At 39.6% G+C, this 144,179-nt stretch overlaps 2 protein-coding genes across 3 annotated transcripts; one reads left to right on the top strand and one right to left on the bottom strand.

Moving 5' to 3' along the window:
* Positions 1-33,762: 33,762 nt before the first annotated feature.
* Positions 33,763-35,364, bottom strand: GSX2 (GS homeobox 2). Its single transcript, XM_052641826.1, has 2 exons — positions 34,788-35,364; positions 33,763-34,103 (listed from the first exon to the last, which is right to left on the bottom strand). The coding sequence occupies exons 1-2, from the start codon at positions 35,362-35,364 to the stop codon at positions 33,763-33,765; spliced, it is 918 nt and encodes a 305-aa protein (XP_052497786.1).
* A 32,057-nt stretch (positions 35,365-67,421) lies between these two features.
* On the top strand, positions 67,422-127,032 carry CHIC2 (cysteine rich hydrophobic domain 2). 2 transcript variants are annotated; one of them, XM_052641828.1, is made up of 7 exons: positions 67,422-67,816; positions 96,846-96,900; positions 97,046-97,201; positions 119,910-119,966; positions 120,133-120,192; positions 123,550-123,629; positions 126,937-127,032. In XM_052641828.1, exons 1-6 carry the CDS (start codon positions 67,698-67,700, stop codon positions 123,598-123,600), a joined length of 498 nt encoding a protein of 165 aa, XP_052497788.1. In that variant the 5' UTR covers positions 67,422-67,697; the 3' UTR covers positions 123,601-123,629; positions 126,937-127,032. The 2 variants fall into 2 exon arrangements, with proteins under 2 accessions (XP_052497788.1, XP_052497787.1); XM_052641827.1 differs by lacking the exon at positions 126,937-127,032 and having other exon boundaries at positions 123,550-123,842.
* The last annotated feature ends 17,147 nt before the right edge of the window (positions 127,033-144,179 follow it).

Genomic DNA, 144,179 nt, shown 5'->3' with positions numbered 1-144,179 from the left:
GATGAGTCGGTAAACAAACGGTAGTATACTCATACAATGAAATATTATTCAGCTTTGGGAATTCCCTGACAGTCCAGTGGTTAGGACCCCATGTTTCCACTGCAACAGGCATGGGTTCAGTCCCCAATGGGGAACTAAGATCCTGCATGCCACATAATATGGTCTCTCTCTCTATATATATATATGTATATAATTCAACATGAAAATGGCTTTAGCAAAGTCATGGGCAGAAAAGGAATGACTAACTTTACTTAGAAAAGCTAAAGAAGGCTTATATTTCCTGCCATTTCCACAATGGCAAATGGCCCACTGAAAAATCACAGAAGTTCCTCATAGGTAATAGAATGAAAATATTTAATAGAATTTTATATATATATATATATATATATATATATAATTCAACCTTAAAAAGGAATAAATTTCTAGTATGTTACAACATGAATGAATCTTGAAGACATGCTGAGTGAAATAAACCAGTCACAAAAAGACAAGTACTGTATGATTCCACTTACATGAAGTTCCTAGTCAAATTCGTAGAGACAGAAAGTAGAATGCTGGTTGCCAGGGGCTGGGGGGAGGGGAGAACAAAGAATGATTATTTAATGGATAAAAAGTTTCAATTTGGGATGACAAAAATTTCTGGAGATGGATCGTGGTGATGGTTGCACAACAATTTGGATGCATATAACACCATGGAACAAGACCCTGAAAAATGGTTATCATGGTAAATTTTATGTTGTGCATATCTTACCACACGAAAAAAGAGATATTAGATCTGCATATTGTCCTCATAAAAGGGATCGCTGATCCCATGGGAGAAGTGAGAGCTCTGAGGAAGAGTGAAAAACAAGAAAAGAACAGAATCCTAGGGAATGCCTAAAGGAAAAGAAATTTAGATAAACCTTCCAAGAGTTTGGCATCCCTAACATTCAAACTTCTACCCTACAAGTTAAATTTGAAAAATCTTAGTCTCATGGATTATTCCTGAAATGTTCAGTGGAGGCATTGAAATGTAAAATTGCTGGGGGATAGAAAAGACGGCAGTGATTTTAATCTACTTTCCAAGTTGTTACAGTGACAACTCTATGAATATATTTTCAACAAATATCAGTAACTGAAATGAGCTCTTGGCAAGAAATGAGTTCTTGATAGTCATTGGCTTCTAGCCAGTTTTTCTCTCAGAGCTTGAAAAGAGAAATGGATGCATCACAAAATATTTTCATTTCACTCAGTAGCAGAATTGTGGTTCTGTGCATGTGGAATGCAAGGAAGGGATGAGTGTATACACGTCAGTGTATGTGTAGAGAAATATAAGGAATATATGTAAAGAATATAAGACTTACAAAATGCAGCACCCCAGCACCTGTAATTGTGTTTCCTTAGAGAAACTTTGTTTAAAAAAAAACAGGAATATTAAAATGGTTTTCAAGGAGAAGTACTGATTGTCTTTTCTTTGCCATCCCATCCAGGGAGGCAGCTGAAACAAATAGGTCTCTATATGGCAAATAAGACTTTGGTATGAGGAGATTTTTTTTCTTTTAAATTTCATTTGAAATACACAAGATTTCTCTAGGAATATATACAAATAATCTTATTCTACCCCATGCCCAAGGTCGGGGGCAGCGGCCGAGAGGAGCTACACCACGTCCGAGGTAAGGAGTGGCGGCTGCGCTTTGCTGGAGCAGCCTTGAAGAGATACCCCACATCCAAGGTAAGAGAAACCCAAGCAAGATGGTAGGCACTGAGAGAGAGCCTCAGAGGGCAGAGAGACTGAAACCACAATCACAGACAACAGGCAAATCTGATCACATGGACCACAGCCTTCTCTAACTCAATGAAACCAAGCCATGCCATGTGGGGCCACCAAGATGGATGGATCATGGTGGAGAGCTCTGACAGAATGTGGTCCACTGGAGAAAGGAATGGCTAACCACTTCAGTATTCTTGCTTTGAGAACCCCATGAACAGTATGAAAAGGCAAAAAGATAGGACACTGAAAGATGAACTCCCCAGGTTGGTAGGTGCCCAATATGCTTTTCAAGATCAGTGGAGAAATAACTCCAGAAAGAATGAAGGGATGGAGCCAAAGCAAAAACAATACCCAGTTGTGGATGGGACTGGTGATAGAAGCAAGATCCGATGCTGTAAAGAGCAATATTGCATAGGAACCTGGACTGTTAGGTCCATGAATCAAGGCAAGTTGGAAGTGGTCAAACAGGAGATGGCAAGAGTGAACATTAACATTCTAGGGATAAGCGAACTAAGATGGACTGGAATGGATGAATTTAACTGAGATGACCATTATATACCTTGGAAGAAAAGTTATGACCAATCTAGATAGTATATTCCAAAGCAGAGACATTACTTTGCCGACTAAGGTCCGTCTAGTCAAGGCTATGGTTTTTCCTGTGGTCATGTATGAATGTGAGAGTTGGACTATGAAGAAGGCTGAGCGCCGAAGAATTGATGCTTTTGAACGGTGGTGTTGGAGAAGACTCTTGAGAGTCCCTTGCACTGCAAGGAGATCCAACCAGTCCATTCTGAAGGAGATCAGCCTTGGGATTTCTTTGGAAGGAATGATGCTAAAGCTGAAACTCCAGTACTTTGGCCACCTCATGTGAACAGTTGACACATTGGAAAAAACTTTGATGCTGGGAGGGATTGGGGGCAGGAGGAGAAGGGGACGACCGAGGATGAGATGGCTGGATGGCATCACGGGCTCGATGGATGTGAGTCTGAGTGAACTCTGGGAGATGGTGATGGAGAGGGAGGCCTGGTGTGCTGCGATTCATGGGGTCACAAAGAGTCGGACATGACTGAGCGACTGAACTGAACTGAACTGAACTGAGCTGTTGGCAGGAATCCCTTAGAAGATATGGAGTAGCCATTATAGTCAACAAAAGAGTTTGAAATGCAGTACTTGGATGCAATCTCAAAAACGACAGAATGATCTCTGTTCATCTCCAAGGCAAACCATTCAGTATCACGGTAATCCAAGTCTATGCCCTGACCAGTAATGCTGAAGAAGCTGAAGTTGAACAGTTCTATGAAAACCTACAAGATCTTCTAAAGCTAACCCCCAAAAGAGATGTCCTATTCATTACAGGGGACTGGAATGCAAAAGGAGGAAGTCAAGAAACACCTGGAGTAACAGGCAAATTTGGCCTTGGAGTACAGAATGAAGCAGGGCAAAGGCTAATAGAGTTTTGCCAACAGAACGCACTGGTCATAGCACATACCCTCTTCCAACAACACAGGAGAAGACTCTACACATGGACATCACCAGATGGTCAACACCGAAATCAGATTGATTATATTCTTTGCAGCCAAAGATGGAGAAGCTCTATACAGTCAGTAAAAACAAGACTGGGAGCTGACTGTGCCTCAGATCATGAACTTACTGCCAAATTCAGATGAAGTTGAAGAAAGTGGAGAAAACCACTAGACCATTCAGGTGTTACCTAAACCAAATCCCTTATGACTATACAGTGGAAGTGAGAAATAGATTTAAGGGACTAGATCTGATAGAGTGTCTGATGAACTATGGGTGGAGGTTTGACAGTGTACAGGAGACAGGAATCAAGACCATCCCCAAGAAAAAGAAATGCGAAAAAGCAAAATGGCTGTCTGAGGAGGCCTTACAAATTAGCTGTGAAAAGAAGGGAAGTGAAAAGCAAAGGAGTAAAGGAAAGATATAAGCATCTGAATGCAGAGTTCCAAAGAATAGCAAGGAGAGATAAGAAAGCCTTCCTCAGCGATCAATGAAAGAAATAGAGGAAAACAACAGAATGGGAAAGACTAGAGATCTCTTCAAGAAAATTAGAGATACCAAGGGAACATTTCATGCAAAGATGGGCTTGATAAAGGACAGAAATGGTATAGACTTAACAGAAGCAGAAGATATTAAGAAGAGGTGGCAAGAATACACAGAAGAACTGTACAAAAAAGATCTTCATGACCCAGATAATCACGAAGGTGTGATCACTCACTTAAAGCCAGACGTCCTGGAATGTGAAGTCAAGTGGGCCTTAGGAAGCATCACTATGAACAAAGCTAGTGGAGGTGATGGAATTCCAGTGGAGCTATTTCAAATCCTGAAAGATGATGCTGTGAAAGTGCTGCACTCAATATGCCAGCAAATTTGGAAAACTCAGCAGTGGCCACAGGACTGGAAAAGGTCAGTTTTCATTCCAATCCCAAAGAAAGGCAATGCCAAAGAATGCTCAAACTACCACACAATTGCACTCATCTCACACGCTAGTAAAGTGATGCTTAAAATTCTCCAAGCCAGGCTTCAGCAATATGTGAACCGTGAATTTCCAGATATTTAAGCTGGTTTTAGGAAAGGCAGAGGAACCAGAGATCAAATTGCCAACATCCGCTGGATCATGGGAAAAGCAAGAGAGTTCCAGAAAAACATCTCTTTCTGCTTTCTTGACTGTGCCAAAGCCTTTGACTGTGTAGACTACAATAAACTGTGGAAAATTCTGAAAGAGATGGGAATACCAGACCACCTGACCTGCCTCTTGAGAAACTTGTATGCAGGTTAGGAAGCAGCAGAAAGAACTGGACATGGAACAAGAACAGACTGCTTCCAAATAGCAAAAGGAGTACGTCTATGCTATGTATTCTCATCCTGCTTATTTAACTTCTATGCAGAGTACATCATGAGAAATGCTGGGCTGGAGGAAGCATAAGCTGGAATCAAGATTGCCAGGAGAAATATCAATAACCTCAGTTATGCAGATGACACCACCCTTATGGCAGAAAGTGAAGAAGAACTAAAGAGCCTCTTGATGAAAATAAAAGAGGAGAGTGAAAAAGTTGGCTTAAAGCTCAACATTCAGAAAATGAAGATCATAGCATCCGGTCCCATCACTTCATGGGAAATAGATGGGGAAGCAGTGGAAACAGTGGCTGACTTTATTTTTGTGGCTCCAAAATCACTGTAGATGGTGACTGCAGCCATGAAATTAAAAGACGCTTACTCCTTGGAAGAAAAGTTATGACCAACCTAGATAGTATTAAAAAGCAGAGACATTACTTTGCCAACAAAGGTCTGTCTAGTCAAGGCTATGGTTTTTCCTGTGGTCATGTATGGATGTGAGAGTTGGACTATAAAGAAGGCTGAGCGCCAAAGAATTGATGCTTTTGAACTGTGTTGTTGGAGAAGATTCTTGAGAGTCCCTTGGACTGCAAGGAGATCCAACCAGTTCATCCTAAAGGAGATCAGTTCTGAGTGTTCATTGGAAGGACTGATGTTGAAGCTGAAACTCCAATACTTTGGTCACCTGATGCGAAGAGCTGACTCACTGGAAAAGACCCTGATGCTGGGCAAGATTTAGGGCAGGAGGAGAAGGAGACGACAGAGGATGAGATGATTGGATGGCATCGTCGACTCGATGGACATGGGTTTGGGTGGACTCCTGGAGTTGGTGATGGACAGGGAGGCCTGGTGTGCTGCAATTCTTGGGGTCGCAAAGAGTCAGACACGACTGAGCGACTGAACTGAATCTTATTCTCTGGCAGATTCCATGCCCACAAAAGTCAGTTGTAAGGGCAAAAGAGGAATATAAGGAATACAGGAAATACAAGACAAAAGTGTTATATGGCTGCTGTATAAAAACTGACATGTTTCAGAGTTTTTTGATCTGTTTCCTGAATATCTGGAACTACTATTAATATATTGCCTTCACAGTGGAAAATCTTCACATAAAATAACTCTCCTAAAAAGCTAATCCACTGCCACATGTGATTGGATGAACAGTTTTTATATTATGTATCTGCAAAATCTCTGCTGAAAAAGTCTCATACAAACCTGCAACCAAATTTTTAAAAATTTTAACTTTTAAGAATTAAAAAAAAAATTTTTTTTTTACTTCAGAAAGTCCTCCTTGATGATCTAAGTTTAAGTCCTTTGGACTTTAGTTTTTATCCAATATGATAAATTTGTACCACATTGATGACTGAAAACTGGTGGTCAGATGGGCTGAATTAACCTAACAGATATTTGTTTAGGGCTGTGAAAAGAAAATGAAACTGATAGTCATTTAGTCATGTCCCACTTTTTGTGACCTAATGGAGCCTACCAGGCTCGCCTGTCCATGGGATTACCCATGCAAGAATACTACAGTTGGTTGTCGTTTCCTTCTCCAGGGGATCTTCCTGACCCAGGGATCGAACTTGCATCTCCAGAGGATTCTTTACCACTGAGCCACCTGGGAAGTCCTAATTAACCATATATGTGTGAGTTGATTTCATTGTTCCATCAACGGAATTCCATTGATCTCTGCACCTGTTTTAAATGCCAATATCATGCTGTTTTGATTGCTATAGTTTTGTAATATAGCTTGAAATCAGTGGCACTTCCAGCTTTGTTCTTTCTCAATAATGCTTTGGCTATTCAAGGTCTTTTGTAGTTCTATACAAATTTTAACATTGTCTGATTTCTACAAAAACTGTCATTGGAAGATATGGAACTTCTTTGGGCTAATTGGCTTAGGCCTGGGTGGCTGTTCTTCCCTAAAACAGTCACAGTGGCAAGAGGGGTGAGATGGTGTTTATTATGAAGAATCCTTCTTCCTACTCCTGATATTGCTTCTATTAATATAATTTTAGCCTCTCTGTGCTCCTAGGAAGATGGATATACTCATCGGATATAGCAATTTTGTAAAGACAGAACATTCTACTTAGCTCTGCCCTTCCTTTTGGAATAGGTTTCCTTTCAAAAATCAGAAGTTCTTTTTTGTTATTCTGTGTTGCTGGACCCCTCACAGTCCATCATGCCCTGAGTCGCGTAATTTGGGGTTGAGTATTAGTAAGTCTACTTGGTGAGCAAACATGAACCGTATGCCTCTAAGACAATAAAAGTGCAGTTTGGAATCTTCATATTTACTCTTTGCTTTTTTTCCAAGTTGTTCAAATTGATGGCAGAGAAGAGATGACACTTACCAGGAACCTTCTTGAAATCTCTAAGGAAACCACTGATTAACTTAGGACAAAAGAAGCCTAGCCTTAGCGCTAGAAGTACTACCCTAGTACTACCCATACTACCCAAGCAGTGGCTACCCCAGTGAGGAAGAGTGGGTTCCTCAAAGGAAAGTCTAGGTGCTGTCAAGATAAGAAAAAACCCAAAATCTATTGGCTGAGAATCCAACCGTTGGGTTATCCCCTAACGTTGTTTGATTGATAGTCTCTTTGCTTGTTTATGTCAGTTAAACAGAAAACATGCTCACAGATTTAGTGACTGTTATTGCCTGAATGTTTGTGCCCCCCAACTCCAAAATTCATATGTTTATATCCTAACTGCCAAGGTGATAGTAGCAGGAGGTAGGGCCTTTGGGAAGTGATCAGGTCATGACAGCAAAGCTCATAAATGGATTTAAAGCTCTTATAAAAGAGGCCCCAGAGAGCTCCCTGGCTACTTCCACACTGTGAGGATACAAGAAGTCTGCAGCCCAGGAGAGGACCCTCACATGACCATACCGGTACCCTGATCTCACACTTCCAGCTTCCAGAACTGTGAGGAATAAATTTCTGTTGTTCATAAGCTAGTCTGTGATATTTTGTTATAGAAGCCTGAACGGACCAAGATAGTGCTGAAAGCGTTAAGGCCAAATCTTAAAACCAAAATTGTTTAGGTGGTGTAGGTTTTCATATTCAATCTGTTACCCCCCATCCTGACCTTCCTTCATTTGATGGACTACACCTTGCTTCCCTCTTTCTAGAGCCTTTGTATACACTGTTCTATCTGCAAAATCTACTCTCCTGCACCCATTCATTCTATTTAACTCCTTACACCCTTCAGATCTTATTCAAAGATACCTCCTCACAGTATTAGCCCAAGGACTCTTTCCCGTCATATACTGTCAAGCATGACATACTTTGTGTGAGAGAGAGAGACAGAGGAGAGACAGAAAGAATCACACTTCTGGAGCCCAGAAGCCCAAAAGTAAGATGTTGGTAGATACTCTCTCCCTCCGAAGTCTTGAGAGAAGAATACTTTGTTGCCCCTCTCAGCTCCTGGTAACCTGGTAGCTTGATGGTTGCTGGTAATTCTAGGTTCTCAGTCATGTACTTTTTACTGATAGCACTTCAAAGTTTGTAACTATATGTTTACTTGACTGATCAATAGGTGAATAAGTAGTGTCATCTCCATTCACTTTCCAAGTGGTGATTCATTTAAGGCATGTTATTGTTGTTGTTTAATCACAAAGTCATGTCTGACTCTTTGCGACTCCATGGACTATAGCACACCAAGATCCTCTGTCCATGGAATTTTCTAGACAAGAATACTGGAGTGGGTTGCCATGCTCTGCTCCAGGGGATCTTCCCAACCCAGGGATTGAAACAACACCTCTTGCATCTCCTGCATTGGCAGGCAGATTCTTTATCCACTGAGCCATCAGTTCAGTTCAGTCACTCAGTCGTGTCCGACTCTGCGACCCCATGAACCGCAGCACACCAGGCCTCCCTGTCCATCACCAACTCCTGGAGTTTACCCAAACTCATGTCCATCAAGTCGGTAATGCCATCCAGCCATCTCATCCTCTGTCGTCCCCTTCTCCTCCTGCCCACAATCCCTCCCAGCATCAGGGTCTTTTCCAATGAGTCAACTCTTCGCATGAGGTGGCCAGAGTATTGGAGTTTCAGCTTCAGCATCAGTCCTTCCAATGAACACCCAGGACTTATCTCCTTTAGAATGGACTGGTTGGATCTCCTTGCAATCCAAGGGACTCTCAAGAGTCTTCTTCAACACCACAGTTCAAAAGCATCAATTCTTCGGCACTCAGCTTTCTTCACAGTCCAACTCTCACATCCATACATGACCACAGGAAAAACCATAGCCTTGACTAGACAGACCTTTGTTGGCAAAGTAATATCTCTGCTTTTTAATATGCTGTCTAGGTTGGTCATAACTTTCTTTCCAAGGAGCAAGCGTCTTTTAATTTTATGGCTTCAGTCACCATCTGCAGTGATTTTGGAGCCCCCAAAAATAAAGTCTGACACTGCTTCCCCATCTATTTCCCATGAAGTGATGGGACCGGATGCCATGATCTTCTTTTTCTGAGTGTTGAGCTTTAAGCCAACTTTTTCACTCTCCGCTTTCACTTTCATCAAGAGGCTTTTTAGTTCCTCTTCACTTTCTGCCATAAGGGTGGTGTCATCTGCATATCTGAGGTTATTGATATTTCTCCTGGCAATCTTGATTCCACCTTGTGCTTCTTCCAGTCCAGTGTTTTTCATGATGTACTCTGCATATAAGTTAAATAAGCAGGGTGACAATACACAGCCTTGACGTACTCCTTTTCCTATTTGGAACCAGTCTGTTGTTCCATGTCCAGTTCTAATTGTTGCTTCTTGATCTGCATACAGGTTTCTCAAGATGTGGGTCAGGTGGTCTGGTTTCTCTTTCAGAATTTTCCACTGAGCCATCAGGGAAGCCCAATTTGAGGCATTGTTAGAAGGAATATAACTGAAGCAAAATCCAACTGAAACAGTCCTCTGTGCACAATGCAAATGGCTCAATCCCCAAACAGGAGTGTGGAGGCAAGATTGGAAGTGGACTTTAGGAAGTTGGACAAGCTGTCCTCCATACAGTTGGTTGTTTTTCAGTCACTAAGTCGTATTTGACTCTTTGTGACCTCATGGACTGCAGCATGCCAGGCTTCTCTGTCCTTCACTATCTCCTGGAGTTTGCTCAAACTTGTGTCCACTGAGTTGGTGATCCCATCCAACCATCTCATCCTCTGTCATCCCCTTCTCTTGCCTTCAATCTTTTCCAGCATCAGGGTCTTTTCCAATGAGGTGGCTCCTCACATCAAGTGGCCAAAATATCGGAGCCTCAGCTTCAGCATCAGTCCTTCCAATGAATATTCAGGGTTGATTTCCCTTAGGATTGACTAACGGTTTGCTGGATTAATCCTCAGAACACTTCGGTGGTTCCCCGTCTTACTCCGACTAGACACTGAAGTCCTCACTGGGGCCTCCAGAGCCCTCCACTGCTCTGACCTCATCTTTACTACTCTCCGTACCCCAGCACTTCTCTGCTGTGTGCACCTGGCCTCCTTGCTGCTCCTCAAACCCTCCAGGCAAGTTCCTGCCTCATGGCCTTATATTGGCTTTATCCCCTGCCTGCCTGGAATGCTTTTCCATCAGACTTCCTTTAGGCCATATGCCAGTGACAGCTTAGTAACGTGTTCCCTGACCACCCCAGCCTTGGGAACAGCTGTGGGGGTCACTGTGGCTGAGGCAGCGGTTAGTGGAGAGACCCACAAGAACAATGCCTCTGAGCCTGCCCAAAGCGCTGGTGTCCAATAGATAGGAAGAACTAGTCTGGGGAGCAGAGTCATGGAGCAGAAACAGCTGTAGCCACGAAGCCCAATGTGTGTGTGTGCATGCTAAGTCGCTTCAGTCATGTTTGACTCTTTGTGACGCTAAGGACTGTAGCCCACCAGGCTTCTCTGTCCATGGGATTCTCCAGGCAAGAATACTGAAGTGGGTTGCCATGCCTTCCTTCAGGGATGAAGCCCAACACTTCCAACTAAAGGCTTGGTCTCTCCCCATTGCTAGACAGGAAAACAACTACCACTCCAACTTGGATTTTTAGAAGATCCAAACAAGAGAGAGAAATTCCCCAGTACAGCAGAGAGTGACTTTCCGAACACTTGCCTGTGAGGACTAGGAACTATAGTTGTTGGATTTAGAATATGTAGATAAGGTAACAATTCATACACCCAGTTGTTCACATGTATACCACTGCATTCAGAGCAAAAAGATGAGTATAAAAAGATGAAAGAGGGAAAAACCATCAGGTTGTAGACTTTAAATACACAAATTCTGTCAATTATACTTTAGTAAAGCTGAAAAATATAATTTCTTTTAAAAAAGCATGCAGAACAACAAACTCCTAATTATATGAAGTAAATATAGTATTTCCTATTTCATGTAAGTCACATCCATGGAGATGATGATGTTTTATAATCATACACATATCTGTTGATTAACACAATGAAATACCTCAAATCTCTCAAAAACTTTGCTCCACTCTTTTATTATGCCGAAAAAATCACTGCTGCTGCTGGTGCTAAGTCACTTCAGTCATGTCCGACTCTGTGCAACCCCATAGACGGCAGCCCACCAGGCTCCCCCATCCCGGGAATTCTCCAGGCAAGAACACTGGAGTGGGTTGCCATTTCCTTCTCCAATGCATGAAAGTGAAAAGTGAAAGTGAAGTCGCTCAGTTGTGTCCAACTCTTAGTGACCCCATGGACTCCAGCATACCAGACTCCTCAGTCCATGGGATTTTCCAGGCAAGAGTACCAGAGTGAGTTGCCAATTAAATCTTCACCTCTCTGATAAAGCCTCAACTATTTTGTAGGTTTCCCTTTTTAGTGATGCTGTGTTAGCCAAAGAAATGTGCAAAAATCCTTTATTCATAAATAGTCTGATCCCAGCAACCACTTGTTTATATTGTAAATAGGTAGCCAGCTGAAAAATTTTGACAGTTTAATTGCAGCTTGCCAGCTATGAAGACAAGCCAACGGGCTACCCTGCTGGCTCCATAAATCTGACTCACACACATTGAACGAGCTGCTTGATCTTTGATTGTTCACAAAAGACAAATCAGTAGAGAGAGGAACTCATAAAAAGAGAATAAAGCTTTGCAAAATAGAAACTGTCTTTGGATTTTCAGAAGTGACTAAAATATTTTAATAGGGTTCTTTTACTGTCTCTGCTTACCTATGAAATATTGACAGGTCTTCCTGACTGGAAAAAATAAAAACTCATTAAACTCTCTATGTCTTACTTGATTGACTAAAAGGTAGAAAGATAGACTGGTTATTATGAGAAGAGAAACAATAGAAAGTATGGAAATTGGGGCTGCAAACATCAATCTTAATTTGTGCATTCCTGAGCAATTTTCTCACTAGCCATCAACTTCCCTTACCTCTGTGGTGAGCCATTGTCTTCTGGGCATGCAGACCTGCCAACCAGTGCCTTCTAGTCCTTGTGTGCCTCACAAGTTCGTTCCATTTCCAGTTTCTTCAGATATTCCCCTCCATGATATGTGTGTTAACTTCTGTTTTGAGACTAGGTCCAAATGACATCTACCCTGCTTCTGGATTGAAAGGATACTATAATCACAGGAACGTCAGCTAAGAGCTCACCTGAAGACACAAGCCTTTGCTCTTTCTGAGTTTTAGATTAATGGAATGTTATGATGAGAGAGCATAGAGGGCAGACACACTGAAACCATACTCACAGAACACTAGTCAATCTAATCAAACTAGGACCACAGCCTTGTCTAACTCAATGAAACTAAGCCACGCCCACGGGGCGACCCAAGATGGGCGGGTCATGGTGGAGAGGTCTGACAGAATGTGGTCCACTGGAGAAGGGAATGGCAAACCATATCAGTATTCTTGCCTTGAGAACTCCATGAACAGTATGAAAAGGCAAAATGATAGGATACTGAAGGAGGAACTCCCCAGGTCAGTAGGTGCCCAACATGTTACTGGAGATCATTGGAGAAATAACTCCAGAAAGAATGAAGGGATGGAGCCAAAGCAAAAACAATACCCAGCTGTGGATGTGACTGGTGATAGAAGCAAGGTCCGATGCTGTAAGAGCAATATTGCATAGGAACCTGGAACGTCAGGTCCATGAATCAAGGCAAATTGGAAGTGATCAAACAGGAGATAGCAAGAGTGAACATCGACATTCTAGCAATCAGCAAACTAAAATGGACTGGAATGGGTGAATTTAACTCAGATGACCATTATATCTACTACTGCAGGCAGGAATCCCTCAGAAGAAATGGAGTAGCCATCACAGTCAAGAAAAGAGTCTGAAATGCAGTACTTGGATGCAATCTCAAAAGCAACAGAATGATCTCTGTTTGTCTCCAAGGCAAAACATCCAATATCACAGTAATCCAAGTCTATGCCCCAACCAGTAACGCTGAAGAAGTTGAAGTTGAACGGTTTAATGAAGACCTACAAGACCTTTTAGAACTAACACCCAAAAAAGATGTCCTTTTCATTATAGGGGACTGGAATGCGAAAGTAGGAAGTCAAGAAACACCTGGAGTAACAGGCAAATTTGGCCTTGGAATGCAGAATGAAGCAGGGCAAAGACTAATAGAGTTTTGCCAAGAAAATGCACTGGTCATAGCAAACACCCTCTTCCAACAACACAAGAGAAGACTCTACTTGTGGAAATCACCAGATGGTCAACACTGAAATCAGATTGATTATATTCTTTGCAGCCAAAGATGGAGAAGCTCTATACAGTCAACAGAAACAAGACCGGGAACTGACTGTGGCTCAGATCTTGAACTCCTTATTGCCAAATTCAGACTTAAATTGAAGAAAGTAGGGAAAACCACTAGACCACTCAGGTATGACCTAAATCAAATCCCTTATGATTATACAGTGGAAGTGAGAAGTAGATTTAAGGGTTTAGATCGATAGATAGAGTGTCTGATGAACTATGGAATGAGGTTTGTCACATTGTACAGGAGACAGGGATCAAGACCATCCCCATGGAAAAGAAATGCAACAAAGCAAAATGGCTGTCTGGGGAGGCCTTACAAATAGCTGTGAAAAGAAGAGAGGCGAAAAGCAAAGGAGAAAAGGAAAGATATAAGCATCTGAATGCAGAGTTCCAAAGAATAGCAAGGAGAGATAAGAAAGCCTTCCTCAGCGATCAATGCAAAGAAATAGAGGAAAACAACAGAATGGGGAAGACTAGAGATCTCTTCAAGAAAATTAGAGATACCAAGGGAACATTTCATGCAAAGATGGGCTCGATAAAGGACAGAAATGGTATGGACCTAACAGAAGCAGAAGATATTAAGAAGAGGTGGCAAGAAGACAAGAAGAACTGTACAAAAAAGATCTTCATGACCCAGATAATCATGATGATGTGATCACTCACTTAGAGCCAGACATCCTGGAATGTGAAGTCAAGTGGGCCTTAGGAAGCATCACTATGAACAAAGCTAGTGGAGGTGATGGAATTCCAGTGGAGCTATTTCAAATCCTGAAAGATGATGCTGTGAAAGTGCTGCACTCAATATGCCAGCAAATTTGGAAAACTCAGCAGTGGCCACAGGACTGGAAAAGGTCAGTTTTCATTCCAATCCCAAAGAAAGGCAATGCCAAAGAATGCTCAGACTACCACACAATTACACTCATCTCACATGCTAGTAAAGTGATGCTCAAAATTCTCCAAGTCAGGCTTCAGCAATACGTGAACCGTGAACTTCCTGATGTTCAAGCTGGTTTTAGAAAAGGCAGAGGAACCAGAGATCAAATTGCCAATATCCGTTGGATCACCAGAAAAGCAATAGAGTTCCAGAAAAACATCTGTTTCTGCTTTATTGACTATGCCAAAGCCTTTGACTGTGTGGATCACAACAAACTGTGGAAAATTCGAAAGAGATGGGAATACCAGACCACCTAACCTGCCTCTTGAGAAATCTGTATGCAGGTCAGGAAGCAACAGTTAGAACTGGACATGGAACAACAGACTGGTTCCAGATAGGAAAAGGAGTACGTCAAGGCTGTGTATTGTCACCCTGCTTATTTAACTTCTATGCAGAGTACATCATGAGAAACTCTGGACTGGAAGAAACACAAACTGGAATCAGGATTGCCAGGAGAAATATTAATCACCCCAGATATGCAGATGACACCACCCTTATGGCAGAAAGTGAAGAGGAACTAAAAAGCCTCTTGATGAAAGTGAAAGAGGAGAGTGAAAAAGTTGGCTTAAAGCTCAACATTCAGAAAACGAAGATCATGGCATCCGGTCCCATCACTTCATGGGAAATAGATGGGGAAACAGTGTCAGACTTTATTTTGTGGGGCTCCAAAATCACTGCAGATGGTGACTGCAGCCATGAAATTGAAAGACGCTTTCTCCTTGGAAGGAAAGTTATGACCAACCTAGATAGCATATTCAAAAGCAGAGACATTACTTTGCCGACTAAGGTCCTTCTAGTCAAGGCTATGGTTTTTCCTGTGGTCATGTATGGATGTGAGAGCTGGACTGTGAAGAAGGCTGAGCACCGAAGAATTGATGCTTTTGAACTGTGGTGTTGGAGAACTCTTGTGAGTCCCTTACGCTGCAAGGAGATCCTACCAATCCGTTCTGAAGGAGATCAACCCTGGGATTTCTCTGGAAGGAATGATGCTAAAGCTGAAACTCCAGTACTTTGGCCACCTCATGCGAATAGTTGACTCATTGGAAAAGACTCTGACGCTGGGAGGGATTGCGGACAGGAGGAGAAGGGGATGACAGAAGATGAGACGGCTGGATGGCATCACTGACTCGATGGAGGTGAGTTTGAGTGAACTCCAGGAGTTGGTGATGGACAGGGAGGCCTGGTGTGCTGCGATTCATGGGGTCGCCAAGAATCACACACGCCTGAGCGACTGAACTGAACTGAACTGATGATGAGAGGGAAATGGGTGTGGGAGGTGATAACCCATGTCAGGATGAAGCAAATATTTTAAAAATCTGTTGCTATTATTGAAAGGCAAATACTACCGTAGGGCTCCCATGAGGCAAGCTGTAAATACTAATGCTTTCTCCCCCCGACTCTGAGTGTTTGGCTCTTCAGATTAACAGCCTTGTTGTTAAGTTGTTCAGTTGCTAAATTGTGTCCGATTCTGCAAGCCCATGGACTGTAGCACATCAGGCTTTGCATCCTTCAGTCATACTTCTGATGGCTAAAGCCTCGACATTTTCCTCCGTCCTGGCCATCTTGTTCATAAACAGATAATGTAAAATAAAACAGATTTAAAAAAACAGATAATGTAAAAATTTTGTCTTCTATTTTCATTCTTCTCATAGCTGTTGCAATTTGTTGCCTTGTAATTCAATATTTGTAGTGTTTTATAGCTTGCATTAATTGTTATCTATATATATATAAATTTATATATAATTGTTTTATAGCTTCCCAGGTAGCTCAGCTGGTAAAGAATCTGCTGGCAGTGCAGGAGATCGGTTCAATTCATAGGGTGGGAAATTCCCCTGGAGAAGGGATAGGCTACCAGGATTCTTGCCTGGAGAATCCCCGTGGGCAGAGGATCCTGGTGGGGTACAATCCACGGGGTTGCAAAGAGTCAGACAGGACTAAGTGACTAAGCGCAGCATAGCTTGGAAAGCAATGTACATATGTTATCTCATTTAATCCCCACCACTCTCAACTTTACAGATAAAGAAAACTGCAGATCAGAGAGGTTAAATTGCTCAAGGACACACAGCTCATAGAAGAAAGAGCTAAAACCCACGTAGGCCCTTATCTTCTAGTTCAGTGCTCTCTTCATGCACCAAATCCACCTCAAAGAAGAAGAGTTTTGAAGTTCTGGATAGAATTGAAAGTGAGGCTTATTTTTCAATATTGCTTATAAAATGTCTAGCTTTATGAGGAGTCTGAGAAAGATACAATTTCAGCTGATTGATACAAAAGCTATAAAGAGAAAAAAGATATTATCCCTTTTCTTCATTTTAAATTCAAGGTCTATTGGAGAACAAGATAGCCTATAAACTCAAAATCCAGTTACAGCCACATAAACCACTTTTTTCTTTTAATACGATATTCTGAATTTCATTTCTATAAAAATGTTCTGTTTTCAAATCCTCTGATCAAAATGTTCTAGGGATTAGAAAATACACTTTAAAAATAATATCTTCTTACGTTTCCTTCCTCAGAAGTTGACGGATTAAAACGAAAATTCATATATTACTGAGAGTGAACTTTTTCCAACAAACAATCAAAATAAAATGTATAATCTCTTAACACATTATGCATTGTGACTATGTATTATACTTCCTGTGATTTCTGTTTCATTTCCACAGTTTCTTGCAGGTTTGTGAATTTCTCAATAGACTGAACAGAAATACTCTGTGCACCGAATAGGTGTTTTGAGAAATGTTATTGGGCTGCTGGACTCCATAAGTTCAGAAGTTTGGAAACTTCCCCTATGTTTCTGAGTAACAGATCTTTGTGTGTTATGTGTGTGTGTGTATACATACATACATTTTTATAATAAATATAACACCATTATTATAATAATATATATTAATAGAATATAAAATCAATAATATAATCATACTGTATTATGCTATGTTTTATATTCTAATATAAATTATAACATACAGTTTAATCTCTTCCCTTTTAATATTGATAACTGTTGATTCACTTTCTTTCCTTATGGCTTGCTAGAACACATCAAAAAAAAAAAAAATCAAGTATAATGATTAGAATGGGCAGCTCTTCTTGTTCCCTACTTTAATGAGGATAGTATGATTGTTTCACAAATTAGTAAGATTTTTGCCATTAGTTTCTAACAAACACCCTTTATTAATTTAAAACAATTTCTTTCTGTTTCTAGCATATAAAATTTTTTTTATTAGGAATAGAAGTTGAGAATGGAGTTTTGGCTAAGACATGGTTACCTCTAAGACCAGACCTGATCTACTGTGTTTTGGGCTATTGAGAAAGAGATTTAGCAACTTCAGCATCATAAGGAAAGTTTAAATCAAAACAGTTAAGAAGAAATTGTTTAGTGCTATAAAGCTCTCAACCTAGAGGAAAGTGTTTTTTAAAAAAGCAAGCATTTTGTATGTATCCATGTCTTGAATTGAGTGAAGGGAAAGTCATTCAGCTGTGTCCAACTCTTTGTGACCCCATGGACTATACAGTCCATGGAATTCTCCAGGCCAGAATACTGGAAAGGGTAGTCTTTCCCTTTTCCAGGGGGGTCTTCCCAACCCAGGGATCAAACCCAGGTCTCCCACATTGCAGGCAGATTCTTTACAGGCTGAGCCACAAGGGAAGCTCATCCATGTCTTGAATGTCTCTATATGCACTGAAGAAGGAAGCTTAAATTCAAAATAATTATAAAAATAATCCTGACACATTCTGAATGTGAACTTGAAACATAATTAAAGAACAAATTTTCTTAACGCATATATATGGGATTTAGAAAGATGGTAAAGACGACCCTGTATGCAAGACAGCAAAAGAGACACAGATAGAACAGACTTTTGGACTCTGTGGGAGAAGGAGAGGGTGGGATGATTTGAGAGAAAAGCATTGAAACATGTATATTACCATATGTGAAACAGATGGCCAGTCCAAGTTCAGTGCATGAAACAGGGCACTCAAAGCCAGTGAACTGGGACAACCCAGATGGATGGAACAGGGAGGGAGGTGAGAAGGGGGGTTTGGAATAGGGGGACACATGTACACCCATGACTGATTCATGTCAATGTATGGCAAAAACCACCAAAATATTGTAAAGTAATTAGCCTCCAATTAAACAAATTGATTTAAAAAAAGAAAAAAAGAACAATTTTCCTGTTTGCAAATGATACAACTGACAAGGGCTCAGTTTCCAAAATAAACAAACAGCCCATACAACTCAACAATTTAAAAAAGCCCAAGTGAAAAGTGGGCAGAAGACCTAAATAGCTATTTCTACAAAGAAGACATGTGGATGGCCAACAGGCACATGACAAGGTGCTCAACGTCACTAATTATTAGAGAAATGAAAGTTAAAACTATAATGAGGTACCACCTCACGCTGGTCATAATGGCCATCATTAAAAAGTGATTAGCAAATGCTGGCGAGGGTGTGGAGAAAAGGAACCCTCCTATGTTATTTATGGGAGTGTAAGTTGGTGCAGCCACAGTGTGAAACAATATTGAGGTTCTACAAAAAACTTAAAATATAGTTGCCATATGATCCAGCAGTCCCATTCCTGGGCATATATCTGGACAAAACTATAATTCAAAAAGAGACAGGCACCCCTATGTTCATAGCAGCGCTATTCACAATAGCCAAGACATGAAAACAATCTTGATGTCCACAGACAGAGGAATGGATAAAGCAAATGTGTTACATATATACAATGGAACACTACTCAGCCATAAAAAGAACAAAATAGAAACAGACTCATAGACATAGAGAACAGACTTGTGGTTGTCAAGGGAGTGGGGAGGGAGAGGGATGAACCAGGATTAGCAGATGAAAACCATTGCATTTGGAATGGATAAACAAGGTCTTACAGCACAGGGAACTATATTCAATATTCTGTGATAAACCATAATGGAAAAGAGTACAAATAATAATGCATATGTATGTGTAACTGAATCAGTTTGCTGTACAGCAGAATTAACACAACATTGTAAATCAACAATACTTCAGTTTAAAAAAAGAACAATTTTTATTCTGATGTCTTCTAGACTAATTAATCGGAGAAGGCAATGGCACCTTACTCCAGTACTCTTGCCTGGAAAATCCTATGGACAGAGGAGCCTGGTAGGCTGCAGTCTATGGGGTCGCTAAGAGTCAGATACGACTGAGCAACTTCACTTTCACTTTTCCCTTTCATGCATTGGAGAAGGAAATGGCAACCTACTCCATGTTCTTGCCCGGAGAATCCCAGGGACAGGGGACCCTGGTGGGCTGCCATCTATGGGGTTGCACAGAGTTGGACACGACTGAAGTGACTTAGCAGCAGCAGACTAATTAATCCAAACAGGTCATAAGAGCCAAAATTATTTTGTGATTATTCTTATTCTTTGTGATTGTTTTTAAAGTTCTTCACTGTTACAGAAAGCAATTTTACACATAATAGTTCACATTTCTGAAACTCCATCTCAGTAAACATTATCTCAGTATTTCCAGGCATTTAAAAAATATGATTTATTTAAAGATATGTTTTTGAACTCTTCTATCTGCATTTCACATTTACTAATATAATCCTCATCTATTTAGAAAAACTGTACACATTGTCTCTGGGCATAAATCCAGGAGCAGTTTTTTGAAGTTTGCTTTCTGTTTACTCTGTAGAAATATGTTGGTATTACTAAGTAGCCCTGCATAGTTTATTTAAAATAGCGAAAGTCATTCCAGCATGATAACACCAGCTTTTGGGGGGTGGGCAGGGGGCATATGTGACTTTCGGGGTCTTATCTCCCTGACCAGGGATTGAACCTGGAGCCCTTGGCAGTGAAAGTGCAGAGTCCTAACCACTGAACTCCCAGGGAATTCTCAACACCAGCTAATTATTACCAACTAATCATGTGTTAAAGATTAACTCTAAATGGATTAAAGACCAAAATGTAAGATCTAAAAATATAAAATTCCTGGACTAGAAACTAACGTATCCCAGGGCAACATCCATCAACAATATAAGCTCTTGGTCATTAAGATTACAGAAGGAGAGGACAGACTCACTGCCATCCTTGGGAGGAGGAAATCAAGCAGGAAGACTGCAAGTCCTGGCTGTCCTTCTCAGATGAAATTCCAGTTTGCCCTTCTCATATTATGCTCAGAATATAAACCAGCACTTCAAATTTGCTCTATTTCTTTCCTCAATCATTATGCTTTCACTAATGAGCTTTCTTATTTTTATTTCTTGGTGTCACACTAACATTACTTTTTACTATTTCATTTTATAGTCCTCCATACCTTATTAATTATATCTTTTTGGTTTGTTTTGGTTTTGTTGTTGTTTTGATGTGTACAGTATGCAGCCTTAATATCATAGTTTCCAAGTAATATTATACTGCATACGGTATAAGAACTTTGCTTATTGCATGAGATCCATACGACAGCATTCTTCCATTTTTCCCTCTCAGCTTCTATGCTATTGCTGCATACACTTTCTTTCTAAATATAGTCGATCCTCATTATTTGCAGATTCCGTATCTGTGAATTCATCCACTTAGTAAAATTTATTTGTAACACAAATCAATATTCATCGCACATTTATCACACTTTCTCAGTCATTTGTGGACATATGCAGAGGAGGGAAATCTTTGAGTCACTTGAGGCACAGGGTCCCATCTGAGGCAAAACAAGGCAATGCTCTGCCTTGTTTGTTTCACCTCTTACAGACAGGACCTCTCAAATAGTCCTATTTGTGGTCTATTAGTGCCACCATTCAAATTTTGTACTCGTTGGCTATTTAGTTGTTTAACATGGCCAGAAGCCTGTATACTGAAATCTACAAAATGCTGCTGAAAGAAATAAGCAATACAGATAAATGGAGCAACATCCCATGTTCCTGAATTGGAAGACTTTGTATTGTTAAGGTGTCTCAGTTCAGTTCAGTTCAGTTGCTCAGTTATGTCTGACTCTGCAGTCCCATGGACTGCAGCATGCCAGACTTCCCTGTCCATCACCAACTCCCGGAGCTTGCTCAAACTCATGTCCATTGAGTCAGTGACGCCATCCAGCCATCTCATCCTCTGTTGTCCCCTTCTCCTCCTGCCTTCAATCTTTCCCAGCATCAGGGTCTTTCCCAACAACTCAGTTCTTCGAATCAGGTGGCCAAAGTATTGGAGTTTCAGCTTCAGAATCAGTTCTTTCAATGAATATTCAGGACTGATTTCCTTCAGGATGGACTGGTTTGATCTCTTTGTAGTCCAAGGGACTTTCAAGAATCTTCTCCAACACCACGGTTCAAAAAAAGCAATCCTTTGGCCTTCACCTAAATAATCTAGATTCAATGTGACCCCTATCAAAACCCCAATGACATTTTTTTTTTTGCAGAAATAGAAAATTTATCTTAAAATTCATTTAAAATCTCAAAAGACCCCAAATAGTCAAAGCAATTTTGAAAAAGAAAAATAAAGTTGGAAGTCTCACACTTGCTGATCACAAAGCTTAACTGTGAAGCTATGGTAATCAAAAGAGTAGTAGTGTCGTCCAGACAGACATGTAGACCGATCGATGGAAAAGAATAGATGACCCAGAAACAAATTTCAAATGATTTTCAACAAAGGTGCCAAGATTATTCAGTGAAGGAAAGGCTAGTCTCTTCAACTGCTTTCCAAAATGGATAAAAGAACAAAGTTGGACTCTTACCTTAAACAAAGATTAACTCTTTATGGATTAAAGACAAAAACATAATACCTAAATATGTAAAAGTCCTAGAGGAAACCATAGGGGAAAATCTTTATGACATTGAATTTGGCAACGATTCCTTGGATATGATACCAAAAGAACAAGCAATGAAAGAAAAAAAATAGATAGGACAAATAAAATTTTAAAGCTTTTGTGCATCAAAGGACAGAATCAACAGAGTGAAAGGTAACCTACAGAAAGAGATAAAATATTTACAAATCATATACCTAATAGATAAAGAACTCCTACAACTAAACAAATGAACAAAAAAATCAAATAACCCAATTAGAAAATGGGCAAAGGGACTGCCCTTGTGGCGCAGTGGATAAGAATCTGCCTGCCAATGCAAGGGACAAGGGCTTGATACCTGGATTGGGAAGATCCCCTGCCAGTATTCTTGCCTGGAGAATGCTATGGAGAGAGGAGCCTGGCAGGCTACAGTCCATGGGGTCACAAAGAGTTGACACAACTGAGCAACTAACACTTTCTTTTCATTTAGAGCTTATCACTCCCCTGTTCAAAATCCACCAAAACCTTCCCAGTTAACTAAAAATAAAATCCCAAGCCCTTATTCTGATCTACAAGTCCTGCTTCATCATCATTTCACTCCTACACACACACACACACACACACACGCACACACGCTCACTCACTCACAAACTCTAGTCATTCTGCCTCTTTATTGTTACCCAGTGATTTCAGGTGTCTCCCCACCTAGATATTTGTTTGGAATTCTTTATCTATGTTTGGAATTATCTTGTCCCCACAAGCCACATGGTCAGTTCCTCACATTCCCTTCAGCTCTTTTTTTACAAGTTAGCTTTTCAGTTCAGTTCAGTCAGTTAGTCATGTCTGACTCTTTGCAGCCCCATGGATTGCAGCATCCCAGGCTTCTCTGTCCATTACTCACTCCTGGAGCTTACTCAAACTCATGTCCATTAAGTCGGTGATACCATCCAACCATCTCATCCTCTGCCAGCCCCTTCTCCTCCTGCCCTCAATCTTTCCCAGCATCAGGATCTTTTCCAACGAGTCAGTTCTTTGAATCAGGTGGCCAAAGTATTAGAGTTTCAGCTTCAGAATCAGTCCTTCCAATGACTATTCAGGACTGATTTCCTTTAGGATGGACTGATTAGATCTCCTTGCTATCCTAGGGACTCTCAAGAGTCTTTTCCAACACCACAGTTCAAAAGCATCAATTTCTTAGCACTCAGCTTTCTTTATAGTCCAACTCTCACATCCATACATGACTACTGGAAAAACCATAGCTTTGACTAGATGGACCTTTTCTGGCAAAGTAATGCCTCTGCTTTTTAATATGCTGTCTAGTTTGGTCATAGCTTTTCTTTCAAAGAGCAAGCATCTTTTAATTTCATGGCTGCAGTCACCATCTGCAGTGATTTTGGAGTCCCCCCAAATAAAGCCTGCCACTCTTTCCATTATTCCCCATCTATTTGCCATGAAGTGATGAGACCAGATGCCATGAACTTAGTTTTCTGAATGTTGAGTTTTAAGGCAACTTTTCCACTCTCCTCTTTCACTTTCATCAAGAGGCTCTTTAGTTCTTTTCTGCTTTCTGCCATAAAGGTGGTGTCTTTAGCCTATCTGAGGTTATTGGTATTTCTCCTGGCAATCTTAATTCCAGCTTGTGCTTCATCCAGCCAGCATTTCTCATGATGTACTCTGCATATAAGTTAAATAACTTTTTCAGTTAGACGTTATCGAATTTTACTAAATATCTATATATTTTCCTGTGTTTTTCCTTATTTTAGTACTGGTACTATTAATTATCCCCATTTTACAAATAAGGATAATAGAAGTTAGAGAGGTTAAGTGAACTGCTCAAAGTCACACTGCTAGTAAATGGCTGAGCTTGCAGACAGATTCCAGAAGCTTCTCTAAATCCTACCTATATTTATTCTATCTATAGGATAGTTAGTCTGTTTATATACATATCATATATGTTTATATAGCTACAATTAAATACAGCTGTTTTAACCTCCATGTCTGAGGCAACTGGTAGAGACTTAGAAGTTGAATGGTGCATTGACTCAGCTGCTATTTATTGGGTATCACTAACCGCTAGGCATTGTGATGAATGCTAAGGATGCAGAGATGAAAAATGCAGCTGCTGTCATTAACAGTTGGGAAAAGGGAAGAAGGCAGGCACCAGAGGAAAGAACTAGATAAGGACCCATGGGTAGAAATTATAAAGGAAGATTCTGATACAACAAGTAAGTTTTCCTAATGGTCAAAGCTGTCTGAAAACGGAATTGGGTGATCTATTATAGAAGAGACTGACTCAGGAATAACATGGCTGATCAGCCACTAGGCAGTTACTTTGAGCTGGGATTTTTAAAGAACAATTTCAACAAAATGACTACTTGCAGAGATGTGTGCAGGACTGAGGGAAACTAACAAGAATTTTGAAGTTCCTGTTGTTGTTCAGTCGCTCAGTGTTTCTGACTCTTTGCAACCCCACAGACTGCAGCATGCCAGGCTTCCCTGTCCTTCACCATCTCCCAGAGTTTGCTCAAACTCATGTCCATTGAATCACTGATGCCACCCAGCCATCTCATCCTCTGTCATCCCCTTCTCCTCCTGCCCTCAATCTCTCCCAGCATCAGGGTCTTTTCCAATGAGTTGGCTCTTCAAATCAGGTGGCCAAAGTATTGTTCTTAGGTACTAGCAGAAGCCAGAAGACATTTCCACCCTTTTCCATGAAGGTGCAGGAAGAACCTGATTTAAAGTTGGGGCCTTGGAAAAGAAATTCTCAGAGAGAAAGGGAATTTCTGGGATACAGCAGAATTTGCCAGAACTGGGACAATGTAGTACCCCCAGAAACAATCAATATACTTCCGCTTCTCTCTCATCAGCTTATTCTGTTATTTGCTGTGCCACTCATTCACCATACCCAAATGAAAGCCAGAGTCAAGAGGCTACAGGAAAGTGAAAGTTGCTCAGTTGTGTCTGACTCTTTGCAACCCCAAGGACTACAGAGTCCATGGAATTCTCCAGGCCAGAATACTGAATTGGACAGCCCTTCCCTTCTCCAGGGGACCTTTCCAATCCAGGGATCGAACTCAGGTCTCCCGCATTGCAGGTGGATTCTTTACCAACTGAGCCACAAGGGAAGCCCAGAGGCTACAGGAGAAATAGTCAATAGACCATGTAATACAATCCATAGGGGCCAGTGTCTGCGTCCCTCACAGGGCAGAGGAGAATGGAGATGGATCTAGACCACCAAAAAGAGACCAAACAGCACAGTTGGCTAAGAGCCCTTCTTTACTAAGAAGCAAAAAGTTCTCCCTGAGATTTGCAAAAGTGAACAATTAGGAAAGTGAATATCAACGATGTTAGACAGCCGGTGGAAATTTCCTGTATGAGGCAGGGAGGTCAAATCCAGTGCTCTGTGATAATCTAGAGGGGTGGAATGGGGTGGGAGGTGGGAGGTGGGAGGTGGGAGGGGTGAGGGAGGTTCAAAAGGGAGAGGACATACATATACCTATATGGCAGAAACCAACACAATATTGTAAAGCAATTATCCTCCGATTAAAAATAAGTTAATTTAAAAAAAAAAAAACCTGAAGAATGGGAGAAAATTAGAGCTCAACAGAAAATCCGACTTTGCTCTTCCCAAGCTTCTTTCCCAGCGCAGCGTCACCCGGCTGCGCTCCAGGGTGCACCACCTGCCAGGGCGTCTGGGCGAAGCATCGGTCAAGCGCAGCCTCCTTCCGGCGCCGGCGCCGGGTACCAAGACCATCCCGGCGCGGGTTAGCCCAGCTTTCCCGAGACGAGGAAGAGAGGCTGGGGCAGGCGTTCCGCCCCGCCCAGGCGCTGGTGCCCGCAGGGTCCGCCCAGCCCTGTTCTGCACGCTGGGTTCGCTGAGACCATTCAGAATGCCCGCTGCCAGAGAAGCAGGGCTCTCCACGTGGGCAGAGGCAAGGCTGTCAGGTGGCAAGGATCCAAGGCGGAGCCTTCTTCCCCTCCGGGTCCACCCACCGCCCCTCCCCATCCCCGACCCAGAAAAAGACACGCACACAAAAAACTTTTGCCACACTATTAATATATTCGCGTTTCCTCCCACTTTCCCAATGGGCTACCAGCTGCAGAACTCCTGAATAGAAAGCTTAATTGTGCTTTGTCATGCAGAGTACCTCGATTTTCTATAGAAGGTTACAAAGGGCCATTTGAAGTATTTCTTTCTCGCCTAATAGTGAACCATTTGCATAGGGCACCTCTGCGCCTGCCAGACCCAGGTAGTTCTGCCCAAGCTCCCAGGGGCCCCCGGGTAACAAAACTCAGGGCGGTGTCCAAGGGGCGCCCCACCCCGCCTCCAATCCCGAGTTCCCACTCTTCTTTCCACTTTCTCGGACCGCGGCCAGCCCGGGCCGCCGATCCGCGGCCGGCGCCTCCAGCTGACCTCTTGGGGCCTCGGGCTATCCAAGCCCTCTTCCCTGGACTGGGGCCTGCTCTAGGCCTGGCCTCTGAGCTCAAGCGGTGTTTTCAGCCCCTACCTGTGTGTCCAAAACCCAGGCTGTTACCTAAGGGAGGCCCTGTGTCCTCTGGCCTCTGGCATAAGGCCCAAAGGAGTTACAGAAGGCACAGCCGCTGAGTTTGATTTGGATAGACCCTGTTCCATTTCTCCTGGGTGATTGGCAGGACTGCCTTCCCAATATCTTTTCTTGTTGCTTGTTTTGACAGTTCAAATCCAGGTCTATGTGACATATAAAGCTAATAAAATTCTAATTTCATTGTTAATCTTATTTCATTGCCGTATAGAAAGTTTTTACCCTCACACCTGCGTGGCAGGGTGTAATTCCATTAATAAAAAAAAATCAACATATTCATTGCATGTCTTTTCCCTGATGATATATTGTAAGCAGTGTGAGTTGAAAAAGAACCATTTATTCCCACCGTGAATGAGCCTGCATGGGGCGGGAGCTTCACCTGCCCCTCAGTCAATTAGGAATGTATCGAAAAGTCTAGCAGAAAACGAGTTAAATTAACCGTTGGCTAATTTCCTTGTGTCCCTCCTACATAATCCCCCCTTTTCAGCTTGCCCCAGAAATTACCACATGTTGCAAGGTTCAAATAGTGCCTAATGAAACAGTGACTAAACGCTTCTCTCTCCAGTGCCACCGCCGGGGGAGCCTTTTCGCTGGCCTTCAAAGCCTGAGTGATTCTGGTTCTCAGGTCTCTTAAAAATGATCTTTTTTCTTTGTCAGAAAAAAAAATTATTTTTAAGCTGTCAGTAACTCGTGATCTAGCGGGTGAACACTGCTGCCCACTCACTTCCTGTCACTGGGGACGCGGTAAGATTCAGAGCTGTGGTGTCCTGACAGGGGCTGCTCTGGCATCCTCTCGTCTCCGTCTCCGGGGACAGCTGGGGTCCTGCCGTTGGGAGGGTTGAGCCAGGGCCAAGTGAGATTGGAGGAGGATGGGGAGATCGGCCCGGAGAACAAAGAGGATAAAGATTCGGAGAAACAGAGACATACCAAGGCAGGAGTATGAGAGAGAGGAAAAAAAGCTGAGGCAGACACCGGGAGGGAAGCAGACAGAGAGATACAGACAACACTGCCAACTTTCAACTTTCTTCTCCCAACTTAGAACCACGTGCCTGGCTCAAGTAACTCATCAGCCCCTGGGGGAAGGTGTTTTGAAGTCTTGAGATGCAAGGCCCTAATAATTAATCGTGGTCATTAATTAATTACGGAGGAAAGGGAGGAGGTGGCTTGCTGCTGCTTGACCCCAAACAATTTAAATTGGGCTTTGTGAAGGTAGACTCCAAAAGCCTGCCCTCCCCCTCCTTCCTATTATTTCTCTTTCACGCTCTCAAAAATTTCCATTATAATCCTCAGCGGTCTGGGGCCAGCAGAGCTGAGCCTCCCTCTCTTGAGCCCTTCCTAGCAAACTGAGGCCAAACTGGCCTCTACTCCTCCTCGGAGCCGGCTGCCGCCCGTGGACAGGGAGCTCTTTCCCATGAGGGCTAGCTCCCACCTGCCTTTTTTCTCTGCACCTGCTGCAGGTTGTTTCTCCTTGAACTTCAGAAACCATACAGTTGCTTAAAGTTGAATTAGTCCACTGCAGTGCTCACACAGGCTAAATATCACTACAGTCTCCCTCTCTCCCTCTCTCTCAGTCTCCTTTTTCCTCCCTCTCACTAGAGACTTGAGTTCCTTATTTGAAATGGGGCCGCTAATACAAAGTCATCAAAGCACTATGGTTCTTGTCTTAAAGTGACAGCCCTCTTTATGAGGCTGTTTGAAATACGCCCCCTGCTTTTCAATGTCTCTCTATCCATCTTTGTCTGCTCTTCAGAAAAGCGGACAATATAAAGCCCAGCCTGGCGAGCTCCCCACGCTCAGGCCTGGGCAGTGCCAACCTCCGCCTTTAAGCAGATTGAAATTGTCACTGCTTCATTAATCTGAAACTAGTTACTTTCCTAAGCACACAGCACACACTTCCGATCTGTCCAGATTCACTCAGAGGGGCCCCTGGGGCTTTCCTGGGTTTGGGATTTGGAAGATTCAACAAAGGTAGGACAGAATTCAGAAACACATAGGGCTCTGCTTGCACAAGTGCAATGCCTGGTGCAGAAGGGCAGGCACTGACCCCAATATAAGGGCACACAAAACACCGTTTTCAGAGACAGTGGGATAGCCAAGCTTTTGGAAGGTGCACTTGAGAACAAGAAGTCCAGCTATGTGAACTGATAAGGATATCTATCTCCATATAGAGTAGTTTATAGAAGGGATGTGAGAGGCTCACAGGCTTTAGATTTTCTGTCCCCAAACAGAATAACCTTGCTTCCAAATGAGAGCCAGGGTTGGCTGTTATTTCTTCATCTGAGCTCTGGTTCAATTCTGTTCCTAAGAGATCTCTTTAAGTTCCAGTTGCAATTGTAGCCTGTGTTACCCATTCCAAGTGCCAGAGCCTTGGGTGAAGAGCCCTTCATTCCTGTGGAATTTCTCATCTTCTGGGAGACAAGCTGACTCTTCTCTCTATACCTCCACCATTAACAAAAGGCAATACAAATTCCTCTACTTTTAATATTTCCAGCTGGCTTAGAATAGCAAGTTTTTGGATTCTATTCCATCTAATTTAGGGGAGAGACATGGTGTTTTGTTTTTTTTTTTTTTCCCAGAGAAGCTCAATCTTCAGTAATGTGAGCCTAAAGATTTATAAAATAGATTTATATTAAATTATGTTAATAGAAGTCTAGTAAATGCACCATTTAATTGCATGGAGAAAAATGTTCCCTTTTAAGAGGTCTGTCACCTTAACAGGTACATTCAAAGATTCCCTGTGAATAATGAAAATAGGAACAATTGCTTTGATGCACTGAGCTGCATTCATGTCTAGGGCAGCTTTAGGCTGTATTTGGAGAAGATGGGAGGAGTTCTTTTTAAAGCAGTGATTGCTCCTTTAAACTCAATTTCCCCCAGCAAATGGGTTCTATTGGAAGTGTCACTTTCCCCCTCTCTCTTATACCCTTAAGGCTGGACCTGAGATCTTACCCTGAGCTGTCATGGTGATTTAGCTGTGCTAAGTCACGTCTGACTCTTTGCTTCCCCATGGACTGTAGCCTGCCAGGCTCCTCTGACCAAAGGATTTCCCAGGCAAGAATACTGGAGTGGGTTGCCATTTCCTTCTCCAGGGGATCTTCCTGACCCAGGAATTGAACCCAGGTCTCCTGCATTGCAGGCAGATTCTTTACTGACTGAACTACAAGGGAATCTTTTCTCCTCCTTCTAGCCCAACTCTCAGTGTCTTCCTGCCTCCCTCAAAGAAATCTCCCAAGCAGTGCCATGAAAAATGAGTGGAAACTGAAGAAAAGAAGTGGGAAGAAAAGAAAAAAATCTAGTAGAAATAACCCTTTCCTTTCCACTTACACGACCACCATCAGGAGTTCCCCCCCACACACACATGTATGGAAACATGCATAGACACACACAGACCCAGTTCCCCTCTGTGACCACCTTCCATTTAGAACAACCACCTTTCTGGTAGTACTTTGACCACAGTCAGGATGGACCTAGCAAACTGCACTCCTAGTCCTGATTAGATAGAAGTGGGCAGCACTGCTGAGGAGTGGGGGCAAGGGGAGGAAGGAGGAAGTCAGAAGATTAAAGACGTCACTTCAGAATTTTTGTTTCTCCTAAACTGTCTTTGGAGATCCTTGGGGGGAAATGTGGAGGGTTGGCAGTAGGGAGTAAACTATGACGGCCACTTCAGAATAAGGAGAGGAGTAGGATCTACAATCACAGCGTCTCCATCACCTGGGTCCATGGGTCCATGGTGATAGTGCCTCTATCACCAAGGATGGCTGCCGAGTCCCTTCTGCCCTTGTCGTGGTTTGTAATCAAGAAGCCTTGCTGAGTGCCACTATTATTGTTAGGCCCTTGGCCTTGGGCTTGTGTTGGTCACTGAGTGGGAGGGTGAAGGCGAAAGGTCTCTTCTCTTCCTCTTTGCTGGGAATGTCTGGACTGGGTCAGGACACAAAGGCAGGAGGTCATTCTTCCTGCTGTCCCTCCTCCCCAATCCCCAGCTCTTTTCCTGTTTGAAGAGGTGGATTTATCCCCTCTAATGGCTCCTGCTGCTCACTTCTTTTCTGTTAGTGGAGCAAGGTCCTGATTTCAAATTATCATTTTTATTCTATTTCTCTTTCCATGATGTGGTTATAGGCCCCCAAGAGGCCAAACTTTGTGGGGACAGAGTTCTGTGTCTCAAGGGGAATATATTGAAAAACTAGCATCTAGTGCTTCCCAGGTAGAAAAGTAAGGGTGACTCCATACATTTTAAACATTCTTCTTTTAACAAGTCTGGAGACAATTCTCTTAGAGTGGCCGATGTCAAGATTGTTGAGCAGAGTACTTGTACACCTAAGTGTTGGCTTAGGTGTTCTTAACCTAGGAAAAAACTATAGGCCTTTAAAATCAGACAGATCCCCACAGCCTTATTCCCAAACTTCCTAAAAGCTCAGCTGAAATTTTTCTGGGAGGAAAGGGGTTGGGGAAGTGTAAAATAGTAGACAAGGAAACCTCACGGTCCATTCTGACAGTGACAAGAATATTCACTCTGCTCCAATTTTCTAGGACAAGGAGGACCGCCCCCTCCCATCTCCCCGCCCCCCGCCCCCCCCCCCCCCCCCCCGCCACGCCGGGCCCCCAGGAACCCCGGAGAAACTTTCTTTGGAGAATGTCCAACGTCTTTGCCTGAACCTTTATGCCTCTGGTGCAGGATCCCCTGTTTATTCTCTCTTCCCTAAGGAATTTCCCCAAGAGGGGAGGGAGAGGTACGGAGACCATCCAAGGAGGAGTGGTACTGCGTCTCCTTCTCAGGGAGGTGGAGTTGGACAAGGAGCGGCATCCGGTGTGGCAAATGGGGGGCTCTTGGCGCTGAATCTGGGCGGGGATGGGGGTAATCAGGCGAGGTGCAGACGCTCAAATCTGCGAGGGCAGAGACTTGGGGAGGAACAAGCCTGGGGACAACAGAGGGACCGGGGCGGGTGCGGATGGGAGGGGGACGGAGTCGTCGGTCCAGGAACCAGCTGAGGCTTCCTTTTGGGCAGGAGCGCTCAGAGGTGCAGCCGGGGCTCTTTGGCCTTCGGTTACTTCCTGCGAAGGGCTTCTTCCTTAGATGCCGGTTCTTTGCACTACGAAACTCCCTCTTTTCCACCCCTGTACTGGTGCCCAGAGATGCCTGTTTATTAGGAAGGAGGAGTAAGGGATCTTCGGAAAAGGCAGCGGGCCAGCGCCCCTTCCCCTTAGTGGCGGCAAGGCGAGGGGCCCGAAGTTCTGCTTGTGTGCGAGCTAGAGGGTGAGCAAGAGAGCGATCCAGAGCCTGAGCCTCTGCCCGGGGCAGGAGCTAGCCGGTTGCCTGTGACCACTGCGCAGGCCCAGTCCCATGTCCCTGCACAAAGCACCAGCAGCTCCCTATTCAGGGCGAGCCCTCCAGCTTCACCCCCTCCACCCCCACCCCCGCACCTCGCCTGCCCTGACTAGCACCAGAATAAGAGTTGACAGCAGGCCTCGGGAGTCTGAAAGGAGACTTTCCTTCTCCCTGAGTTCTTTGAAGTGTGTGTGTGTGTGTGTGTGTGTGTGTGTGTGTAAGAGAGAGAGAGAGAGAGAGAGAGAGAGAATCTCTGGCCAGGGAAACCATGGTCACATCTTCCCTCCTTTTTCCTCCTTCCTATACTAAATCTGCAGCCTCACCTGTTGAGATTTCAGTCCCTATAGACCTAAAGTAAATCAGACCTTAAGTGTGAGTATGTGTTGTTAACAGTTCCTATGGCTTGGCCCTTTGGGGTGGCATCTTTACAGAAAATAATCAGAAATAACACCAGTGGTTATTAGTGGGACTCAGCCTTCAGGGAATGAGATCTCCTAGCTTCCAGGTTTCAGCTTCACTCTCTCCATTAAAGGACATAACCTAGCTGTGCTGAAGAGTCAGGTTGTCTTGCTTGGCAGAGCCAGGGCAGAGCCAAAGTCTTCTCCAGGGCCAGGCTTGCAGGAGTGAACTCTGCAAATTGATGGGAACAGTGGGACTAGAAGGGAACTAATTTAGGTGAAAAGGAGACAAGGGAAAAAACCCCCAAAGTCCAAGGGCACCTCTGAGCTATTTTGGAAAATTGAGAATGTATATCTTTGGACAGACTAACTCCCTATTCCTGAAAAAAAAAATTTCCGCAGCAGTGGTAGAAACCAGCTAATTTCTTAGCTAGACAAACACTCAAAAATGGTGTTTCTAGTCACTTGTAGCATCATTCGTAAGTTTCCATGCGTTTGCTTCCAACCTGTTTGTTGCCCTTTCTAAAACAATTCCTACTATTCAGATTCCTTCACATAATTTGGGTTTTAGTATTTGAGAGAAATGAAGAAGGAAAAAAAGGGAGGAGGGACTGCTACAGAAAATAAATAGGAGTAAGCGATTTTCAACTTCCCCTGCTAAATAAATTGAAAAGTTTGCCTGTCGTCAATTGTCAGTGTCACTCTAAATGGATTTATCCTATCAATTGTGAGGAAGAGAGCTATTTTAAGAATGCGGAGTACTACCTGGTAGGCAGCATCATGACTGAAAGTGTCCTGGCAGAAGTTTTGGTGACACAAATCCTACAGTCACAAACTCCCTCAACCAAGAGACTTGCATTATCAAGTTACAGTCATTACTTTGCTGTAGATTCTCAGACACTTTTATTCTCTATCCATATGGGGAAGAGAGAGACAGGGGAAGTTGGTGAGAGCCAACACCACGAATTTAAAACTTTGATTTTTGTCTCATTTATTTAAATAAATATAAATATAAACTTTATATAAAACTATTCACAAAGAGACTTCCAGTGACTTGGATTTGAGACTCTCCTCAGGCAAATTTTCAGAAAGCAAGACCTACAGGGTTTACTTTTCTAAGTTATTTGCAACTTAATACCTTCATTTAAAAAAATTATCAAGAAACCCCATGTTCTTATCTGGTTCTGAAAGACAGAGAAAGGGAAATGACATGCGCTTAAAAGAAACCCACATACAGTTTTAAACTTAAACCAATCCTGTTTTTCCTTTGTTATATGACAAAACTGAGTTGAATCTAGATTATTTACATAAAAAACAACAACGACGACCTATAACTTCGCGAGGAGCCCCAAACAGACAGATCAAGGAGACAGGAGAAAGGTCAGGCCCGGTATGTACGCCCTGGGGAATGCTCCTCTCCAGCTTCTCCAGGTGGGACCACCGAAAGGGTGAGGATTTTGGCCCCTGGGTGCCAGCCACATCGGGAGTTAGGGGAGATGCCGGGAGCGCGTGGTGTGTGTGGGGGCGGCCCTCCCTCATAAGGGGGAAATCTCCTTGTCATCGTTGGCAGAGGCCGGCGACAAGGAGTCCTCATCCTCGGAGCGCGCGAAGTGCGCCTGGCTGCCAACGCACTTGCAGCCCGCGTGACTGTTCCTTTGCGTGCCCTTCCCTTCCTTCTTATGCTTCACCCTGCGGTTCTGAAACCAGATTTTCACCTGCTTCTCTGACAGATTCAGGTACGTGGCGATTTCGATCCTCCGGAGTCGAGACAGGTACATGTTGGAAGAGAATTCCCGCTCCAGCTCTAGGAGCTGCGTGCTGGTGAACGCCGTCCTCATCCTCTTGCCATTGGGTACCTGGCTGGCGTCCGAGCCCCCTGCATATGGGCCAAGAGAGGGCAGAAAGGTAATTCTCCGGCGAGGCGCTCCCACCTCAGGGCCCTCCCTTGGAAACGCTGCCTCTCAAAGACCCACCCGCGAAGCTCAACCAAACACCTGTACCCATCCCTCACTCTTTCTCATTTGGAGACAAATCTTTACTTAGCCGGGAAGGACAGAGACGCCCAAAGCAAGCGAAGGCCTTTGATCTCGGGGATGTAAAGTCAGAGGATTAAAGTGGGGGCGGGTGAGGGGTTGGCAGAGTCCTGTGGTCTCCTGTCCAGCCTAGCGGAAAGGCAGGCAGGCTTAACCAAAAGCATCGAAACGCTTTTAGCCAGCCTCGACGCCCGATTGCCACACTTCAGTTCAAACACACCAACCCCGGACCTCAGTCAGTTAACCTCTGGTTTCTCAGCCCTCAAGTTCAAAGTCTCAAAGGACCCGCTATTATCCCAGACTTGAGCACCAGGTACTCGAGTCGAGCGCACCAAGCTGCTTGGAGAGGCTGGCAAGGCTAACTTTCACCTCGGAACTTACGGGGACGACTCCGCAGTTATTCTAAAAGCCCCTCCTTCGCCCCCTCTGCCCACCCCACAGGCTCCCACTTCCTCCACTGAAGGCGACACGTTTTACTCCCGGGAGCCGGCAAGGCGTAGCGCGCAGGTGCCCAGGACCTGCCCTACCCATGGTGAGGCAGTGAAATCTCCGCGGGTCTGCCACGTTGTAGGTGGTGGCGGTGCAGACAGGTGCGTGGTGCTGTGGGTGCCCCAAGGCCGCCGCGGCCGCCGCCGCTGCCGCCGCGGCCGCTGCTGCTGCTGCAGCCGAGCCGGGCTGCTGGGGCTGGTGGTGGTGATGGTGGTGCTGCGGCGGGTGGTGGTGATGGTGCGCGTGGCTCACGCGCGGGCAAAACTGTGCGTCCCCAGGACCCGAAGAAAACTGACTCTTGAGCAGGGGCAGGGCCCCGGCGGCTCCTGCCGCTCCGCCACCCGCGGCCCCTGCACTCCCAGCCCCGGCGTTCCCGCCGCCGGAGCTCGCGGGCCCACGAGAGGAGTGCAGGTGCGAAGTGACGCAGAGCGGGCAAACGCAGAACGCGCCGCTCTTGCGGGACGCGCAGCCCGGCCCAGACATGGACATCACCAACGGGGACGGCATGCCCAGCGGGATGAAAAAATCTGGCCCGGGGTGCGGCTCGGGAAGCGAGGGCGCGGGCCGTGAGGAGTCCTTGATGATGAGCGAGTCGACATAGAAGGAGCGCGACATGTCGGGAGGGGTGGGTGGCTGGAGGGCTCGGCCGGTCGTGGGGGCCTCCTCCCCTCTCCTGTCCAGAGCTCTGGCCCCGGGCGCGGCGCGGATGCAGGCGGTCAAGTCCTTGGGGACTCCGAGGTGTCGGCGCCTGGACTGCGAACAAAGGGGTCCCTGGAGAGGGCTGGTCCTCACGTCCCCCGCCCGACGCCCCGGCTCCGGGATTTTATAGCCCCCACCCCGACACGTGATGCTGCGGAGTACCGCTCGGCTCTTGCTCCTCCGCAGCTCCCCACCCTCGGGATAGGCTGCCCGAGTCACAACAGAAGCAGCGAGGAGGGGCGGGCGCGCTGCAGGGAAGAATTCGGAGGAGGGGGATGGGGGAGACTTTGCAAAGTGTAGGTTTTGTTAATTTTCCGGGGAGGCCGGCCTCCTCCCCCTCTTTCTCCACGCTTTCCCGAGAAATCACAGAGCTGCATCTTCCATCCCACCTCTCTCCCTAGCCTGGGCCCCAGACCAACTCGTCCAAGCTTCCGGCCGCACGGCGCACCAGGTGGGGACTTGGAGGCCCTTCTAATCGGAATGCCCCGTGCTCCCTGCTCCTCTGTGCCAGCCGTGAATACGGCACGGAATAGTGTGAAGCCTGAGGTTTAGAACAGGATTGTGCCGCTGTGGACTGGCAGCGGCCCAGTCCTGGAGCGAAACGTGGGACAGGCACACACAGGCACACAGAGTCCCCCAGCTTCTGGACTTGGCCAATGTCATTCAGGTGGTTAGTTGTGAGGGATCTGGAAGGCATAACAGAGAGGCCTCGCAGCTAAGAAGAGGAACTTTTCATTTTGATGCTTGAGAAGTTCTAAAGTTCCTTTGCACTTGGGGCCTTCCTGGGACCACTCAGATCAACCACCTTTCCTTGTGCCTTTTTCTAACCCGAAACTCCCCCTTTGGCAGAGAGAGACACTGAAGGGGTCACTCTTTTCTTTCTCCACGGGGTTCCATTGCTACATTTCCAGGCCAACCCTACCAACTCCATCCTAAGGACTTTGCGGAGAGGCCCAAACCCTGGCCCTTCTGGAAACTGGGCAGGGGCTGAGGGAAGCCTTTGCTCTGGGTCCTGCCCTTGGCATTTTACAGATCTTAGGCAGCTAGAAGACTAACTAGGAAGCACTCTCTTCTATGCTCCCCCTTTAAAGCCCATAAAAATTAAAAGGAATTGAGCCACTTGATGCCTCAGTAAGGGAGAAGTGGTTTGGCAAAGGAAACCTCCCTGAATGGCAGTGGAAGACTGCTGCACCAATGGCTGCGCGAGAGACTAGCTGCCCACCTAGGGGCTATTGATCTTTCGGGAAGGCAAGGCTACAGAAATGACAGCTTTCTCTTCTTTGACCCTGTAGGAAATCTGGCTGGAGCAGGGAGGGTGAGGAACAGCTCCAAGTCCAGTCCTTTTCCTCAGACTGCAAACTTCAGGCCTGAGATCACAATGATGCGAAGAAACTTGGGGACCATACCCCTCCGCCAGTGAGAGGCAGGTCAAAATCCTAGGGGAGGCCAGCTTCTCAGCTGGTGACATGGCTGTCTCTCTCTATTTTTCTGTCTCTCCTTTTCCCTTTCCATCTCTGCGACCATCTCTCTTGCCTGCTAGAGAAGTATAATTGGGTTGTAGGGACGCCCCGCTCTGGGGAGCCCAGGATTTATGGATGGCAATTAAAGTTTTATGAATTGCAGCTGAGGCTGGTTATTGAGCTATTTGAATGTGATTAGAATTCAATTACAAAGCGGTTAGTGGACAGTGGGTCTCCAGAGTGTAAACAGACAGCTATTCCAGAAATGTGCTAATCCAACATCTTGTGACAACAATTAAGGAGTCTCAGGGCTTAACTCGGGGCAGCTCAGCTGTAACTACTTTTGTACCACAAGGTTTGCCGCTGCAGCCATCGTAAGCTCTCAGCTTCAACCCAGCCTGCTTGGCTCAGCCCATCTTCAAATGGGAGAATCCAGGCAGTCCCCAAGTCATTACAGCCTCAGAAAGAATACTGGGAGCTCTACCACTGGGAGGTGCCTAGTGCCAGGATGTTTTTAGAGGCCTAAATTGTCCAAATAGGTGACATGATTTCCCTGTTCACTTTTAAGTATATACATATTTTTTCACTTAAATTGTATACAATATATGTGTTTATTTATTCACTGTGATCTGCAGTGGTTCTAGTTCTGTGCGTGGGGAAAACTTCTATGTTAATATGCTGGGAGTTGTACCTATGTGAGGACCATTTTATTTTAGAGAATTATAATTATGATGCTTGAGCATCTAACTCAGTTAATGTCTGACTACAGAAACATCCGGTTGGTGTGCTGGGGAATTTTGAAAAAAGTGACAGGCCCCCTGAGGTTGCTAAGGACTGCAAGGGGAGCAGCAGCTTGGGGCCGGACTGAGGATGAAAGCAGACGCAACTGAGAAATGTGTCTATTAGGGTACTGGGTTAATGGCTAGAGCCTACCGCGAGCAAGTATTTTGGGGTCATGTTCCACACTGGAGTCTCTCTTTAGTTCTCTTTGAATCTCTCTCTCTGTCTCTCTCTCTCTCTCTGTCTCTCTGCCGCATCTTCAGAAGCTCCCCTTCCATGTGCGTTGCCCCCTTTTCCCCCCACAGCCCTGGACAGCTCTGTGACTGACCCTGCTAGCCCTGCCCTTCCTCAGAATAGCAGCTTCTCCAACCCATCTGCAGCAGAAAGGGACCCTGGGCAGGCCATTGGTGTGCCCCTATGGGGCCCCCGCTGCCACCCAATTTTATTTCTCAGTGATCCTGTCCGATAAAATTTCATCGTCCATTAAGTAATCCCCGAAGTGAGAGCTCTTATGAGCCTATAATGAGCTCTAATTGCCACGACTCGGGGAGCCACGTGGAAGGATTTATTCGGCATTAAGCAGTCGGGTACAGAGTACAGGCTGTTACCTAAGCCATTGCTTTCATAATTCAAGGAGAAAATTAGTTCTTTGTGGGGGGGGAAATCTTTTGATTTTTTTCCCCTCCCTCTTGCTAGGGATGATAGAGGATGGCTTTGCTTTGTCTTTGATGATGTCACAAATGCAAAGGTAACAAAAATTGTCCCCCACCATCCCCCACCCCTGCGCAGTCGGGATACCCCATCCTCACCCTCAACTGAGGGGAAAAAATTCAAAGCAGTTCATTAGAGCCACCTTCTTGCCTCTAAACTGTCCAACTCGAGTCTGGCTGAGTGGTTTCCTCGCAGCTCAACCTTGAGATGTGAATTCTTGGATATAGCTTTCAGAAAGTCTTCCAGTACTTTCCCCCATCTGGGATCACACCAGACCTGAACCCCACGTTTTCCTGTTCCTGTTTCCTGTCACCGGCAAAAACAGGGAAATAAGGGATGGCGTGGACTTAGCATTACTTATTCAACAAACGTAGGGTTCTGACCCACTGACGTGTTTACTGTTTTTTTTTCCCCCGGCGGTTGTAACTCCTACTTTGCCCCTCCCTCTGCTCCCCGCCTCCCCCAACTCCAAGTCCTTTTTTTCCTCTCAGTTTCAGCGTTTGCCCACACTGTTCTCCTGCCGGATCTTCCGCCCGATACAGAAGGAGGCCGCGAGCAGGGCCCGACAGCCGGGAGTTGGCCAGGCTGCCTCGGATTTATTTGCTCCTCTTACATTGATTTCATATTAGTTTCCAAAGCGATGAATGATCTCAAAGCTGGGTTTTGTTAGACGAACACAAACAGGAGACAGGACTTACTTGCCCCCAGCTCCCTTTAATGAGGTCATTATCAAAGCGTGAACAAGTCTATGAATGTTTTATTGAAAGCGCATCGTTAACTTGTATCCATCCTTTTCTCCGAGTGGCATTGTGATATTGCTGTCTGTGGCACATCTTACCCGATATAGCCCGAGATTTCCCCATTCTCTGTAACCAGGCAACCCTTTCTGAATACCCCAAAATTGAAAAGAACCGCTTAGTCTTCAAGAAAGTCCTCAATAATAGTGGAAAAGAACAAAGATCCAGGAGACAACAAAATGCCACAGGGGTGACTTTTCATGAGCAATTATCTCTCATTAATCAGAAGAACAGCTGCAATATTAATTTTCTCTCTTTCTTCCTCTCTTTTCACAGTCCCCAACATTTGAATAATCATAAATTTTGATTTTATGAAGGAGTCACATTTCAGGGGCCGCAGGAAAGCAGCTACCTAGGTGAAGACAAGGAGAAAATGCTCTCATTTGATTTTTGTTGTTGTTATTTGGGTAAAGCTGCCAACAAAGCAAAATGGAAATATATGTATAAATAAGAGAGAAATACGGGAGAAAATGGTCCTCCCCCACCACTTCTTGTAGACGGTGACTGAGAATCAGGACTTTTCCCTCTCCCCCTTCTAAAATCTCCCCCTCCTCCCCCTCCTCCCTTGGACCCACTCCCCAGTTGTGTTGTGAGCAGGGTGGAGGGAAATGCCCCGGCGTCTGGCGTGGGAGTTTCGGCAGGGTTTCTGCCCGTTTAACTTGCAAACGTGAAGCCAAGCGTTGTCGATATGACCAAAGGGACACTCTTTGGGCGTAACTTGCATTGTGGCCATCAAAAGCCCGCCGGCTTTGGATGAACCGAGACGTGCATTCAGCAGAATTGGGGCGCTCGCTCGCTTTTCAGGAGCCAGAGAGGAAATTGTTCACGGGATGTGTAGCCAGGGTGGAAAATGAGGGTCCCCAGATGAGGCTGTAACCTGCAAACGGGCTTGGGGGAGTTGAAAGAATCTCATTAAGGCCGAGGCTGCAATTAGCAAATACACACTCTTAGAGAACCCAAGCCCCTCTTGAAAAGCCCCTAGTGGGGAGAAAGACGGGCAGTTGGGAGTCAGTCCCCACATTCCAGCGCTGGCTGAGTGGTGAGGACTCAGGCCCTGGCTGCCCCTTCAGCTGCCCCAATACTGGTCCTTTTAATGCATGGCCGGGAGAGGCCAGTCCACGGAGAACACAGGCTGCGGACCTTGTGCTCACCCACCACCAAAAATGATCTTGCCTATCCCCGCTGTTTATTCAGAACCGATGGGCCTTTGAGAAACCTGAATTCGCCTTTGTGCTCACCACAGGCGCAAGAGTTCAATTCGGCCCTCAGAGAGGAAGACAAGGAGAAAGGGGGAGGTTCTGGGAAAGAAGTGAGGAGTTTGGCCGAGAATTTCAGGAACTGCCTTCAGAACAGAGTTTTGATGGCACCCAGTCCCCACCACACAGCCCTTCTGCTCCCCACTTCACCTTAATTAATATTCACCCCGTCCCAAATCCTTAAGCCTAACAAGGCATCCCTCCCCCATTTAAAGCTCTCCTCTGTCACCAGAATAAAATTTATTGAGCGCCTTCTCAGTGCCCAGCGTGTGCTGGGCTCCGCAGGGAGCAAGCCTGAAAAGGCCCAGACTGTATCCTATAGAATATTGTTTCATTTTAGTAACAATGGTCTGAGGTGGGGAACAATTATCCAGATAATTGAAGCAAATGCTGCATCTCCCTCCCTCTCCAGTTCTCTTGGCGCTTGCCCTGGTTTTTTTTTTTTTTTTTTTAACTGGATTTTTCAAAGTTAGTGGTTTTGGTTGGAAGGGGGGAGCTGGGAATATAAGGGGAGGGCTGAATTAACACCAATTCTCTACTTTCCTTGGCCTAAGTTTCCTGAAAGCACTGGGCCCAAATTGCTCCTTAGTAATGCGATTCAGGACGGTTTTTTATTTTTAAAAAAGGTTTCCAAAAAGAGAATGAATCATTATAATTTATAGCAAGCTGGCATTTCTGGTGTTCAACCTTGGCCATCTACAAAAATCACCTGGGGAGTATGGATGCCCTAGAGATTTCTATTTAATGGTGTGTGGCCAGAACACTGAAATTTAAAACAACAAACAAAACCATGGCGCACTTTCTATGTGGTCCTGATGCTGGTGAGGGCTGAAAAATAATGGATAAATCCTACTTTCACTTATCCAAAATAATAACCGCTTTGAGGCCCATTGAACAACTGATAGTGGTTGAAAGTGTGTACTGAGAGCCTACTATATAACAGGTTCGGGACTGGGGGATCCACTGCACAAGGCCCGTCCCCTGGAAATATCCACTTTGTCGAAGGAAGCGGTAAACCAACTCAGAGCTGGTGAATTATAAAAGGTCGCGTGAATATGAAAGCAAAGCCCTAGCGGCTCTGGGAGCGGAGAAAGCTCAAGTGTGAAGTGACCTGCGGGACCACCGGCTATCTTCGGCCTGGGACGGGATTGGAGGGAACGTGTCAGGCCACCCAAGGGCGCGCCCAAATGCCGAGAGGAGTCTCTTTTGGCTAACTGAAAAAATTGAAAGGAGGTCTCCCTTAGACTGGTAGGGTCTGCCTCTGTGAACCAGGGAAAAGACTGCCCGCCGCTTTCGAGTCTTCTCGAGGAATTAGGGGATGCCTAGCACCCGGCCTGGTGCTTAGTGAGAGTTCGTGGCGTCTCTTGTTTTCTGTAATTATCTGCAATCTGCAGCTCCACGGATCCTGAGGTTTGGGAAGCAGGTACCAGAGCCCAGGGGTTCGTAGTGAGTAACCAGGAAGCCGGGGCCTCTGCCCAATCACCACTCCACCCCCACACTCCTTTTCCCGGAGGGATTTGCCAGCTAAGGCTCCTCCGCAGGCTGGCGTCTTCTCCCTAAAGGCGCCCAGTCCGTTGGTTTTTCCAGCCCTCTGTTTCTGGGCGAATAGTTCAGTAGCCTCCTCAACCTGGGCCCGCCGGGAAAACCTCGCCACCTCCTATTCCCCACGCTCGTCAAAGGCCTGGAGCTCTATCTTGGCAGTCCCTTTTTGGGACTGCGCTCTAAATTTCAAGGCTCTTTTGGCCTGGAGAAACCTTACAGCTTTGAGGACGGTTTTATAAAGGAGGAAAGAGGAGGGTATGAGCATTTCTATTTCCCGAGCTCTCACTGTCTGCCTTGCCCTTAATCAGGAGCCTTGCCCACAAAACCTCATTTAATTTGCATAGCTGCCCTACCAGATAAAGCGCTATTTTTCTGTTATTTCTCCAGTGAGAATCCTGAATCTTATTAAAGTTCAAAGGCTTATCCAAGGTCACAGAGCTAGAGATGAGGCAGCCAGGATTCAGATCCTGTCTGTAGAATGTAAAAGTCGGAAGTTTTAAGCACTAGGTAATACTATCTCCTAATAATATATCCAATATGTATTGTGCACCTACTATATTTTTTAAAAATGATTTTTTTGGAGTATGCATGTGTGCTCAGTCGTGTCCAACTCTTTGAGACCTTATGGACTGTAGCCAGCCAGGCTGCTCTGCCCATGGGATTTCCCAGGCAAGACTACTGGAGCAGGTTGCCATTCCCTTCTCTAGGGGATCTTCCTGACCCAGGGATTGAACCTGCATCTGCTGTATTGGCAGGCAGATTCTTTACCACTGAGCCATCTGGGAAGTATTATTGGAGGATAGTTGACTTACAATGTTGTGTGTTGGTTTCAGGTATACAGCAAAGGGAATCAGTTAAACATATATCCACTCTTTTTAAAATTCTTTTCCCATATAGGTCATTACAGAGCATTGAGTTCCCTGTGCTATACAGCAGATCCTCATTAGTTATGTATTTTATGTATAATAGTGGAGCACCTACTATGTCCTCAGCTATGAGTTAAGCCTTTAATGTATCATTTATTTCTCATAGTGACCCTGTGAGGAAGATACTTTTATGGTTTTGAATTTGTTTATTGTCCACTCCTTGGTTAACGTGGCTTTCCTGCGAATTAAAGATTACAAAGGCCAGTCTAATGTAGCCCATATTACAGAAAAGGCATAGACTGGAGTGGGATGAGATAGGGAATATGACTGTTTTTATTCATTTGCTCCCAGAACATAGTAAGTGCTGAAGAGAGTCGGCCAGGTGAAAGCAACATGTTACTCTTATTTCAAAAGCTGTCATCATAATCGGTATGTATGCCTTCAGGTTTATTTCAGTGCTGGTTGAGTACCTCCCCCAGTTGACTGCAAGCTGCACTGGGTAGAAACTGCATCTGTTTTGTTTATTCACAGGTGTCTATAAAACGTCTAGCCCAGAGGTGGCATATATTAGGAGTGGAATAAATACTTGTTGAATGACTAATCCCTCGTTTTGCAGATTGGATAAATGAGGCTCAGAGAGGCTATGCAATTTGCCAAAGCCACGCAGCTTAGAAGTGGGAGAGGGAAGATTCAAAATGAGGATTTTCTAACGCTGACCCGGTTCCGCTTTTCACCCTGGCTCACAGCTTTCTGTGCTGTGTCCTCTGGGTCACAGGGACTGGCGCTGCGCGGCTAGGGGCTGTCCCAAGTCCGCTCCCAGTCACTCCCCACCCCAGGCCGAGAGATACAGAAGCTGTTGGAGGCTGGCGAGGCTGCTCCCTAGACTCTGTGAATAGGCACTCCCCGCGGGTCGGCCCCTACCCAGCGCTCCAGCTGCCACCGCGGGAAACCTGCAACCCACTCCTTCCCGGTCCGTCTCCCTCTCTGGGTCTTAATCTGCTCCTCTCCCTGGCTAATTTCTCACTGGAAAACGAAGCGACTCTAAGAGATCGCCTTGAACCCAAAACCTGCAAACGCTTCCATCAGCAACAGTCCCCAAACTCCAAGCACATGGGCATCCACGCTGGGCACAGCGTCCTCACCGCAGCAGGTGCGCATGCCCAAGCCTGAGTGCTGGGCTGGAGAACCGTGTGACTCTCTGCGTGCGCAAGGGCGGGGGAAGCGTGTGTGAGAGAGTGTGGAGGTGAGGGTGAGTGAGTATGCGAATGAGTGCATGCTGGAGGGTATGTGTGATGTGCATGTGTGTAGCAGCAAGTGTATGAAGAGGTGAGGAGTGTGAATATGAGTGGCGTGTTAAGTGTAAAAGTGAAGAGCGTAGGTATGTAGGAGCTTGATTGGGGGTTGTAAGCATAAGGGTGCCTGTGAATATTGGGATGTGTGGATGTATGAATGTGAGAATTAAAGAGACTGTGTGAGGATGTACGTGTTGAGGGGGTATGAATGGAAGTGTGACTGTGAGTTTGAGAAGTGTGGGGTCCCATGCGTATGTGCGAGAGTAGGTGCGTTTGTGGAAGCACGTGTGTGCGGGCCCGCAAGTGTGCACTGAAGAGTATGGAGAGTATGAGCGTTTGAGCATGAGTGTGAATGTGGAAGAGAAAGTGTGTGTGTTTGTGTGTGTATGTGCGTGTGTGTGAAGTTGGCGTGTGAGACCACCTGCCTTCGTGGGGCGCGTGCATGGGGTTCGGGTCCTTCCGCGGGCCTCATAGCTGCTCCCTCCCGCCCACCCAGTGGGCATCCTCCTTAGCGCAAGCTCCTCCTCCTGCCAGGGGCCTTGGAACCTGCCGGGTCAGAGTCGGGCGGGGGTAAGCAGAGCTGGAGAGAACCTCACGGTGAAGCCAGGACCCGCTAAGTGGGAGGGGCTTTGGAGCAGTGCCTCCGGGAGCCCCTTCTTTTCTTCAGAGCCTGCCTCCAGTTTCCCTCACTCCTGTCTGGATCATCTTTCCATCCATTTTCTCACTCAGGGAACATTTATATGTCCTCTGCCTTAGGACATTTAGCCAAAGCCAGGCTCTGCTTTAGGTGCTGGGGAAGCCAGGAGAACTAGATAGCTTAGATCTCACTCACTATGGAGTTTTCACAGGGCTTTCTGTTCATTTGCCACATACTGATGATTTGATACAAACTAAAATTTTGGCCTCTGCCCTCAAGCAGAAAGGCATGGAAGGCTTTTAAGACAGACAGTGATATCAATAAGACAATTCACTGAACTAAGTGCCTGTGCATCCCGGCTCCATTCCAGCCTCAACCCTTTCACTGCTCTACTGAGCTTGGGCTTAGGGTTAGGAGGCCCTGGGTGTGAAGTTCCCCTCCTTTGACAATGAAAATAATCATGACTCTTCTCATAGGGTGGCTGTGGGTGTTAAATGAGTTAAGTCATGATAACTGTGGGAAAATGCCTGGCACACGGTAAGCGCTCAATATACCAGCTATAATGATGGTGATGATGATGTTTCCCAGGTCACATGCAGTGTGGGAGAAGGGGAGATGCTATGTTTGTGGGCTACAAGTTTAAGAGATTATCCAAGGATTTAAATTAATCTATGTATGATTATCCTGGATTCCTCTCCAGAATCAGGCTGTATCAGATACCTGGTCTTCAGTCTTCTCTAGTGACTTCTTTATTTATTTATTTGGCTGCACTGGGTCTTCATTGCAGCATGTGGGATCTTATCAATAGTTGCAGCATGGAAACTCTTAGTTATGGCATGTGGGATCCAGTTCCTTGACCAGGGATCAAACTCCGTGCATAGGGAGTGTGGAGTCTTAGCCACTGAACCACCATGGAAGTCTCTCTAGTGACTTCTTATGCCCCAGAACTAATGACACCAATAGTGCTCTTGTTGAGAAGAGATGATAAAGCAATGGGGGAAGAAAGCAAGAATCTATAGGAGCCAAATGTTCTTTCAGGCAACCTTAGAAGCTTTTCAAGTTCGCTCATGTACCATTAAAGTGAAAGGGAGTATTTTAACAGTGATACAAAATTTAACTTGTGAACAAGATTTCTGATGAAATATGACATAGGAAATGTTTCCTGATTAGTTAGGTAACTCCCTGGAACAAGATACTGTATAAACAAATGCAGGACATACTTTTTTTTTTTTTTAAAGAAATCTGTCTTATTAACATTCATTTTTTGATGTTCTAACTAGGTTCCCCAAATAATTTTCTTTTAAACCATAAAGGGCATGTTCAAAGATTGAATTTCCTTACTGAGACTTTTTTTTTTGAGAAAAAAATACATCAAAAATAAATCTTGAGAAGTGTGAGAATTGGTGGCACCATCTACGTTCTTGAATTTAGCAGCTGAAATGGAATTTTGCCATTATCCTGCTGGCTCATTTCATATTATAACTAGAGAAACTGAGGTCCAGGGAAATGAACTAGTGTGAATTGTCAGTCCTTCCATCAATCACCAAATAGATCATTTCAATCTTGTTGCTCTAGGCAGAGTTTTACATTAGCAGGAAGAATTCCTGCAACTAGGAGGAAAAAGACAGGGAGGAGTTTCAGCTCCCTTCCATATGGGCACATCTCTATTGCTGGCAGTTCTGCCTCTGGTCAGTCAGACCCAAATTTTGTAGTCTTCCTGACTTTTCTCTTTTTGTACACTTAATCCACTGGGAAGTCCTGATGGCTCTATGTTTAAAAATATCCAGAACCTGACCCCTCTCAACATTCCCACCACTGCCACACTGGTCTACCTTACATTCTAGTCTCCTGATTAGGCTTTTTCCTCCTATGCTTGTCTCTACAGTCTGTTCTCAACCCAGCACCCAGAGGAGCCTCTAAAAATAGGAGTCAAATCAGGTCAGAGCAAAAGATATACTGAAGATATTACAGTGGCCAAAAAGGCCCTCCATGATCTGGCTGTGTGTCTCTCTCTGACCGCCTCTTCTTCTATTGGCCTACCTGCCTGCTCTGCCTTCCTTGCTTGGCTGGCCTCTCTTGCACTGGCCTTCTCCTCTGCTGAGACTTCTTCCCCACAAGCTCACTTCTTCATCTTCTGGTCTTTTCTCAAATGTTATTTTTTCACTATTTTAAAAATACCAAAGCCTCTACTATGCCCTCTGTATTCCCAACCCCCTTATTATGCACTATTTTGTTCTCCCATAGCACTTATCATTTTCCAACATGCTGTATAATGTACTATGTTTGTATGCTTATGGCAGAATCTCCCTGCAAAAATGAAAGCTCCTGGAGAATGTTTATCTGTTAGGATCTGTTGGGGTCACTGAGAACAGAGCCTGGCACAGTAGGCAGTGCTCAAAAATACTAGATACAGGATTGAAAGAACGCCAGTGTTCTAGGTAGATGCCTAAACACAACTCATATCTTACATCTACATAACATTTTGGAGTTTACAAAGAATGTGTTTTAAACGTATCTTAAATATGTTATGTCACTGGAGCTGCACAATTAATATAAGCTAGATAGGACTATTTCCCCCCAGTTGTTATTTCCACAATGAGGTATTCAGAGGTTAAAAGACTTGCCCAAATCAGATCCAGGACTAAAATCTAAATCAGAGTGTCTTTTTGGGTGAGAGACACTTGGCTCAATGAGGAAAACTAATGTTACTAGATTCACAGTAGATCCTTCTAAATGCTGCCGCAGGATGAAGGCTGGGGTCCTCCCTCCACTGTCTGCCTTTCAGCTAAATGAGTGGTGCTTGGGGGAACATAACACAATGGCCACATCCTCTTGTGTTTATAATTTGCACAGTTGAAAACGAGATATTGTCCTGTTAGCTCAAGCTTATTTGGAGTCTGCCCCGAATCTCTGGACTTGGCGGGATGCCCTCTCTTGTCTAACTGCTCTGGGCAAACCAACATGCTGTCTTAGTCAGTGTATTACAGTTCTTTCCTCATGTTTGGGCTCTCTGTCAGTCCATCAGATTTAGCTGATGAGCTCATTGACTACAAACTGATTTAGCAAGATAATATCCCTCATTCTCTGGGCATACACAGCACTATTGTCTTCCACAGATACTAGTAAAAATTGACATCTCCTTTCGAGAGCATTCATATCTCAATAGCCATTAATCAATAAGTTTTTAAAGCAACAAATTATCATATTGAACTACAAAAGGAGTTTTAAAAAAGTAATATGATTCAGAAAATAGATGTAAATATAAAATTAACAATTCTGAACAAATTTTTAGAGATAATACTTTTTCCTCAAAGATGTTCACATTTAATAAAATAAATGACAGTTGCTTCTTTGTTATTCCCCGACTGGCATAAATTGTTACTTTTTTATGTGAATGGGAAAAATTTAAACATTTCGAGACAAGAAAAAGAAAAGAACAATTTAATTGTTTATTGAAATATTAATTCAATGTTTGGTTATTCACAGATTATCTCCATGCCATCTCCATTTAGAATTTAATACTTGTCTCAGTTATACACTATATTTTAGTTCCAGGTGCTCTAAAGCAACAGAGATGTTAATTATGAATGCAGAAGGCATAGTTCAGAAAGAAACAATGGCAGCCAAAATTAACTGTATCATTGCTGCTCTAAAGGGGTTTTTTTTACCTGTTCTTTTTTCTGAGATCAGGCAAATTAATGGAATTTCCAACAGCGTACCTAATAATGATCACAATACCATTTATATTGGCCAGAGAATGATTCTTACCCAGATAGGATTCTTGGATATTTAGTTGTAAACCCTAAAGAAAGCATATCAGAATAACGGCCAATTTTAAATATAAGGTCTAGGCCATATTGCTAGAGGAACTTCTGGAAATAGAGCTGCAGTTGCTATTGAAATTCAAATCAGTTTAATTCACCATTATTTCCTGAGTGCCTATATGTGCTAGGTACTAGGGTTACAAAGATGGCCAGAATCTAACCACAGCCTTCGATGACTTCTAATGGGATGCCACAGTCTATGGCACCATGGAGAACAGAGCCATTCTTTCTTCTAGCTGGCATCAGAGACTCTGGGATTGGGACTTGAACTGTTTGTAGGATATGCTCAGCTTCAAAACAATGCCACCACCACCACAGCTGTGAGAGAAGAGACTTCTAGGTCAAAGGTCTGCTGGTGGGCACAGGCCTAGAAGATGGATGTTCCATCATGTGGCAGTGGAATGACTGCACACAGCAGGGTGAAACAGCAAGGGCTGCTGAGAGGCAGAAAGCAAAGGGTCTAAGTGGCAAGTGAAGTACTAGGAGATATCTCTGTATTAAATGGACAGTCACTGAAGGTGCTGAGCAGAAAATTGCAATGATTATATTATAATCATTGAAAAGGATGGATTGAAAGAGAGAGAAACCAGAGGCAGTCAAAGTCTTAAAGTCCGGTCCTGAGATGATGAAGGTCACATTAATCCATGGTGGTAGGAAAGGAAAAGAAAGGTTAAATTCAAGAGCCATGTGGAAGGGACCACAAACAGTCCTTGATTACCAATTGGTTGGAACGTAGGTGCAGAAAGAGAAGAGGCAATGGGAAATTTATATTTCTATCTCAGGTGTCTGCACTGATGGTGATGATGGTAAATATTAACGCAGTGGTTATAGCTGGAAGATAAGCTGGTTTTTTTGTTTGCTTCAGATGGGCTTGTAGATAGAGTGGGTGGAAGAGGAAGAATAAAAACTATTTGGTTTAAAGAGTTTGAGTTGTAAGTGTTGTCTGAACCACCAAGAAGAAATTTTTTACATATAGTAGTGTTGTAAATATGGGTCTAAAGTTAAGAGAAATTGGGGTTGGAATAAAAATGGCATTAATCTACAGTATTCAAACTGTATTTGTATAATAGTTGCAGCATTAAGATAAGATGAAATTACTAAGGTGATGGTTAGTATGGTGGTTTGGAAAGGCCTCAAGGTTGTTATTTTGGTATAGTGCCCATCAGAATAAATGGTACATAGTATTTAACATATTTGTTGAGAGCTGATTCTGTTCCAGAGTCTCATTTCTTTGTCCTCAGGCACTATATAATCTCTTGGTCACTCTATCTTGACAATGGAACTGGAATACAATAGATTTGAAAGTCAAATCAAAGTTGTAAGGCAGCTTGGTAGAAATATGGGATTAGTTTTCAAAAGAGTCTCCTTTAGCCAACCAGGTGCCTTAGAAGGTTGGCCCGGGCACTCTTCTCATCCTAACCCATCTAATAGAAACAGAGCAAAGTAAAGAAATCCTAAGATAGTATTCAGATACCTTGCCTTGTTTTCTTTCCAAAAGACTTCCTTTCCCATGTAGACCTTAGACGTTTTCTGATTGATATGACTTTTTCTCTACAAGGCCTGTTGACAACTTAGCCTGCCAAGGACCCATCAAGTAGGGCAGTCAGATGTTTATGATCTGGTCCTGAGCAGCAGCATCACCCAGATTCCCAGTGTGAGTCAGAGTCCCTCATGACTGTTCCAGGTCACAACATGTTTGTGTTTCCTTAAGGACTTCAAGTACTTGCAAAATGGTCTGTCATAGCCACCTCCAGAAAGAAGGTTGCTCATCTTTGAGTCCCCAGGTAGATGAAAACAGCAGGGAGAAATGGTAAATCAATGCACAAAATCATATACCTTTGCATATACATTTATTATCAGCTATAACTTTTTATTTATTTTCCATGCATCACCTCATTACCTATCTAACTGCCCCCATCCTAGTACATTCTGGACCAACTTCTCTGTTTTAAGCAGTCAGGCCTGTTCGTGGTCCACAGCACATAGAGTTCTGTGTTTAGGGCTTCCTGCTGACATCTTTCCCCCACTTAAAGTGCCTCTATCCTTTTCTTCTACCTTTTCATTCCTAATAGTGAAAACTCAGGTCATCTAAAATTCCTCAATGTTTACATAAATAGTAGCTATAAGTTTTATCTCTACATAGTATATACTGGGGTGTAATTTCTCAGGTTCTATTTACACAGATGCTAATCTTTCAAGAGCAGTATCTTATAGACTAGCCCTAGCATCACCTAGAGAGATGGTTGAGTTAAATGGACTATTCAACTAAAGTCAATTTGAAGTTTCTTAAATGATGAGTATAATAACAATAGTAACTATCATTAATTAAGTGTCTACTATGCCAGACTAATGGAGACAGGCATGCCAACCCACTCCAGTATTCTTGCCTGGAGAATCCCATGGACAGAGGAGCATGTCAGGCTACAATCCATAGGGTCACAAAGAGTCAAACACAACTGAAGCGACTTAGCACACACGCATCTGTGCCACACACACATGCCAGACTAAGTATTTTGCTGTGTTATTACATTTGATTGAGTGAGAAGATACCTTCCTCATTCTACAGATGAGAAAATGGAAGCTTAGAGACGTTAATTTGCCTGCGATCACATGATTAGTAAAGATCAGAACCTGGATTCAAACCCATGTCTTTGAGACTCTGCCATTCATAATCTTACCAAAACACCATATTTTTAGTGTTCGTTTTTTAAAGAACAGAAATAGTTTCTGTATTTTCTTGATCTCTTTCCATTCCTCCTAGTATAGCGCTGTGTGCTGAATGCTGTAATTAAATGGGCTATTTTTAGTTACAGGAACACACAGATGCTCAATTTTCCTGTGTGGATTGAGTGCTTTTGGTAAAGATAAACAGAGAAGTAAGGATTTGCCGAGGGTATCTCCCAGCAAGTGTGAAGCTAGACCAATGGAGAACTGGAAAAATTGTTTCATTGTATACCCATTTCTTTCAAAGAGGCTTACTTAGAGACCTATGGATACTCTTTCCCTTTGAGAACAAAGCTTGCTAATGTTTGGATAGAAGAACCTTTTTTAGAAATTAGTTTCTTCATTAATTCCACAAATATTTATTGAGTGCTTATTATATGTCAAGAAGTTTTCATGGCACTAGGGCAAAGAAAAGAGATAAAGTTTCTCCTAATTGGGCTTATTTCCTAATAGTTCCTTATATTAAGTTCTAGGGATATGCTGATAAATCTCATGGGGCTCATCTTTTCTTAATGCTTATTCTACGGTTTTGAGTCTTCTCCATTTTTAAGATTGTACTTGAATTAAGAAGTAGGTATATGTCAGTATTTCCCAAATTTATTTATAGTGAACATTGATTAATTATTTCTACAGCATTTATAGTGTTTGATTTCAGCCTTGGAATTCTAGGGAAGCTGACACTATCTATGGCTCCAAAGAAGAAGTTGTAATCTGGATTAAGCTGATCAGTATATATTATCCCTTCCATAATGACTGGCTTGGTAAATAGCTTATAACCTGAGAGGGTCCAATAAGAGCAAATCTCAGAACTTCTGTGGGTAGGGGGCGTTTAAGAACACTTAGTCTCTCACATGCTCTGGAGAGTGTGATTTGTAAGTATGAAGGCTGGATCTGCTGCAGTCATTTTGCAGAGAAGAGAAAAAACCTAATACACAGATATAAACAGAGCTCAGAAATGGAGCTGGATGGAGGTCTGATCAAATTGTACTGTGTCTGTCCCACCTCTAGACTTTAATCATCAGTGAAGTCAACAAATGTCTACTTACTGAGACAGTTTAAATTCAGTTTCGTTAATTACAACTTAAAGCGTAACAATTGACACCAAACAACAATGACAGGAAGAAAGGAAGAAAAAGAAAAAGAAAAAACACTTACCTTCCCTTTTTGTTTTTTCTAGAAGCGTTTCACAGGACTACATATTCTCCAAGTGAATTCACATTGGGAAATGCTGATTTTGACAATTGGTGGCTATTACCCAATGTCCTAGATAGGAGAAAATATGCGTCCCTTTGATCAAGATCTTTCCAAGTTTTAAGAAATATCTTTATAGCCACTGTTCTGTAATGTAAGTGCAAAGAGGTGTTCTTAAAAGCTAGTCTTAAAAAAATGGCATGTAGTTTAAATTTTTAACACAATTTTTCAGTGAGTGATTAAAACATCTTTGAAATATTGCATGAATGCATGCTCAGTCACTCAACCATGTCTGACTCTTTGAGGCCCTGTGGACTGCAGCCTGCCAGGCACCTCTGTCCATGGGATTTTCCAAGCAAGAATCCTGGAGTGGGTTGCCATTTCCTACTCCAAGGGATCTTCCCAACCCAGAGATCAAGCCCATGTCTCCTGTGTCTCCTGCATTGGCAGGCAGATTTTTTTTTTTTTACCACTGCACCACCTTTGAAATATTAGCTAAGGAAAAAAAAAAGAAAAAAAAAAAAAACAGAGGATACTATAATTATGATGAAAGAAATAATATATCTCAGGGGAAAGAAAATATAGAAAAGTTGGAAGAAAATAAAGGTAAAGATAAAAATCAATTTTCTGCAAAGGGAAGTTTTAACCCTAACCTAAAAGAGAAAGTACGCAGTAAAATTTCCAAGGTTGTATAATTTTAATGTCATAGGAAAAATATAAAGATAATAGTTAATAAATCATAAGATCTCTTGAGTAGACAGAAAAATGAAAAGAAGGCTCAATATAGATAAATATAATTCCAATTATATTAGTAAATTTGTTTCCATGTTACTTTAATTATGATACAGAAACAAAAAGGGGATTAAGGATCATAGGACTGTTCCTTAATATTATAAACCTAATCTGACTCAATTAAATTAAATTGAACAGCTCTTCTCAACATAACCATCAAAATGTTGTTTTAGATCATTTTAGGAATCAAAACAGAAAGCAATATCTGACTCTGGCAGTGGCATTTTCAAAATGACATTTGATGTGTATGTGATGGTAGATCCTGAGCTACCCAAAGTTTGTAAACTCATTTCAGTAACCTGAAAAAAGTCTCTATTAGTGGGCACTAGTTATATACTTACATGTAGAATACATCATGAGAAATGCTGGGCTGGAAGAAGCACAAGCTGGAATCAAGATTGCCAGGAGAAATACCAGTAACCTCAGATATGCAGATGACACCACCCTTATGGCAGAAAGTGAAGAGGAACTAAAAAACCTCTTGATGAAAGTGAAAGAGAAGAGTGAAAAAGTTGGCTTAAAGCTCAACATTCAGAAAACGAAGATCATCGCATCTGGTCCCATCACTTCATGGGAAATAGATGGGGAAACAGTGGAAACAGTGGCTGACTTTATTTCGGGGGGCTCCAAAATCACTGCAGATGGTGATTGCAGCCATGAAATTAAAAGATGCTTACTCCTTGGAAGGAAAATTATGACCAACCTAGATAGCATATTCAAAAGCAGAGACATTACTTTGCCAACAAAGGTCCGTCTAGTCAAGGCTATGGTGTTTCCAGTAGTCATGTATGGATGTGAGAGTTGGACTGTGAAGAAGGCTGAGCACCGAAGAATTGATGCTTTTGAACTGTGGTGTTGCAGAAGACTCTTGAGAGTCCCTTGGACTACAAGGAGATCCAACCAGTCCATTCTAAAGGAGATTGGTCCTGGGTGTTCTTTGGAAGGAATGATGCTAAAGCTGAAATCCCAGTACTTTGGCCACCTCATGCGAAGAGTTGACTCATTGGAAAAGACTCTGATGCTAGCAGGGATTGGGGGCAGGAGTAGAAGGGGACGACAGAGGATGAGATGGCTGGATGACATCACTGACTCGATGGACGTTAGTCTGAGTGAACTCTGGGAGTTGGTGATGGACAGGGAGGCCTGGCATGCTGCAGTTCATGGGGTCACAAAGAGTTGGACACAACTGAGCAACTGAACTGAACTGAATTATACAATTAACATGTTGGAGACATTATATTCAGGGTTTGATTGGTATCACTCATAGTTGATCTGAGATGATCATTTAAAGCGCTTTTGATTTTGGACTCATTTGCCAAGTTGCATCATTCGTAAAACATCTCAAATCAGGCATGACAGGATAGAACCGCATGCTGGTGCTATGGAGTGTAGCTGGGTCTGAATGGACCTGATTTGGTCAACAGTCATGCTTTCATCATGAATGATCAGCTGCTCTATGATACTAACAAGAATGATCACCCGCTTGTGTGACATGCCCTTAAACAGATCCTCATAGTTGGTGGTGGGTGGCAGGAGGGCTGCTCTGGGAATGAAGTTACAGTAATCTGACAGAGGGAGGGCGGAGCGGGACTCTGAGCCAACGTGAAATCACTTCTAAGGTGAGTGGGAGCTACAACAGCCCAGCAAGGACTTCGGGAGGAAGCATCTCCCTAAACAAACTGCTCACACGCTAATCACTATGCTAATCCACAGCAAAGCAGTTTGTCCATTCCTTAGATGATACATACATTACCACCTCAGTGAGCCTCTTATAGATAATGTAAGCTGTTGGGTTAAATCTCAGAAAACAATTAAGTCAAGTTGACTGTTCTTTTCAGTTCAGCCATTGAATTTTTAGTTGCCAGGCAACTGTGTAGGTCTGAAGGGATGACTACTGAAAAACCCCTTCACAGTCCCACAGTGTGGCTTTGCTCAGAATGTCGAGGAGGGAGAAAGACAGGATGAGAAAAATGGTTGTGGTATCTTCTTATATTTCTGTAGGGCTTTGCAGATGCTCAGAACATGATCCAACATGGTGAATTATTTCTGCAGGAGCAGCTAGGAAGGAGTATTGTCTTCATTCTCTAGATAAGGGTATTGAAGGAAGATGATTTAGAGTAGGCTGATTACAATGCAGCATGCAAATACATGTCTATTACTCTTTATTCTAGTATTCTCTCCATACTGATTAAAATGGCATCATCATCATTAGTCATAACAACTAGCACTTATTGAGTACTTATCATTCTTTACAGGTATTATCTCATTTAACCCTCCCAACAGCTCTGTGCAATAAGCATTATAAATAGCTCTGCTACATAGATAAGGGTAACAAGTATTGAGTCAACCTCAGTTTCCTGTTTCTTAAGTATCATCCTGGGATTGCTAAGTGTTTGGGGAGGTAAAGAATTTTTTTTTTTTAATAACCACTCAGCAGTTCCTCATTATGTTGCGTAAAAATAGCCTCGTTTTCTCTCTAAGTTTCTATTTTTTTCCTTCCTTGTGGTGGAAACTTACCCTCAGAATCAAAAAGAGTCTTAGGTCTTCATTGTATCTCAGCCTTTTAGGAGCCAGCTGAACTTGAGTCTCTCATTTAACTTCAGCTTCCTCTGAAATGTATAGAATGGAAATAACATCCCTCTGTTTTTACTTCACTGGAGTGTTGTGATGGTCAGATGAGACATTCTAAGTGAAAATGTTTATGACATGATAAGCACTATGTAAACATTGGTATAAATATTTATTCTACTTATAAATTGTCTTTTTTCTTTGCCTCATTTTCCCTTATTTTTCTGAAGAAGAACATTGCATTCTTCTATATGTTCATATCCAAATGTCTTCTGAACAGGGCAATTAACTGTAACACAAAAGATAATAGAAAGATTCCTGGAAAAGTTCACTTAGAACTATCGTGTTCTTCCAGATCTAAGTTTTCCCAATGCTAATGGGTACCTTTAATTTTCAGAGCCTCCAGATTATCTCACAGCGAGTTACATCTTCAAAGGACACTTTGGTGGTCTTTAAGTACATCAAGTGCAGAGTTACTAGATGATTTCCCCAAACCTAAAATTATTCATGCATCTTCTTAGGTGCTTAGCATCACTAAGAGCAACATAATGTGTTGGGTATTGAAGCCCTGAAGTTCATTTACTTGAGAGAATTTGTTCTTTACAATTTTAGTCCTACATAAAAGTAACTCAGGTTTTACGAAGAGGCTGAATCATAGTAGGCAATGAAAATAGAAAAGAAAGAAATTTCAAAAGTATGAATATAAAAAGCAGGTATTCAAAAAGAAAATAATGAGGAAAATATAATAAGAAAACAGCAGATGTGATTAAAAGCACAGTATTGCAAGACTATCTTGTATGTGTTGGGGGTTCAGTGAGCAGTGGCAAGAGAAAGGCCAGAAGCAAGTTCTCTCCTAAGTTCCCATGTGAAGTTGGGTGTTCTCTAAACTCAATCATGTGAGAAGTCCAGTATGATTAGAACCATTAAGTCCCAACTCTTCCCTGTATCATGCTCAAAGAAGCGGAGAAACATCTCGACATTGGTGAGTAGGAAGGCCATTGGTTCCCAGTGAGCGTTCCCAAAAGGTAGAAAATAGATTTCACCACACCCAATTCAAGAGCAAAGATTGGTTATGTCCCTCAACCTTGAAGGTGAAACCCAATATTGCAAAAGTTATGTATTGAGTGTCTATCTAGGGGGGTTTCCCAGGTGGCACTCGTGGTAAAGAACCTGCCTGCCAATGCAGGAGATGAAGGAGATGTGGGTTCAATCCTTGGTCGGGAAGATCCCCTGGCGTGGGGCATGGCAGCCCACTCCAGTATTCTTGCCTGGAGAATCCCAAGGACAGAGGAGCCTGGTGGGCTACTGTCCATAGGGTCGCAAAGAGTCAGACACAACTGAAGCAACTTAGCACACACGTAAGTATGGCACTATGGCAATGTACAGGAGCGAAAAACAAAACAACCTAACTACAAAAGATACCAAGCAAATGTTTACACATGGACACACATACACAAATTTCCCCAAAACTACAAATTAATAGTTTCATCAGTCCATTGAATCTGTTTTTCTTTGTCTTTTTACTGTTGCTACGAAGGTCAAGAAGGAAATGTTAGTCCCCTTATCTTCTGACTTGGCTGTAATAATCATGTATCGCAGCATAACAGATTACCCCAAAACTCAGTGGCTTAAGACAATAGTTAAGGTTAAGGTGAAGTTGCTCAGTCGTGTCCGACTCTTTGCGACCCCATGGACTTCTCCGTCCATGGGATTCTCCAGGCAAGAGTACTGGAGTGGATTGCCATTTCCTTCTCCAGGGGATCTTCCCGACCCAGGGATCGAACCCGGGTCTCCTGCATTGGAGGCAGACGCTTAAGACAATAGTAGACATTTGTTATTTTGACAGTTTCCATGGACTAGGGATTGGTGGTCTGGCATAGGATCTCTCATAATGTTGCAGTCAGCATGTTAGCTGGGGCTGCAGTCATCTGAGGGCTTGAGAAGGGTTGTTTTCAGGATGGCTCACTCACAGGAGTGGCAGGAGGCCTCAGTTCCTCTCTTCGTGAGCCTCCCTGTAGGGTTGTTTGAGTGTCCTCCTGACATGGCAACTGGCTTCCCCCAGAATGAGTGACTTAAGACAATGAATTGTATATTGCCATGTCTTCTATAACCTAGTGAGGGAGGGGTCTACAGAAAGGTGTGAATACCAGAGGATGAGGCTCATTTGGGATTATCTTGGACATTGACTACCACACTGGTCAAATCACACTATGTCTGGTCTGAACCCCAAATAACAAGATGGCTGTTTACCGAACAAAGCTGATAGTCAGATATAGCCTTTGAAAAAAGTCAGAAAACTTGAAACTCCCTTCTTGGAGGAAAAATTAAGTAAATGGGCATGTTTAGCTTAAAGAAAAAAGATATTTTTCACTTACTTGAAGGACTGTTACATAGAAGAAAAACTAACTTGATTTCTATCTCTCCAGAGATTGCAAAGAGAATTAATAGAGGAAGATACAGTGAATGACTCTTGAATTCCAGGCAATAACAAAGGGCTTGGAATAAAAAAATAAAGCCAAGACATAGTCCCAGACCATAAAGAATCCAGTCTTTCAGAACTGTGGAAAATATAATAAAGCATTTTTGCATATGTGCAGTACATTACAGATATTTAATATAACTATCAAAGATGTTCAGTAGAGCAGGACACACCACATGATGTAGGCTGAAGCATGGTTTTGGAGGTTAGTGTGCACAAGATGACTTCTGGACTTCATTCTGGTTTTATGAGCCTATGATTTTAGGAATAGACTCTAGACCTTTGTGGATTTAAAAGATGGCAATAAGGAAAACCCAGTACAACTTACATGTCATATTTATAGCATTGGTTTAAATCAGGTGAGCAGCTATAGATAATTATTCTAGTGTAATCTAGGAGATTGGCTTAAAGTTGGCTTAAAGCTCAACATTCAAAACAAAGATCACTGCATCCAGTCCCATTACTTCATGGCAAATAGATGGAGAAACAGTGGAAACAGTGTCAGACTTTCTTTTTTGGGGCTCCAAAATCACTGCAGATGGTGACTGCAGCCATGAAATTAAAAAGACGCTTACTCCTTGGAAGAAAAGCTATGACCAACTTAGACAGCATATTAAAAAGCAGAGACATTACTTGGCCAAAAAAGGTCCATCTAGTTAAGGCTATGGTTTTTCCCGTAGTCATATACTGATGTGAGAGTTGGACTATAAGGAAAGCTGAGCACCAAAGAATTGATGCTTTTGAACTGTGGTGTTGGAGAAGACTCCCGAGAGTCCCTTGGACTGCAAGGAGATCCAACCAGTCCATCCTAAAGGAGATCAGTCCTGAATATTCATTGGAAGAACTGATGTTGAAGCTGAAACTCCAATACTTTGGCCACCTGATTCGAAGAGCTGACTCATTTGAAAAGACCCTGATGCTGGGAAAGATTGAGGGCAGGAGGAGAAGGGGACAACAGAGGATGAGATGGTTGGATGGCATCACTGACTCAATGGACATGAGTTTGAGTAATCTCCAGGAATTGGTGATGGACAGGGAGGCCTGGCGTGCTGCAGTCCATGGAATCACAAAGAGTCAGACATGACTGAGCGACTGAACTGAATCTAGGAGAATCCATATGGATTTTATAGATTTGTTATAAAAATATTTGGAGACCAGACATTGAACTAAATATGTATATACAGTGTGAAATGATCAAAGAAAAAATGAGAACGAGTTCTTCATGTAGTCCCTAATATTTATAGAGCACTCACTGTGTACTACACACTGTTGTAGGTATTGGGAAAATGAAAGTGATCTGAATATTTCTCTGCTGGTGTTTAAGACGGGAGAGCTTACTGGTAAGATCATGGAGTGAGAAGACATGCTGTTTAGGCTCAAATCTTGGTTCTACCGTTTCCTAGCTGTATGACTTTGGGCCAAGATACTTTAATTTCCTTTTGCTTTAGTCTGCATATATATGTGTAAAATAGGAATGAAAGTGGTACCTGTGTTAATGGGATGTTTGTGAGGCCAAATGGGTTGATATACCCAAAGGGCTTAGAACAGTGTCTGGGATACTATGTATGCTATATAAGCATGTTTCTTTTCCCAAATAGAGTAGATTCTGCCCTTAGGAAGCCCCTAGTCTAGTTTATATCACCTTCTTTCCCCCTTCCTCAGTCACCACAGTTATTCAGATGACTGTAGAAGCAAAAAAAGATAACTGTTCCTCCCCAAAGGCCTTTCACGTGCTTGTATTACACATGACCTTTCCCTAGGTGCTGGAGTACAGCGCTATTTTTCATTAGTTATACTCTGAGCACCACAAACTTGAGGAATTGAGACACAATGTGCCAATTCTATGTTAAAAAAATTTTTTTTTTACAATGATCAATGTGGGTTGAAAGAATTAATTTCTTTTTTGGAATTATGTCTTTGAGTGAAGACATTTTGTTTGGTTTCCTGGAGAACCAAGGAATTTGAATTTCTCCAGATAATCTAAAACTCTCCTGATGCAATGAAAAATTCTTCTTTTTTGAAAAAGTTTTTTTTAAAAATATTTATTTATTTGACTGTGCAGGATCTTAGTTGTGGGATCTTTAATCTTTGTCTTGACCTGTGGGATCTTTAGTTGCAGCATGTTTAGTTTAGACATGCAAGATCTAGTTTTCCCTGAGCAGAGATTGAAGCCTGGGCCCCAGCTTTGAGAGATCCAAGTCTTAGCCACTGGACCACCAGGGAAGTCCCTAAAATTCTTCTTACCTGAGTACTCATGGCTGACACCAAATATTTTTTGTCTTAAGGCCATGTTCCCTAATACAACATCTATCCTATCCAAATATCTAAATAAATTAGGCTCAAGAACATACAAAATCAAACGTTATGATTGATATTATTTTTCCTATCACTCTTGTTATATAGTAATAGAGACAGAGTAATAAGAAGAAAAATAGCTAACATCTTCTGTGTAATTATCAGGATCTGGGCACTATATTCTCGGAGAAGGCAATGGCAACCCACTCCAGTACTCTTGCCTGGCAAATCCCATGGACAGAGGAGCCTGGTAGGCTGCAGTCCATGGTGTCGCTAGGAGCTGGACACGACTGAGTGACTTCACTTTCACTTTTCACTTTCCTGCATTGGAGAAGGAAATGGCAACCCACTCCAGTGTTTTTGCTTGGAGAATCCCAGGGACAGGGAAGCCTAGTGGGCTGCCGTCTCTGGGGCTGCACAGAGTTGGACATGACTGAAGTGACTTAGCAGCAGCAGCAGACACTATATTCTAGATCCCACTCCATTTGCCTTTTTCGGAGTTCATGTGCTAGGTATGATTCCTCCTTTAGCTAATTTCTTAGGTTGGCCATTCCTATAATACAAGTGTGGTGTAAATTTAGACATAGCAGTAAAGCGCAGTGCAGCCTGAGGCTTTGATTTTTCACCAAAGATCTTCATTTCCCCAACCCAGAATTCCAGTAGAAAAATCTGCATTGCTTCCTTGTCCCATGGACAGAGTTTTTCTGGTCTCTCTCTCCTGCAGCCTTTCCGGGTTGGATGTCGTCATCCTGCTTTGATCTTCACAGGGTCAACTCTCCTATCCACAGCATGTTAAAACTCCTACCTTTAGCAGCTGGGACATATTTCTGGTCCAGTAATTCCCCCATCCCTTCCCCTCCTAGCCCCATAGTGTATTCTATGAGTCTATTACTCAAGCTTTAAGCTTCATCTTTGCTTCTGGCACTAAGAAGTTTCTCTGATCCTTTGATTTCAGTATTTGCTGTACTAACTTTTAAAAATTAGGCTTTATTTTTTAAGAGCTCTTTTAGACTATAAGGGAAATTGAGAATATAATACAAAATGTTCCCTATACTCCTGCATGCAGTTTTTCTTTAGTATTAACATCTTACAGTATGTTTGCTAAAAATTATGAAGCAACATTGATACATTATAATTAACTAAAGTTTATAGTTTATTCAGATCTTCCTAGTTTTTACCTAATTTCCTTTTCCTGTCCCAGAACCCCATCCAGGATGCCATATTACATTTATTTTTCATGTCTCCATAGACTCCCCTTGGCTCTGACAGTTTCTCAAACTTTCCTTGTTTTTGATGACCTTGGCAGTCTCAGGAGTACTGTTCGGGTATTTCGTAGGATGTCTCGCTATTGGAATTTGTCCAGTGTTTTTCTTTGATTAGAATGGGGTTATGGATTTGGGGGAGAAAGATCGGAAAGGTTCAGTGCTATTTTCATCATATCATAAGAAGGCACATACTATCAAAGTGATTTATGGTCAACATGATGTTGACCTTGAGTAGCTGGTTTAAACAGTGTTTGTCAGTGTCACTGCAGATGGTGACTGCAGCCATGAAATTAAAAGATGCTTCCTCCTTGGAAGAAAAGTTATGAGCAACCTAGATAGCATATTCAAAAGCAGAGACATTACTTTGCCAACTAAGGTCCGTCTAGTCAAGGCTATGGTTTTTCCAGTAGTCATGTATGGATGTGAGAGTTGAACTGTGAAGAAGGCTGAGCGCCGAAGAATTGATGCTTTTGAACTGTGGTGTTGGAGAAGACTCTTGAGAGTCCCTTGGACTGCAAGGAGATCCAACCAGTCCATTCTAAAGGAGATCAACCCGGGGATTTTTTTGAAAGGAATGATGCTAAAGCTGAAACTCCAGTACTTTGGCCACCTCATGCGAAGAGTTGACTCATTGGAGAAGACTTTGATGCTGGGAGGGATTGAGGGCAGGAGGAGAAGGGGATGACAGAGGATGAGATGGCTGGATGGCCTCACTGACTCGATGGACGTGAGTCTGAGTGAACTCCGGGAGATGGTGATGGACAGGGAGGCCTGGCGTGCTGCGATTCATGGGGTCGCAAAGAGTCGGGCACGACTGAGCGACTGAACTGAACTGAACTGAACTGTCAGTGTCACTGCCGTAGAGTTAGTCTTCCCCCCCTTTCCTTTGGAAGGAAGTTACTGTGTATGGTCCACAGTCAAGGAGTGGAGAGTTATGCTTCCCTTTATTACCGTTTTTTTTTTTCTTTTAAACAGTTATATGTAACCAAGGGGTTTTGTGTTGGCTCTGTCTGTCAAAATGCTACTTACAGAAATTGAGTCCTTTCTCAGGATTTTCTGTTCTCTTCAATACAGTTGACACTGGTTGCTAGCTTACCTTATTTCTGCAATGTCTCACACAAAAGTTGCTGCTTTCTTCTTTGACTTTTCTCTTTCTTTACTTGAAACACCACAGTCTCTCCGAGTTGCCTTTTACCACTTTGGCTAGGCTCTCTCAATTTCCTTCGTCAGTTCTGCCTCCTCTCCCCATTTCTGCTCACTGAAGTTCCTTCTTCCTACATCCTCTTATCTTCACTCTCTCCCAGCCGCCTCACCTCTTGGCTTCCGAGCCATCAAGGTTACTACTATGGCTAACTTTACCATCTATGAGTTGATGGATCCCATGTATTTATTTTCTACCAAGATTTATCTTTTGAGCCTCTCCCTCAACTCATTCTTTCCCCTTTCCTCTCTCTGTTTTATCTGTCTCTTCATTTATCTACATATACATCTATCCATCTATCTAATATCTCTGTCTATCCATCTATGTTCTACTGGACATCTCCACTGGGTGTCTCTTATTTCACAAACTAAATCCATTATCTTCTCCTACAAACCTGGGAAATTTTAAGTGTAGCTGAACTCAGGGGACTCAGGACATTGTCATTAGGAAAAGTCATGTTTGCATCATCCCTCGGTTCTGCTTTCCTGAGCGCTGGCATCATTCTTAGACTATTTCTACCATAAGAACGACATGGTTCATACTAGATCATAGAAAAAGAGGTCCCCCTCTTCCCAATAGTTCTATGCAACGTCCGGATATTGTGAGGACTTCCCTGGTGGTGCAGTGGATAAGAATCTGCCTGCCAATGCAGGGGACACAGGTTCAATCCCTGGTCTGGGAGGATTCCACATGTTGCAGAGCAACTAAGCCCACACTCCAGAGTCTAAGAGGTGCAAGTACTGAGCCGGCATGTTGCAACTACTGAAGCCCATGCATCTAGGGCCTGTGCTCCACAACGAGAAAAGCCACTTCAGTGAGAAGCCCAGGCACCACAATGAAGAGTAGCCCCCACTCTCCGTAACTAGAGAAAACCCGCGTGCAGCAATGAAGACCGGCACAACCAAAACTAAATAAATTTTTATAAAAAGAAAGAAATGTGAAACCACCCAAGACCACTCAACTAGGTAACGCGAAAATTTGGAAGTTTTCAAATCTAGGAATATTTGCCTTAAAAGCAACTGCAGATTTGTTGCCTCATGAGGCCTCCAAGGCATTATCCTGTTTGGCTTTGAACCATTTGGTGTGAAGGTAAGTGTGAAAGTGTGTGAAGCAGGGATGGAAAGAGGAACTCAAATGGAAAGGAGTCCATACTTCAGAGAGCAGGAGAGCACATAAACAGTGAGGGAAAATACACTGAGAAGGGAGATTTGTCCCCAGGAAGAGACTGGGGAAGGCACGTGATAGGAAGTTGGACCCTGGAGGGCTGGAGGTGGAATTTGGGATTATGATGTCAACATCATCAGGGAAATGTTTGACTCATCTTCCCTCATCCTCTGGCATTGATCCCAGGCCCTATATCCTTTTGCTGTCTCTGACAGGTTTTTCAGAATAGGACAAAGAAGTGCAAAATAGGAAGAGCAAAAATAAGGTAGCCCCACCTTACACTGAGGTAGTGGGAGTTACAAAGGTCTCTCTGCTGCGTAGATCTTAGAATAAAGAACATTTCTCCCACACAGAACCACTGTTAAGATAAGGGTGAGGTTCTCACAGTCCTGGAAAGCCTAATGAACTCATGATGTTCTGGAAATAGCACCAGTAACAATGTATCTCAAGTCAGATAATATTTATTGAGCCCCTCTTTGAAGCTGGAGCTCTGCAAAAGTGCTGTATATGACTTCCCCTACCCTTGGGAATGGAGAAGGCAATGGCAACCCACTCTAGTACTCTTGCCTGGAAAATCCCATGGACAGAGGTGCCTGGTAGGCTGCTGTCCACGGGGTCGCTAAGAGTTGGACACAACTGAGCAGCTTCACTTTCACTTTTCACTTTCATGCATTGGAGAAGGAAATGGCAACCCACTCCAGTGTTCTCGCCTGGAGAATCTTTCCTGGTGGGCTGCCATCTCTGGGATTGCACAGTCAGACACAACTGAAGTGACTTAGCAACAGCAGCAGCAGCCCTTGGGAAGTTGTCAGCTATGTGATGATTTAGATATTTTGGAGCATCAGCTCCTTATCTTGCCCACTATTTTTACAGAAAGGTGAATTCTCAGTCACAGTACACAGGGTGTGGGCCATGTGTGGAACATACTGACCCTTCTTCCTCAGGTTCCCTTTGCTCACTCTCCCATTTGCCATCATTTCTTTAACTGAGTGCAGCCACTTGGCCTTCTAGTTCCTGCTAAGAAGGAAATTCAGGAGCTTGGCCTACCCAGTGCACTGAATTGTAGCCCTGAGTTTGACTCTTAAATAGTTATTTGCCTATAAGGCAGTCATGTAGCATCTCTGAAGCTAAGGAGTAAGTTACAACCTTGGTTACCTCACACAGTTTTGGGGGAATGTTAAATGATATATGTGCTTAATAAACAGTAACGCATTACATAATGCAAAAAAACTGAGCTGATCCTCAGGCAGTTAACTAGTTGGATGGGACCATAGAGATACCCTCTTGCCACCCAATATTTACTATGTGCGAGGTTTTCTTCTAAGCATTTCACATGTAGTGACTTGTTTAATCTGCAGAGCAGCCCAGTGGGGTAGTACTATTATTATCCTCATTTTACACACGAGGAGCAAAGAAGTTAAATGACTGGTCCAGAGTCACATTGTAAGTGATAGAGCTGAATTCAAAGTCATGCAGTCAGTGAAGTCGCTCAGTCATGTCCGACTCTTTGTGACTGTATAGACTGAAGCCTACCAGGCTCCTCCGTCCATGGCATTTTCCAGGCAAGAGTACTGGAGTGGGATGCCATTTACTTCTCCAGGGGATCTTCCCGACCCAGGGATCGAACCTGGGTCCCCTGCATTATAGGCAGATGCTTTTAACGTCTGAACCATCAGGGAAGTCAATCACCAAACCAAGCTCCCTCCTGTGTGCTCTATTACCACCCTCTCTATACTCCTCTGGGAGCACTCAGCAGGGTTATGATTGCTTGCCTTAGTGATAAATAAGCTACTAGAAGGCAGAAACTATACCTCATCATACACACACACACACACCACGGTGCCTGCCACATGGTTGGTGCTCAGTACCTATCTCTTGAACGAATAAATGTCCTCAGGAGAGACACATAGCAAGTTCGAATCGATCTGCTATGTTTTTCTTTAATCTTTTCTTGGCTAACTATGTTCGGTTTTTCCAGCCATTACTAGTAGGAGGTTCTTTGGCATTTCTCACTTGCACTGATTGCCCGCCTTTGCACTCTCAACTCAACAACGAATCATCTAAACTGGTAGGAAGTGAACACTGTACTTGGGAGAATATTCTGACCAGCACCAGGTCCTGCTGTCAGTATATATTCCTTATCCTGGACTCTTTCAGGAGCCCACTCCTGCCCCTGAACTATTTGTTTGCCTGGGCAGGTTCTTGACTATGAATACAACCAAATACCCAGAGTGAACCTTGGGCCTTTAGTAATGACCTAGGCAGGTGAGAAGAATCCACTCAATTCTGCCTCCGCTCTCCTCCCTTCAACGTTCCTTTCCTGGGAAGAGCTGGAAGGAAGGGAAAGGGATTCCCTAAATTCTTAAAGGAGAAATGAGGTTATGGCTTGTGAAGAAGTTAGGGAGGCAACTGCATCTTCTAATCTGGAATCAAGAGTTTGTTAATTTTGTGTCATGGCCTGACTGCAATGAGTTTTCTCATAAGAAAAAAAAAATATATCAGCACAACTGGCCTCATCTGTATTTAAGGGGACGATGGGACAAGATGTTTGAACTTGGACATATTTTGAAAAATCCTGTATTACAGTGGGCAAACATATTTGAGCTGGGTCTGTTGGGTTCCTCAAACTGGAAAACTACAGACTCTGGTTCTCATCACAGACTAAAAAAACTGACGAAAAGTGAGATTCGATTATTGGATACACCGGCAACCACATGCACAATAAATTCTCTATTCCAAACTAGGGCTTTTATTGTTAGTTGTTTTGGTTAGAGATTACTCTGGGGAACCAAGTGCCCCACTGGACACTCAGAGCTCTGTTCTTTGGGTCGGGGTCAAAACCACCAGTTTCCAGAGACATTCTCCTTAAGGGTCAGCGACTCTTCTCCTGGAGGGCGGGGCCGCGCCAGCGAGAGCGCGCTCCAGGAGTAGACGGCGGGTGGAGGACGAGGAAGGCGACCTGGGGAAGCGCGCGAGGCCTCACGTGCGCGCTCCCGCCCGCCTGCCCGCGCGCTCTCGCGCCCACGCGCCCACTCATCCGCCCGCCGGCACTCCCGGGAAGTCTCGCGATGTCGTAGCCGGGTGCTCCCGCTGCGGGAGGCTCTGGCTGTTGCTGTGGTTGCCTGAGTTGCTGCTGCGGCGGTCGCGGCAGTGCTGGTGGAGGTGTCGGCCCTTGGGCGGATGTTGACATTGTGTTGTTGTTATTGCTGACGGTAATGGCGGCGGCGGCGCCGACGGCCAGGACCCCATCTCCTCTGTAGCCGAAGCCGAGAGAGCACAGAACGAACTCCGCGGCCTCGGAGCCCGCGGCAGCGACTCCCCTCAGCCTTCGCCGCCTCGCCAGCCCGTATCTCGGCCTCAGCCTCTGGACAGGCCCCTTCGGTCCGGGGGTCTCGGAGTCTCAGGATGGCGGATTTCGACGAAATCTATGAGGAGGAGGAGGACGAGGAGCGGGCCCTGGAAGAGCAGCTGCTCAAGTACTCGCCGGACCCGGTGGTGGTCCGCGGCTCCGGTCACGTCACCGTGTAAGGCCCGGTGGAGGGCTAGGGCGAGGACGGGAGGTGCAGGGCTGGGGTGGGCCCCTTGCTCCGCGGGGGCCTTCTCTCCCGGGTGTCTGAGGCCTTCGGGAAGAGTAGGCGACCAGGAAGTGAGAACTTGCTTTTTTTTCATTTGTTTCTGTCTCCGGAGTGGGGACAAACGCTGCCCTACGCCCCCCCCCCCCCGCCCCGCTCCTCCCCACTCCTGTTACCAGGCCCCACGGGCCTGGGCGCTCTGACGAATCCCAGGAGGAAGGTTATTTTTTGGGGTCTGCCCTTCTGGCCACCCCTTCAGCTTCGAGGTGGAAATACACGTATTTCTCAGGTGCCTCCCCCAGTTTTCTCATCCATTTACCCTGTGGTTCTCTTTCCTCGTTTGTGCCTTTGAGCCTAGTGACATATGGCTCAGAGGCCGGATCTGGGCCGGGTGAAACCCTAGCGACGATCGGTAATGAGTGGTTCCCTGTCGTCGTGTCTGTTTCACTCATACCCACAAGTCTTCCCAGTTTCTTGCAGAGTCAGTTTGTGCGGAACTAATGCAAGTTCCTGTGATTGTATATGATAAAACAATGTATGGATGAACATATGTATTTAAGATGCAGAATGATGTATGTTTACACATAATTAAAGAAAAAGCTACGTGATGGGCACAAACTGCTCAGGTTACTCAGGGTTCTCTGTAATTTTAAGTCCTTCCTTGGGGCACGAACTCTGGGATGGCTTCTTCATTTGATAAGGGTTCCTGTAAGTTCAGTTGGCAACATTTTAAAAGTCTGATATTATTCAGACAATAAGGAAGGAGCACTTTCTGAAAGGTCATGACTAATAAAGGAATGTGAAGACTTGAACCAAATAATGAGCTGTCCGGAAGCAGGAAGTTTTGTAATGTTTGTCTGAGAAGTTCAGCGTTTTGTACAAGTTGAAGAATTTATGCCTTTTCATTTTAGATCTCTGTTCAAATCTTAGGTCAAACTTTATGCTTGTTAGACATCTCTCCACTTTACCTTTTTAGTAAAATAGGAAGGGCCAGTAAGTTTGAAATTGCCTGGAACACACTTCATGTTTTATTTTTGGCTCAGGGTGAGTGGGATGTGCAGTGAATAACTTTTAGTGAAATAGTAGGACTTCTCATATAAGACTGTCAGTAAAATCCTTGCACTTCTCAAAACATGGTATGACCAGCCATATTGTTGTTTGGGTGTGCTTATGTAATGCTTTGATTTCTTTAGCACCTGTTTATATTCTGGTGACTTAGTATAAAAACACTGCATTATCTGTCACAGTGCCATGAGAAGACAATAAAATATCACCGTACTAACAGTTACTTAGTATTTTAAGTGTCATCACTAGCATAATTAAGACATATAGCTAAATACTATGGGATATTAAATCTTTTTAACATATATCGCAGAAATGTTTACATGTCAGAGCCTGCCATTTTTTTGTTTGACTATTTGAACCTAATACATTCTTTTAAAGTTAAGGAGTGCTTAAAGATTGGTTTTCAAACTTTATCATGATATCTGCCCACCCTTCCCCTTAAATTCCTCATATCAAAGAAAAGCTGGCAAAATTTTATTTTAAAAGGTGCAGCTATAGTTATAATGTTTCCTCTGAGTAAAAGAAAAGCTAAGTACATTGTTGGGCATGATGGAAAAGTCAGAGAGCTCAGAACCGAATAGGTGATTAGTAAATTTGATTTTAGTTGGCTACTTACAGAGGTTAACAGAGTGGGAGAGAATTATTAGTGGTTCCCAATCTTAATTGCCCATTAGAATCACTTGGGGAGTTTTTGTCCTTGCCTCAGTGGAAGCCAGGTATCTGAGTGAGGACCTAGTTTGTTTAAAAAGTTCCACAAGTGACTCACGTAGGTACCCAGGATTAAAAACTGCTATTCCAGAGTATTAAGAGAAACTAAATGCCCCCAATAAACAGTATGGCTTTCTACATAGAAGTTAATTTTTCTGTGCTCTCTCTCAACAACTTCACTTTCTTTCCTGTTACTCTGGTTCTAGGCTCTGGGTTCACATCTACCCTTTGCCACTTCTTGGGTAAATTATTTATCTGTGACTCTTCATTTAAGATGGGGCTAGTTGTAGTCCCTAATAGTTAAAATTAAGTATTAATTGAGACAGTACATGCAAAGAGTTCATTACATTGTGTGGTACTGTGCTCAATAAATATAACCTTTATTAATTATCATCCACACATATAGTGTTCCTCTTTGAGAAACATAGGTATAGAGCACAGTACTAAGAAATCCAAACTGCCATTCTCAAACTTAATAGTGATTCACTTTAGTCTTATTTTTCCATTTCTGGGCAATTTGTATGAGGGTAAATGGTGTGAAATATTTCAAGGAGAATTAATAAGAATCTTCTGTTTTGTGGTGACATAGATAAGTACGGTTAATAGTAGTACAAAACTTTTTGTATCATTCACAGGCATACTATGCCAGTAGGAGCCAGTTAATACCTATAATGGTTTTTGAAATTGGTGTTTGTGGGTTGCTATAACTGTTGAGCACGTTCAGTTTTTCTTGCCTGCAAGTATAAATGGGAAGAGCTATTAAAACAGTTAAAAGACTACTGGTTAAGCTTATCACTACAGCTGCCCTATCTGCTCCTCCTTTGTTTAAACTAAGGAGCTACTCAGAACTGTTTTCCCTTACCAGTTTGGAAGTCAATATAGTGTAATGTATAGAATCATCTGTAATCCACATCAATCCGAAACTATATAGATCCATTCATGTGTGTTTTTCACAGATTTCACTTTTGAGTAGACCTTTATGATTGATTATTTCCACTCTTTTCCCCTCTATAATACATCATATTATAATATTGCTGTTATTTTAGAAGTCACTGTATTCTCATATGACAATGCAGCATGTCATTATAGTGATGTGAGAAAGTAAGTCATCTTTCATTTTCTACTACACAGGCAGGGCTTAGTTAGTTTTGTGGCATAATCAGATTTTGGGCATACAAGTATTTAAAATGTATAATTTGCTTAAGTGAAGTTTGCTTTAATGTAGTTTCTAGTATTTTCATATTGACCACAAGTCAGGCTTAAACTGTGTACTTCCATAAGATCAGTATTCTTTCTTGATATTTTTAGATTTGCATGTAGCAATATGGAACAAGCTGGCAGCTCCAATAGGAAGAAATCTTATACAAAATAGTATTTTGAGGAAAAGTGGTGTTTGAAGGAAGAGAGGGAAATGATAAGTTCCTGTTATTGCATAATTTTTATGTACATATAATTTAAAAGACTTGCTCACACTTCAGTTAAAAGATTTTTCTGTGTGTGTGTGTGTGTACTTCTCAGTTTATTATGTAATGAGGATGAAGGAAAGGTTATTAATGTATTAGGTGTTAATTGGCAAAATTGGTTAATATTTTTTAAAATTATAACATTCTCTTCCCCTTAGAATAAATTTTTGTAACTATCATTTGTTGAAGAGTTAGATTTTTCACAGTGATGATAGCAGTGCTTAATATAAAAATTAGAATTTAAAAGTAGGTTTTAGGCCAGTATTTCCTGTCTAATCTGTCGTCATAACTGACATTATTAGTTCCTGTCGCGTTTCATGCCCTCCCATATAAAACTCAAACTTGGAGCCTCCCTAGGAAATGTGTAATTTTTGACTTCTAACATAAGCCTTGTCATAGAGCTAGCTTATTTTTAGATTTGTTTCTAATGTTATTCTCTTCTATTCACTAAATTACTGTGTCTTCGGGTACTTTCCTCTGAGGTATAATCTTTCTACAATGTCCATAAAAATTCCTCATCTTTGACCAGTTTTTATCGATGGCTCTGAGACATCACTCTCTTTATCATTCATCTCACGTAAGCTGTGGAAAATTGAAAGATTGAGAAATGTGAGTTGAAAAAATATGGAAACACTTTGGAATACAGTAGGACCTTTGCATAGGAGACATCACAGAACACCTCAGTATATATTGACCTTTCAGATAGTAGAGTTAAAAAAAATTCTGTCTTGAAATGTCCTGGACCAAGATTGCTACTGCATGCTGTGGTAAGCAACAGGAGATTTGCTTAAATAACAGATTCACTTCAGTTAAATAATTTTGTAAACTTTTGTAACTCTCACCTCCTTATCTCCACTCAGCGTAATTATTCCATTTTTTTAAGATTAAATTTTTTGTTTGGAGACTTTTAAGGTTCTTGATATTTCTCCACAAAGCTGGATAGTTTTTTGAAGGCAGGAATTATGCTTATTGGTTTTTATTTCTCCACTGTTTAATATGGTATCTGGAATAGTGAAGTGAAGTGACAGTCACCCAGTCGTGTCTGACTCTTTGCCACCCAGTACAGTCCATGGACTTCTCCAGGCCAGAATACTGGAGTGGGTAGCCTTTCCCTTCTCCAGGGGATCTTCCCAACCCAGGGATCGAACCCAGATCTCCCGCATTACAGACAGATTCTTTACCAGCTGAGCCACAGGGGAAGCCCAAGAATACTGGAGTGGGTAGCCTATCCCTTCTCCAGTGGATCTTCCTGACCCAGGAATTGAACTGGGGTCTCCTGCATTGCAGGTAGATTCTTTACCACCGGAGCTATCAGGGAAGCCCTGTCTGGAATATGATGGGTTCTGAAATGTTCTCTAAATAAATGAGGTAATTGCATACATCTTTGTATCTTGTCAAACTTGTCAAAAGAATAAGTTTTTTCTTCTTTTTTTCGTACCTCTGAATGAAGGCAAACTATTTTACAATAGAACTCTTATAATCATATTCATAAGATAAACGGATTATCATTTTTTACTTTATTTTTTTTTATTTTTGGCCGCACTTTCAGGATCTTAGTTCCCTGGCCAAAAATTGAACCCTGGCAGTGAAAGCACAGTCTTAACCACTGGACCTCCAGGAAATTCCCTGGTTTGTCTTTTTCTAAAGAGCAAGTTTGGTGATTGTGAAAAAATTATCTGTTTAAAGTAGATATTATTTTCTCAGAGATTTTTCTTGCTCCTTATAATTTAAGAGGAAATTACTTTGATTTAGAACATAGCATTGAGCATATTTCTGACACTATAAAGAGAAGAGTGATCAATATCTTAACTGGACCAAGTGCTAAAACTTCTCAGTGAGTAAACTTTCTTGAAGAAATGAGAAATATGGTAGTAAGCTTATTTCAAAATTTTACTGTAATTTGAAATTCACATGATCAGTTCAGTCACTCATTCGTGTCCAACTCTTTGCGACCCCATGGACTGCAGCATACCAGGTTTCCCTGTCCATCACTAACTGCCAGAGCTTACTCAAACTCATGTCTTTCGAGTTTGTGATGCCATCCAACCATCTCATCCTCTGTTGTCCCCTTCTCCTCCTGCCTTCAGTTTTTCCTGGCATCAGGGTCTTTTCCAGTGAGTCAGTTGTTTGCATCAGGTGGCCAAAGTATTGGAGTTTCAGCTTCAGCATCAGTCCTTTCAGTGAATATTCAGGACTGATTTCCTTTAGGATGGACTGGATGGATCTCCTTGTAGTCCAGGGGACTCTCAAGAGTCTTCTCTAACACCACAGTTCAAAAGCATCAATTCTTCGATGCTCAGCTTTCTTTATAGTCCAACTCTCATATCCATACATGACTATGGGAAAACGCATAGCTTTGACTAGATAGACCTTTGTTGGCAAAGTAATGTCTCTGCTTTTTAGTATGCTGTCTAGGCTGGTCACAGCTTTTCTTCTAAGGAGCAAGCGTCTTTTAATTTCATCGCTGCAGTCACCATCTGCAGTGATTTTGAAGCCCCGAAAGATAAAGTCTGTCACTGTTTCCATTGTTTCCCCATCCATTTGCCATGAAGTGATGGGACCGGATGCCATGGTCTTAATTTTCTGTATGTTGAGCTTTACGGCAACTTTTTCACTCTCCTCTTTTACTTTCATCAAGAGGCTCTTTAGTTCTTCTTTGCTTTCTGCCGTAAGGGTGTTGTCATCTGAATATGTGAGGTTATTGGTATTTCTCCTGGCAATCTTGATTCCAGCTTGTGCTGCATCCAATCCATCGTTTCTCATGATGTACTCTGCAGGCTATGGTTTTTCCAGTAGTCATGTATGGATGTGAGAGTTGGACTGTGAAGAAAGCTGAGCGCTGAAGAATTGATGCTTTTGAACTGTGGTGTGGGAGAAGACTCTTGAGAGTCCCTTGGACTGCAAGGAGATCCAACCAGTCCATTCTGAAGGAGATCAGTCCTGGGTGTTCATTGGAAGGACTGATGTTGAAGCTGAAACTCCAATACTTTGGCCACCTCATGAGCTGACTCATTGGAAAAGACTCTGATGCTGGGAGGGATTGGGGGCAGGAGGAGAAGGGGACGACAGGGGATGAGATGGCTGGATGGCATCACCGACTCGATGGAGGTGAGTTTGCGTGAACTCCAGGAGTTGGTGATGGACAGGGAGGCCTGGCGTGCTGCAATTCATGGGGTCGCAAAGAGTCAGACACGACTGAGCAACTGAACTGAACTCTGCATATAAGTTAAATAAGCAGGGTGACAATATACAGCCTTGATGTATGCCTTTCCCAACTTGGAACCAGTCTGTTGTTCCATGTCTAGTTCTAACTGTTGCTTCTTGACCTGCATACAGATTTCTCAGGAGGCAGGTCAGGTGGTCTGGTAGTCCCATCTCTTTCAGAATTTTCCACCGTTTGTTGTGATCCACACAGTCAAAGGCTTTGGCATAGTCAATAAAGCAGAAGTAGGTATTTTTTGGAACTCTCGCTTTTTCAATGATCCAATGAATGTTGGCAATTTAATCTTTGATTTCTCTGCCTTTTCTAAAACCAGCTTGAAAATCTGGAAGTTCATGGTTCACGTGCTGTTGAAGCCTGGCTTGGAGAATTTTGAACATTATTTTGCTAGTGTGTGAGATGAGTGCAACTGTGTGGTAGTTTGAACATTCTTTGACATTGCCTTTCTTTGGGATTGGAATGAAAACTAACCTTTTCCTTTTCTGTGGCCACTGCTGAGTTTTCCAATTTTGCTGGCATATTGAGAGCAGCGCTTTCACAGCATCATCTTTCAGGATTTGAATTAGATCAACTGGAATTCCATTACCTCCACTAACTTTGTTTGTAGTGATGCTTCCTAAGGCCCATTTGACTTTGCATTCTAGGATGCCTGGCTCTAGGTGAGTGATCACACCATCGTGGTTATCTGGGTCATGAAATGGTCTTTTTTGTATAGATCTTCTGTGTATTCTTGTGACCTCTTCTTAATATCTTCTGCTTCTGTTAAGTCCATACCATTTCTGTCCTTTATTGTGCCCATCTTTGCATGAAATGTTTCCTTGGTATCTCTAATTTTCTTAAAGAGATCTCTAGTCTTTCCCGTTCTGTTGTTTTCCTCTTTCTTTGCATTGATCGCTGAGGAAGGCTTTCTTATCTCTCCTTGCTGTTCTTTGAAACTGTGCATTCAAATGGGTATATCTTTCTTTTTCCCCTTTGCCTGTAGCTTTGCTTCTTTTCTCAGCTATTTGTAAGGCCTCCTCAGACAACCATTTTGCCTTTTTGCATTTCTTTTACTTGGGGGTGGTCTTGATCAAAATTTTGCTGTAATTTGAAATTCACGTGATATTCCAGTCCAAACAGTTCAGTATGGGATTTCTGCCTGCCAACAGATGTGAAATTATTTAGTACTTAAAATGTTATGTGTTTAGCTAAGTGGAATATAGGAACTAAATGGTGGAAAGTAAATGATAAGAGATTATTTATGATAGTAATCAAAAGCTGTTATTATTCTAAAGAATAATATTTTTGAGAGCTGCTCTTGAATCCCAGCTTGACTTTATATTCCTAACAGGTTAAACGCCTAAGATATTAGATCAACTGTGTACTCAGAAGGGAATCTTTTTTTCTTTTTTTAATAATTTTTATTTTTTTAATTTTTTGTGCTGGGTCTTTCTTGTTCTGGGCTGGCTTTCTCTAGTTGTGCTGAGCAGGGGCTATATTTTGTTGCAGAGCATGGTCTCTAGAGCTCAGTAGTTGTGGTGCACGGACTTAGTTGCTCCATGGCATATGGAATCTTCCCAGGTTAGGGATTGAACCGATGACCCCTGCATTGGCAGGTGGTTTCTTATCCGTTGCACCACCAGGAAGGTTCAGAATGGAATCTTTTAAGTCTTTTTAGTATCTATGGCTTACCTTTTTAATCTACTATAAAGCTACTTAAGATACTATTCTCAATGAAATTAAGCTTTAAAATATAACAGCAACAGATGCTTTTAAGTATCCTTACTCTGATGTCTTCTGTGTAAGATTTGTTGGTGACTTTTCATAATTTGTTTCAGAATCCATTTGTAAAATCAGATGTTATGCCAGTGTTTCCATGTTCATGCAGTCTTGCTTAATCTCAGTACAGTATTTCTTAAACTTGGCTGATTATTATTAGAATTACTTGCTCGATTATCAGAATCACTAAGGACATTTTTAAAAATATACATTTCAGACATCCTCAGTCAGAATCTTTTAGGGAAGAGTCTAGGAATTTTTATTTTTGATAGGAGCTTGGGTGATTCTTAGACACGTTTGGAAAGCAAGAGATGGTTCTGTGGAAAGAGTGGTCTCTGATGTCAAGCAGATTGATTTCAGTTCTCAGAGACTTCCGAACTGTAGCCATTAACCTTTCTTAACTTTAGTTTTCTCATCTGCAAAAGGGATATCTATCTCAGGGATTAGGTGTGACAGTCAGAAATAATTTATCTGATTACCTGAACCCATAATAGACATTTGGCAAATTATTGCCATATATTTTTATATTTATCCCTTCATGTGTATTTTTTGGTTAATCTTTATCATTGTCTTGAAAATCAGTTGGAAATATGCTCTCCTGCTTTAAGATCCTGTCAGAATTATCTGATTGAGTAGAGGAAACTTAATCAAAAGAAAATCTTGACAGATTGGTACATAGTGATGTTCTTAGAGGCCACTGAGGTATTTTAAAGTTTGAGGATCTTTTCTAAATGGTACTTTCCTTTGAATTTTGCATATGAGAGCTTTTGCTTTCTGTTTATGTTCTTTTTTTCTTTCTAATTGATCAGCTTTAGGTTAGAAATGATACAACCAACCTTATAAGACCAATGTATAAAGTAAGAGAAGTTGGTTCTGAGTGCTGGATTTAGATGCTTGATTTTTAATACTTGGGTTTTGAGATTCTTATCTCCTTAGAGTATTTTTCAGTTAATCCTTCATTATCAACTGTCTTGTTCAGGTTTCGTGATAAGTAATTTAACAAGTATTTATTAAATTTTATGCTCAGTATTATTTGAGGCTCTGAGTTTACAGTTATGAATGAAACATACATAGTTCCTCTGCCCTTCTGGAGCTTACAGCTAACAGATAAATTATGTCTGAGAAAGTTACTGCGAAGGAGACATTAGCATCTGTGGCAGAAAATAATGTGATATAGAGAACCCCTCTGAGAAGGTAATATTTAGGAAGGGTGAAAGAGTCCTGTGAAGAGCCCCGCAGGTCTGGAGAACAGCAAAATAAGTTTGGCTTGCCTGAGGAACTGAAAGGATGCTACTACTGTATTGTGGCTAGAACACAGGAAACAAAGGAGATAGTTCCTTGAAATGAGATTGGCAAGCTCAGTAGGGACCAAAAAGGATTATAGAGAGACTAGAGTGAAACTGGGGAGAGTAGTTAGGAGCTGTTGGAACAGTAAAGATGAGATGATAGTGGCCTGGTGTAGGGTGATAGACTTTAGATAAAGGAGGTATTACACTTCTGGCTGTAAGCCATCAAATTTAGCAACTTTTCTATGAGGTATGGCAGAACATTGCCTCGGTCACTTTTGCCGTCTCATTTCCCAGTTGTGTTATTTTTTGTTTTCTTTTGGTCTTTGTTTTGGCTTCGTGAACAGTGAGGTCAGAGATCGGTGGCTGCCCTTACTATTGACTTGAGACTGTCATGATGACATACTTGCATTTCCTGTTCTGCTGCCACAGGGCAGCTAAGTATGACAAGAGAACAGTGGCTACTCCACAAGATCCTGGCTTTCCCACAAGATCGTAGATTTTGAAGTGAGGACCTTTGTACCCTTTAGCTACAAGATGTGTGGTGTTTGACAGTGATCTGTTCATTAGATTTGAGGAAAAGACTGCTTTTTTACATTTTTACTCTTAAAGCGGAATTGTCTACATAAGGACTGAAATTTCCTCAAAGATCTGGAGAAATGATTTTCTTCTTGACGCTCTTTTCCATTCTACATCTAGTAAGTGAAGTTTACTTAGCATTGAGTTGGTTGGACTATTTTAACTTACGTTTGTTTTTTGATTGATAAGAAGTGAATCTGTGTGTCTGTATCTCTGTCTGCCTCATCTGTCTGTCTGTCTGCTTCCTGCAAGAGTAACTGGTTTTATTTTCTTTCTTCATGCATTGTAATTACAGTGGAGTCCTTGATTAGTCCAGTGAAGGAGTTCCTATGTATCCAGCCTTCTTTTTCTGCCCTTTCTAAACTATCCAATTATAAATGTTGGAGGTGGGAGGGAAGCTCATGAGGGAGGGAATATATGTATGCATATAGCTGATTCACATTATTATATAGCAGAAACTAATACAACATTGTAAAGCAATTGTATTCCAATTAATACATTAAAATTTGTTTAAAAAATTGTAAATGTTACTTGAAGTTGATATTTTGGTAGTCTCTACTCTAAACCAGTTCAACTGTATATTGCTTCTTAAATGGACATAGTTTATCATCACTGTGTTGCTCATAATGTTATATACATATGAAGCATATTCTAGACTGTATACAGATTAGATATATAAAATCTTTTTTCCTTAGTCTGATACAGATAATGTAAAGTAGTTGAGTTAGATTAGTTGAATCCCTAATTATCGGAAGTAATAACCATGAAGTTTAATTACTATATATTTATAAAACTTTTGCTGCTTAACAACATATGTAATTGCTGAAAATATCTTAATAGTTGAAAATTAGTAAAATTGTAATACTAGAATATTATGAAACTGTATAGTGATGAGTGATTGTAGTACATGATTTAAGTAAATTTTTGATTTTACTAGTTTATAAATGAGATTATACTTTCACAGAGCTGGTTGAACTCAAATGTATAGAGTTTTGTCACACAGTTAAAATTTTTAGAGTTATATTCTGAGACTCATATATTTATGTCTCCAACTCTAGGGGTACTGTATCTTCTGGGTACACTTTCAGTTCTATCCTTCCATGAGCCACATTGATATTTAGATGTGTATTAAGGCAGCCAGATGAATTTAAAGCATGATTTTTATGTATTAAAATCTATTAATTTCTTCTTTGATTATGACTTCATCTCCCAAAATAGCTAAAAAGTTGACTCCATTGAGCTCAGAGTTCAGCATTAGAAAATAAGAGCTTTCTTCACTTGCCATTTGTATAACCTATGTGTTCAGATTGAATCAGAAATTTCTGGTTTATATCTCACACGCTAGAAAAGTAATGCTCAAAATTCTCCAAGCCAGGCTTCAACAGTACATGAACCATGAACTTCCACATAGTCAAGCTGGATTTAGAAAAGGCAGAGGAACCACAGATCAAACTGCCAACATTTGTTGGATCATTAAAAAAGCGAGAGAGTTCCAGAAAAACATCTACTTTTGCTTTATTGACTATGCCAAAGCCTTTGACTGTGTGGATCACAACAAACAGTGGAAAATTCTGAAAGAGATGGGAATACCAGACCACCTCACCTGTCTCCTGAGAAATCTGTATGCAGGTCAAGAAGCAACAGTTAGAACTGGACATGGAACAACAGACTGGTTCAAAATTGGGAAAGGAGTATGTCAAGGCTGTATATTGTCACCCTGCTTATTTAACTTATATGCAGAATACATCATGAGAAATGCTGGACTGGATGAAGCACAAGCTGGAATCGAGATTGCCAGGAGAAATACCAATAACCTCAGATATTCAGATGACAACACCCTTATGGCAGAAAGCAAAGAAGAACTAAAGAGCCTCTTGATGAAAGTGAAAGAGGAGAGTGAAAAAGTTGCCGTAAAGCTCAACATACAGAAAATTAAGACCATGGCATCCGGTCCCATCACTTCATGGCAAATAGATGAGGAAACCATGGAAACAGTGACAGACTTTATCTTTCGGGGCTCCAAAATCACTGCAGATGGTAACTGCAGCCATAAAATTAAAAGATGCTTGCTCCTTAGAAGAAAAGCTGTGACCAACCTAGACAGCATATTAAAAAGCAGAGACATTACTTTGCCAACAAAGGTCCATCTAGTCAAAGCTATGGGTTTTCCAGTAGTCATGTATGGATGTGAGAGTTGGAGTTTAAAGAAAGCTGAGCATCGAAGAATTGATGCTTTTGAACTGTGGTGTTGGAGAAGACTCTTGAGAGTCCCTTGGACTGCAAGGAGATCCAACCAGTCCATCCTAAAGGAAATCAGTCCTGAATATTCATTGAAAGGACTGATGCTGAAGCTGAAACTCCAATACTTTGGCCACCTGATGCAAAGAACTGACTCATTGGGAAAGACCCTGATGCTGGGGAAGATTGAAGTTGGGAGAAGAAGGGGACAACAGAGGATGAGATGGTTGGATGGCATCACTGACTCAATCCCAGCATGAGTTTGAGTAAGCTCCGGGGGCTGGTAATGGACAGGGAAGTCTGGCGTGCTGCAGTCCATGGGGATCTCAAAGAATCAGGTACGACTGAGCCACTGAACTGAACAGAACTAATGTTCATATGTGTTGTCATATTGACAGGAAAATAAAATTCTTTCGAGTCTATAGATTTGTATGGGTTGAGTGTCTCAGAGTCCAGAATATCCAAAACTGAGTTTGTATTCTTCCCCCGAAATCAGCTCTCAAGGGCAGCCTTCCCCTTCTCAGTTGATGGCAGACCTGGTATCCTGTTTGCTTAGAGTAAGAAAAGTCTTTTGACACATCCTTGATGTCCCTATTTTTCTTTCACTGCATCTAATGTATCAAGAAGTAAATCTCTTGACTCTGTCTTAAAGAAATATCCAAAATCTGACCACTTTTTGCCATCTCTGTACTGCTGGCGTGAGTTGTCCTTGTCTCTCTTCTGCCTTATATTTCATACTTCTCTTCACCCTGCTCCCACCTTTGCTTCTCAACCTTTACAGTCTTTTTGGTACATCTGCCACAGTGATTCTTTTAAAACACAAATCAGATCATGTCTCTTTTCTATCAGAACTCCCCACCTTCAGAATTAAAGTTCCTTTTAATGGCCTGTAAGACCCTACCTGCTGTGGCCCATTATTATTTCTCTGACTTCTGCCGTTCTTCACTTGTTTACCCTAGCCTAGTCATACGCCTCCTTTCTATTCACTGAATTATTCTAGGTACACTTCTGGCTTTGCACTGTTTGGTTCCACTTTCTGAAATATCCCTCTGCCCCAGATACCCAAATAGCTAGCTCCTTCACCTTCTTCAAATCTTTCACAATTATCTTAATGAGTCCTATTCTCCTTTCTACTTAAAATTTAAACTCATCTACCTCCCCTTACTCTGTACTTCTCTTTTTTCATAGTGCTTCCTCTGTCAGAATGTGAGATAAGCCACACTTGGTAAAGAGTACAAACTTTAGCAAAGAGGAAAACTCTCAAACTTTTTTGACAGAAATAAAGTTTTAAAACTTTCTTCCATTTTTTTTGTAGTAGTTGTTTTACCTATAAAATGTAATCCATAAAACTTTGCTATTTTTTTTCCTTAAAAACTTTGTAATTGCATTTGACCTTTGGGCATAAGCGACCCTGAGAACAGGTTGTTTTACGTGAGGCAAATAAACCCAGAAAATTTGCTTTCTTGAGATAGCATATCTAGTTGACATCTGAACCAGGGTTAGAATTCAGGCATTCTGTTTCTCCATTGTGTTGCTCTTATATTTTCATCACAGTAACTTCTTTGTGCCTTTCAACCTTTGTGTTACCTGCATGGATTCCTGGCCTCATGCTTGCCCATATTAGCTCCAACTGTTTAATTTTTCCTAGCTTTCCTGAGGGGCTTCTCTGGTGGCTCAGAAGGTAGAGAATCTGCCTGCAGTGTGGCAGACCAGGGTTCAATCCCTGGGTTGGGAAGACGCCTAGAGAAGAGAATGGCTACCCACTCCAGTATTTGTGCCTGGAGAATTCCTTGGACATAGAAGCCTGGTGGACTTCCTGAACCCAGCACCTCTCTGTGTACCCTGTTTCCTCCACATTACCCCTGACCTTGAAGAGGCTGGCAGGAAGTTGGAATAGCTTTGACAGTTAACATTAGTTTTATCATTGGCTGTTTTATTTGCTAAGCTGTTTGAAGAGGGTGTTTGTGAAGTCATTGTGATCTGGACTTTTTCTAGTTTATCATTATCTATAAAAAGTGAAAGTGAAGTCTCTCAGTCGTGTCTGACTCTTTGCGACCCCATGGACTGTAGCCTACCAGGCTCCTCCGTCAATGGAATTTTTCAGGGGAGAATGCTGGAGCGGGTTGCTATTTCCTACTCCAGGGGAACTTCCCGACCCAGGGATCAAACCCAGATCTCCCACATTGCAGGCAGATGCTTTACTTTCTGAGCCACCAGGGAAGCCCTCCATCATTATCTATAGTGGACATTAATGATAATATTGTCAACTTTATTAGAAGAGTGATAACCGTAATAAAAACATAGCATACATTTGCATTGTTTTATAAAAATAAAAGCAGTTAAACATATGGAGTTTATGCAGTGCATTGTTGGTGGTTTATGTATGTGAATTCATTTAATGACTTAGAGGTTATTATTATCCTTGGTATATAAATAGGGAAACTGAGGCTCAGAAAAAGTAACTAACTTGCTCAGAGTGACACATCTAGAAAAGGCAGTGTCAAGATTTCAGTCCAGGCAATCTGGCTCCAGAGTCTTGTTTGCTTAATTGCTTTTATTGAACCAGAGCAGCAAACTCAAGTGTTCTCTATATAATTCATCAACAGAAATACTTACAGGAAAATCTTACATATGTGGGGATTTTAGATACAAATGTGAAAAGCTCAAAACCAGATTTTTCCCCCTAGATCCATATGAGAATGTTAACATTTATTGTGTGTTATTTTTTAATACATTCTTGTAGTTTATCAGCATTTTAAAATTTATTTGGCTACGCTGGGTGTTGTAGCTTGTGGGATGTTTAATTGCAGCATGTGGAATCTTATAGTTGCAGCATGCAAACTCTCAGGTGCTACATGTGGGATCTAGTTCCCTGACCAGATATTGAACCTCAGGCCCCCTACATTGGGAGCGTAGAGTCTTAGCCACTGGACCACCAGGGAAGTCCCACGTGTTGTTTTAAATTTTACAATTTCTGTTTGATGGAAAAAGTTTTTTTCCCTCCAGTTCTCAAATGTTTTCTCAATTTAGAGTTTCTAGTTCAAAGAGATAAATGTTTTCTTTGCTTACAGAGAAAGTTATTAGAGGCATTGTCCAGTAGTAGAAATTACCCAGGCTTGGGTTCAGGAGAATAAGGCTGTAGGCTAGATCGTACATGTTAATTAGTTATGATACCCAAATTATTTGCATTCTATGCATCAGTTTGTTCATTTGTAAAATTAAATATTTGGACCAAATGATGGTCGTGGTCCCTTTTAGCTCTCAGATTTAGAGATTCTATTGTTGTGGAATTAGGATTTTTTTTTTCTATTTAATTTCCAAATTCTTTACAATTTATATAACATATATTTAAATATACTTTAAAAATCCTTGAAGTATGCTCTGAAATACACTTTAAACTAGTAGATCTTGAAATCTAAACATGTCAATTGTGTGTATATTTCCTTAGGCAAGGTTAAAAATAAAAAACTCCTTTATCTACTTTTTTTCAGGTTTAATACTTTTTCTAATTCTAATAAAAGCGTAAAGATTATTATAAATTGAAAAGTAGTATTTCTCAGTGAAGCAGAAAGTAAGTCATCTGTTATCACCAGGAGGAAAAGGTCATTTAATATTTTGATGTATTTGTCCCTAATAAAATATTTGGTTTAAAGTACATATGAGTAATTATTGAAGTTTTGGAGAACATGAAATTGTGAAAGTGAAATACCACCCATAATATTATTGCCTAAGATTAATCACTATTTTGATAAACTTTCGCTGTTTTTATGTTTATGTAGGTATTTTTGTTAAAAAATTGAGACCATACTTATAGAGTACTTTGTATTCCGCATTCTTCATTTACTATACTGGGAACATTTGCCAATGTTATTACAGGTTCTTACATAGTCTGAAGTATTAGGCTCTATTAGATTTCCAAGAACAGAAACACTCAGGGGTCCTTTCGTAGTGCAGATTTTTTGTAAGACTGCATGGAGACTAAAGAAGACAGGAAACTTTGCGATTGCATAGCCAGACTTCAAGGAGACTGGAATATTATTGTTTTGGATAATTGAGTGCAGCTCTGGTGATGAAGTTATTGTGTCATTTTTCTCAGCAGCTTGTGTCCGTTGGTCTAGTGGTCTGTCACAGCGACTTACCTTTCAGTTCTAGCTTCTGCTGTTGCCACGAACTGCCAGACCTTTTTTTCCTTTTATCTTAACAGTTTCTGCTTACTGTTGGCTTCAGCCTATTCTTTTTTTTTAATTTGTTTTAACCTGTACTTACTCATAACTTTACTATATCTTGGCTTTCGTTTCAGCTTCTTGTTACCATCTGTTGTTTCTTTCTCAGATACATCAAGAAAGAGGATCAAATTGAATTAGTTAATGTTGTCCAGGTTGGGTAGCCCTGGCCATCCCACAGCCCAGGAGATAGTTATTCTTAAAGCAAATGCCCATTTGTGATCTAATTCACCAGAGTTCAGGGGGATCCTAATAAGGCATGCAGAGTAACAGGTTACTCTCAAGTGTAAATGGTTTTGAGCTGTGTAGTATCTTTCAGATTAGTGTATCATAATTAATTTCATACAGTTGTAGTCTTTCTACTGTTTTAAAACTTTCACTGTTAAAAGGAGCACTGCACTCAGAAACAAGGAAAATAAACACAGCACAAAACAAAATTGAACTCAGATTGTTATACTTCATTTATTTAAAAGGCAGAATTCACTGAGTTCAAAACATATTTTAATTCAAAATAACAGTGCATCTAAGAGACATTAATATGAGGAGATACAGGAACACAGAAGAATTAAAAATCACAGTTAAAAAGGATGAGATTATATGGACTAGAACTACAGAAAAGGTTGAAATGCATCCAGGAAAGCTGATTAGTGAACCCCAAACTTCTTTTTTACTTGTGATAACATACCTAGTTAATACCAGATAAAACATTCAAATATAAGAAATTATGTTGATGTTGTTATATGTTATAAAATACTTCTGGTATATTTGCTTATATATCTACTGAAAAATAGATCCTATTTTAAGAAACAACAAATGAAATAAAATGTGTTTAGATCTCCCTCACCAAAATAACACTTCCCTGGTGGTCCAATGGTTAAGACGATGAGCTCCTAACGCAGGTGGCCCAGATTTGGTCCCTCCTCAGGAAACTAGATCCCACATGCCACAACTAAGACCCAAGGCAGCCAAATAAATATTTAAAACAAAACAAAAAAACAGAAAAACACTGCATAATACTTGGTTATTCATTAACATATCTGTGCCACTGTAATGAATTTTTTTAAGACCCTTTGTGTGTATGTGCACTCAGTTGTGTCTGACTGTTTGTGACCCCATAAATGGTAGTCCAGGCTGCTCTCTCCATGTACTATCAAATTGTGTGCTTGAAGGGTTTATGATTTTGTAAGGTTTTCTCTTTTACATTCTAGGTCATATGCTATGTATATGTTTTTGTATTTTTTGCTTAACAGTATATTATATGTGCTTTCCATATTATTAGTTTGCAACTTCATTTTTAATAGTTGTCTAGTATTCTATTATGTTGAGATACTGTAGTAGTTTACTTAATATTCTCAATATTTTATTTTGTTTATTTTTCTCTATTGTGAAAAAAGTTTCAGGAAACTTAATTGTGCATATAATTTTATTCACATTTCAGATTATTTTTTAGGCAAGATCCCTGAAAGGAAAACTTACTGTACCAAAAGTATAAATATTTTTAATGCCAAATTAATTTCTGGAATGGCTGTAATAATTTATAGTTCACTGGCAGTACATGGATATTTTCCATCTTAAGACCTTCCTGCCAACATAAAATGTTTTTTAGTTTTATCTCATCTGTTAGTTTCTGTAGCTAACTAAATTAAGATGCCGCCCATCTTGAATTATATCTTAAAATTATTAAGTGCTGCTTCCAGTTTTTTGGATTAATAAAATGTTAGGTTATTAGGTTGAATTCAGCTTCCTATCCATTATTCTTCTTTCAAGCATATTGAATTATTATTTTAAGAAATTTGACCTTTTTATTACTGTCCATGGCCAATTATACTTTGACTTAGAATAAAGTAGATTATTATATTTAAAAACCTCAAACTTAAGGAACATAATGGATAAAAGGAGTAATTTCTAATGCTGTCAATTTAAATTGAAACATATGTCACTTTCATTGCTAACAAACCTTACCTCCTGCCAAACTTAAAGTGAAAAAACCAGCCCCTCTCCCCCAACCCTCCTGCTGAACTAGAGCTAAGGTAGTATCAAAACTAAGCAACTTACGTCACATCAAAATCATTAAAGATGGTATTCTGTAGTTAGCAAACATGAAGTATGTGGCTTTTCTTGTCCATTTAATAAAAAAGGATGGTTTCATTAAAACTTTATCTGACAATATTGCTTTGGTTGGTGTAGAATAGATTTAAAAAGCAAAGCTTTGGCAGAAATAAAAGACATAGCAAAGAAAGTATTTGCTGTAAGTAAAGTGGCCCTTAGAAAGCATCACTATGAACAAAGCTAGTGGAGGTGATGGAATTCCAGGTGAGCTATTTCAAATACTGAAAGATGATGCTGTGAAAGTGCTGCACTCAATATGCCAGCAAATTTGGAAAACTCAGCAGTGGCCACAGGACTAGAAAAGGTCAGTTTTCATTCCAATCCCAAAGAAAAGCAATGCCAAAGAATGCTCAAACTACCGCACAATTGGACTCATCTCACACGGTAGTAAAGTAATGCTCCAAATTATCCAAGCCAGGCTTCAGCAATATGTGAGCCATGAACTTCCAGATGTTCAAGCTGGTTTTAGAAAAGGCAGAGGAACCACAGATCAAATTGCCAACATCCGCTGGATCATGGAAAAGGAAGAGAGTTCCAGAAAATCATCTCTTTCTGCCTTCTTGACTATGCCAGAGCCTTTGACTGTGTGGATCACAATAAACTGTGGAACATTCTGAAAGAGATGGGAATACCAGACTACCTGACCTGCCTCTTGAGAAACCTATATTCAGGTCAGAAAGCAACAGTTAGAACTGGACATGGAACAACAGACTGGTTCCAAATAGGAAAAGGAGTATGTCAAGGCTGTATATTGTCACCCTGCTTGTTTAACTTATATGCAGAGTACATCATGAGAAACGCTGGGCTGGAAGAAGCACAAGCTGGAATCAAGATTGCTGGGAGAAATATCAATAACCTCAGATATACAGATGACACCACTCTTACGGCAGAAAGTGAAGAGGAACTAAAAAGCCTCTTGAAAGTGAAAGAGGAGAGTGAAAAAGTTGGCTTAAAGCTCAACATTCAGAAAACGAAGATCATGGCATCCAGTCCCATCACTTCATGGGAAATAGACAGGGAAACAGTGTCAGACTTTATTTTTGGGGGGTTCCAAAATTACTGCAGATGGTGATTGCAGCCATGAAATTAAAAGACGCTTACTCCTTGGCAGGAAAGTTATGACCAACCTAGATAGCATATTCAAAAGCAGAGACGTTACTTTGCCAACAAAGGTCTGTCTAGTCAAGGCTATGGTTTTTCCAGTGGTCATGTATGGATGTGCAAGTTGGACTGTGAAGAAGGCTGAGCACCAAAGAATCGATGCTTTTGAACTGTGGTGTTGGAGAAGACTCTTGAGAGTCCCTTGGACTGCAAGGAGATCCAACCGTCCATTCTAAAGGAGATCGGTCCTGTGTGTTCTGTGGAAAGAATGATGCTAAAGCTGCAACTCCAGTACTTTGGCCACCTCATGCGAAGAGTTGACTCATTGGAAAAGACTCTGATGCTGGGAGGGATTGGGGGCAGGAGGAGAAGGGGACAACCGAGGATGAGATGGCTGGCTGGCATCACTGACTTGATGGACGTGAGTCTGAGTGAACTCCAGGAGTTGGTGATGGACAGGGAGGCCTGGCGTGCTACAGTTCATGGGGTTGCAAAGAGTCGGACAGAACTGAGCGACTGAACTGAACTGATACCAAATAAGACATTCCCTACTCTGGTAATCAAGTTCTTTGCTAGGAGAAAACATGCTCTGTAAGTAGGACTCAAGGAAAAGAGTGTTTTCAACTATTCCATTAAGAGCAATCTTATCAGTAGAGAAATTTGGATTACATCCTGGATTGTAGTGGTTTGAGTAATGAATAGGAGGTGAGATAAAGAGATGAATGTGGAAGACTTTTTCAAGACACTGGGTGATGAAGGTAAAGAGATGGATGCCATCATACGTTGAGGGAGAGGAAAATAGAAGTTTAGACTCTCAGGCTGAGTAGACTTAGGCAATTTTGTAAGCTTCGTGTAAGGAGCCCCAAAAGAGGGAGAAATGAGTAGATTGCAGAGGAGACTGAACGAGATGCACCGTACTAAATGATTACCTTGCCTCCATTGAGAAAGATGATAAAATTACTGAAGTGAAGTGACGTTGCTTAGTCATGTCTGACTCTTTGCGACCCCATGGACTGTAGCCTACCAGGTTCCACCATCCATTGGACTTTCCAGGCAAGAATATTGGAGTGGGTTGCCATTTCCTTCTCCAGGAGAGCTTCCCAACCCAGGGATTGAACCCGGGTCTCCCGCATTGTAGTCAGAGACTTTACCCAGGGAATAGGTAAATCTAAACATGAAAGGGAGAGAAGGCAAAGCAGCTTTTTATTTCATTGGTCTTTTTCTCTTTGGTTGGAGTTAAGGAACTATGGTTATCTGCAAAAAGAAAAAAAGTGGGTTGTGAGGATAAGGCTGAGCATACAGAGGAGCAGTTGTGAAGTATGGAAAAGGAAGCTGATTATGAATGATTTAAGATTGTTACTGCATTAATCTAACTTAAGTTAGATGTAATTTATGGTTTTTTTTTTTTTCCCTAATGTAGCTCCAGGCAGTGGAAATTGAAGGGAAGAATGTAAACATTTCGATTGGATTGACGAAAGACCCTCTAGAGGTGCAGAAAATAAAGGGTTCTTTTTGAGTATGGTTAAATGATTGACTGTGTTCTGGCACGTAAAGAGAAAGTAGAATCATAGGGAGCAGATTTAGAATGGAAAAGCTAGGAGGAGTAGTAAGGAAGAGTGGGTTACAACCAGACACGAGGAAACAAATTTAATAAAAGTGGAAGAAATGAGTGATGGTTTAATGATAAGAGGAGAAATTTACAGTTCTGAATTTCAGGATATAATTCTAAGTGTTGATGTTGGTTGCTGATTTAAATAGAAGTGAATTTCCTCAGAATAGATAAGCTCAGTTAATAGTTAGATTTTGGTGCTGAATATTGAATTATTTGGGATAAAGACAGGAGTTGTAGAAAGAAAAAACTGTGACATAAATGTCTGTATCCTTAATGTCTGTATCCTTAGAGAGTGTGAAGTTGTGCAGAAAAGAACATAGCAGATTTGAGACTGCTATCCTTAAAAAGCCTTGTTTGCTGTGTTGGTTTTGGTTGGTGTCTGAGAACTTGTACTTTGGAAGTGTTCCCAGTATGCCCAGAATTGATAAGAATGGCTCACTGTGCCTAAACTGTTTGTACAGATAATGTGGTTTATACTGAACGTCTGCTTTCCTTCTGGGTGTCTGGAATTTTGGTACATACTAAGTCGAGGGGGCCTATGTGACTAGTCCCTGGTAGAAGCTTTGGTACTGACTCTCTAACGAGCTTTCCTGGTAGACAACATTATATATATGTTGTGAAAACTAGTTCTTGGAGGAACTAAGCACATCCTGTATTATTCATTGAGAAGAGATTCTTGCAGGGTTGTTTCTGGTTTCCTCTAGACTTCACCCCATATCCCTCTTCCCTTTGCTGATTTTGCTTTGTACCCTTCTGCTGTAGTAAATTTAGCTCTGAGTACAACAATATGTTGAGTCCCTTGAGTCTTCCTAGTGAATCATCAAACTGGAGGATGATCTTGGGGATCCTCAACACAGAGGGAGTGACCTGGAATACTGAAAATGATGAGGCTTGGAACAATGTGAGAGTCATGTGCATCAGGAGAGAGAACAGTGGAGTGGAAGTTTGCAGTGAGGAGTTAGTGAAATGTAGACCACTTTTCTGGCTTGGAAATTTATTTATTTAGCAAATATTTTGAATATTTATCAGGCATTGGGCCAGACATTTAGAATATAAAGGCAGTTAAGATATCATGCCTACCTATAACCATCTCACTGATTATCAAGGTAGGGAATTAGGCTTATGAAATTATTATAATGAGACATGATAATTGGCCATGCAAGAGAGAATATAGTCAAGTATTATGAGAACATGGAAGATGGAGTCTGGAAGATGGACTCCAGAGAATGAGCTCTAGTTGAGAATTTCTAAGGAGAGATTGTCATTTCATAGCAGAAAATATACGTATTTAAGGTATCCAAGTAGCAGATCAATAATTAGAGGTTCCAAAGTTAAATATTAAAAGACGTTTGAAAAGGGTAGGATCTATCATGAAAAGAGGTTCTGAATTGGATGAAGATGAGAGTGCAGGGTAGCAGATTAGAGTCGCTTACTCTGAGTTTTGGCTGTAGATTAGGAATGAGGCAACAGTGACACGAAAGTAGGTCGGGTATGAGTAAAAGAATCCTATTTCAAGATTCCATTTAGACTTAGGTGTAAAGTTTCAGCCCCTTTGCAGAACTTCACCAGATATATTATAAGAACTTCTAAGAACTTTCAAAATTATCTTAATTTATATAAAAGTAAGAATTGGAGGAATTTCCTGGCAGTCCAGTGGTTAGAACTCTGCAGTTTCACTGGCACGGGCCCAGGTTCAGTACTGGTCGGAGAACTAAAATCCACCCCATCCCCCACCCCCACACACATGCAAAAGCTAAAAATTGGCCTCATAAATGCTTTCTTCCTTAAAAAATTTCTAAAAGCTATGCAAGCCTTCCTTTGTAGGACTTTGTGATCATGAAATGTTACATAGAAGGTGCTGAATAGTTTGATTTGAATGAATTCTTTTTCTTCAAGTTCTAGTAGATTGTAAACTTGTAATATGTAAGAGTAATATAGGCTAAGTTTGATGTGTTTTCTCTTTTTGCCATTCTTTGAAAACAGTTTAAATCTTTTATCACTTCTAAAGCAGTGCTTATTTTAACAGTGATTCAGGACAAAATGTTTCAGGTAATAGGAATAGACGTAGATGTAGCTCAACTCAGTTCAGTCGCTTAGTCATGTCCGACTCTTTGCGACCTTATGGACTGCAACACACCAGGTTTTCCTGTCCATCACCAACTCCCAGAGCTTACTCAAACTCATGTCCATTGAGTCAGTGATGCTGTCCAGCCATCTCATCCCCTGTTCTCCCCTTCTCCTCCTGCCTTCAATCTTTCCCAGCAACAGGATCTTTTCCAGTGAGTCAGTTCTTCGTATCAGGTAGCCAAAGTATTGGAGTTTCAGCTTCAGAACCAGTCCTTCCAATGAATATTCAGGACTGATCTCCTTTAGGATGGACTGGTTGGATCTCCTTGCAGTCCAAGGGACTCTCAAGAGTCTTCTCCAACACCACAGTTCAAAAGCATCAATTCTTCGATGCTCAGCTTTCTTTAAACTCCAACTCTCACATCCCTACATGACTACTGGAAAACCCATAGCTTTGACTAGATGGACCTTTGTTGACAAAGTAATGTCTCTGCTTTTTAATATGCTGTCTAGGTTGGTCACAGCTTTTCTTCCAGGAGCAAGTGTCTTAATTTCACGGCTGCAGTTGCCATCTGCAGTGATTTTGGAGCCCAAGAAAATAAAGTCTGTCACTGTTTCCATTGTTTCCCCATCTGTTTGCTATGAAGTGATGGAACTGGATGCCATGATCTTAGTTTTCTGAATGTTGAATTTTAAGGCAACTTTTTCACTCTCCTCTTTCACTTTCATCAAGAGGCTCTTTAGTTCTTCTTCACTTTCTGCTATAAGGGTGTTGTCATCTGAATATCTGAGGTTATTGATATTTCTCCTGGCAATCTTGATTCCAGCTTGTGCTTCATCCAGCCCAGCATTTCGCATGATGTACTCTGCATATAAGTTAAACAAGCAGGGTGACAATATACAGCCTTGACGTACTCCTTTCCCAATTTTGAACCAGTCTATTGTTCCATGTCAGTTCTAACTGTTGCTTCCTGACCTGCATACACATTTCTCAGGACGCAGGTCAGGTGGTCTGGGTAGTCCCATCTCTTGAAGAATTTTCCACCGTTTGTTGTGATCCACACAGTCAAAGGCTTTGGCATAGTTAATAAAGCAGAAATAGATGCTTTTCTGGAACTCTCTTACTTTTTCAATGATCCAGTGGATATTGGTAATTTGATTTCTGATTCCTCTGTCTTTTCTAAATCCACCTTGAACATCTGGAAGTTCATGGTTCACGTACTGTTGTTGAAGCCTGGCTTGGAGGATTTTGAGCATTATGTTGCTTGCATGTGAGATGAGTACAATTGTGCAGTAGTTTGAACATTCTTTGGCATTGCCATTCTTTGGGATTGGAATGAAAACTGACCTTTTCCAGTCCTGTGGCTACTGCTGAGCTTTCCAATTTTGCTGGAATATTGAGTGCAGCACTTTAACAATATCATTTTTAAGGATTTGAAATAGCTCAACTGGAATTCCTCACCACCTAGATGTAGCACATGTCTACATTTTCTTTCAAACATCTAGTGGACTGATAGGTAGTAAGTATTGAATAGTAATTAAGAGTTTTTGGTAACACTTTGTCAGTCTTCACTTTCTTCTTTGTTTCTTCTCTCTTTCCTTGTACTTACCTTTTCCAGCTTTTTTTTTTTTCCTGCATTTTTCCTTCTTCTTTTATTGCTTATGGCTACGAAGGACACTTGTTAAAATCCACAGCTACTGCTTGTCTCCAACAGCAACATTCAAAGCTAGGGAAAAAGTCATCTATTAAAGTAATATGTTTTGAAGTTAGTTTTTAAGGTGTTAATGGTAGCTTAAATTAAAGCAACCATTTTCTTTTCTTTTATTTATATACTGCTGGTTATTCAGCCTCTTTTCTAAAGTAAAGCAAGACACTTCAGGTAGAACAGCTGATAGCATTTGTTGTGAATAATTCCAGCTTTCAGATGAAAATTAGAATTTTTAGAAAACATATCTGCCACTGTGAGCTTGACAACGTCCCAAAACTTTTGATGAGATTGGTAGTTAATAGTGTGATGATTCTGATATCACACAATGACATGTATCAACATTTGGAAATCCGTATCACTCAATCTACCAGTGTTTTCCAAGGTAGAGATATATGAACTTATAGAATCAGGTATGGGTAAAGAAAAAAAAAAGCTAGTTAAAAAAAAGATATACAGTGGATTTTAATTTAACAAAGTATTAAAAGTTCATTGATAAAATTTTTTTCCACCTTGCAAAAAATTCTTAATAAGCTACCACTTATCAAGTGTTGTTATAATAGCAAAGAGTATACACAATTTTTCAACTACATATCTGGTGAAACTCAATTTTCTTAATAAACATTAACCAAAAGAGCATGGGGGATTACCTGCTGGCTCAAGTGGTAAAGAATCCATCTGCCAATGCAGGAGACATGAGTTCCATCTCTCAGTTGGGAAGATCCCTTGCAGTAGGAAATAGCAACCCCCTTCAGTATTCTTGCCTGGACAATTTTTGTTGACAGAAGAGCCTGGCGGGCTGCTGTCCATGGGGTTGCAGAGTCAGACATGACTGAGCACTCACACACACAAAAAAGCGTGTCACTACTGACTGAATGCAGAAAGAGAGGTAAAAATTCATCTGTCTCCCATCGTTGGACATTAAAGAGATGTGTGAAGATCTCACTAAATTAACGTTTTTAGCTTTGAAAAATATGTCATAAAAACATTTTCATTAGCATACAGTGGACTCATTTATGAAAAAATATTTTGAATGTTTTAGGGGTTTCAGTTCTAATGTATAATCCAAAATAGTGATAAATATAAATTGCATAAACTTAAGTTCAGTGAAGTCCTCAAGGTTTTAAGAGAGAGCAAAGACGTCCTGACACCAGATGTTTAAATATAGCAGAGTACAAATGGAAAGGGTGCCTGGTCATCGTGGCTCCATCTGCCTGTAATCACGAAGTACTTGATTCAAATCTAAATGTCTTTTAAAGACTTTTAAAAGGAAAGCAAATTGCTGTTGGGATTCACTCCTGTGGGCTGGGGAGGCTCCAAGCTCTTCAACAGTAGTATCTTTTTGACACTCTTTATAGGTATTCTTGTTCAGAAGGTGGGAAACCACAAGTGAGGAAAAATCATTGGCACCAAGTTAAAGGCTGGTGGCAGAGCTAAGCAGTCCCATCTATTGTGAACACGTCATTCTTTTAGGGGCCAGATGAAGAAAGAAGAAGGGTTATTATCTGTTCTTAAGACACATAAAAAGTATGACTGAAGAGGGGAGTGCCTAAGGAAAGTCTGTGTAACTGCTAGTTCTTACTCAGAAGAATAACTACTAGCTTGACTTAAAAGGAACCTTGACTTACAGGAACAGCAGGGCAATTAGTTGGTAGTGCTCCCTGGATAAAGCATCAACACCCAGCCACTCAGCCCTATTGTAGGGGATATCCAGTCTTGGGAAAGAAAGGAAATTGATGTTTATACTCATGCTGGACTGCTCCCTCCAACATAGCATATTACCTAGCAAACTATTGGTATTTGATAAAATAATCTGTTTTAAATATTTAAATATATTAAATATTAATGGCTGAAGATGGTAGGGGAAGACACTTATCTTTAGGAGACTTGGAGGTATCTGGTTGTTGCTTTTCTAAAAAAATTTCAAAACCAGTTGGAAGGAGATGGTTAATTGCAATAATAAACGTGATTGAAATGAAACCTATTGATTGAAGGAGAAAGTCATCAGACAAAAGGAGATGACACAAGAGATGGAAATGTATAATTTAGAAGCCAATACTCAGTAAATATTTGTTGAATTATATCTTCTCTAAGAGAAATAGATGAAAAGGAAGTCCATTATCTAGAGACCTCAGAACTGTCGGCAAGCACTGTATACCTTGTCCTCGTGCTGGGACCTTTGCAGTTGGAGGTGAATTATCTATAGGGGCAATCTCAGGTAGAACCACATTGTTCTGAGGCCCCCATATTGAAAAATAGGTTTAACTCAGAGTCTTGGAAAGAGAATATCACCATACCAGAGTTACATTAAATAGTAATGGTTTATGTTTAGTGTGAAAAGAACTTTGTCTTGGACCTAGGTAATTGTATTGTAGTTTTTCCCATAAATAGTATCCATTGTTTATAAAGACATATTGATGTTATTTCAATGCTACTATTAAATAATTTTTGAAAGTACTTTAAGATGATGACAGGATGGTCTCTGATGCCACCATCTAGATGTTGTGGAGAAGTCTAGGTCATGATGCAAATGACAGCCTGACCCCCAGAAGTGCTGTGATTGACTTACACACGATTTTAAAGGTGGGAAATTTTGCATAGAGGTCTGGTTTTCTAGCTCCTCCTAGAAGAAGAAAGTCATACAGACTGTCAGCGTTAGGCCTGCATTCTAGTGTGACAGTAGTCAGCTGGATCTGACTCATACATTCACACAATACCTGGCCAGTCTCCACCACCCCTTTCAGCCTTAAGACAGACTACCTACTTAATTTCTCTCTGTGGCTTCACTGATGGTTGAGTCAGAAACCTTGGCCAGCTCTTTCATACAGAATATCCCAGGGGATCCCTCTTATCAGTGCCAGCTATTTAAGATGCAGTCTTGTGTATTCAAGACTGGCTGCTAAGACAGTGTATTTTAAGCATTTTCTTCACGAGGAAAAAAATACGTGAGGTGATGGATATGAACTAGTGAACTTAACTGTGGTAATCATTTCACAGTGTATGCATGTATCAAATCATTTGGTTGTATATCTTAAACTAATACAGTTTTATATGCCAAGTAAATCTCAATAAAACTGGAAAAAAGATTTGGCTCCAGAATCCAGTAAAAAATTACCATATATAAACACCTCAATTTTATTTCCACCGTGCAATCTGCTGTTACCAATGTGTCTATGAGTGTTTTTTTTCTTTCCTGCTAACTTATGCAAAGAAATAGTCAAGTGCCCAGTCAATCTTCATGATCTGTGCAAACATTTAAAAGCTTAAAGATGTTAAAATGTACTACCTTGGTTTCATTTCTTTGGAAATATGTATAGCAGATGTCTTAGTATTTGAAAGTTAAAGTAGCCATGTTGTTCCAAATATTTTTAACATTCTCTAGGTATAATAGCAGTAGATATGCTGGTCTTAGAAAATGTTATTTGCATTCTTAGACAAGTAACTATTTTGTTGAGCATTAACAAAATGCTCTTGACCTAAAGAGTAATTAATAGCAGAAATTTTAGCTTTCTGTTACTTAATTGCAAGAATCTTAGTAATTTTGACAAAATTGGACAGTTGTGTTGTTTTCCGTTTCATTAATATTTGGCTCACAAAGATAACTCCAAGAAAAGTGATGTCTATATATATTCTTAACCTCTTGTATAAAAGTTTTGATTCAGCTGCAGAATTGTTTTTTGTATTTCATAAATTGCTAATTATAATGTCTTAAGCTTCTATTGTTATTCTGTGTATAAAGTTATAAAGTTGTGCTCTTATTTACTTGACCTTTTATTAAGTTAAGTGGTTTATTTTTTGTAACAGTGACATATAATAACATATTTTTCTTTTTTTTAAAAAAAATAGATTTGGACTGAGCAACAAATTTGAATCAGAATTCCCCTCTTCATTAACTGGAAAAGTGAGTGTCAATTATTTAGACATTATTTATATACCTCAAAAATAGTCTTTTCCTAACAAATCAGAAAAAAATTTATGTTAGAGAGACATGTTTATTGACATTAATATTTCAGTATTGTTTGTTATTTCTTAAAATTTTTCTTTAGGTAGCTCCTGAAGAATTTAAAGCCAGCATCAACAGAGTTAACAGTTGTCTTAAGAAGAATCTTCCTGTTAATGTACGTTGGCTACTTTGTGGCTGCCTTTGTTGCTGCTGCACTTTAGGTTGCAGTATGTGGCCAGTTATTTGCCTCAGTAAAAGAGTAAGTTGAACTATATATTTTAATTTAAATTTAGAAGTAGACAAGCGAGATCTTGCACTATCTAGTTTTTATTTTTTGTATTGAATGAGCCACTATTCTGAATAATAAACAAAAATAATTTGATCCAGTAGAGAAGTGATTGATCATATACTGTTATATTCAATAGCTATCTAAAAATAACATGTAATTTTTATGATATAAGACATTACATTAGAATAGAGTACAGCCTTATCTATATATCCATTGATGATGGTAATTGAAAATTTGTATTAGGGTCTGCCACTTATCTCTGTGACCACCTAGAATGTGTTTCCTAACCTCTTTAAACTCTAGTTGACATATCTGTAAGATGGCAATATTTACCTCCCTACTGAATAGGACTGTTGTAAGGATGAAATAGTGTTTGTAAAGGTTTTAGCTGATAGTTCAAAGTAAGTCTAATAAATATTGATAGCATTATTACTGATCTATAAGATAGTGCCTCAGAGAAAAATGGTGCAATGCTTGTTTTTATTTATTAAAATTGTGGAAAATTTGATTTTCTCTTTTTATTTAAAGAGTTTTTGTTGCTGTTATTTTACAAGTTTCCTGTGATGAAATAGTAGTCTTATAATCTGAAAAAAATGATCTGATGGTGGTAGTGGTTTAGTTGCTAAGTTGTGTCTGACTCTTGCGACCCCATGGGCGGTAACCCTCCAGGCTCCTCTGTCTGTGGGATTTTCCAGGCAAGAATACTGGAGCAGGTAGCCATTCTTTCTCCAGGGAATCTTCCTGACCTAGGAATCAAACCCAGGTCTCCTGAAGTGCAGATGGATTCTTTACTGACTGAGCCACCAGGGAAGGCGAACAAATGATCTAAAGACTAATAATTTTGACTGCTTATAATAAAAAATTTCCACAATGTGGGTAGAGGTATGGCAAATTAGTACAGATTGAATGTTACATTTTTTTGTTATAAAGCTTTAAAAAATTATGGTAATTATATGTATAAAAATGAAATACATTGGAAGTGAACGAATAGTTTTGTGTGGCTACATTTCATTTTGTTATCAAATAATCATAAGAAATATAGAAAAGCAAATTTTATTTGTTCTTTTTTGTCTTAAAAAAATAAGATGTATATTCTACTGGAAAAGGTTTTTAACTAATGCATTTTATTGATAGGAAGCAGATACTGCCTTGTAATAGAATAGCTATTGTAATATTTAATTTTTTATATTCCAAGAATATTTCTTTTTTCCCTCCATATAGTACTCACCAGATCATCTTCCTACCATAGATTAAAAGAAAAAAATCTGATTTTTCCTGTATCCACAGTTGAGTTTGTAGCTCTTGTAGTTAGATCCCCTCATTCCCTCCTACTCTTTGGGCATTTCCAATGCTTATGTGACGGCTGTAACTTCCTTGATTGGTTGGTTGCTGTTATTTAACCCAGGGAATTAAAGAGTATTATTACTATAGAAACCTTTGAAACAGTTTTTTTTATTTTTTTAATGAATAAACAAGATATTGTAATGTGCGCACAGTGTAGGATTTAGAAAACAAAAGAAACTTCCTACCCTTTTCCATGCATTCTTAGTAACAAGATCATATTTTGGATGCTTTCATTGAATTCTTTCTTATTTGAGACATAAGGTAGATGGACTTTTTTAGGTTATTTCAGTCTGTAGTTTCAGAAAGTATATTTCATTCAACTTTGTATTATTAACTCTGAAGTCTTTCTTGTATATATGTTTATGATTTAATTTTATGTGGACTCTGCTGTCCAGTAGGCATAAACAAATGATGATTACTGGTTAAAAAACTGTTTCCCTGTCATGGGTATAAGCTGTTACATAATTGGAGCGAGTGACCTTTCTTGCATATATGAAGGGTGTTAGAGGCCCTGAAAAAAGGGATGCTTTGTCAGATGGGGGTGAGATTTAAAGCTGGGATTTTTAACCTTTTATTTATCATTTTATTTGCCCTTTTCATCTTACAAAATAAGACAAAGTAAGCTATAAAATATAAATAAGACCACATGATATTAAACTCAAGATGGACCCATAGAAATCAATAGAACAGAACCGATACGTAGAAATCTGAGAAGCATTCTCTTGTATGGATATAATTTGTTTATCCATTTGCCAATTGAAGGACATCCTTTGTGAGATATTTAACTTGCAAATATATTTTTCCAGTCTGTAATTGTTTTTTCATTCTCTTATGTCTTTGGCAGAGCAAAAATTTTTTATTTTGATTAAGTCCAGTATATTAATTTTTTAAAAATTGTGTGTTTGTCATCATATCTAAGAATTCTTTGCCTAAATTAGGGTCACATTTTTCTCCTATGATCTTTTCTGTATTTTATGACACATTTTGAATCCATATTTGTGTGGGTGTGAGATAACAGGTCAAAATTCATATTTTACATATGACTTCAAGTTTTCCAGGATGTTTTGTTGAAAAAAGTATCCTTTTTTTCCTGTAAATTGCCATTGTATATTGTCAAAAGCCAGTCAACCTTATTTATGTGGATCTATTTCTGGACTTTATTGATTTTTATGTGTCTATCTTGATTTTAATACCATGTGGTCTCATTTGTAATACTTTACAGCTTTATAGTATATGTATTTGCTATAGTGCTAGTTGTTGTTTAGTTGCTAAGTCATGTCTGACTCTTGCACCCCCATGGACTGTAGCACGTCAGGCTCCTTTGTCCATGGGATTTCCCAGGCAACAATACTGGAGTGGATTTCTGTTTCCCTCTATCTTCCCAACCCAGGGATTGAACCCAAGTTTCCTGTACTCTCAGGCAGATCCTTTCCCGTGGAGCTACCAGGGAAGCCCCGCTATAGTACTGTACTACTACCATAAAACTATAAAGTATTATAAACAACGTGTGTGTGTGTGTGTAGTTTAGTGCCTTATAGCTTTACAATAAATGTTGAAATCAGGTAGGACAAGTCTTCTAAACTTCATTCCTCTGTTTCAAGATTGTTTTGGCTATTCTATTTTCATTTTCCACACAGATTTTAGAATCAGCCTGTCTTATCTTTTAAAAGTTACAGTTTGATTGGTTTGAAATTATAAATCAATTTGGAGAAATTTGACATCTTTAACAAGTCTTCAAAACCATGAATGTGTTATGATTGTGAAGACTTGTTAGTCTTCATTTATTTAGATCTTTGATTTCTTTTTATCAGTATTTTCTAATTTTTTGTGTAGAATGCAGATCATGCATCTAATAATATTTTATTAGCTTTATGTGTATATGTTTCTTTGTTTTTGATGCTATTAATGGTATTTTAAAAATTTTGATTTCCAGCTGTTCATTGTCAGTACATTAAAAATGCAGTTGATTTTTGTATATTGGCATTGTGTCCTATGACCTTACTGTATTTCAGGAATATTTTTTATAGATTCTATGGGATTCTTGATGAAAGTAAAAGAGGAGAGTGAAAAAGTTGGCTTAAAGCTCAACATTCAGAAAACAAAGATCATGGCATCCAGTCCCATCACTCCATGGGAAATAGATGGGGAAACAGTGGAAACAGTGTCAGACTTTATTTTTGGGGGCTCCAAAATCACTGCAGATGGTGATTGCAACCATGAAATTAAAAGACGCTTACTCCTTGGAAGAAAAGTTATGACCAACCTAGATAGCATATTCAAAAGCAGAGACATTACTTTGCTGACTAAGGTCTGTCTAGTCAAGGCTATGGTTTTTCCAGTAGTCATGTATGAATGTGAGAGATGGACTGTGAAGAAGGCTGAGCACCGAAGAATTGATGCTTTTGAGCTGTGGTGTTGGAGAAGACTCTTGAGAGTCCCTTGGACTACAAGGAGATCCAACCAGTCCATTCTAAAGGAGATCAACCCTGGGATTTCTTTGGAAGGAATGATGCTAAAGCTGAAACTCCAGTACTTTGGCCACCTCATGCGAAGAGTTGACTCATTGGAGAAGACTCTGATGCTGGGAGGGATTGGAGGCAGGAGGAGAAGGGGACGACAGAGGATGAGATGGCTGGATGGCATCACTGACTCTATGGATGCGAGTCTGAGTGAACTCCGGAAGTTGGTGATGGACAGGGGGGCCTGGCATGCTGCGATTCATGGGGTCGAAAAGAGTCAGACATGATTGAGCAACTGAACTGAACTGAACTGATGGGATTTTCTACATAGATAACAATGTTGTTTTATTTCTTGTTTTCTAATCTGTATGCCTTTTATTTCTTATTCTCTTTTTTTCATTGGGTAGAATTTCCAGTAAAATGTTGAATAGGAGTGATGGACTCCTTTAAGGCCTGATTTTTTTCTATTTTTCTGTTTTTAATTTCTTTCTTCTTTTTTTTTTTTTTTTTTTGCTCTTATTTTCACTACTTCTTCTCCTTGGTTTGGATTTAATTTCTTTATTTCTAAATGCACTGACTAGAATCTCCAGAAAATCTTTGACTGAAGTAATGAGAACAGCGACTTCCCTGGTGGCACAGTGGATAGGAATCTGCCTGCCAGTGCAGGGGCACAGGTTCGATCCCTGGTCCGGAAAGATTCTACATGCCACGGAGCAGCTAAGCTCGTGTGCCACAACTACTGAGCCTATGCCCTAGAGCCTACATGCTGCAGCTACTGAGCTCACATGCTGCAACTACTGAAGCCCCCATGCCTAGAGCCTGTGCTTTTCAATAAGAGAATCCTCTGCAATGAGAAGCCCTCTCACCACAACAAAGAGTAGCCCCCACTTGGCGCACCTAGGCAAAGTCCCCGTGAAGCAACAAAGATCCAGCAGAGCCAAAAAATTAAAAAAAAAAAAAAAGTAATGAGAATAGATGTCCTTGTCTTACTCCTGATATTAGGGGGAATGTATTCACATTTTTATCATTCCATATCATATTATGGGGTTTTGTAGATGTTCTTTGTCATATGAGGAAGTTTTATTCTACTGTTTTGTGGAGAGTTTACATCAGGAATAGATGTTGGATTTTGTCTGATACCTTTTCTGCTTCTTTAGAGTGGTTATATAGTTTTTTATTTTTAGTTTAGAAATAAACTAAATTGATTGAATGGAATTGATTAAAGTTTTAGACTTCAGGTTTGTTTAGAAGTCCTCTGTTCATGAGGGATATTTTTCTGTAGTTTTCTTTTCTCATAATATCTGATTTTGGCATTAGGGTAGTGATAGTTCACAAAATGAGTTGTAAAGTGTTCTCTCCTTTTCAGTTTTCTGAAAGAGTTTGTGCAGAATATGCATTCTTTCTTTCTTAAGTTTTAGGAAAATTCACCAGTGAAGCCCTCTGGACCTGTAATTTTCTTTGTTGGAATTATTTAAACTACAAATTCAGTTTATTTAATATATATGGAACTTTTCAGGTTACCTACTTTATCTTCATTGAGCCTCATACTTTCTATTTTTCAAGGGATTTGTCTACAGTTCATAATATTCATTATTCTTTTACTACTTGTAAAATCTCTAATAATACAACCGCTTAATTCCTAAAATTGTTAATTTATTCCTTGTTCTCTCGTTTTCCTGACCAATCTGGCTAGTGGTTTATTAGTTAATTTCAGAGACCAACTTTTGATTTTATTGTTTATATCAAGTTAATGTTTAATATCTCATAGGTCCCACTCTAATATTTTTTCTTCTTACTCTGTTTTGCTAGTTTTTTTAAAGTTGGAATCAGAGGTCATTGATTTGAGACCTTTTGATATTTAATGTTAAAAATTTTCTTCCTGAGTACTGCTTTAGCTGTATTGCCCAAATTTGGTATGTTGTGTTTGAATTTTCATTCAATTTCTTTTACTTTCATATTTCTCTTTTGGTTTTTTTGTACAACCAATGTGTTATTTAGAAGTATTTTATTTGGCTTCCAGATACTTGGGGGACTTTTATAGAGATCTTTCTGTTGCCAGTTTTTAATTTCATTGTGGTTAGATACTTTGTACATTTTGAATCCTTTTAAATTTTTTAGGATTTATTTTATTACCCAGAATATGAACTTTCTAGGTAAATGATCCTTGTGCACTTGAAAATAATGTGTTTTCATCTTCCTTTGGGTGGCGTGGTGTGTTTTAATTCAATTAGATTAAGTTGGTTAATAATGTCAGATCTTCTGTAGTCTTACTGAATTTCTGCCTAATACTATTAGTTATCAAGACAAGGATATTAAACTCTGTGACTGTAATTATGTAACTGTAGATTTGTCTGTTTCTTATCATTTTTAAAATTTATTTTGACATGTAATTAGGTACATAAGTTTCAGATTTCTGTGTCTACTCCGTGAATTGACCTCTTTATCATTATGACATTGACCTTCTTTATTTTTTCTCTGAAATATACCTTTTTCTAGTTTTAGTATTGTCATTCCATCTTTTTTTTGATTAATGTTAGCATGGCATATCTTTTTCCTTCTTTTACTTTTAAGTTAATTGCGCCATTATTTAAAATTTGTTTCTTATAGGCACTGTTAAGTCTTGCTTTTTTTTTTTCAGTTTTTATTCAGTCTGACACTCTCTGTCTTTTAATTAGAAATTTTGCACCATATGCATTTATTGTAATTATCAATTTGGCTAAATTTAAGTCTTTCATTTTACTATTTGTTTTCTTTTCTCCCAGTCAATTCTTGGTTTCTATTTTCAGCCTTAAATTTTTAAAATAATAGTTTATCAAAGTGAAATTCACATAACAAAAATTAACCATTATAAAGTAAACAGTTTAGAGACTGTTCTAATGGTCTAATGGTTGAGACTTTGCACTTCCAGTAATCCCTGGTGTCCAGTGGTTAGGGCTTCATGCTTCCCCTGCAGGGAAATGGGTTCAATTCCTGATCAGGGAACTAAGATCCCACATGCCTTGTAGTGTGGCTCCCCCCTCCCCTCCCCAAAAAAGAATAAAGTGAATAATTCAGTGGCGTTTTGTACATTCACAGTGTTGTGCAACTGTCACCTCTGTCTAGTTCCAAAATATTTTCACCACTCCAAAGTAAAATCCTTTACCCATTGAGCATTTTCTCCCCATTATCTTTTCCCTCCAGCTAACACAGTAATTCCCTGGTATCCAGTGGTTAGGGCTTCATGCTTCCACTGGAGGGAAATGGGTTCAGTTCCTGATCAGGGAACTAAGATCTCACATGCCTTGTAGTATGGCTACCCTCACTGTCCACAGACAGTATGTGTTCTGTCTCTATGGATTTATTTATTCTGGTTATTTCATATAAGTGAAATTATACAGTATATGACCCTTTGTATCTGGCTTCTTCCACTTGGTGTAATGTTTTTAAGGTTCCTCTGTGTTGTAATAGGTCTCAAGTCTTCATTCTTTTTTATGATTGAATAATATTCCTTTATATACACCATGTACACCATGCTGTGCTTAGTCGCTTAGTTGTGTCTGACTCTTTGCAACCCCATGGACTGTAGCCTGCCAGGCCTCTCTGTCCATGGGGATTCTCCAGGCAAGAATACTGGAGTGGGTTGCCATGCCCTCCTCCAGGGTATTTTCCCAACCCAGGGTTAGAACCCAAGTCTCCTGCATTGCAGGCAGATTCTTTACCAGCTGAGCTACCAGGGAAGGAAGCCCATGTATGCTGCTGCTGCTGCTAAGTCGCTTCAGTTGTGTCCGACTCTGTGCGACCCCACAGACAGCAGCCCACCAGGCTCCCCCGTCCCTGGGATTCTCCAGACAAGAACATTGGAGTGGGTTGCCATTTCCTTCTCCAATGCATGAAAGTGAAAAGTGAAAGTGAAGTCACTCAGTCGTGTCCGACTTTCAGCGACCCCATGGACTGCCGCCTTCCAGGCTCCTCTGTCCATGGGACTTTCCAGGCAAGAGTACTCGAGTGGGTTGCCCTCCTCCAGGGTATTTTCTCAACCTAGGGATCAAACCCAAGTCTCTGCATTGCAGGCAGATTCTTTACCAGCTGAGCTACCAGGGAAGGAAGCCCATGTATACACCATCATAAGTTGTTTATCCATTCATCCATTGATGGACATTCAGGTTTTTCTGCCCAATAGTGCTACTATTGTGGACATGGTTGTACATGTATTTGTTCGATACTTTTTTCCAGTTCTTTTGGGTATATACCTAGGAGGGTGCTTAACTTCCTGAGTATCCATAGCAGTATTTGATCTAGGGCTAAACACTGGTAAGGCAATATCTTTCTGGTTATTCTACTCAGTAGCTTGTTAATTGTGATGTTCTCTAGTCTGGCTAATGGAAAGAGGCTTTGTGCTGGATCTTTGGACATTCTTACCTCTTATCCTTTCTAGTAGTTCTTTGCTCTACCTTGGTTATTCCCTTACCAGCATGTGCTGCTCAGCAGTCACCTTAATATTCAGTGTGGACTGTCTGCATGCAAATCTTTGGAGTTCTTTGAAATACTTTCCTCTTTGGTACTCTGTTCTGTGGCTTCAAGTTGCCTTGGTTTCTCAAATTCTCAACTCTGTCTCCTTAACTCAGAGTTGCCAGGCTTTGTCTAGGCTGTCCTTCCATTTACTGTGGCCTGGAAGCTCTCTGACATCAATAGTCTTGCTTTTTGGGTTTTTGTTAGTTTGTTTGTTTTGGTAGTCTCAGGCCAGAGGGTAAATCTGGTGGCTATTGCTGCATCTTTGCTGAAAATGAAAGTCCGAATGTCCTAAAAGCATTTTTGACAAATAAGTACTGTGCTTGGGATTGAAAGGTTTATATCAATGCTATATTGAAAGAGCATGTAGTCTGTTTGGAGAACTGGCTAGGTGAGCACAGAAATAGTTCAAGTTTATAAGTACTTGGTATGTTTTTCATGAAGTAGCTCTAATAACAAAAGACAATAAATATATGTCTTAGAAATATGAAGTAGCCACCTGCAACAACAAAATATTTTTGAAGTCTTGTGTTATATTTCAGACACTCATTTGAATTTTACATTCTATTATGTAATATTTATTTTAATAGAAAATGTTTAAAACGACTTACTGAATAACATTGGTACTCTTAGAGTATGAACATATCTGTCTAACGAAATTGCTGATTTTAGCTGCCAACATTAGTTTAAGCTGTTGGAGAAGGAAATGGCAACCCTCTCCAGTATTCTTGCCTGGAGAATCCCATGGATGGAGGAGCCTGGGGGACTGCAGTCCATGGGTCCTCAAAGAGTCAGACACAACTGAGGGACTAAGCACTTTAAGCTGTTAATACGCCATTCTCTGGAAGTTACTTTTTCATTAATTCAGTTAATTATTTCTAAAGCCACACTGTGGGCTTGGTATTGCTTTAGATGATGTTAAGAGGTTATGTGTTTACTCTTGTGGACTTAAAAAACAGACAAAAAGGCAATGAGGTAATTACAAATAGTGATAAATGCTTGGAAGACAATAAAAAGGAAACCTCAGCCTTTTGGTAGTTCTTAGTGTGAGTCTGAGGAGCTTACAAGCAGGTACAATGTTTCAGCTTCATTAAATAGATTTTATGACATTTACTTTGCAAAGCTTATTTTTGTTAATACTTTTGTTTATAATTTTCTTCTTGATTGTGCCTTAATTGTAGTATTATAGTTTTGAAAATTGATGTCTAAGTACGTGAACTGTTTTTGACTTTTTTGCTTTTAGCCTGGCTCATTTATTGAGGAAAAAGTTTCATAATTTTACTGTACATTGTTACAGTGTTTTTTGGTTTCCATCCTAAAGTAACTATTAGTTTCAGTCTTTTGAGATTTTGCATATATATACATATATATATGATGAACATATATAATATCCCAACTTTAGTGATTTTGTGGACTTTTTTAATATGTATGCTCAGCCATTGTCAAGTGTTCTCAATGTGAATTTGTTGTACATAGTGTATATTTCCATTCTCTTTATACTCTTCTGTATTTAGATGTACATCAGGGAATCATTTCTTTAGGAATAGGGAAGTAGGCTGCAACATGTGGTAGCTGGGACCTGCAGTTTGATGCTGGAAAGAACTGGTGTGGAAAGTGGCACTTACTCTGAACATTGATCAGTTCACACTCTCTAAACCTCAGTTTTTACCTCTCTAAGATGAGGTTAATCTCTTCCTTGTAGTATTGTTTTAAAAATAAGAGCAAGTTGCTTAGTTAATGACTGTTGCTATTAAAATCACTTTATTATTAATCTTCCCAGGGTCTGTCTTTCTAACCACTGTATCTCCAGTGCCTCTCACAGTGCCTCTCATCTGTTTTGTGTTCAACAAATGTTTACTGAATGAATGTACCTTTTGGCTTTTGAAATTCTAACATTTCAGAAGACATAGTCCTCACTATTTAAAACAAGATTCCTAAGAAAATGAAAGCGTTTTGTCTTCTAGAGTAAATAACAGACATTTTTTCCTGCAGGGGCAGTGTGATAAAGTACAAAAGATAGTAAATCACTGTTTGAAGCTGAGCGACTTTGAGTCACTTAAAACCTCTCTGAGCCTGAAGTTTCACCACTTTACCCCCTGCTCTATTTTTCTTTTAATCTCAGGAGAGGAAAGGCTGACTGATCTCTCTAGGTACTCTCCAGTCCTGAAAATCTATAATCCTTTGAAAACTGAGCTGTGTAAGTCAACAAAAACATCCTTATTTTCAAGCTCTAAGTAAAGAAGTTCTCAATATTGATTTTTATTTGCAATCTAAAGATTGACATTTTAGTATTTTCTTTACTTTTAAATTTTTAAAAACATTTATTTTTTTAATTGAAGGATAATTGCTTTACAGAATTTTGTTGTTTTCTGTCTTTAGTTTTTTGGTCCTAGGTTTTCTTTTACTTTTTTGGCTTCTCTGAGGTGTTTTTTGTTTTTTTTTTTTAGATAATTGCTATTTAGTTTTGAAACTTAGATGAGATACAAGTCTTTTTTTTTTAATCAAACTTTATTTCTTTTACTTTGAGTTGTAATGTGCTTAGATTTATTTCTAAATGTCTTTTCTCTCAACTTCAGATTTAGTTATTCAATAATAGTGAGTTACTTTGGTTGGGGTATAGTAGGAGTAGAAAATCCAAATGGGAGAGGTCAGGAGTCGAGGGTTTTAAGTGAGAATGCAGCCTTGTAGGATTTAAAGAAATTCAAGAGAAAGTGAGCCTGGGAGAATCATAACCAGAAAGTTGCAAATATTTGTGTGTGTGAGGAACTTGGAGTTTACTTACTCAGTTATAACACCAATATTGAAAGTTACCTAGAACTTTTAGAACTCTAATTTATTCTGTGTTTGGGATTTGAGCAATTGTATTCACTTACTCTGAATCATAAGATGATAATTGCAGTGAACATTTAGATGAAGAATTAGAAAGATCATTCTAACATGTTGCAGATAACGAAAGCAAAACAAACTTAAAAGCATCATAGCAAAATTTTAGAGAAGGAGGGGATCTTGAGAAGTTTCTGGTAAATAAGAGATGGTAAACTAAATGTATTCTTATGACATTATTATAGACTGAAGGTTTAGGAAAATCAGTGCTAACTTTTTTAAAAAAAGAATGCTATCCAATTTATTTCTATAAATACAACATAATTATTAGGGTATTCATATGTTCAAAATAAGTATGCACCTGTGATACCATCATTATAAACGATGCCGTAAACCTAACCATCCTCTAGTAATTCACTCCTTTCCTCCCTCTTTCTTTGTATGTATAGGTGTGATGAGAACATTTAACATAAGATCTATCCCATGCATTCTCCCCCCGCCAGCTTTATCTCCCCAGTGGCTCAGCTGTAAAGAATCCACCTGCAACACACGAGGCATAGGAGATGTGGGTTCGATCCCTGGGTTGGGAAGATCCCCTGAAGGAGGGTGTGGCAACCCACTCACTCTAGTGTTCTTGCCTGGAGAATCCCATAGACAGAGGAGCCTGGTGGGCTACAATTCATAGGGTTGCAAGGAGTCGACACAGTTGAAACGGCTTAGCACACATACACTTGCACGTACAATTGACACATAACACTATGTAAGTTTAAGGTATACAGCATTGATACAATATTCTGATACACATATATATTCAAAACCCATATGTTCTATTTTAATCTGTACAATAATCCTATATGGTAAATATTGTGGTAACATCTAATAACTAATTATTGAATGTTCACTGTACACCAGAGATTGAGTTAATCAGTTACTTGTACTGTGTCATTCAGTCTTCCCCAAATTCCAAGAGTGGACATTCATATTATTATTATTATAAGGATGAGAAAACTGAAGCTCAGATCAAACTGAGATCCCACTGTCTACAAAGTTAGGCCATAGTTAGAACCGTAGGCTTAAAGCTCCAGATCTCATACTTTTTTTTTTCATTCTTTGATAAGGATACAAAATCAGTTATTTTTTTATGCTCTATTATAGTTCAGTTTTAATCGAGAAGCCAGGGCTATTTTAGAGGTTTTAAAGGAACTTAAAAGATCATTATTTCACATGATGGGAAATTCAGGTCCATAGAGTGTTGTATAATAATTTACCTAAGTTTATCCAGTTTATTTATAAATGGTAGTAATGTTCAAGCATTTAATATCAGCTTTTGCAATACTTCAGTTTTTTGGCAGATTTAACTTTCCCGTTATTTTTTTCCCTAATAGTTAAACAAGTTGAAAATACAAACTCACAGTAATGGAAGGAGGCCATAAAAGAAATAAAGATGCAAGAAAACAGTATATTTTAATCAGATTTTATACTAAGTTCCTGTTGGACAAATGAGAGTTGATACATTGCTTTTGCTTCTGTTTTACTTTTATAAAAACAAAAAATCGGTATCCCTGTATTTGAAAAATTATCAGGTTCTCGCTCCCTAATAAATAAGTACATACTATTTCTGATAAAGTTTTTATTGTTTCTAGTATTATACCCTTTCTTAAAACTTGTATATTTGCTCTTAGATTGAGAACGTCATGTAGTGAGTTAATGCATTGTAGGAGGGACAGGAACTCTCACTGAAGGTAGTAGAGTTGGGTTTTCTGATTCTAATGCTAGATTTTCCGTTTGCAGTTTTTTGCTTTAATTCCTCCCTTATTATCATGATAAATAAATAGGTTTAACCTCTTTCAAATCTTACTTCAGTTGCTGTGGGAAAGGGATCTCATGTAAAAATTTTATGACCAGAAGAATATATTTATTGCTGTTTCATTTTAAAAAATATTTTAGGCTTGAAACTTCTTACATAAACTAAACATTCTTACATAAACTAAATTACTACCATTAGTGTGAATGGCACTGATTATTTGTTTTTAGTTGGAGGGAGACCCTGATGCTGGGAAAGATTGAAGGTAAAAGGAGAAGGGGGCAACAGAGATGAGATGCTTAGATAGCATTACCAACTCAGGGGACATGAATTGGAGCAAACTCTGGGAGATAGTAGAGGACAGGGAAGCCTGGCATGCTGCAGTCCGTGGGGTCACAAAGAGTTGGACACAACTGAACAACAACTAAAAAAACTTGTTAAGGCTTCCCTGATGGCTCAGTGGTAAAGAATCTGCCTGCCAGTGCAGGAGATGTGCGTTCAATCCCTAGGTTGGGAAGATCCCCTGGAGAAGGAAATGGCAACCCACTCCAGTATTCTTGCCTGGGAAATCCCATGGAAGAAGAGCCAGATGGGCTACAGTTCATGGGGTTGCAAAAGGGCTGGACACAATTCAGCGACTAAACAATAAAAACCTGTTACTAATTTTTCATTATAAAGGAGGGTAATGCCAAAAAAGCAAACTTTGAATCTTAAATGTACAGAGATGGTACTGGGACTTTAAAGATGTGCTGCTGCTGCTGCTGCTAAATCACTTCAGTCGTGTCCGACTCTGTGTGACCCCATTGACGGCAGCCCACCAGGCTCCCCCGTCCCTGGGATTCTCCAGGGAAGAAAGAACACTGGAGTGGGTTGCCATTTCTTTCTCCGATGCATGAAAGTGAAAAGAGAAAGTGAAGTCGCTCAGTAGTGTTAGACTTCTTTAAAATGTGTTTTGCTGAGAGCTCACCGACATTCAGTTCTCTCTGAATATTTAGGACATAGTATTGATGTGGTGATTTGTAGAAAGCTTTGTTCATCTTCCTCAGCGTCCAGTCTGTTCTTACCCTACTCAATGGGTTCATAATTTCAGACACGATTTTTCAGTTCTACAGGGTACATTTGATGTTTTTATAGTGTAGTCCTCTTTTGAAATGCTTCATTTTTTCACCCATTTTGTCCATTTCCCACTATAATTGAACATACTAATCACAGTTAATTTAAATTCCTGTCAACTAACACCAGTACTTTGATTATCTCTGGATTTGTTTCTGTGTGTTTTTTCTTTGGATTATTGGTCATATTTTCCTGGCTCTTAAAGTTCTTAATTTTATGTTAGATATTATAAATAGAGTAAAGTAGAACTTCCAGAAGAAATCTTCAAAACCAAGGGTCCCATCTATCCTCTTTCAAGCAGATCAGTTCAGTTCAGTCACTCAGTCGTGCTGACTCTTTGCGACCCCATGTACTGCAGCACACCAGGCTTCCCGGTCCATCACTAACTCCCAGAACTTGCTCAAACTCAGCTGTATTGAGTCACTTATGCCATCCAACTATCTCATCCTCTGTCGTCCCCTTCTCCTCCTACCTTCAATCTTTCCTAGCATCAGGGTCTTTTCTGATGAGTCAGTCCTTCACATCAGGTGGCCAAGGTATTGTAGTTTCAGCTTCAGCATCAGTCCTTCCAATGAATATTCAGGACTGATTTCCTTTAGGATTGACTGATTTGATCTCCTTGCATTCCAAGGGTCTCTCAGAAGTCTTCTGGAACACCACAGTTCAAAAGCATCAATTCAGGCAGATAGGATGAGGAAAAATGATTCACTTTGATCTAATCAGAGACTGAGCTAGGTTGGACTGGTAAGTGATTTATCATCAATACCTAGTTTTCTGTTTCTTGGTTATGGCCCTTCTAGACTTTTGATTGAGGCCTAGCAGGTCTTTGCCTCCTTTCCTCAGAAAGTTGTATGTATCCTTTGGATATTTTGAGTTTAGATTTTATGCATGTTCAAGTGTTTTGAGGAGCATACCAATTTTGAGTTTATGGCAGATCCTCCTCCCTCTAGCAGAATTTTGTCTCCTAAGTACTGAGAGACTATGAGTAATCTTTTTCTGCCTGTTTGTCTTGGTCCCCCACCCTTCTATGCTACCCCAGAAGTCAGTAATGTCTCTTGGGAAAACTGGCTTTGCATTTTAGGGTACATCTAATTTCCAGTCCACTGAGCCAGGGTGTGCAATCTGTCAAAGCTCTCTTGATTTCCTCTTTCCTTAGTAAGAGTGCCACTGGTTGTGCCAAACCTAGTCCTCTGCTGATTTCTCTAATCAACAAAGAAAGAAAATGGTTGGTACATAATCATCAAATGATTTAGAAAGGGTGCTTTCCTTCTCTGGATTTTATTTTATCCAGGCCTTGTTGCTTCCCAGAATGTTCTGATGTTTTAAAAATAATGTGTGTTTTTTTAGTTTTTGTTATTTCTTCAATGTATCCATTTCAGTTTGTGGTGGAAGTGTTGGCTTAAGTGTTCACATCCTACCCAGAAATAGAAGTCTCTAGTTACCCTGACTTTACATGAATAATTGTGCTGTTCTTTGCATATTGGGAGGGAAAGAACAGTGTGATTATTATTATTATCTTGCTTTTTAACATTTTGTTTGAAATTTCTTCATATTTGGAATTAAATCATATTTTAAGGACACTGTATTCATTTTATGTTAGTGCCTTGAATGGAAGGATTTAAAATTGATTTCACTTAATTTAGATGCAAGTGAAAGTAGTTAATGCTTGCTGATCCCAGGTAGAAAGCATGGTCGGTTTGGAAATCTGAGTTTGAATCCTATCATTACCCTTATTGGTATGTGACCTTGGGCAAACCATTAACTTTTGTAAATCTTTGTACTTAATCTATAAAATAATGATATACCTCAATTCATGTTTAGTTGCACAAAGCAAGTTATAAACAAAAACAAAATACATTTCAGATAAATCTCATTGAGACTTAAGAATAGAGTAGAATGAGTATTTCCTAGACCTCAGCTGGAGAAAATTTTAGTTTTAGATTAAGTTGGCTGTTCAAGGCCAATAGCTGAGTTAGTGGTTTAAAATACTTTACATGTCATTGAGGTGTTATCCAACAAATTACAAATTCTTTACAAATTTGTAGCTTCATTGAATAATGGAGAGAGCATATTATTGAAATCCTGTTTCAAATCCCAGTTCCACCATTTCCTAGTGTGGCTTTAAGTTTCTTAACCCCACTAAGACAGTTTTCATATGTAAAATAAAAGTTATACAAGCTGCCTTCTAGGTTTATTGTGAAGATTGATTGAGATAACAGGGAAAACAGTTAACATGGGGTCAGATCCAAAGTGAGGATCAACAGATATGATTCCTTATTCCTTTGTTTCTCCAATTGTCATTATAATCAATCAGCAGTATTTTTCCCCCCGCCTGTTGTGAAGTAATTCTTCCTTGTGAAGTCATACAGGTTTTTAAAATCTCCGATAGTAATATGTTTGACTATTATATAGTCATATTATATATATATTATATATACAAGCTATATATATATTAGCTTAGTGAAATTCATTTGTCTTATGAACAATTTTTCTAATTTTCTTCTGTCATTTGAAACTCAGTTTTCTGAGATGTTATCAGTATTTTCAGAAAAGTTATCACAGACTTGTGGATAACCCCTTAAAATTGTGTGCAAAATTTTTATATATTGGTGCATAAATGCCTTTTTCATCAAATCCCAAAGTAGTCAGGGTAACCTTAAGAAGTCAAGAACCACTAGCCTAGTCATAAACTCTTGATTAAATTGTGCTTAAAATTAGTATTTGTAGGTCACTGCTCAGTACTAAGTTAAAGGGAATTTTTGATATACAAAATATTTACAGTTGTTTAGCTTATCTTCATCTGAAAATAGTATTTTTAACAAACGGTATGAAACTATTTTTTTGAATATACTTTGGTGGATATTTAGCTTATCTAGATTACATAAAAGTTAATATTCACATAAAGTTTTTTCCTCTTTACATACCATGCTTTTTATTTATTATGGTTTTTAAAACTTTTAATTTTGTATTGGGGTATAGCCAGTTAACAATGTTATGATAGTTTCAGGTGAACAGCAAAAGGACTCAGCCATATATATATGTATATATATTTATTTATTTATATATAAAACCATGTATCTGTTCTCCCCGAAACTCCCTCCCCTCCCGTACAGGCTACCACATAACATTAAACAGAATTCCATGTGCTATACAGTAGATCCTTGTTGGTTGTCCATTTTTAATATAGCAGTGTGTATATGTCAACCCTAAACTCCCTAACTATTCCTTCCTCCATCCTTACTCCTCCTCCCCCAGCCATAGTTCTTTCTTTAAGTCTGAATATTCACATACATTTTTTTGAACTATTTTTCAAGTCTTTATTGAATTTTTTTACAATATTGTTTATGTTTTGGTTTTGTAGCTGAGAGGCAAGTGGGGTACTAGCTCCTTGGCCAGGGATTGAACCCACAACACTTGGATTGGAAGGTGAAGTCTTACTGGACCACCAGGGAGTTCCTCCTCACATAAAATTTTTAAAAGGGGCATTTAAGTACAGGAAGGGAATTTTTTGAGGAATTTAATCACATTCTAGTTTGTCTTTTGGTGATCTAGATTTTTCATGTATTATAATACTGAGATATGCCATTTAATTTTCTGTGTATTATTGCAATATAAAATTTATATTAATCCAAGACAGATAAATCAAGTAATTTTCTCTTAAGTTAAAATAATTCATTTAAAATTTTGCATGCTTGCTTTCTAATGACTTATAACTAATAACATTTTTGTTTCATTTATTTTAATGATTTGAATTTGCACAGATGTCAAAAGAGAAGTATAGTTCTTATTTGAAAAATACTTAAAAATTTAAAAAATTATGAATACATTCAAAGCATTATTCTAGTTAAAGCTTAATTAATGCATTATAAACTTAGGAGTTTAAAATTTGTTTTAAATAAGAAATTGAACATTTGAAATTGCACTCTGAGCTCTGTGATATGAATAAATCCTATTCAAAAAGCTTTAATTTTAAGTTTAAATAGTTGAACTTTTATAAATAGTTACTAGTGAGCTCCTCATACATTTTGTTAAATATTTTAGCATCTTATATTCTGAAGACTGATAAGAATGCTCTTTCTTTGGGGAAAATTCAGAGAAATTTTGTTACAGCTTCCACATTTAACATTTTTCCTTTAGTTTTAAGTACTTAAAAATCCATGAGGTTTCTATTGATTTTATCAGCAAGTTCTAGAAAACCACTTCTTTGAAAAAAAATTTTTTCAAAGGACTGTGAGTCAGTGAATCATTGGTAATGAATATACTGTTAAATAAGAATGGTAACAGTGGTAACAAAGTAGGGAAGTAATACAGGGAAAACTTTAAATGATTTGCTGTCCTGCAAGACTTATTTATATCTAATAGTGCATAATTCATTTATGAGGAATAATAACATATTCATTAGTAAGTATGATATTTAGAAAAATTACAAAAAATGTTTTTTCTCATAATAAATTTGAATTTTCAGAAAATCCTAATTTTCAGTTGCAGTAGCTTACTGTATCTGGGTGTTTCATATGTATTTTTCTGTTGTAAGCTTACTTTAGATGCTTCTTTGGAAATTGATAGGGATTTATCAACCTAATATTAATTGTTGTTCGGTTGTTATTTAATTAGCATTTTTGTAAATTATCCAGGCTGTTTACCTCTTTTGCATTTTCCTGGTTGACTTACTTCCACAATTCTACCAAAAATTTAAAAGGAACCAAATAGAAGCCAAATTTTCTATCCTTCTATTATTATTACTTGTTATTCAAGTTAAGTCTATTTAATAAGTCCATTTATAATTGAAATGGTGTTTTTTTAGTTTCTGTTATTTTTTACTTTAACGTTGCAGAATGGTTATATTAGAATTAGTTCACCAGTGAGAAAAATACAGTTAGCAAAGTGTTGAAATGAGGAAATGTGTGACAAAAAAGTAAAGTGAGCTCTGTTAAGAGAGGGGGGGTTCAGAGTCCAAATGCTTAGAGCGGTCCTTTTTCCAACCAAGTTAGTTGACATGATGTTATTTTCATAAAAACCTTGTTTTGATTACATGGTGTGGATTGGTGGTCTTGGTCCTTTTAACTAAGGGTAAAAATCCACGATAAAATTAGATTTCTTGTTGATCATCTTTTGCAGAAGAACTGAGGATTCATTGGTTAAGAACAGCTAACCTGTCCTCTAGCCTCCAGGGTGTGAGCACTGAAAAGGATTAAGGCCCACTGTAGGGAAGCTTGCACTGAAGCCTGCACTGCCCTTTCCCCTGTTCTTTCAGTTAAATAGAAGATTTTTAGTTCCCATGACTATCAGTCTGGTGCTTTTCACAAGCACCAAATTCTTTTAAGAAAATTGATTATTTTTAGATCCACTGGCCTAGAACACTGAAAGATGATTTTTTTTTTAAGTATTTCCTGTTGATAGACCCTATACATACTGTTTTTTTCTGAGGCCTATTAGTTTCCTTTAATTTATGTAGATTTGGTGATCAATAGAAATACTTTAAAAAATCAAGGACAGGTTTTTATATGGTTAAGTTTGTTTGTCCAGTAATAATTATAGAGTTTGGCTGTGTTTAATCTTATATTTTGTTATAAATAGCTATCTGACAACCCTGTGGACATAAACTCTTAACTTTTATTTCTAGAGTACTGCAGTAATAAGGTACTTTCTTTTCATGTTTAAAGGCTTTTAAATAGATTTTTATAAATGCTGGTGTCATTTTTTAAAATATCTGCCAAATTGTTGTTGTATTTAATCGTGAAAATATATTTTGATTTTGTTAACTGAAAATAATTGCAAAGTATTAAACATTCTCAGTAGTTAAAGCATTTTTCCCCCCCATTTAATTTGAGCTTTTGTTGTTACTAGCAAATAATTTGTGGCACAGTTTCTTTTTTTTTTTAATGACTGTTACAGTCTGTATACTTGTCACCTTAGTGTTCTAGAAATGTTCCACTCAGACCAAGAGTTCCTTTCTGGTTTTGTATATTCTCACCTGCTCCTCACTGTAAATCACTGAGATGTCAAGTGCAATGATTAATTAAGCTGCACGTGCATGTGCTTTTTTTTTCCACCTGTCAAGCAGGAAAGAAGTCTTATATCAATAGCAAGATTAGATGCTGCAAATTCACAGCTATTACTCCAGACTGTCAAGTGTATAAAAATATTTTATGTTTAGATGCTTATTTGGAATATGGCATACCACTGTTTGTTTGATTTAGAATTCTTAAATATTGTAAGATACAATTATTATATCAAATCCTGTCATTAAACTTCCAGTTAGAAGCAAAGGATAAATTTGGCATTTCTACATAAATATTTTGGAATTTAAGGTTCATGCTTTATACTTGTCTTTTATTCATATATGGGTAGTTGATTTGAGTTATTTAAAGTAAGTTATTTTAAGTTTCTAAATTGACGTGTGTTTGTGTGTATGTATCATATACACCATGAGATCCATTCATGTTTGTTCTTGTTATAGTATGGGTTTAAATTTGTGATGAATGATTGCGGAAACCACTTTTTTTCTGTGTGTAATGCGTATTTGCAGAATGTAATGTTAAACTTTTAATTTTTATATATTAATATGAAACAACAGACTTGAAAGGGTGTTCTCCTCACCCTACTTCTTTCATACCTCCTGCCCCCTTTTTAAACATCAGCAAAAGTAAAACCTCAAATTGTATAGTAATCTTAATCTATTATTAAAAGGTCCTAGAAAGGAAGATTACAAGGTAGATTCAGGTTTTGAATCGGTTTTGCCATTGGTTTAGCAGCGGGTGGGCAGGCAGATGCCTGCTCAGAGTAGAACCTATTGCCATTTTTCACCATTGATAGAGTAGCCTTTCAGAGTCAATGAGCTCTGTCAATGTGAGCTTGTCAAGGCTACAACTTCATAGACCTGAGAGGCGGTTTGAGAGGTCAGCCCTTTTCAGGTTCGCTGTGATGCAAATGAACTTTAATGCTTAAACAACTATTGGAATTTTTATGTCTGCTCCTTGTTCTTTTTTCTTCACAAAGTCATTGACGAGACATTCAGTGCTTTTTAAATTGGAAGTTGCATTGTGCTAAAGACCTAGTACAGATTTACGGAGGGCTGAAAGCAGTTAGATCATGTTCTTTTCATGGTGCGATTAGAATCAAATCGATTTCCCTACAGCCTTCAGCATTCAGATGGCAATTTTAACAAAGCTTGGGGGCTAGACAAGGGACAAAACGACTGAACTGAATGTTAATTACACTCTGCAGCCTTATTTTCTTTTGATTTGGGGCTGACTGGCAACTAAATTAACAAAAAGTGTGACCATAACTGCTGCCCTATTTTCATTTAAAAGGAGAGCTGCCTCTAAAAGGCTATCTTTACAAAGAAACAAGTGAGGTCTGCTGATCATTGTTAACAAGGGCACTTTTTTCCTTTAAAATTCTTGCCAAAAAAACTGTTCAAAAAAGTAATGTAATAAATTAGTCATTGGCATATTATTACCCAGGGAGTTAGTTGAGTTTCTGATTTTTTTGACATAAGCTTGGAAAATGTAAGGCAGTAAGTGGTAGTTATGAATTATAATTGGCACCTCTGTGTCTGTGGTGTGTATTTGGCATGTTCCACATGCTAGAAGGTAATATGGTAACTAGATTACAGTAGATACCTTAAATAGATATTAAACATTTTATTATGTAACATTAGAGTATTCAAAATCAGCTTGGTCATAACAATTTTCCACCTCACTCATCCTTGCTTGATAGTCACATTTTCATTTTTGATGATTAGTACTTATTTAGTTGTGCCACATTAATGGAGCTGGATGCTTTTTTCCTTTCCTTGCAAGGAAGCTGCAGCTGCAGCAAGTTGCATTTGCTTCTTGTGGCAACACTGTCCTGTTTGCACCTGCAGCTGTGTCAGTCTCATCCTAACACCTGGCACCATGAATTATCCTCCTCTTTATTCCTCCCCAAGCAAGAAACATTTCATGCTGCATAGTGTACACTGCAAAAATCAAGTGACCTTCAGTATAAATTTCTTAGTTGATACCTTTAACAGTAGTATTGAATAAAGTTTGATTTTCAAATAAAACCAATTTTATTTGAAAACCAACAAAAATGATTGGATTAAATGCAGTTTTGCCTGTGAAAATCTTTGTGAAATAATAAATAAGCTTAGTTTTAAAATTTGGACATTATTTTTAAGTATGATATAAAAATTAGTTTGATTTGATATAGATTGATATTTTTAATTAACTTTTAATCATTTCCTTTTTAAATTTAGACTAAAGACCCTTTTCATTTTGTTAATGTATAAATAGCTTTGTTTTAAAATATGTATTAAGGTATTCTTATTACTACTAAATTTTATGGAAATATTTTTGAAAGAAATGGGGATTTAAATTTGTATTTTTTAGTGGATAACATTAGCTTTTTAGACTTAAATAAATCAGAGACTAGTAAGTATGAAACAGTTAAAAAATACAATTCCCCAAACCATATCTTTATCAAAACAGAGTCCTATTTCTGTTCAGGCTACTATTTAGTGCTAGAATGTTGCTAGTGTTATAGACCACTCTATACTCAGTCACTGTCTTATATCTCTTTCCTTTTCACACAAAAAACAGCTGCAAAACCACGTTTTTCTAAAACCAGTCAGGAGTAAACTTTTTTCTCATTTGTCTTCTAGACACGAAGATCGATTGAGAAGTTATTAGAATGGGAAAACAATAGGTTATACCACAAGGTGAGTACCACGGGGAGCAGCTTCGTACTGTTGAGGTCTGAACTGCACAGTATGGAAACAGATGCTTTTGTTGAACTAAAAATATGAAAGATGGACAAATGGGTTAGTCTGTGTGCTGCAATAAAATAGAGCTCATTTTTCTTCTTTTACTCTCCTACTTGTCTAGCTGTGCTTGCACTGGAGACTGAGCAAAAGGAAATGTGAAACGAATAACATGATGGAATATGTAAGTTAAAGGGCTGTTTTGTGAGTTTCTCTATTAAATGATCATTTATTTTGCTTCTGATCTTATTCTTTCCATGATTATTAATCAGCAAAGGTGTCAGAAGCTTAATCTCCTGAGTGCAAGGATTTTTTACGGTTCACAGATGCATGGTTTCATGTGCAAGACTGATTTATAAAGTTATGAATGACTTGAAAACAAGGCTTCACTGTGTTCTGAAAAATAATAAATTAATTGCCAAGATAAAATAGGCTGAACATGTGTTGATGGAGTGTGAAATTTTAGATGCTGTATAAAGAATAACCACAACTTTGGTTACGCAGCAAGTCAGATATGGCTTTTTTATATAATGCTAATCAGGTTTCCAAGTATGGAAGAAAACCTTTCAGCCAAGCCACTGGAGCTTAAGAAACCTTTAGCCTTTATAGATTTTAACTGCCCATACCTCAGTGGCCTTTAAGGAATCTTTCAAAGTGTTGTTGGGATATTATTCTGTAAAAAGTATCTTAAAAGTAAACAGGAGATAAGATGTTGCTCACCCAGTGTTTATTCTTTAAAAGATATCTAATGGGTATGTGTATACAGTCAGTTTTAGAGCTTAGAATGGGATTTAATTTACCAGCTACTTGCTTTACTTGAAAGTTTTTTCTCAGTTTGAAAAGTTCAGAATACTATAGAAAAAGTGTGAATTTTTATTCTCCCTTGAGCCTGGATGTTTTATGTTAAATATGAAAAGATTAATATATGAAAAGAAGAAGAACTGAGCACGGGGTTGAGTATCTAGCACATCATTTCTGACAAATTTTGTCTATTCTTTGACACAGAATAGCCATCATAGGTAGCGTGTGTGTGTATGTGTGTATAAAAGATGAATGAAAACAGTGCCTGGATACTGGAAATAGTTGGAAATTATCATAAAATCATTTTTCTCTGTAGCATTTTCTCTTTCTTTCATTATCACACAATCAAATCCCATTTCTAGCCGTGAACATAAAAGATGTCTTTAAAATGTCTTTTTTTCATAGAATAGCTCTATTCAGTGAACTAAATAATGTAGATTTTATCATTATCTATTATATCAAACATGTTAATTTATGATGGTAAAAAGGCACTTGATACTTTCATATAATAATAAAAGCACATTCGAATAACTTGTTTTGAGATTGACCTATGAAAATACTAGGCTTGTATTTGTATTTTCATCATAGATGAAAAGTCACTGGTGAGAGAGTTTATGTATTTTGTGAGAAGGAATGGATATGTAAGTGATTTAAAGGATTTTGTGAAAAAATATTTGCTATATTTATAAACCCAAACACTCAGTATAAAATAGAAGCTTTTATTTATTTATTTAGCACACTTCTAAATTTACTTTGAAAAGCAAAGCATAAAAGTATTCCCAATACTATTATTTCCAGATAGAACTATAAGATCATTCATTCATAAAATATGCTCATTCTCTTTAATGTTTATATTTATGATGTTGTAGTATTAATTAATTGGCAACCCACTCCAGTATTCTTGCCTAGAGAATCCCAGGGATGGGGGGAGCCTGGTGGGCTGCTGTCTATGGGGTCGCACAGAGTCGGACATGACTGGAGCGACTTAGCAGCAGCAGCAGCAGTATTAATTAAAATAATGTAACCTTCCAAAACATTCTGAACTTATATGCTCTGTAAAATATGTGCTCTTATTGCTCTCTTAAATTGTCATTAATTTTTAGATAAACACTTTTGTACTAAAGCCGTTATATTTTGTTACCATCATAGAAGATATCTAGAAGAGTAGTTTTTTAAAAACTTAAAAATTACTTTAAAATGTATTTTTCTTCAGTTTTCTTGGAGTGTGTGTGCGTGTGTGTATGTGTATTTATGACAATTGAGTAGAGGAAAAACATAATTTTAAAAACTCCCTAAAAATAGTTTTGCAAAGTTAAAATAGAAATAATCTGTATATCTGTATGACTTCAAATTTTCTTTAATTTACAGAAATTTCATTTGTTAGCTAAAGGGAAATATTTCTCCTTGACTGTGTTTTGAATATTGGAGTAAATTTATGAAATATACCAAATTTTCTTTTATTCAGATATGGCAGAAGAAATGAGACAAATGGTTAACTTCTGTGTATGGCTTCTGAAGGGAAAAAGTTTGTAGGATATATTCTTTTAAAACTAGCAATAATTCAGATAGTCAAAGATATCTTTTACTATTCATTGTGCAATATATACTGGAAAATATAATTTAGTCGTCAAATTTTAGAGCTAGAAAGAAGCTTGCCATCTCTCCCATCCTTTCATTTTATAGGTGAGGACACTGAAAAACAGAGGATTCTAGCTCAAATAAAGAAGCTGGGTAGGAAGCTAGTGAACATTTTGTAGGCAAATAACAGGTCAGGAGAGTGGCACAGGGGCACCAAATGATGAGTCAGCTAGGGGAGGAGTATATTGGAGCCACGTATAGAAATACCTTCTTCATTGAGGCAGGTCAAAAATCAGGAGGACTAAAGAGTGAAAATGAAGATTTGTGGCTCAGATGACTAAATGTAGAAAACTACCCAAACCTAGAGGTCATATCAAGACAGTTTCTAAAAAGATTGAGGAGTTCCTCAAACTGGAAAGTGTTCAAATTGAATAATTTTTTGTTTAGCATCCATTCCATACAGAGTTGAAACAAGGGGGAAAATTGATTGTAATTTAAGACAGTTCCAAGTTTGGAATAAAAATTAGCTCTGGTCAACTTGTGTCTTTCTGTGTTAACTGTGTTTTGTTTTTTGATTGATTTCCATTTAGTTTCCTAGTAAAAAGTTCTTTGGAACAGATTTGAACCTTTAATTTTGCTAGCCTAACCTTTAATTCTGCTAACTTAAAAAGAAAAGAATGTTTTTAAAAAATTAAGAGAGAGAACCAGCACTTTGTCTAGAGATCACATGTCCTGGTACAGTAAAATGAGAACAGCTCTAGAACCTAAAGACCCGTGGAACTGGGCTGTAAATAAAAGGGAGGAAGCCTGTGGAGCTGAATATTAGGGTCAGCTGCAGCCACCATAAGGGAGTAAAAAGGGCAAGGCTTTGGAGCTAAGACAGTCTTTTGTTCATATACTAACTCCATAATCTATGGTGTTGTACTTCTCAAATCATCAGGTTTCTCATCTGTAAAGTGAGTATGGTAATACTTGCCTCATTGTCAGGATTAAACAGATAGTATGAAATATTTGGTATGTAGTTAGCTCTCAGTAAATGCATGCATTCTGCTCTTTGTCAGAGGCACTATAAAAATTGTTTTAAGTGATGGGAATATAAATAAAGTTTTTTAAGATAAAATTTTAAAGAAATCTTTTTAAAACTTGTTTTTTCCTTCTACAGGTCATCCTCATAGAATTTTTACCAAAGACACCGATTTTTCGACCAGATTAGCATTTACTTTATTTATAGAGACTTTCCAAGTATGTTGTCTTTCCAATGGTGCCTTGCTTGGTGCTCTCCTGGTGGTGACATAACATTGGTTCTACAGAATCGTGTGGTGTTTTTTTCTGTTGTTTTTTTTTTTTTAAATAACCGCATGTTCTAAGTGTGCATTTTTGTCAAACTTTGCAACAGTTATTTCATACAGATGTTTAATACTTAAGTTATTGTGCTCTTTTCTGTTATGTATTCTGATTTTCAAGGATTACTTTTTTGTATTATCAAAAGAAAAATACATTTGAACTTAGCATAAAAAGTGGCCAGCTTTTTTATTTTACCACCAAGGTATACACAGTCCTTTATTTATTAATTCCTTAATATAGAAAAAGACCTTTGTAAGGCTCTACTTACCTATTATTCTAGCAAGCACACTCTGTATTATTTCTCTTGCTTTTTAAATTTATTGTCATTATTTTAAAATAGTGTTTTCTTTCATAGCTTTTTGAACCATAACATATTCCTTCTCATACAATTCCTAATGCTATGTTTACAGCAGAAATATCTGTAACATTATAAAGACCTGTCAAATATTTTGAAAGTATTTCCGTCTACAAAAGTCGTAAGGCAGGATTAAATTATTTTCATTAGAATAGACAAATCAGTGAATGGTATGCATGCATCTAATGTTTACTAGAGCTCAGGATCACGAAACATAGTAGCATTGCAATCTGTATATTTTTGATCAAGGTATTAATTTAATGGCCTTATTTGGGTTATTTTTTTATTGTTTTATCAAATCTTATGTACAAAAGTGTAGGAATACTAGAAATACTCCTTTAAAAAATTTCTAGGGAAACTATCTCTCACTCTAACAGCAATTGTAGAATGCGTATGTTTCTGAAAAGTTTTCGAAAGAAAACAAACATAGAATTAAACTGGTGTTTAATATCCCATTGATATTTAAAACAGATTATTCCTAAGAAATGGAGGGCATATCTAGTACTGTTTTAATCCACTAGTTTGCTTTCAGTCCAGTTATGTATACTTTTCTGATTAAGAGTATGATACACAAGTTTGAGTCAGATCATTTTGTTTCTTTAAAATATGTACAGGCATATATTTTTTTTTTTCTCCTCCTTTTGGTTGTACATATCTCCATGCATTTTAAAACTTCCTAAATTTCTGAATGGCCTATGTGTAAATTTTTGTTTTTATAAACCTTGAAATTATACAAATTTTGTGTGTGTATACAACATGTTCCATACAACTGTGGTATCGAGCAATAATGTGAATAACTTTTGAAATTATATAAACTATGCTTAATTTGTATTAAGAATTGGTACCACTATATAATACTTTTCCTTGTATTAAATCTTTTAAATACCAGTTTCATTAATTTATATACCTGTATTTTTAAAAACTATTTCTTTGTACTTCTCCAAAGTACTGTAATTCTATGTGAATTTGAATAATTTAATGACATATCCTATCATATATTAGGAACTATCTTAAAAATTAGGATTTTTGGAGAGGGGTGCGTCCTGAGATTTATTTGTTTCCTTTGCTTCCCAAAACATCAACTTGAATTTATAAAACACTTTTCCTATGAAAAAGTACAGAGAATTCATACACTTCTCATTTTATTTACCTTGTGTCTTGGATATGTCCTATCACCTTAAAGTAGTGCAAATTAAAAGATAATGCTATTCAGAAACTCTAGTATTCCTCTGTGGTTTCCCTGTGACAAATTGTCTTATGGAGAACACTGATTTTGCCTCGGGAGGATTCCAAAAGAACAGCAAAATATCACTGTGTAGACTGTGCAGCACAGTTTTCCAAATCTGAAATTTTGTAAATTTGTGGAGCATCATGTTAATCAGCTTTATAGGAAGAACTGTACCCATTTAGGCATAATTCTTTTCTCCTATTAATCTTCTATAAATTGTAATTTTAACATTATATTCCCATAAGAATATTAATATTTTTAACAGGATAGTTTTCATACTTGATAATGTTAAGTATAGGATTTTAAAATATTTTCCTAATTTTATTGAGAAATATGTGGCCTAAAGAGTCCCTGGAAATGGGCAGTCATATTTCTAATGAATATATGGAAAAGAGCTGTGAATGCTTAATATGTGAGATTACCATAAGCCAGTTATACTTTGAGCAGTTAGATTTCCATGTTTGGGTTTTCATTAGTAGCCCCCAGTGTAAGCCCTTTGGTTTACCCTTTCTTGAATCATGAATTTAAATGTCCATGTTACTGGCAGTTAGGAATGTCGGAGATGCCTGCGTTATATGAACATTAGTCCAAAGGAAATTTTATTTCCAAAGGAAATGTTTTAAATGATGATCTTTAGTTTCTGTTTTCTAGTTTGTGAGACATGAACCATAGTACATAATTATAAAAATGGCCAAGAAAAGGTATTAGCAGCAGAAAATCTAATGTATAGATTTTACATAGGTTAAGTGAATATCTTATGATCTTCATTCTGGCAATATATTACTGGCATTTTACAATTAGTCCAGCATCCCTTTGTAGAAACATTCCTTTATCAAACATTGTACTTTGCAAACCCTATTATATTTTAGCACATGACTTTTGTATACCTGAATTAAAATATATGGTCATCCAAAATCTAATGACTGTAGTAAAACTGAAGTAACATTTAGCTCTTAAGGTAAATATGCCCTTCTCTCACAACCTGACTTATATAAAATGGTCCTCAGATGCTCTATTATGACTCTTTAATGACTAGGTTTCATCCATTTAAAATATAAACATGTAATTTTGGCCTGAAATCAAGAAGTGTTCAACCTTGAAAACTAGTAAATAGTAAACAGTGATTTCCTTTCCTTACTAGAGAAGCTAGTTTTGTAATCGAATAATTTAAAATCAGGAAGAACCACAAGTTTCTCCATAGTTGTATTTTCAGTGTTACACACAGAGAGCTTCCGATTGCCTCTTTATGTTCATAGACACAGACCAACTGTATAAAATATTGACAGCATTCCATATCAATCTTTGGTTATAAAATACTGATATTAAGTAGTAACATGTACAATTGAATCCGTAACTGCATCCCTAGCTGCATGATTTCAAACTACACTACTTTTGTTATTGTTGTTGTTTAGTCGTTCCGCCATGTCCAACTCTTTGTGACCCCATACTTGTATTTAGTATTATTTATATAGACTGTTGCAACTTTTATGGTAAGTGCTTTACTATTATAACAATTAGCTGCTTGCCTAATGTTTCACTGTAAATATTTGCTTTGGCTCAACTCTTGGTCACTAGTACTTAATCTTAAGTACGGTGTATTTAAAACTGTCTTTGAATTCTAGTATTTTAGTCCTGGACTCTCTTTCAAGCTTCTCCTATCCCATTGAAGTATTGTGGGTCCTTTTGCTGCCCTCCTGATGTCCAGAATCTTCACCCAGGTGTGGATAATTCAGAATTGCCTTTCTATCTTCCTTACTCAAAGCTCCCAGTAAGAATGTTAATTTTTTCGCGCTGTTAGCTAGGTGTTTAGAAAGCCAATTAAAGTGAGTCAGTGACATTAAGTGAAAATGGCTGACACTGAATTCTTCTAAAGTGGTACTTGCAATTTTAAAAGGGAATTTCTTGACCAATTTTCAGTTGGTTTTCCTTTTCAAAACACCCTATCAGTCTGGACTTTCCCAGGAAGGAAGTAGTAGAATGGTTGCATGTGAGGCTTCTCAAACCATTGTTTCTGAAGAAAGCTGGTTTATGTCTAGTAATAGGGTAGAAAGAAAAGGCTCCAGACCAATCCCAAACCAAACTATTTGTTATCCCGTAATAATTGGTGTTCAGTTCAGTTGCTCAGTTGTGTCCGACTCTTCGTGACCCCATGAATTGCAGCACGCCAGGCCTCCCTGTCCATGACCAACTCCCGGAGTTCACCCAAACCCATGTCCATCGAGTTGGTGATACCATCCAACCATCTCATCCTCTGTCATCCCGTTCTCCTCCTACCCTCAATCTTTCCCAGCATCAGGGTCTTTTCAGATGAGTCAGCTCTTCCCATCAGGTGGCCAAAGTATTGGAGTTTCAGCTTCAACATCAGTCCTTCCAATGAATATTCAGGATTTCCTTTAGGATGGACTGGTTGGATCTCCTTGCAGTCCAAGGGACTCTCAAGAGTCTTCTCTAACACCACGGTTCAAAAGCATCAATTCTTCAGCACTCAGCTTTCTTTATAGTCCAACAACTGGAAAAACCATAGCCTTGACTAGATGGACCTTTGTTGGCAAGGTAATGTCTCTGCTTTTTAATATGCTGTCTAGGTTGGTCATAACTTTCCTTCCAAGGTGTAAGCATCTTTTAATTTCATGGCTGCAGTCAACATCTGCAGTGATTTTGGAGCCCAGAAAAATAAAGTCAGCCACTGTTTCCCCATCTATTGCCATGAAGTGATGGGATCAGATGCCATGATCTTCGTTTTCTGAATGTTGAGCTTTGAGCCAACTTTTTCACTCTCCTCTTTCACTTTCATCAAGAGGCTCTTTAGTTCTTCTTCGTTTTCTGCCATAAGGGTGGTGTCATCTGCATATCTGAGGTTATTGATATTTCTCCCGGCAATCTTGATTCCAGCTTGTGCTTGCTCCTACCCAGCGTTTCTCATGATATACTCTGCATTTAAGTTAAATAAGTAGGGTGACAATATACGGTCTTGACGTACTTCTTTTCCTATTTGGAAGCAGTCTGTTGTTCCATGTCCAGTTCTAACTGTTGCTTCCTGACCTGCATACAGGTTTCTCAAGAGGCAGGTCAGGTGGTCTGGTATTCCCATCTCTTTCAGAATTTTCCACAGTCTTCCAACAATAAAAGAGAAAACTAAACATGAACATCACCAGGTGGTTGACACCGAAATCAGATTGATTATAATCTTTGTAGCCAAAGATGGAGAAGCTCTATACAGTCAGCAAAAACAAGACCAGGAGCTGACTGTGGCTCGGATCATGAATTCCTTATTGCCAAATTCAGACTGAAATTGAAGAAAGTGGAAAAAACCACTAGACCATTCAGCTATGACCTAAATCAAATCCCTTATGACTATGTAGTGGAAGTGAGAAATAGATTTAAGGGACTAGATGTGATAGACAGAGTGCCTGATGAACTATGGATGGAGGTTTGTGACACTGTACAGGAGACAGGAATCAAGACCATCCCCAAGAAAAAGAAATGCAAAAAAGCAAAATGGCTGCCTGAGGCCTTACCAATAGCTGAGGAAAGAAGAGAAGCTAAAGGCAAAGGAGAAAAGGAAAGATATAAGCATCTGAATGGAGAGTTCCAAAGAATAGCAAGGAGAGATAAGAAAGCCTTCCTCGGCGACTAATGCAAAGAAATAGAAGAAAACAACAGAATGGGAAAGAGTAGAGATCTCATCAAGAAAATTAGAGATACCAAGGGAACATTTTGTGCAAAAATGGGCACAATAAAGGACAGAAATGGTATGAACCTAACAGAAGCAGAAGATATTAAGAAGAGGTGGCAAGAATACACAGAAGAACTGTACAAAAAAATCTTCACAACCCAGATAATCACGATGGTATGATCGCTCACCTAGAGCCAGACATCCTGGAATGTGAATTCAAGGGGCCCTTAGGAAACATCATTACAAACAAAGCTAGTGGAGGTGATGGAATTTCCAGTTGAGCTATTTCAAATCCTGAAAGATGATGCTGTGAAAGTGCTGCACTCAATATGCCAGCAAATTTGGAAAACTCAGCAGTGGCCACAGGACTGGAAAAGGTCAGTTTTCATTCCAATCCCAAAGAAAGGCAATGCCAAAGAATGCTCAAACTACCGCACAATTGCATTCATCTCACAGGCTAGTAAAGTAATGCTTAAAATTCAGCAAGCCAGGCTTCAACAATATGTGAACCGTGAACTCCCTGATGTTCAAGCTGGTTTTAGAAAAGGCAGAGAACCAGAGATGAAATTGCCAATATCCGTTGGATCATAGAAAAAGCAAGAAAGTTCCAGAAAAACATCTATTTCTGCTTTATTGACTATGCCAAAGCCTTTGTGTGGATCACAATAAACTGTGGAAAATTCTGAAAAAGTTGGTGTTAAGTAAACTGAAACTATCTTTTTAAATAAATAGATTCTTAATTTTCCATAGATATAATTGTGAACTTTATGTTCTTTTTAGGATCAGACCTTTTGTAGAAGTTGAGGTTTGAAGGAGATTTATCTTTGAGATATGAAGGATATCTTGAGTTACCTTGTTCTGTACTTTTACAGACTTTTTGATAGTTTAGCGGCACCCCACTCCAGTACTCTTGCCTGGAAAATCCCATGGACGGAGGGCCCTGGTAGGCTGCAGTCCATGGGGTTGCTAAGAGTTGGACATGACTGAGCAACTTCACTTTCACTTTTCATGCATTGGAGAAGGAATTGGCAACCCACTCCAGTACTCTTGCCTGGAGAATCCCATGGATGGAGGAGCCTGGTAGGCTGCCGTCTCTGGGGTCGCAGAGTCGGACACGACTGAAGCGACTTAGCAGCAGCAGTAGCAGCAGAAGCTTAGCTAGTGTTTACATTATTAGTTATAAATCTGTGTACTTGATTCTGCCATAGGGAGCGATACCCCCCTGCACCCACCCTCACCACCTCACCTTGGTAAAACAACAGAGATTGATTGTAGCTTTAATAGAGAGTAATGAAAACAAGTTCAGATTACTAAACCTGATTTTGAATTGATTTCTCATGTTCTGCAAGATCAAGTTTACTTGGCCTCTTCGCTTTTCATTTTCATGGATGGATACTATGACTACCTCATATTTTTTAATCATTTATTTTGCTGTTGTTTATTATGTCCTATATGAAAATAAGTAGCCAGATGTTTAATAGTAATGATTGAGTAGCTTTTTAAACTTAATGATATTAGCAGAAACTTGAGTTATTATCAAATTTTGCTTTTAAAATTGAAGAGTTATAGTGAGTACTCCCTATATATACTTATAATAATGTTTGCTTATTTAAAAATGAGGTAAACATTAAATATAATATCTGAGAAAAATTTCTTTCTTAAAGATCTTTTAAAATATAGTTATATCTGATATGTAAGCAAAAGTATGCCTTTGTTTTGGTGTGTTTTAACATTCTACTTCATAAACATGGTGCTCTGAATTTAAGAACTGACAACTTTTTTCTCTTCATGAAAGATACATTGTATATTGCTTTCTTAGCTCTGTATCATAAATATTTCATTGAATTAACTATACTAATTAACTCTCAACTTTAGCAGATAGGGTATCTATTCCTTAAAAAAAAAAAAAGGAAAGGAAAGAACCATAATGTCAACCAGCCTTCAAGAGAAGATGAGGAACAGGTCACTGTTTTGGCCACTCTCCTGTACTGGACCATAATGTACCCTTAAACTACAGATTTTTTTCCTACTGGTTCTTAATTTAGTAAGAGTGGTTAGATTTTAAACGTTTTAGAAGAAAAGTATATTCTAGTTTGGCAAGAAACCTTTTGTACTAAATAAAAGACCACCTCCTCTTTCTTCCCTTTTAATAGCAGCTTATTTAATTAGGTAATTACTCCAATCTCATTGCATTGCCATAAAGTCTTCAAAAACAGAAGTTTGTTGTAACTGAAGTTATCAAAGCCCTTTTAAAGTGTCTGTTTCTTTTTTACGTTAATTAGAGCTAATGACATTTTGACCTTTCAGAAGAGTTAAGCATTGTAGACTAGAGGTGGAAAACAAGGTAGACATGATTGGAAAAGTGTGTGCTGAATTCTGCTGTTGGAGAGAAATAACTGCATTGTTATCCTACAGTTTGGTTTACAAAGGGGAACGTTATGCAATGGCCAGGAATTGCATACAGCTTTATACTTCCTTTTATATATTCTTTATGTATTACAGGGCACTGGGAAGTTTTTTGTTTTTTTTTTTTTAAGAAAAATATTGTTCTAAAGTTTTGCTATATAACGTTTTTTGAGAAGATTGGAGGCTACCTTGAATACAGTATTCATCTGTTTATCTTTTATAATTTAAGTGTGACAAACAGTTTGAAAAGTACTAAATAAAGGATTTTAGGAATTTGTTCCTATGTCCTTGATGAGCATGGAATAGTTTTCAAATAAACTAATTCATTAGAAATTTTTCATGAGTGAGCAGTTATGCAGACCCATGATCAAGGTCCCTATGAATTATACCTTCAGGGTATTCTAATTACACCCAGCTAAGTCTAGTAATGAAAATAATTGGTAAATTGGTAAATATGCAGTTGAATTTTAAAGATATATATTTTTCTTTATTGAGAAAGCCATTGTCAAATGAGTATCATCTGTTTTTGTTGATGAGATTTTTCTTTTGGTTAGATAAAAATTTGTTGGTTTTTATAATTGTGAAAAAAATCTGTATTTAAAATGGCTTGGTCTTTGTTCCAGTCTTGGCTGCAGAATATTTAGCCGTGTAAAATTAAATCTTCATTGACATGATTTTTTTCTAGTAAACAAATGGAGACCTGATTTGAGCTAGGCTTTTTTTTTTTTTTTTTTAACTTGCTTATTTTGCCTAGTTGAGTTTTTATTATTCTTAAGTGAATCTGTTGTACACATGACTTCAAAACATGATTCTATGCTCAAAACTGAAATATGGACTAATTTACAGCATTTGGTCCCTAAAAACGTGTTAAATAAAAATTTAAGCCAATTTAGGTGAAGTTGGATAAGGGAGTCTGGAATTTAGAGAGCAAATCACTTTAAAAGAAATTGACCAAAGGTAGTCATGTCTGTTGAAATGACTGTGTGAACGAATACACACACACATATTTTTGGGAATAAAATAGTAGACATTATGAATATGAGTTTAGGAACTGTGAGCAATAAACTTATTAAAGAAAATTGTGTATTATTGTGTTCTTAAACTTGCTTTATAGTTGGAAAACAAAAGTACAACTTGTATATTACCTTTTTTTCCCTCCAAAGATCTTATTTAAGTCGTCCTTAAGTTTTAAAAGCCAATATAGCTATTAAAGTTTAGCATTGATATTTAAGTTTTTTGGGGAAACATATAATTCTTACCACTTCTCCTGTTTATACATATTTAGCACTTAGGTAAAGTTTGTTATACTGTTAGCAAGTGACTTTTTGTCATATAAGCTATTTTTTTCATTTTACCCGATTGACCCAGGTTCCAGTGCAGACCTTTAAAAAGTTCCATATATATGGAAAAAAGTGTATATGTGTGTGTATTTACATGCACAATTCTAAAATAGGACATTTATAAGTAATTATATCTCAGTTCATTAGGACATCTCTCCATTCAGCAGTAGGGATGCTTTTACACTCTATCACCTGGATTGTTGTAGTTAAAATGCAAAATGACAATTGATTCTATTTAAAGCATTTAAAAATTAAGAGAAATTTTGTGCTTGTGGATTATTTTTGTTTCCTTGAATCATCTCAGTTTTGTAGTTTTGAAAGAATTGATTTCTTATTTTCTGAATTTTTAGTTTTTTATTCTTTTTTCCTCCATGCTAACAAGAAAAATGCAAATGTTCTCAAAAGTAAATGAAGTTTCCCTTTTCACAGATGGAGACCTAAGCAAAAATGCCATTACTGCTTGCATTAGTTACTATCTTAGAATCCATCACAGAAAGCCCAAAAGATAGCCTAACCTTTTGTACCTATAGTCTTAGATATTGTTAGATAGCCATTCAGTTTTCTTTACATCATGTGTGAGATGAATATTTCTTTAGACTTTTTTGTTTGCTTTACTAAAGAAATCAACAAAAGGAAAAAAAAGTCCAAAAAACAAAACAAACAAAAAACACCCTGTAACTCATGTGAAGCATGCAGGGTGTTGTAATTTCAGTTTGCAAAGTGGTGTGATACAATGTTGCTGAGGCAAAAGCACACGATAGATTTAATGTAGCCAATTGTATACTTTTGAAAAAAAGAGTAACTGTTCCCTGTGAGTTAATTTTGGATTTTTTCAAAATCTCTCTTTTAGGCTTTGTGCTGGATTCTTCCAGACAAATGGGTATTCCATGTGGGCCACTGTTCTGCTAAATGCTCTCAGTTCTCCTTTTGCAATCAAGATTATGTTGCTAAGGAGATTTTGCTTTTATTGGTGCCATTGATTTGTGTTAATACGTTTTGAATACCTCTCCGTATTCTTCCATAGACAAGGCCAAAAGAAAAACTTCCCCGAGTTTCCCAATTTACATTACAAATGGAGCGGTGGTGTAATGAAGCCGATATAAAGTGGGCAGTTGAAAGGGAACTAAAGAAGGGCACTCAAGTGAGAAATGAAGAAATGTGCCGGGTGTAGTCTGTGGGCTGCCTTTGGTCCAGCTGCAGGAACTGGCTCAGGCCATAGGTAGACTGAGTGAGCACCTCCCTCTGCAAAGACCACCCACTTTTTGGAGCCCAGGCTAGCATACCGCAGATTACCTTGTCGACTGATACAGGGCCATTTATAAAGTGAGAGACTCTTCTTCTGAAGTGGCAAAGAGATGATTCTCTCTCACCCTCGAATCTCTTTTTGAGTCCTTCCTGGAGTATGACTGAGGCTAGACTTCCTCTGCCTTATGAGTTTAAGTTGAGTTTAAGTTGTCTTTTAACGGGAACCTTGTGGATGATTGTGAGGACTAGCATGTTCAAGTACTGCTGGTATGTCTCCAGGTGAGAAGGATGGTAACTAGATTAAGGGTTTAGTTATATGCTCCTTCCTTTGTATCATATTCTGGACTCCAGAGATGGTCTTCTTATTAAAAAATCTCAAATGTTCTGCTGTGAATGGAAGGGGAATCCAACTTGATACGTCTTGAATCAGTGATTTACTCACAGCATGGTGTCTGAAGCTTCCAAAGAATACCTCTGTGGCACAGTCACACCCTTTTAGTGGTTTATATTGTTCAGACAATCTGTTGTTAACCCATATGGTTTTGTTGTGTTTGTTTTTTAATCAAATCACAAATTCTGCACTGATAAAACATGAAGAATTTTCAGACATTTTAAATTAGAAATGCAAAGAATAATAATATTAGGTACTATGAAAAAAATTGTTATATAAGTCTGAGAAAATAAACTGATCACCAAGAAAGCAACTTAAGTATTAAAAGAACAAGCTTGAGTTATTTAGAGATGAAATATGATGGTTTCTGTCAAAATAATTTACTGATTACTTCAGCAGAATAAAAGTCTAAATTATCAGTCCTTTAATGTTGTATGTATGATCTGGGCAAAAAGTATAAATTGAAGAGGCATTCTGCTACAAGTGGGAAATATAAAATTCCTGTAAACATCTGAAAAGGAAATCTTATTTCCTATATTAATGGTGTCTCCTCAGTAGTTTCTTTTCCCCAAAAGATGTTTGTCAACTACTGTGTTTCATGGTTAAAATTCCAGTTTGCACACTAAATGTAGTAAGAATTTTTATCTTATGTCCCAGGATCTTTGTCTACTTGTTCTTCTAGGGCATCTTTTTCCTGTAATTTTTTAAAAGTCTTTTAAAAGTAATTAACTTACTTTAAAGACTAAACTTGAAAAACACGGATGAATTTATATATTCTGCCTGGTATTTTTGGCTGTATTTCTCAATGATTTCTGTATTAGTGATACCATTCTTCCATGGTATAATCGTAAAGAATTTACTATAGGTAAAAGGTAGTGAAACAACACAATACTTTTGTACTATGTATTGAGAACTTTTTTCCTCCAAATTGGAATTAATCTATGGAAATGGAGTTACATTACTTTAAACTTATGCTTAGAAAGACTGACCTGAAGAGATAGGCAAATGTGGTATATTTGGGTACATAAAGCATAAGCAATATAGTTTTACTCTGTACCTCAAACATGTAACAAAAACTAATGAAGTTATTTTCCAAATGTGACTAAAATTTATCAGACATATTCTAAGGTTTATGAACTTTGAAAAACCAGTTCTTCATAGTCTTCTAATATACTATTCCTGCTGGAAGGTATTTCTGTAAAAGAATGCAAGGGTAGCAAGTCAATCATTCCGCCCAGCTTGCCTGACCAGTGTTTCTTCTGTCTATTAGTTAGAGCAAAGATGAATTAGATGCTCTATGAACACATAGTATGTGCTTAAATACTATCAAAGCCGTCAATAATTAGGCTGCACCAGGAGAACCTTGCAGAAAGTGTGTGTGTAGGAGGGCACTATCTTCTTTTCCAGTTCTGTCAGCACTGGTATTGCTCTTTAGCCATATAGCCCACATCCATTTTAAAAAAGAATCTCAGAGCTGGAAGAAACCCCAGTGGCGATGTACCTTGGAATCAACTGGGGAGTTTTTTGTTTTTTCAAGTTAAGTTGGCTGTCCTGTCACTCCCACCCATTAGAATTGGGAGGAGAGGGAAGGAGAACATGATTATTTTGAAAGATTTTTCTCAGTTATGATGACATTGTCCCTCCCCATTTTAACCTTATAATGACATAAGGAGTTTGTCATTTATCTATGCTCACAGATTGTTTGTGACAAGGCTTATGTGTGTGTGGGGGGATTTCCTGCAGTAAATGCTATAATATAAATAGAATCTTCCTTTTTGCAAATTTAGCAGTTTGAAAAAAATCCTAAAAGCTGTTTATCATTTGAAATCAAGAAATGTTATCAAAATTTATTCTTTGTGACTAACTGAAAGACTGTCACCTAGAGCACCTAAAGGCAATTTGTTGAAGAAAAACAACCCCAAATTGTTATCTCCCTAAGTGGTGAAATTCTAGCTCTATCTACTGTCCAACCTGAAAACTGTGACTTAAACATTTAATTATTTATTGCTAGTCCATGTGAAAACATTTAGAATGGCTGGCAGCCTACCAGGCCCCAAGTTAAACATTCTACAGCCTGACTAGATTTGCTGGGTAGCCAACTTCACATCAGATTAAACACATTCTCTTCATGATGAATAGGTTGGAACCTAAGAACTTGATTTTGTTACAAGAAAACGCAAGGGGTGTGGTGTTTTCGAAATTAAAATTATTTTATGTTTTCCTGCCACCATTCTATTTGTGATTGTCAAAAGTATTTTCTTTGGTGGTGGTGAGATGGAGGAGAAATGGACAATGAGGGACTTTGGGTACTAATAAAATATAAAAAGGACTCCAACAAGGTTGGACACAATGCAGCTTAGAGATGAACATTCATGAATTTTGTACAGAAAAAATTTACATTTCATTAACATTTTAAATTACAAAGGCAGGTCTACAAATACTCATTTGTGTGCTTGTGTGTTCTAATTGCATTTTCTAAGCAAATGGTGAATAATGTAATGCTAACTATATTCTGTTCCCTTACCATTAATTTCCCTTTTTATTTTAAAGTTTAAGCTAATTGTAATGTGTAGTAACTAGTAACACTCATTTCAGTGAATCATACTTTATGGATCTATCCATATAAGCTCTATGTAATGTTCCCTTATGTAATAAATGCTTAGGGATAATGAAGGGTACTCTGAGCATCACTGCTCCGCTATGTAGTACACCAGTTCTCCACAGACTTGCCATTCTAGTTCTGCATCCACATGGAGAGAAATCAATAAACTGTCTTGATAGTGAATGACAATAGGAAAATACAATATCTGATGATGAAATTCGCTAGACTAGGATAGAATTCAATTGAGTTTGCTATTCTTTCAAATATGTTATACTTTGGGAAATTTTGTGAAATTACAAAGTATTCGAAAGGGTTATAGAGGAAATGGTGACTAACTCTGTAATGAGTTGAAATTTAGGAACTAAGAACTCTGCTCAAGGGAGCTGGCTGTCCAGCAGGCTGCCAGTTGAGGGTAATTGACAAGCAGGTGCCTGAAAAACCACAGGAAAGGTCCTATTTTTAGTTATTGGCATCAATAATGACATTATGGCTCTAGGCCATGATTGAAGAAGATATTTTCTGAGCGTAGTGTATCTTGAATTGAAAGTGTATTAACTGTTCAACTGCAGAAAGTTTCAATGTCTAAAAAATTTTAGTAACTGAAAGCCCTTCAACCAGAATCATTCATTTAAGAACTTATTCATGTGCAGTTTAAAATCTTAGCAGCTTAAAGAAAAATCAGCTTTAGATATATTTTTTATAAAATGTACTTTTAAAATCACAAAGTATTTAATATTTTCATGAATGTGTTGTTTCACTTTTTAAATATTTGGAGCACTCAGAAGTATACCTAGTTTTGGAGTTCTCAAGGAAGCAGCCATTAGTCAAGAATATTGGTATTGCAGGCTTAGTGAACTCTGACATTTGTCTTTTTTACGCTGTCTTCTAGCAGTATGGAGTCCTTATAACTATGCTTCAAATGTGCTATGATTCCTAAATGCCATACATCCATGAAAGGGTAAACATGAACAATTTCTTGGTTATCTCCTTTTTTCCCCTATTGAGCTACCCTGATTTACTCATCAAAATTGCATTCTTGGAATAATTTATATCAAGATCACAAATGAAATTTATCAAACCATTCAAAATCAACTGGAAAATGTTTTTAGTTAAGAAGATGAAGTACAGGAATTGGCAATGTTGAAGCCTAGATTCTTAAATAGAATGTTAAAATTGGTTAAAGTATGCTTTTGGGATAAGTTTGCATAGCTTAAAAAGAATACAAAAAAATGATTTTTGTTTTTAAATAATTCTAAGTATTGGCCAGAGATAGAAAGTCAGTGGTGATCCTACTTTGGAATAATGCTTAGCTTTCAAAATTAGACTTTTATTTTTATTTATTTATTCTTACAAAAAGGGTACTTTGCTTCCTCCAACAAGAGAGTGTTTAAGATTGAACTTTTTGAAACTGCTAGATGTAATTTTTTTAAAACAAATCCTATAGAAATAAAGAGAATGTCAAATATATTTCAAACAAATTTAGAGCAAATCTATTTACTTACAGAATTGCTTTTCAAAGATATCTCAAAAAACAAAAGGGAAAAATTTAAATTTTTTAAATTTATTGTCATTTTAGTGCCACTTAAAGCATGTTTGGGCTTCCCTGGTGTGGTGGTTCAGCTGGTAAAGAATCTGCCTGCAATGCGGGAGACCTGGATTTGATCCCTGGGTTGGGAGATTCCCTGGAGAAGGGAAAGGCTACCCACTCCAATATTCTTCCCTGGAGAATTTCATGGACTGTATGGTCCATGGGGTTGCAAAGAGTCAGACACGACTGAGTGACTTTTACTTCGCTTCAGCATGTTTTTGACCCATTTTGTTGTTAATAATTTTAAAATAGATGATGGTAATATTTTTTTCCTGAAACAAAAAGGAATCCAGCTCAACTTTTAAAATCAACTTTTAAAATCTACACTGTTAACACACTTTTCTTAATGGGATTATCCATCACATTTGAGTGGATAAATAAGTTGCCTCTTAATTGTTTTACACTGTCTATATGACTTTATTTCATTACCACTAATAGTTACAACTTTAGCTTTAAAGAATAGTTTTATCAGTTTTTTTTCTTTGCATCAATTCAAAATTCAGAAGATAAAAAAGAAGGTAAAAAAGCGAGTAGTGGCTAGTTTCTATTCTCTTTAGTTCGCTTTCACAAGTCATTCTATTGTGAATTTAGTTTTATTTTTGTTATTAGTATTTATTTTCCATTGTTAAGAGATTTGTTACTAAACTATGTCCTCAAATCGTGTTAACAGTCTGTGGCCTGGAACAGCAGATGAAAACTTCCTTTAAAAGTATATTAGTAAGTTTATTTCCAAGAGACAACACTGCTGTTCCTGGGTGAGAAAAATAACCCAGTTAATATTTTCCATAATAGATCTTAGGAAAATAGTCTGAACACCAGTTGTCTACCATCATGGCTAATGCACAGATGAAAGTGCAAGTAAGTGTGAGATCCTCAGTCATGTCCAACTCTTTGTGATCCCATGGACTGTTGCCCTCCAGGCTCCTCTGTCCATGGAATTTTCCAGGCAAGAATACTGTAGTGGGTTGCCATTCTCTTCTCCAGGGGATCTTTCCAACCTGGGGATCGAACCCAGGACTCCTGCATTTCAGGCAGATTCTTTACCATCTGAGCCACCAGAAAAGCTCAATGCACAGATTACTAAATCAGTAATGTCAATTTTGAGTACCAGGTAAAAGAGCTAAAAATACTTTACTAACAAAACTGGAGACATTTAACTTGTTCTTAATAGAGCCATATTCTAAGTTGGTTTGGTGAGGAAAGGATTTAGAGAATGTGTGTTAAGCTTGGCCTATTCCCAGGCATTGTGCCAAGTGCAAAGGATATCAAGGGAAATCACATCACTCTACTGAAGAGTTGAGGCTGGAGGAATAAACGTAATGTGGTATAAGTGCCAGTAATCAAGGGAATTGGTATGGTGGGGCTACAAAGAAGCAGTAAATTTTGTGTTGGGTGAGAAGGTCAATGAAGTCCTCAGAGGAGATAGTTAGGGTGATTTTGAAGGATCGGTTGAAAATGGACAGGTGCAAAGGCAGAGAGGGTTATAAATATGTTGCATTCAAAGATGGGTTCTGCATGACTGGAAAATAGGGAAAGATTACCTGGTATATAGTAATCATCTTTTAAAATGAATTATGGGGAAACATCAAGAGAGACGGTCAGCAAAGGGTGAAAGTTCATGTGTTTCATGCTGAAATTTTAACCTGAAGCTATTGGAGGATTTTTAAGAACTCACTGTTTTAGCAGTAAGACCAAATGATAGGTAAGAGGGAAGAACAGAGATGTAGAAAAACAGTTTTGATGTTTAACAGACTAGCCTTCTAATAATTCTGGATAATTATTATCTATATATAATTATATAATATTATCTGGGACATTACAAAGGCATCTCTGGAGTCAAACCTGGTCTCTAATTACAGCTCTGCCACTTTTGGGCTGTGTGACCTTGGAAATGTTAATCAACAGTTTTGTCCCCTGTTTTCTCATTTGTAAAATAGGTTTATAATAGCACCTGTTTTAAGAAATAGCTGTGAGGATTAAATAATGTAATACATATTTTCTGTTGGCAATGCCACCCAATCACAGATTACCAGGAACACACGAGGAGTTGAACAAAATTGAGTTTATTGTCTGTTGAAAGTAGAGCACACACGGTGGGGTTCCATGGAGCTGTTTCAATCAGAGGGTGCTGAAAAGGCCTTTTAAGATATAGGCTCATGTTAAGTGATTTGAAAGAGGCCAAGGAAGCAAGGGTTTGCTCTGGATTGCATTCTCTCGGGAAGTGGGATAATTTTATGACTGGGTATCTTAATGGATCTTGTTTAGAAGGGGGGAAGAAGGAAGGGAAGTTAAAACTGTAATTGGTAAAGAAGCCACAGACACCTAGTATTAAGTGGGCAAGGGGATGCTTAGTATTTTTGCTTTGCACTGTGACTTGCATATACAAAATTATGCGTACACAAAATTATGAAAAAGGCTTGTCTGTCTTCATCATGGTCAGAGTGACCTTGTCTGATGTTGATATTCTATGAGACTAGATTTTATGTTCAACTAGAGAACACTAAGACGTAGATAATAGTAACAAGTCAGTTCCCAGATGCCAGAGGCTGCTTTTCCCTAATCATCACTTAGCATAATGCCTATTATAAATTTAAAGCTTAAAAAATATTCCCTAAATAATTATAATATTGAAGCCACCTCTCAAATAGTTTGGTCCATTTTTGGGCTATTCTATTGGCCTGCATCTTCTTATTCCTTTTCTATGTGAGTAGATTTTTCTTGTATTTGAGATTTTTACTTTGAGCTAGTATTTTTGATATGCAGAAAGGATAGAATGTTAAACCTCAAACAACAGATTCTTTGAATATTTTCATAAAGGTTTGAAATTTTTTTAATATAACCATTCCAACATCTCCATTTTATATAAGTTGGCACTGGTCAACCTTTATACTGTTTCTCAGACTGAACTTAAATATTTACTAAGTATAGTTATTTGTATAATATTTGTGTTCTGTTACATACCATGATACCTATTAGTCTTGTTTTATCACTAGCACTAAGTGCAGTGCCTGGCACACAGTAAGTGTTGAAGAAATGGTTGTTGAATAACTAAAGGAGGAAGAGAAAACTTCTGTTTGGGAAGCAGAACTGAAATTAAAATACACTGAGTGGTTACTCAATGCCAGGTACTGTTAGGCGCATTATAAATGTTATAAGGAAATTCTGGACATAAAGGTTAATTTTTGTTCTGCAAAGGAAACTTTGACTTAAGCTAAAGATAAGTAACTTGTTCTAGGAACTGATAAATTTTGATTCCAGACCTGTGTCATGCATCAAACATTTAATAAACACTTATCTTGTGTTGCACTGGGGATTGAATTTATCAAAGCCTATCATTAGCAATTGCTGCTTTGTAATTACATCAACTCCTTCAGCTACTGTCCCTCTGTAATAGTCAGCTGGGAGTCTCAACTTGTTTTAAACACAGCTATCTTGCTACTCTCTGCTTGCATGTAAGAACTGAATGGGGCTGGAGAAAAACCTATAACCAGTGCTAATTTCATTTTCAGTTTATTACCACAAATGTCAAACAGCCACTACCGAAAGATCTGAACATACTTCACAAATATACTCTCCAAAATTTGTCATATCTTCACTTCCTACTTCAAATGTTCAACACCAACCTTCACTTACTACTGGATCTTTTCATTAGCATATTAACATTCTCTTTGCCTTCTCTTTTTAATAAATAAAGCTTCCTTAGTGGCTCAGCAGTGGAGAATCTCCCTGTAATGCAGGAGACCCAGGTTCGATCCCTGGGTCAGGAAGATCCTCTGGAGGAAGAAATGGCAACCCACTCCAGTATTCTTGCCTGGAGAATCCTATGGACAGAGGAGCCTAGTAGGTTACAGGCCATAAGGTCACAAAGAGTCAGACATGACTTTAAAATAAAACCCTCCCTGGACCTCGTATCTCCTGCCATGTTTCTCAGACCTCACAGAAGGCTTCTCAAAAGCTTCCTCACATTTCAGCTTACCTCTACTGATGCTAACTAGGTTTTGATTATCCACTCCCCTAAAGTTGCTTTTGTCAAGATTACCAAACACCTCTACTTTGCAGATCAGTACTCTGAAACATTTACTCCATTGATCACTGCATCCTCTTCACAAACCTCCTTTTGGCCTGCCTGAGAGCATGTTTTCTCAGTTTCTTGCTCCTTGTTCCATCCATTGGTTCCAGCTCCTACTCTTCATCCTTAAACGTTGGAGTGCTCCAGGGCTCAAGTCTAGGACTTAATTTCAGCTCTTCTCTTTTTCTACCCGGTCTCATGTAATCCATCTATTCATGCATGCAAATGTATAATACCAGCTCTGGCCTTTCCACTGAGCTATAAATTTAGATATCTAGATGCCAACTTAACATTTCTCTCTTTGAATAGCAAATGGGCATTTCACACTTCCGGGTTTTCTCCCTTGTGAAAACTGTTCATTCTTCTTAACCTTAGTATATGGTACCTCCTTTCACAGAGATATTCGAGACAAGAACCCAAGAGTTGTCCTTTCTCCTTCATCTCCCCAACTTCCCATACTCTACCTTAAAAATACATCCTCAGTACATTTCTCTCTGTATCCCTTGCTTTCACTTGTGTCTCAGCTTTCATTATCTTATGTCAGTTCTTATCTGAATTATTATGAAGACTTAACTATTCAGCTTCCTTCCTAATCTGGCTTCTGCCTTACCTTTTGACATTTGCTACCACTCAGCACCCAGTCTCACCCACTGCAATCCAGCTGAGTGGTCTTATTTGAAAAGACAAAATGTAGTTCTCCTTTGGGCTCTGGTTCATTGTTGCCTCTGCCTGGAATGACAAACTATAGTCATTCAGGTTTCAGCACAAATATCCTTTCATCAGTTGAAATCTTTCCCAGCCACCCAATCTGAATTACCATCTCCACCCAGTCAATATCCTACTGTATGTATCATTTTGACTGCTTTTCACTGTCTGCATTGATCTTATTCATGTTTTTGTCATTTGGTATTCCTATAAATTGGGTTCTTACCACTATATTCCCAGTGTTAAGAGCATTGCCTGACACAAAAGTACTCAATATATTTGTTGAATAAATAAATATATAACCATGTTTGTTTTAATATAAAGCCAATTTCAGCTTTGCAACATTGACCCTAGGAAAATATGCCTCGTTTCTCCCATGGCTCTGTGTATTCATGGCTTCATTACCTCATTTCTTAATTTGAGAAGCTTTGTCACTCTTTTTCACCTACCCCAACCACTGAAAAGAAGGACCATAGTATCTCTGAATAAAAATCAGTGAAGAAGATCATCAGTAAACTATCCATATTGTTCAGTCACTCAGTCGTGTCTGACTCTGCAGCCCCATGGACTGCAGCACTCCAGGCTTCCCTGTCTGACCATTACCCAGAGTTTGCTCAAACTCATGTCCATTGAGTCGGTGATTCCATCTAACCATCTAGTCCTCTGTCATCCCCATCTCCTCCTGCCCTCAGTCTTTCCCAGCATCAGGGTCTTTTCCATTGAGTCAGCTCTTCAAATCAGGTGGCCAAAGTATTAGAGCTTCAGCTTCAGCATTAGCCCTTCCAATGAATGACTATTCCAATGAATAGTCAGGGTTGATTTCCTTTAGAATTGACTGATTTG

Source organism: Budorcas taxicolor, chromosome 6 (assembly GCF_023091745.1).
Source record: "Budorcas taxicolor isolate Tak-1 chromosome 6, Takin1.1, whole genome shotgun sequence".
Taxonomy (NCBI): Eukaryota; Metazoa; Chordata; class Mammalia; order Artiodactyla; family Bovidae; genus Budorcas; species Budorcas taxicolor.
Note: the sequence above shows the minus strand (reverse complement) of the source record. Positions and strands in the feature narration are given on the sequence as shown.

Bases quoted from the DNA above. Each gene is read 5' to 3' on its own strand.
- CHIC2 (XM_052641828.1), top strand. From the start codon at position 67,698: ATGGCGGATTTCGACGAAATCTATGAGGAGGAGGAGGACGAGGAGCGG. The intron at 67,817-96,845 runs GTAAGGCCCGGT...TAAAAAAAATAG, and splicing joins GGCTCCGGTCACGTCACCGT to ATTTGGACTGAGCAACAAAT. The intron at 119,967-120,132 runs GTGAGTACCACG...CTACTTGTCTAG, and splicing joins ACAATAGGTTATACCACAAG to CTGTGCTTGCACTGGAGACT.
- GSX2 (XM_052641826.1), bottom strand. From the start codon at position 35,364: ATGTCGCGCTCCTTCTATGTCGACTCGCTCATCATCAAGGACTCCTCA. The intron at 34,104-34,787 runs GTAGGGCAGGTC...GCCCATATGCAG, and splicing joins ATTTCACTGCCTCACCATGG to GGGGCTCGGACGCCAGCCAG.